Consider the following 121896-nt stretch of genomic DNA (forward strand, 5'->3'; position numbering starts at 1 on the left):
GTTACCAAGCAGTGGCACGTGAGCCGGCACGGCCACGTGCTGTCAGTCCCGAGAGTCCCTGATGCACCACCCCGGTGCTGCTCCTCACCTGCCTCCATCTCCCCTGAGTGATCAGCAATAAAATCTCTGCTCTGACGTGGAGCCTCTGACTTTTCTCCTCCCTGACAGCAAGCAGCCACCACGGGAAGGGGGCACAGGGCATGGCTGCTCTTCCACAGCACAAGACGTTTTGTGAAGAAGATGTTTTCCAAAGCGCTTCCTTTGGAAAGTCAGACTTTGCAATTGCTTTTGCTCCCCTAAATTATTTCTAGAACCAGATCCCTTCTACCCAAATGGCTTCCTCACCCATTTTTTGCTCTGCGTTGTCTGAGGCTTACTGAATTTTTGTCTTTGACTGATTTGGATCTTAAAAGGAGATAGTCAAAAGGCTACATCTACTCCTTATTCCCGGCACAGTAAATAGAGGAGGCAGTTCCTTGTATAATAGAGACAGAAAAAGTCCTGTGCATTTTGAGTAAGTCCTCTGGGATTCATAAGGAGCACCTCCACTGTATAAAAGTATCATATAATTTTAAAATCCAGAAGGATCATCTCATAAATTCTATAGATCTGTCTTCCACTGGTCTGTGCAATAAAGGATATTAAAATATGTAGTGTCTGCAGTATGGAGCCAGTGGAGAGGGAGTTCAGTCACTCAGGACAGAGTATTTTGCCATTAGACAGTGACAAACTGACCTCGCTCCTATAGGCAAGGGGGAGTGCAGTCGTGTTTAAAATCGCCGGGTATTGTTCTATAGACCACTTACCTCACGAGCGTGTTTTTGGTCCCTTCATTAAATGCTTGAGGTATGACAGAATGGAAGAGCGATGAACCAACTCTCACACACATCAGAACAACTTTACCATAAAAAAATATAGATAACTAACAAACGATCGCCCTTAGCCATGTCTCTTTAAAACAAAACAAAACAAAAGTGTTGCGTTTTTAATTAAAGCCCAATTAATTTGAATAAAGTGAGGAAATCACATCTGGGTCGTTGCTGCTATACAGCTTCTAACCACAGCATGCGTGAGGTTACGTCAAGGACTTGCTTGTCAACTTTGCTTTAGCTCACATATGGGACCGGGTATGAAAGAAAACCCAAGAGTTTTTACTTTCTGCAGTAAAAGCCAAACTAACATAAAATGAGATTAATGGCAACAGCAGTGACTGCTTTCATTTCCCAATGAACTTTCTCAACAGTACCAGTAATCAAGATCAGGTTGGTTTTTTTCTTTTTTTTTTTTCTTTTTTTCAGAAAAAAACAACTTTTCATCAGAGAAAAGAAAAAGAGATACTTAAAATACATAGACACATCTGTTCTCCCATATTAACAACATTACGTCTTTCTCCATGTGATGCATAATGAATCATCTCAGTGTGTTTTGCTTTATAGTTTTGTACAAATCCAATTCCTTATGACTATTACTGTAATAATAATTTTTTCCAATTCAACAGTACCTTTCATTTTGAGTTTCTCAGTACAAAAAACTATAACAAGAAGTGAAGTGTGTTGAACCCATTCAAACAGCTAGAAAAAGGGAGGCACAGCTGTAATTACCAGAATTAGAATTTATCTTACAATGGGGAGAAGATAACTGTGCATATATTTTTTTTATGCAGACACATAATTTTCACTGTATTTTGGTTAAATGAGTAAGTGTTGTCATCTTCATTTTTAATGCTTGGAAAAACAAGGCTTATAGCATCTTACAAATGCTTTTGTCTTTTTTTTTTTTTTTTCCTTCTTAAGAAGAATTAAATTACATCCATTGCACGTGCTGAGCAAGTAAGACTTGTCATTGAAGCCACCGCTGGCCCTGTGCGATGAACACAGGGCAGAGGTCCTGCAGCCCATCCATCTTTTGGGCAGATGGTGCTGAGGCTTTAACAGAGCAGAGACGTGAACATCCAGCATCCTGCATTCTGCTCCCTGCTCTGCTGCTAACTGGGTGCCCTCGGGTAACATATTTACCTCTGTGGGCTTCACTCCGTACTGCTATGGATTTTACTGATGCTCCTCATGGTCCAAAATTATATCCAGTTTTCTTTGCCTTCCCCATGGCTACTTAGGAAAGGTAATCCAAACTAACTTTTTTCCAATGAATTAGTTAAACTGCAGTAAAACCCTGTTCAGATGCTCTGGATTAGTGGGGATTAATGCTCCTAAGTGGGCACCAAAGCCGTTTCTACATGCTTCCAGTCAGTGGAAAAACCACAAAACTTGGACATCTACATCAGTTTTATAGGAACTGTTAATCTGATTTGGCAGCAGTAATTAACAGTTCCTCGAAAGATATAGATCCTGATTCATTTGACCATGTGTCTTAAATGCTGCATGAGGACAAAAGTCTTGTTTGTGTTTGCTACCAACGTCCAACGGGAGCGAAGGAATGTTTTCTGCAGCAAGGAATGATAATGATGGTTCTTTATTTAAAAAGGAAAAAAGAAAAGAGAGAAGAAAGAGCAAGAATCCTTGATTCAATTAAGTCTTAGTCATGTAAATAGTTGGGAGTTTCCAGAAAGCAATGTCTTTATAGCAGGATGCCAATGCAGTGTATAATTAAAATGTAAAAAATGTAGGAAGGTCGCCAAGCCTTTGATGATAAACAAGATTTTCCTAACCCACCCATGACTTGGCATTTTGATCCTGAAATTTATCAACAGGAAAAGGTGATGATTTCTTTTTTTGGACTGGAATGGAAAATAAGTTAGTTTGTAGAGAAACAAATCTTGTTCACAAACTTTATTTGCTCATTACAAAGGCTTTTAGTATTTGATCACACTTTAAACGAGAAGGATTTTCTGGAAAGGATTTTTGTTTTGTTTGATTGGTTGCTTTATATAATAACTGCTTTCTATTGTATAATATTAAAAGCAATGCAAAGCAATCAGCTTTTACATAACAACAATTTAATTACAATAATTTAATTCAGCTTTACGGTGCTGTACCAAAATGATAACAAGACTAAGCCAGACATTGGCAGCAAATATCAATGTTTAGCACAGAAGAATCCCAAAATATCATTGAACACTTTCTCCAGTTTCTCAACCAGCACTCCTAAGCAACTTCATTATCAAGCCCTACACAGCTTTGTTATTATTTATACTCTCCTCTGATTTGGAAATCAGATAGAGCCATTGACATAAGATGACTGAATGGATCACTGGTTGTACATTACTATATAGATGCAATATCATTGAGCAGGGTTAATCACTGGGAACCTGCTAATGTCCCACCTAAAGCCTCTAAGTCCAGGAAGAGTTTTTCCATGGACTTCAAGCACTGAATGAGGGTGAATTTTAAAATGCAATATTGTCTTTTACTTTATTACATTTTCCCTTGCATGAAAGTAGTCATTAAATGGAATATTGTAAGCAATAAATCTTCTTACACAAGGTAGAAAGGGTGAACAGAAAGGAAAGGCGTTTTAAACTTTTGCTTCTTATAAAGTTCCTTCTGGTATGGTCAAGTCTGATGGAATTGGCAGAAAGCTGAATCTATCTCTGATAGGACTTTTCCATCTGAGCTCTTCTGTGGTCTTTTCATCATGACCCTCAAGAGCATAAATGTCCTTTGCCAATGTTCAGTACTCAGCCCTGTCTGAGCTGCAAGCTGGCAAAGGAGATCAAATCTATAATAAAACCTGTCCAGAGCCAGGCAGCTTGGTCAGCTGTGAAGTTAACCCTCCAAATGGTTTACTCCTGGTGCCCCAGTTGGTTGCTACCATGGGAAGAAATGAAAAAAAATTGGACACAAGCGCTGCCCTCCTCACTGGACAGTGGAAAGGTTCAGAACCCCCAAATGCCACAAATTTAAGCTTCACTTATGCTTCAAGGTAGGACTCTCCAAATATCTGCTGTCTCCAGGGTAGGGTCTCAATTCATTGTCCTGTTGAACATTTATTTTTCCTTGTAGCACTGTGTGAAGTCCAGGCTTTACATTTAAAACCATGAATAGGTAGGACTGGTAAAAGATCAGATGGCATGTGTCCTCCCTGATTAGTCAGTCTATGGATTTTCTTATCCAGGTGTCTCTGATACAAGGCACATTCCTCCCTATGTTTTTACGGAGGGGTTGTTGTGATTGCAAAGCTTAAACTTTTGCAAAACACAAGCTGTGTGATTTCATCAGACTTTATTTGTTATCAGGCAGCTAAAAAGCAACATTATGCCTAGAAAACGCATGCAAACACCCCCCCCCCCAAACAACCAAGTCATATATTATTCAGCTAAACTTCTCAAAGTCTATTTGTGTGTTTTAATATAGCACCAAGCATGTTCGCATTTTTTATTACAGAATAGAGCATTCAGCAGCCTGTGATACAACAGTTCAGACTGTTGGCAGCAACGATCCAGTTTCCATTTCTTTGAGTGCAAGATTCAGGGTGTGGAAACTTTCTACTTCCTTGGAAACTCTTCTGAAAACGGGTTTTCACTCAATTCAGCCTCTAAGTGTTTAAGAGGTGACTGAAATTCTGAAAGTGGACTGACTGTTTTAGTGCCATTGGCAACCTTGGGAAGTTTCTCACTATGTGAAGGAAAAGGGGGGGATAAAAGTGGGGGAGAAATCTACATTATTAAAAATCTAACTCAGGATTTTCAGTGAGCACCTTCTCTCTCTCTCCCTCTACTCCTTTGAAAAGCAGGAGGTGAAAATAGCATGATACTTTTCACTTCGAAATATTATGCACACTCTGCATCAAAATTTCTACCCATGTAGTTGTAGCTTGACTTTCTGCTATTGCTCAGCACCGCCGATTCAATGTGATTGGCTAAAGGCTTTATTTAACAAAAAAAAAAATACACTTCAGAAAATTCCCACCATCATCCAAGTAGCAGGCAAGATTTTTCCTGAATATATGTCATGACTGAAAGGATATTCCAAAAGACAGTAGAAACAGGACAGGATTAACTGCTCTGAGATAGAAAATCCCATAGGATGGGATTAATTTCACCCAAGTTTACTGATCTAAAGTTAGGCATCTATTTAAAGCCAATTGTCTGGTGGTGGGAGATGACTGCTTTCAGAGGGTGATTCACCCCATCCGGAGCTGGGTGGATGAATCACCCTCTGGATGCTCTTGCCATTCCCTGCTGACAATGGCAGAAAGTGGATGATGATCTGAGGCCACGTGCCACTCTGCAATGGCTGCTGCCAAGTGGGATGAGTGCTGCGCACAGATTTCTCTCCCCCACGAGGCCATTGATGGTGTGGATGCTGGAGGACTCGGGGATGCTTGTCTTTGCTGATCCTCCATCTGCCATGGTACAGTCAGGTCAAGAGCTGGCATTTTGTTGCCTCAGGCATATACAAAATCAGCAGCAGCCTACAGAAGGCTAATTAAGAACAGGTAGTCACTACCCAGTGTCATAAATAGGTCAATATTAGCTGGAGAAGAAACAAAACCTTCTGTGGCTGTCGGGTAGTGAGGGAATCCTCCAAAGCTGGACTAAGTGGAAAAATGCGTTACTTAAAAATCCATTGTATTATTGGTCCATCTACCAGATACTAGCACCTTAAGAGAAGGAAAGGAATAAAACTACTCATAAATTCAAAGACAGAAATAAACCCAGAATTTCTCAGAGTTTATTAAAAAGCAATCCTATCTTATTCAAGCTGTATCTTGTCTCGCTGTGTCTGATGTTACGATGGTGCCACCATTTCAGGACTGGTGCGTCGACAGTCCCAGGAAGACTAAAACACAGACAGGGCGCTGCTCTGCTGGGCACCACGTGAGCACAAAGTAAGAGATGATTCCTGCCCAAAGGTTTAAAAGTCAGAATGGATAAACTTTGAGACTGAGCAAGGATCATCATCCATGGCTGAGCAGCATGGCAACCCAGTGGGTCAACAGAGAGTGAAGATAACTTTTTCAGAGTCATACAGTTGAGCCTGTGGCCATGCGGCAAACAGGAGCCAGGATGGGGGAATCCTGTCTCAGAGCCATTAGCACAGGGTAGGTCCCCCTACACCCAGCTTTCTTCTATGACCTTCCAGTAATAGCAGGTATAAAACCAAGGCAATATACAACCCATTTTTAAGCCCGCTTTCCCCTAACCATATGACCCTTGATTGGTAAAGTAATTTAGAATTATTTTGGTTCTGGCATCTGCAAGTAAAATCTAGTAGCAAGGAGCACTATTTTATTCATCATGTTTATTGATGCCTTAAAACATACCGTAGACATTGGGCAAGTCTGCCACGTAATAGAGAGGACTTTTGAAACCTGTGTCCAAATAGCTTTCTCTGTTGCTTTATTTACAACTGGCATAGCTGGCTGGAAAAGGCTTCTGTAGCCAGTGACTTGATATATTTTTGTGTATTATTTAACAAGACAGTCATAAGCTTTTATGAACTTTCTGCCTAGCTGGAGTAGTCTGATTTGTGTCTCCACTTAACTTTAGTCCTTTAATCTTGACCTAACCTCACTTTTTCCTTTTTACATTTTTTTTTTTTTCACTCCACTTTTAGACCTTGACATTCCTTACCTTTGGGCAACCTTCATTATACAAGAAAAAATTAGTACTGAACAAACTAACCTTGGGATGGTTAAAGAAATAACTCTTTTCCCAATGGAAATATCTGAAATTCCTCAGCAATACCATGAGAAACTAATCTTGAATTTGATCTGATTTTACAGGATGATTCATGGTTTCTGACTCAAGAAAAGTAAACTTTTTGATTATAGTTTAGGTGTCTCATCTTTAACAAAGAGACGCTATTTATTTTGTTGCTTTCTCTCTAACCAAAGAATTATTTTTTTTTCTTTCTATGTCGCCAATATATTGTGAATATTAATAGCTGCCATCCACTGTGGACAGAGTAACACACGGAAACTTTACGTTTCTCACCAACCAGCCAAAGGAGACAAGGCAGAACCCAAAGCAGCGGGGGGAGTTTGCAAAGAAGCTCTTCTTGAGCTGTGCAGTGAGCAGATTCAGGGACAGCAAAGCATCGTCTCAGCTGTACTCTCCTGACCTCTGTTTCGAGTTGGCCGTGTTGTTTTTTTGTTGTTGTTGCTGTTTTAATGGAACTTCTTGGAACGGGCTGTGCATTTCTCAGGGTGAGGCTAATGCACATGCCGTAACACAGCATTTTCAGTTGCCGTGGAAGGGTCAGGGCTGCTTTTATATCCTGGGTGAAGTTTTCTTGGTACTCCCTGGGATTTATTCACCCCACTGGCAGGTCTGGATGGGGAGCTGAATGCTCTGTAATGTGACTAGTCAGTCATTCCTCAATCCCAGCGCAGTGTTTGCATTACTATACCCAGATGTCTGTCATCTGACAGATTTACAAGAGATTCTTTTCTTGTATGGCATTTATAGTAACTTCCTATATCGCATTACCCTTCAGGTGTGGGTGGGACTTCTGCCTTTTTGTGTGAACGTGGCAAACCCACGCAATCCCATAAACCTCTGCAGTAATAAAGAGAATATGAAGTGAGTAGAAAGCCAATGCGCACCACCGTCTTGCATTTATCCTAACTCATACTTGACTTACACCCTGTCAGTAGACCCACTGACATCAAGGGATTTACCAGCTTAAGGGAAATGAGAAAGAACTGGCTCGTCCTTGCACGCTGGCCCTGCAGCGATGGGGACGCACGTCGTGAGCTGACATCTGAACTCAGGCACAGACACCCAAAGCAGCGCGGGTGTTGTCTAGGCTGTTGCAGGAGCTGAGCTTTAAAGCAGATGCTGGGCTAGGAGGGGAACTGGCTAGGATGCTTCTGCCTCGCTTGCTGGGAGAGAAAAATATTAAATTATGAATATTTTATTATTGTTATCTACAATAAAACAGCTACGCTTGCTGTTGTCAGAATGCTGTAGCAGAAGGAAAGACTATTGAATTATTAATTCCTGAAGGCTAATTAATAGGAAGGATGCTAGAAAAGTCTGCAACTAGAGGTTCAAAGCCTGCATGTATGTCGCTGTGAACAAACATCACCTGGCCCGGTCTTTCAGTCAGCCAATTGCACCATTCGGTGTCATACACACATCCGAACAATACTTAAAATAGTGACACAAACATGCTAACCTGGCAATAGAGGGCCTTTGTTAGCAGCAGAAGACAACTGAAAGTATTTGATTTACAATTGATTACCAAAAAAAAAAAAAAAACCAAAAACAAAAGCCTCTTGCCAGCTGTTCCTTTTAATCGAGCCAATTCAGCACATGATACAAAGCAGATTGCCCAGACCGACACAGGCTGAATTTCTGATTTCTAGACTTGTCCTCTTTTTGACATGTGCAACTGAAATCTAATTTAAGTTGTTGTTTCTACAAGGTAAAGATGTTGCTGTAATTATCTGTTGCAGTTGTTGATAATTTTCTTAACTTGCTGATTCACTGCTATGCCTTCTTCTGTAAGCAAGGTCCAAAGAAAGGATGAGATTGCAAAACAGCATGTGCTGGGAAAATGGAAATTGCTTTTGCTGCTGGACCAGCATTGTTTTAGCCAGAGTTTTGGGCTCTGCTGGCTGTAGCTCCACTCGTCCTGTAGGTACAGGATCTGAAGGAACTGGGAGTTGGGAGTGGTGGGAGGAGGCAGCGGGAGGTACTCAAACCGAGGTGGCTGCTTGCAGCCATTTACTCTTTCTGTTGATATTTGCAACCTGGAGCTGCTCTGCAGTAGCAGCCAGGTTGGCACAGTGGATCCTGATCTGGATGAATAGCACGGGCATCCCTGCTTGCTTGCAGCTTGGTCTGTGCCGGACATTGAAGAGCAATGCAGTCCATATCCCACCAGCTAATTCTTAGCTGTGCTGGAAGGAACCAGATTTATCCACAAGGCCAAGCTGACAGCTCCCAGTGGTTCCTTCTAGCCTTTTTTCCTCAAGCAGGTTTCATTACAATGCAACACAACCACTTAAAAGCCGTGTGCATTCCCTGGAAGCAATGTAGAGGTTCGAGGGATACGTAGTGAGTTCCTTACAGGGATGAATATTGCCCTTTTTCATTCAGATCTATTTTCTGACAATTACAGAGGCAAAGCTGAGAGCATCTATGGCTGATGATAACAAGGAGTGCACAACAAATTCCATCAAGGACAGAAAAACATCAGCAAGGGCCAGAAAGTTGGTTAGAATAAAGGAATAAATGTTTTGTATCAGAATAAATAAACTGCTAGAGAAGGCAAGGGAAGAGACTCATGCAGCTGTAAGGCACGAGCTGGAACTTCATTAGCACATAGTCAAATCACCATTTCTCACCTTCTTGTTGTCTTTTGGGCTGATCTTGCAAAACACTGACCATCTCCAGCTCTGATGGAGGGAAGCGTAGAGCTGATGACCTGCAGCTGGGAAAGCTAGGGCCTTTTTTTTTTTTAATTTCTTTTTGATAAACTCTGATTAGCAGAATGAAACAAATTTCTTGGGTGGCAGAAGAAGGTATTATTATCCCTTATTACTTGTGATCATAATGAAAGACCCTGTGACTCAGAAACTCTGTGTACCTGGGACTGCATGGTGTAGAACCAAGACTCTATCCCTGACCCAACGACGCTAACATTCAGCAGGCTCTTTTCTTGATACCTTCAAAAATACGTAGAGCAAGCATCATGGGGAATTATACTTATGTTAAGTGCAATTATCCTGTGGTCCCATAGCTACAGCACGGAAGCATGCTGGGAACCAGCCTGCCCTGGCTGTTAGTTGAAGCACGTGGACTCCAAGCTCTTTCTTATGACCCCTTAAAGATGTGCTATATCATGTGTTCACACTCTCAGGTCACATGCAAGTATCAAATCAATTTAAGAAGGGATGTAATCCATCCGTATCAAAACTGGGTTCTGTGTAAGCAGTGGCAGCGTCCGCAGTTAGAGCAGCTTAGCTTACATTTATTTTACATTGAGGAAATTTAAGACAGTAAAAGAACTTATTTTGGCTAGCCGTAATCCTTAGCAACCTCCTAACGATTTACACAGCTGCTCATTTCTGAAGGACACATCTCACAGAGTAAAGGTTAATATCTGTGAGAGAAACTTTTTTCCCCCCTTACTGTATTTTCTTTGCCAGATTTTTTTTCCAGATGGAGGATGTTTGCTTGCTTGTTTGTTTATTTGTTATAAATTGTACCCAACAAAGAAGTTAAGAAAGTTCTCGAATATTTTTTTATTTTAGGGGGAGGGGAACTAACAAACTTAAACTGAGGAAATCCAGGCAGCCAGAGATGTCTGGACTATCCTAAAATATGTCGTCCTGATTTCTGCAAAAACAATAAATTTCACAAAGTTACATTTGGTTGACAGAACATATCGAAGGGGTAGAACTTTCTTTATCATGAGTTCAAGGACGCTTCAGCCAAAGGCCTTGTTTGAGATTTATTCCGAATTCTGCTTGAATATAATCTACTTCACCCCATATCATCTTATAGCATTGCTGCTCAATAAAAGTGTTAGAAAGCAGCAATTTTCCATTTCAGCCCTCTCTTCGGTGGTGTGGCGAGGGCATCGCTCAACGCCCTTAGCAATGTAGGCACAACCATGGTCACTCGTGAACTCCGCTCTTTCCCCTCCTCCTACTTCTGCCCTTCAGGCTCCTTTCCCAGCCACATGCCAGAGGTCTCAGTGAAAATGGAAAATGTCCGAATGTGTATAAATATTTCCTTATGTCAGTAATATTAGTAACTTGAATAAGCTGTCCTTGGACATGCTGAGCTGATCATTTTTCTCAGTGTTACTCCAGTTAAATCACTGGATGGGTTCGAGGGGTTTTCACCACCTAAATTGAGAGCGTGGTCTGGCCCTCCAGTTCTGAACCACCACTGCTACTCAAATCCAAGAAGAAGGAGGATGAAATGCTAGCAGAGCCATCCCTCCTTTGGATTGTGTGCTGTTGTTACCTCCCAGTTGGAAAATAGTGCAGTATACCTTGGCCTGGAGACATCAGCCTTTAGGAAATTTCAACAAGTAAAGATGCAAAATTGAGAGAACCCTGAAGACAGTGAAAGAAGATCTTGAAAGAAAATATTGTGACCTCAGAAAAAAAGGCAGCAAATTGATCTAAGGATCCATCTGATCAATGGAAATAAAAAAAGTGAAATAATAAGGCATGTGATAGAAGAAGGGATGAAGTGCTTGATAGCTCATCTAAGGAAGATATTCTAGTATATTATGCTCCATTCTGGCAGCATGATGAGGGGAGATTGCTGCCAAAGAGGAGGATAACTAGAGGAGAAAAGCAAACAGAAAAAAGGATAGGAAATGTGTCAGGCTTGACTTGTGAAGAAAGGTCAGCAGAGGTACACATGTCCTCCTTGTTTGTGTAGCAACAACATTGAATGAAGCCAATGGCAGCTAGTTAAATAATTTTAAGAGAGTTACTCTGGAAACACAGAGGGATGCTGAAGCCAGTGAGCAGCCTCATCCCAGTCAAAAGCCTGTGCTAATATATCGGTTCTGCTGCAGAAGTGTAAGGCGAGGTGCAGGAGGTCTGGGTACAAAACAGGGGATAAAGCAGCTTCACGCAGTGTTGTTTTACCAACTAATGTATGTGAGGACACAGCGGGACTGTGAGGAGGAAAAATGTCCATTATTTAGGATGGGAAGGAGATGAAAGCAGTGGGATTGGGTCATCAGGCACCTCCCAGCATAGCCCTCGCCCTGCCTGCGCCGAGCCTCGATGGCAGCGCTGCTCCGTGCCCTGCCTCGAGCAGCCCCTCGCTGCGGCTGCTGGTGCTGCAGCTCGCCTCGGTGATGGATGGACTGATGGGATCCCCATTCCCACACTTTCCAAAATACATCTGCAAATCCTAAGAGGGACAAATGCAGACCAGCTGCCAATTGGCCTTACAGATTTGAGGGCTAACATCCAGTTGGCGTCCAGCGGGTTATTCACACTGGAACAGGAAGCAAACTTCTTGCTGCAATTACCCTCCAATTTCTACTGTTTACCCCAGGAATAAACTAATTGCTGCTGTAAAACACCCCTCCCACCAGGTCCAGGAGTAAAGTATGGAAGAAACAAATTTCAGCCAGTTGGTCAGTGGCCAGATGACTGGCCAGCGGCCAACTGGCATCCCATGTCTTATTTGCAATGGAGGAGGGCTCAAAAAGCCTTGCTGCAGATAACCTGCCTGGCATTTTCTCCTGTTTACCCTACAAATGCACCAAATGTCACACACTAAATCAGCGTTTCCCTGGTGTCCTGGCAGAAACATGGTAACCAGCACAGGTCTTCATTCTCCCACTGCATAAAGTCAATTTATCTGAGAGTTAGGAGCAGGGTCTGAAAGGGAAGAGTGAGCAAGCTGGAGAAGGGCTAGAGAATTTCCATGGAGATACACAGTGGACATCTCACAGTGATTCAGTCCTAAATGCCACCTGCCACTGTATATCTTGAGTCACTTTTTGTGCAAGGTCCTGCACATGGGTTGGGGCAATCCCAAGCACAAATACAGGCTGGGCAGAGAATGGATTGAGAGCAGCCCTGAGGAGAAGGACTTGGCGGTGTTGGTGGACGAGAAGCTCAACAGGACTGGCAATGTGTGCTCGCAGCCCAGAAAGCCAACTGTGTTCTGGGCTGCATCAAAAGAAGGGCGGTGATTCACCCCCTCTACTACTACTGGTACTGTGTCCAGCTCTGGGGTCCCCAGTACGAGACAGACAGACCTTACAGCAGCCTCCAGTCCCTACAGGGGCTCCAGGAAAGCTGGAGAGGGGCTGGTGACAAGGGCAGGGAGTGACAGGACAAGGGGGAATGGCCTGAAGCTGCAGGAGGGGAGATGGAGATGGGATGTGAGGCAGAAATCCTTCCCTGTGAGGGTGGTGAGGCCCTGGCACAGGGTGCCCAGAGAAGCTGTGGCTGCCCCTGGCTCCCTGGCAGTGTTGAAGGCCAGGTTGGATGGGGCTTTGGGCAACCTGGGCTAGTGGAGGGTGTCCCTGCCCATGGCAGGGGTGGGACTGGGTGGGCTGTGAGGTCCCTTCCAACCCAAACCAGTCTGGGATTCTATGAGTCTGTGATTCTATGACTCTATGATTCTGTGATTCTTCTTCTTTTATAATTGCTTGCAAGAACCATTGCAGGGGATATTGTCCCACAGCTGTATATGTGCTGACAGGCTGGGGGAATTACCAGCCAAAGAAAAGAGCAAAGCACTGCCTTGCAGTCCTTGATCCCTGCCTTCGATTTTCTGCCACTGGTTATCTCGGGCCCTTAATCCCTTTGGGAGGGGGCAGGCTGGTTGGAAAGCACAGCTGTAAGCAGCATGCTGCATCCCTCCCAGCCATGCAGCTTTCTAGCAGCTTGGCATCCCATTCAGAGGCAGTCAGCCTGGATGGAGCCAGTCCGCCTCTGTTTTCAGCTGTATCCCGGGAGGAGGATCTTACTGGGCTGTCTCTTAATTGCAATGCACTCCATAATCACTCCTCTATTTCTGTCTTTCTAAATTCTGCTCACAGTGGCAAAGCCAATTTTGGACACCAGGAATAAATATCATTTGTTTTTCCCTTTAGTGTTGTCATCCCAGCAAAGAAGAGTGACAAGAGTGAGTCACTGTGGCGTTTTGCAAAATATCCCAGGAAAAGTGTTTGTCTGAAAAAGCAAGAAACCTAGGCCTAGGGGAGGTGACAGGATCCTTTAGGGCCTCTCAAAAATTATAGGAATGGAATATTCCAGCACGGGTGGACAGCGATAAGCAATAAAAAGCAGCTAACTCCAGAGCTGTTTGAGTGCTTGAATTTGCCTGGTAGATATTAGCAGTTGTATCGGATTGCATGCCTGACTTTTCCTCTTTTTCCATGAGAAATGACGCTTAGCTCAGCAGCTCAGGTCCCCACACTAACCCCCTGCTCCAGGCTGAGCTTTGCAGACCTGATGTCCCCGCTTTGTAAGTCGGGGCTGCTCCACGGAGGAGTCCTTGCACCCCTGGCCCCGCTTCCACTGCCTCAGCTTGTCACCGGTGCCCGGAAAGAGCAAAGGACACGTGGTGACGTGCCTGGGGGCAGCAGCCTTGCTCCTTACATGGGTGGGAAGGCTGCACCGGGGCTGCCCCGGGGCTCGCGGGAGAGCTGGAGAGGGCTTTTTGCAAAACAGCGTGCAAAAGTGCCAGGAGTCACTGCTTTTGCATTTCTGCAGAGCGTTTCAGCCAGCGATCATCAGTTTTTCACCACTGAAATCAGTGGTAAGGTAAGCAGATACCTGCCGAGGTGTGTCCGTGGGACACTGGGAGGTGGAGCAGGCTAGCCAAGGCCAGCCAGGAGGTGAGGGCAAAACCCACCGCTCCTAAACCCTCGTCCTGGGCACGCACCGGGGCTCGCTGCCTCCTGTGGAAACAGCCACCAGCTCCAGGTGACCTCAGGGATCCCGGACAGGGACACGGAAACCTTACAATTGTGAAAAGATTATTAGGGGGAAAACAAAAATTAAAAATCCAAAATTACTCAATCTAGCTAACCCTGCCTCCTTTAAAACGCTGCCTTATGACACTTGTTCTTAAAGCTTGCAAGCACCTCAGCCTGATATTTTTTCTTCATCAAATCTATATGTTCCCCTTAAAAGAAAAAGCCCCCACGATAGAACCTATGTACATTGCTGCAAGACTGTAAAATTTAATAGCAAACAGATTACATACTTAGCAATAGACTAAGCACAATTAGGCCTCACATTCCTCTTACTCCTATAAATAACTCTCAGTTTCCTCTCTGTGTCTGCAAATTTCATTAGTATGATGGAAAGAAAAGAAAAATACACACACACACACACACACAAGCCCCAAGCTCTCTTTTCTTGCAAAGTCCAGAGCCGATCTCTCAATCAAGGGCTTTGTTCAGCCCTGGGGGAGGGAGCAGGGAGTTAAAACACCCACCTCCACCAACCCTTGGGCCATGTGTTCCTGGCCATGAAAGGAAAATTTTCTGCAGATGGCTTAGGAATTCACCTGCAAGAAACAACAACAACAAAAAAATCCCTTCTCTTCACTAGTCTGTGCAACCTGCAGCTGAGGCTGTGCGGAGCAGGGATGTGCCTTGGGGAGCATCATCACCTCTGCTTGTCCTCAACACCAGCAGGAAGGGGGGATGTCATCCCTAGGTCAAAGCCATCCCTCAAACACCTCCGCCATAAGTGTGTCCTCTTCGAGATCTCTGCCTAGGCTTGATGGTTCATGATGCTCTGATTCAGCTGAGAATTTCATTCTCTATAAAGGAGACAACTCTACAACTCAGAGGTCTGTACAGTACTGTGCAGGTCTTCAGTATCTCAATCTTCTCTCCCCTGAGTGGAGAGCCACCAAACAGCCTATGCACTAAGTGCATGTAAATACAGGGTGTAATTGCACGGGGTGTAAGAGTACGTAGTGCTGGCCTCTTCCATCCACGTGCTGTACTGAAGTGTCATCAGCTAAGTTTCTTAATAAAGGGAAAAAAATTGTTTAAAAGGTTCTTATTAAATGCAAGAAGGAAAAAACCCCAACAATCAAGCTCAGACAGGAGTGCACAAAGCCATGGACCTGATGTAGTCAACACTATGACTTAGCTGACAAAAGTTGGAGATGTTTCCTTGGGTCCCAGTGCTGTTGTGTTGCACTGACTGGCTATTTTGTCCAGGGTAATTTCACACGTGTCAAAATACGATGGCTGAGGTGCAAGGCTGGTGCAAATGGACTTCTGCTACATGGAAATGGTGGTAGTAGCAATCAGGTAAGAACATAGGGAACTCAGGCTATTTGTCCCATGATAGGTTATCTGAAATTCTGCACCAGCATAAACGTTAATTGTTAACAGATCTTATAATGTTTGACAGGAGAGAGATTTGGAGAGTTGCATCAGGAAAAAGCTCCTGAAAGACAAAATCGGTGTTTCTGCTGTGCAAAAGCTCACACTGTGCAAGGATGAGCTGTGTGTCACATCCTTGGAGGGAGGAACGTGTCTGCCACTGCCACCCGTACCACATCATCTGCAGCTCCATGCCGTAAGTAACAGCAAGAGGCACAGCTAATGCTACCATGCCCTCAATCTGCGTTCTGCTAATTCGGCTCTATTCTTTTGGGCATCCTCCTTCATAAGCCATGCCAGAGGGAGAGAAATGAGGTGGTGGGTTTTTCCTCTTGACAGCAGACACATCTTTATTTTCCTTTGTATATGTTCTCAGCTGACTCATGTGCTAGTATCCCAAAGTACATTGCATAAATAATAAAACCCATGCAGTTCAATGAATTGTTGTCTCTTTTTGTAAGAAAAGGCAAGATTTCTTTCTCTTTCTTTCCCTTCCTTTCCCACACCCTTCTCCTTTCATCTTTTGAAGAAAGATCCATATAAGAAATGATGGGCAGCCATCCAGGAATAATGAGACAAAGATGATAATGTAAACCTCAGAAGAAAAAGAGCTGGCTATTGCAGGCAGGCTTTTTGCATTTGCAGTGCTATATATGGCCAACAGAAAGAAACGCAGCCTGTCAAGCATGTAAAGCAATCCAAGATACATTTAAAAAACATGTATCAGCTGAATATAAGGCATAGACACGAGCCTGAGTCTACATCTAGGTGCTAAAACGTAAGCACCCCAACTCACAGAGGAGCTGAGCACCTATAGGTAGATCCAAAGTTGATGGATAGACTCTCCCAAGTTTCTTGGTGTTTGTGTTTAGGGCTCCTCATAAAATCATTGCCAACCTCAAAAGGGTAGCACTTACCAGCTTACACTCTGCCATTTTGTTCTCTTTTTCTTATGTCAGTATCTCAGTGACCCAATTTACTCGTTGCACTGTTATCTTCCTCTGACTTTACAAATTCCATTAAATTTTTACCAAAGAAAAATAATTGCCTGGCTTTTTTTTCTGCATTCAGTTCATTGTTGTTTTAAGTCTCCAGTGGCTGGAGGATGCTGAGACTGAAATATCCGGATGAATCTAAGGAGTTAAAGGCTGCAAGAGCCTATTGTTCTGCCTCAACATTTAATGAGTTCTTACCCAATCTATTACTTTGCTTCATCTCTCCATTCCTATCAGCAGAAGAGTAGCACTGTGTGTCTGCAAATAATCAGGTCCCGGTCCTAAAGCCCATAATGAGTTCATCCCAATGCACAAGAAATGTTATCTCTAATGTGTTAAAAAGCCAAATTGCTGCCTACCTTTGAAGTAGTGTAAAGTCCCAATCAACAGTATTGAGGAAATGAATCACTTGCGAAGCCACGCTTTGAACGCCACGTCGTTATTATTAGAATGGGGAAGCAGAGTCGAAGATAAAGTTTGATTCAACACAATGGAAAAATACTGTACAGTGGGAGAGAGGCCTGCCTGCTAAATAGATAATGCCAAGTTTGATGAGAAAATACTTTATATTTCCTCTCCCTTGAAATCTGAGTGTACATTTTCCAGGTCGACTGGAAAGAAGCAGGTTGTAAGATGTCACTCAACACTTGAGGAGAGGAGACCTCCCTTTTCCAGATGCAGTTACACAGAGGCAACATGCAGTGCTCACCAGTATTGGTTTACATAGTATGAAACGTTTCCATCTCTAGACTACCTGCACGCTGGGGATAACCAGGCAGGCTGGCATGGTTCTGACCCATGTTTTAATCCTCCAAGGCGCCCTTTAGAAAAATTCATTTTAATTTCATTGCACGCTTCCTTCTCTTGATAGGTAAAGAAAACAAAGTCTCCCTGACTTTGTCTGCCACCTTTGAGAGTGAGTGAACCCCTCAATTTTTGGGGGTCCTGTGAATTAATTTGAACCAGACACAGATGCAGGCTGTGATTTTCTAAGATGTGATTTCTGCAGAGCAAATCATCTTTGCTATCCAAAGCAAGGATATAGCGGGGAAAGCATAATGTGCGTCCTTCGTAGCACTTGGTAAGCATGGGCCACTGGCAGACAGGGGATACAGCCTTGTAATGTCCCTTTTACACTCGTTTCCCTGCCCTGGGGATAATGGCATCTCAAATGTGTTTTTTAATACACAGTACTCAAACTGAACCTCATACCAGAGCTTTGAAAGGGTAATTTTGCACTTGATGTATAAACCATAATATCCAAAATAATGTAGACAAATCTTTCCATTAAATAAATTACTTCTTCTGAATAGGTTGTAAAACTTGGTTTCCTTCACTCTGGATTCAGTTAGCCTCACCTCCTCAGCCGTCCGTGGCAGCAGCTGCCGAGAGAAGAGTGCTAAGCAGAGCTTTGCAAACTGTTTTCCCACTTTCCGGTCTTCTTATAAATGCAAAGCTGACACCAGGTTCATGGATATGCTGGCTGAGATCAAGGACACTCTCAAAAACCCCGACCTAGAGCATGGATTTGCCACAAAGCCCAGGATTTTGACCAAATTCCCGTGATCAGAGTCAAACATGGGAAGTGAGAACTGACCAATGAGCAATGCAAAATAACATATTCCCCTGGGCTGAGGCTCACCCAGAACAGAAGAAACCAGCTCAGGGTCTGTTTGCTATTTATATCCCATTTTGTCACTGTTTTTAGCAGGGCCCAGGTAGGATTTTGCAAGTGCAACCCACTGCTCTGGAAAGCCCTGGGAAGAGAGCAGTGATGGGACCTCCACACCAGCATACCAACTTGGGTCGTGTTGTTCCAGTTGCAGACTTCACATCAGAAGAAACCCTGTCGATTTGAACAGCCAGCTCCTCAACAGATATAATGTCAACTCCACTGTTTTTGACAGGTCGAACATCTGCTTTTGCTGATGTGTGAGTGAGAAAACACTTGTTTCATAGATCTCGCAGCACTGTTGTCTGTCAGACAGGAAGGTCCCTCTGTGGTGCAGAACACATGGATAGTCTCTCCTGTGGCTACACTATATTCTTATTTATTCACCTGATTTCCACTTTGGCTGGATAAAGCTTTTTTTTTTTTTTTTTTTTTTTAATGTTCCCTTTTCACTCGTGCACTCAGTAACGTTCATGTCTTTTTCACCCAAGGATAATTGAATCTCCAAAGCACACCACCGCTATCAACATTAAATCTTCCCTGACATATATACACTTTATTGAATTTTATTAAAACACATTGGTGCTTCACTGAAATCATGAAAAAACATCTCCCTGGAAAACTAAATCTTTTCCAAGAAACCAAAAGTCTGTTTTAAGGAGCCCAGAGCAAATGATGACAAAGTCTCATTTTACTGGGTATAAGTGGAAGGATATTTTCACTAAATCTGGGAAGATGCACAGGAACTGGAAATTTTATTTTCCCCATAGTGATTGTGGCTCCACATGGATGAATAGGAGGAAAAGAAGAAATATGTCATATCCAAAATAAGACCAGAAAGAAATTTTAGGCCACCAAATCCATGTTGGAGCTGTGCTCCATAGCTCCAGGTGGATGTTCCCTAGGAACTGTGGAGCTAGGGATAAATAATGCCGAAGAGTGGGGGTTTTTTTCCTGATCCCTGAAACACATTATCAGAATGTCCAAGGGAAGAAACTGCTTTAGCCATGGCTGTCAACCTCTAATTAGCAGCAAGCAATCCAGCGAAGCCATGGATGACTGGCATTTAAGTTACTCTGCAATTAATAAAGTTTCAAAGGCATTGACCTCCCTAATGGGTTTCTTTACTCACTCTTCATGCATGGGGCTGGAAAGGGGCCATGCCAAGTGTCTGTTGCATGTGAGCTTACTCAGCAGCAATGTAATGTGATGACACTTTTAGACTGGTGCATATTGTGTAAGGCAGAATATCCTCAGCGACAGCTGATTGAAACCACAGAAAAGAGCCTTGACGAAGATTTTAGAATTCGGGTTTGAGACTCAGTTCTGAGCCATTCCTGCATGGCACCTAATGGTGTAAAGTCACAAAAAAAAAAAAAAAAACCAAAAACCCACCACAACTTTTATAGAGGAAGGAAAAATGTCCATTGTTGTTTGAGCTTGTCCTAGACAATCTCAGTAAAACCTGCTCCTTCCGATATTACACAATGGAGCATATGCCGAAATTTGTATTTTTGTTTCTGCGAGGCAGTCTTAAAGACACAGGGGGTTCTATGAATACCAGATGACTTTTTTCCTTTAAAAAGCCATAAACATCAACATGTAATAAAATGCTGTACTTGAGAATGTGCCCATTTTACAGAAATGAAGATGCAAGTGATCTGAATTAGTGACTGAGTTCTGAGCAGCTTCATACTTAAATGTGGAAAAAAGGCTTGTCAAAGGCCCCCAACTCTTACTGACTGTCCCTGGGAGCACTTTTCCCCTTGCCTATTTTTGGGAAGCTTGAAGTTAGATGTCCAGCCAAGAGTGTCTCCGCAGGTGATAGAGGGAGTCAGGAAATACAGGACCATTTGTCCTAGAAGAAGGTGAATCACTCTTTTAAAGGATGAGATGCATGTCACCTGACTGTAGACATCTTTATTGTCCATGCCCTGGTGTTTTAAACTGAAAGGGTAGATTGAGATGAGATATTAGGAGGAAATTCTTCCCTGTGAGGGTGGTGAGGCCCTGGCACAGGGTGCCCAGAGAAGCTGTGGCTGCCCCTGGCTCCCTGGCAGTGTTGAAGGCCAGGTTGGATGGGGCTTTGGGCAACCTGGGCTGGTGGAGGGTGTCCCTGCCCATGGCAGGGGTGGGACTGGGTGGGCTGTGAGGTCCCTTCCAACCCAAACCAGTCTGGGATTCTATGAGTCTGTGATTCTATGAGTCTGTGATTCTATGACTCTATGATCCCAAGGGCAATGGGTTGAGTGTATGACATGCAGTGTAGTTGTTGTCACCTCTGATGAGAATGCTGTGACACATTTAGGCGTACAGAGTCTCTAGGAATGCAAAACACTTGCTTGTGAAGTATTAAGCTGCCTTTGCCTCAAGCGTTGCAATCAAAACAAAAGAAAATAGTACTTTTGTTTTACTAATCTTCTATAGACTTGGTAAAATATATAATACATTCCATTAAGCTCAAGTTAGTTAATTACTAGTTAGGAAATCCAATATATTCTCAGGGTTATTTTCCAGTTGTCATTTTGCAAGAGAATTTTGCTTTGACGTCATTGAGAGACAAAAAACACTCTGTGGACAAAAGAAACCACAAATAGAGGAAAATACATCAATATTGTTTTTCTTACAGCCTGCCACTCATTGGGTGGAATTTTTTGCAATATTGTGAGCCTGCCTCTGGCAAAGCTCCGTTTTCAACCCTAATGTGTGCCGTAATAGAAGACAGCTTATGGAGCCATTCCTGGAAAAGTTTTGCAGATCTTGCAAGTCCTTTAAGGGCTATCTTCAGGGAGGCTAAATACTGACCTACATCTCAAGGAAGCATCCTCATTGAAAAAAAAAAAATATATATATATATATATATAAAAAAGTGTATTTTCATCTTGAAATTCAAGAATATTGATTAATTATTTTTTCTCAAACTCTTTTGCACTCCCACCCAGGTGGAAATCTGTTCCATGACCTTCATCAGTTAACAAGAAAATTAGCGTTACCAGGATGCCATACTTGGAACAGAGAGATAATTATGCTCATTAATACTAATCTGAGCATCCACTAAATCTATTGTCCTGCTTCAGCAGTAGCCAAATTAAAATTAAAAAAAAATTAATTATCAATTGCAGACTGACTCTAGCAAGGTTTCTAATCTGATTAATTGATACCTAGTTTTACATACAAAAACATAAAAGCATCTATCAAATAACAATACCTGGTCATTTGTTCTGTACATGGTGCATGTTTGTGTATGGAAGTGCTGACTCCAAAAGTTACTACAAAAAACCAAATTCTGTTGGATTCTGCACAGCCGAAGTGGAAGTTAAATAGAAATGCTTAATGAAATGTTGGGTTTTTTTCCTCCTCTGGAATTTTGTTTTGGAAGACAACCTGAGGGAAAAAATTCTGACAATGTCAAAATATTCTGTTTTGACTATTTCAGAACAAAATGTTTAGAGTTTCCTTTTCAAAATGGCTTTTGTTTTGAATTTTTTGGTTTTGTTATATTTTCTCTAATATTTTCATATATTAAATATATTATATTATAGAAATACAAGTTAGAAAGCTATAATGAAAATAATTGGTTTTATCTACAGAAAACATTTTGTGGATTTTTCCTGTGGAAAATTTGACTTTGGAGCTTTGCATAGTCTCTGGTTTGTAAAAGAGAACTAAACACTGAGTTGGCCTTCAAGGATGCAGTAGAGAGAAACCAGCCACGATATCTTTCTTAATCCTGTGGCAGGACCCAGCAGACATGCATTTTCTAGCACACATCCACCTTGGGTTAAAAACGCCAGGTGCTGTTTTTATGAAGGGTAAACTGAGGCAGACCGGTGCGTATGAATCTCATCCGGACTGCCCTTCGCTTCCCTGCCATTTACCACGAGATTCCTCCAGACTTATGGGCAGCAATGTCAAATGATGGAGGGATAAAGAGAGCTTATGGACTGGTCTACATCCCATGATGGGTATGGTATTTTACCATACTGTTATTTTGGTGTTTGTGATACCGACCCAGAAGAAGGTATTTCCCTCCAAAGGCTGCATCCATGCTATGTGCATCCAGCCATTACAAGGAGAACAACTTTTTGAGGAGACTAAGCTTAATCTCTTTTCTCTTGACTTCTTGGTGCTCATTATTTTAAGGGTTAGTTGCCTATTTTGGACATGCTGATTGCAGGGAGGTTGCCCAGAGAGGTTGTGGGGTCTCCGTCCTTGGAGATGCTCAATACCCGACCGTACACCGTCCTGAGCATCCCGCTCTGGGTCACCCTGCCTTGAGCCATGGGACAAGTTGGTCCCCAGAGATACCAGCCCACCTTGGCCTCCTGTGAGTCCAGGGACTGAGACAGCAGAGACAGAGAAAAAAATTGATGGTGAGCCATGTGCCGTAAACATGAACGAGTTGCGCGTTTCCTGTGCAATAACAGAAGCGTATTTTTTTTATGCACCAACTGCGAGAAAGGGTTGAAGAAAAAAGCTGCAATGCCATTTGTCTATAAATGCAAGATGTGTCTTCCAGGTAGCAAATGCCCACATCATCTTTACTTGCATATTCCTTTTAGGGCTGCCTGTTGCTCCCTCTGCTAGCTGACAAACAAAATGCCAGCACTCTCTAAGCTGAAAGAAGATGTGTTATATTAATAAAATTATTTTCCTAATGAAATTTAAGCCTGGAAAAAACCAACGAGGTTTGTTCATGGAGTGGGGAATTTCGTTTATCATAATCTGCTTCTCTTACTTTACTCTGGAAGGAAGGGAGGAGACTTCTGAAAAATTATAGCATAAAGGGGTACTGGAGAAGGTAGCTTATTTTTAAACTCTTTCTGGATAATTAAATAGATAACACGGCGTGACCTTGCTCCTGGTCCCATCTCACAGTCGAAAAAGTCCCAGGCTGGATCCCCCACCTCGACTAGCAATGCCCCCAGAGACCTGGAGCCTGGCTGAAGGTACTTCCCCAGGAGGACGTTGCAGATCCTGACATGCGGGCGCAAGGCTGGCGTGGGGCAGCAGCCACGCCGGGGAGCAGCACCCTTGGCTGGAATATGGAAATTTGGAAGCTTATTGCTATAATCTGTGGTTATGATTTCCAGCCCTGCCAGCAATGCCGGGAACCAAACCACAGTCTCCTGAGTGCAAAGAGCCTTTATTGTAATCCGATAAAACCTTAACAGCCAGTCGTCTTCTTTTTATGGTAAATTAAGGGCCTCATTTACTCTGCAGTGGCCTCCTAGCCCTTTTGTTTAAGTCTCAGTAAGAGCGAGGCAGGGGAGCATGGGGAGGGAAAATGGATCCCAGATTCCCCCATTCAGCCTTGCGGCTTTGAACAATACAAACAAAATCCTATTTTCTCGAGATATCTGATTTCCGACTGGCACTTTGGCACCTCGCTAGAGCACCTAGAAGCCGTAAACAAGGCCAGTCGCGAGGCTGCGTGGTATGAACTCCAGTGCACCTACTCTGCAGCGGTGTCCAAGTTTCCCTGTTTTGTTTCTTGGAAATGCAATCAGCTCTGAATCTTAGATTTCTCCCATACTGGCAACAGCAAGCTTTTGCCTCAAACGTCTTGACTGGAAACCTTCCAGTGAAACTGTACTTTCAGCTGTCTTGGTTATTTCCATATTAAATGCTCCCACTTGCAAAGCACTGTCCTCTCAGATGGAGACGTATGTACGCTGCACGCAGTTGTGATAACTCATGGCACTAATTACAGGTATCTGTTTCTTTATGGGATACAGATGGGCTACCCAGGGACACTGCTGCTCCCTGGGTCCCTCTGCAGAAGGGATCTGTTTCCATAACTCCGGGGTAATTTATGAACTTCCTTCATCTTTTTGGCAGTCGTACTCGAACTGATCCACTGCAACCCACACTTACAACGTAATGCACTCATCTCACTGCAGCAAGCGGTGCAGATTCATCAATCAACCCTACATCCATTTAACAACTCAACCTGTTCAAAGCCATCTTCTGACCTCCGGGGAATTCCTTTTATTCTGAATTAGCTCGTAGTTTGTTTTTGCCTTTGCAGCACTCTCTGTGCTCCCCTGTTAACTCCTCTGTTTCAGCCTTGCTGTAGCAGGGACTTTGCTGTCAATCACTGTGCTACTGTGACGGGACTGAATGCTGAGAGCAAAATATTTGGGAATAGTTATTTTTGGCTAATTTATTCAGCTGTCATAGCCCAGCGTGTGAGTGGCGATGGACACCAGGCAGCATGTCGAGAGCAAGTCCTGCCCGCTTGGCAATAGCTGCCACCTCTGTGTAGCTGCGTCAGGATTTGGGAGGGCTTGGCACACTCCACATCACCGTGAATGATTCCACGAATAGGTGTCAACCCCCTCATATGCTTTAATAATAAAGGAGAAACATGTTTTTCTTCCTTCTTGAATATTTTATATATTCTTTAAGAGAAAAAAAAAGGCAAAAAAAGCAGTAGTTAAAAATACTTTATGACACAAACATTAGATGATCTGTATGCAACGTTAGATTACCAGTTCCTTCAGGGTGGTAAACAAGAGAGAGGGAATTACACTTTGAATTTTGTGCCCAGCAAGACACAATTCTGGTCTGTTTTCAGGAGTGCTGAGCACCTTCACTTTCCAAGCAACGTCAAGCGTTTCTGAAAATCAGGCATGAGAGAGGTCAGTCTGGATTTCCAAACATGGAGAGACTTAAATCAGAAACCACTTGGAGCTTAAATCGTTGGCCTTGAACTTCTCAGTCAGCTTCCCTGCTTCTCTTCTTATTCCCCAGAGCACAAACTTGAGTGGAGCTCGTTATCTGCCTTAATAGTGGGGCTACAGCAGAAAAGAGGTGATTAAACACACAGCTTCATCCAGGACCCGCTGCCGCAGTCGGGACGAGCCATCCCCACGCTCTCAGACAGGAGATAGCTGCAGAAGAGTGCAGACGTCAGAACCAAGAAATAAAATCATCTCTGGCAAAGAGAACTCTTGGACTAAAGTGGAATTGCCTAACAAAGATCTCAGCAAAGCTTCTTTTCGTCAGGGTTTTTTGCCGTAGCAAGTAGATCTCGCTCACTTCGGGATGGGTTTTCAGGGCAGCTTCAAAAGGCAGAAACAAACAAGAGAAGTTGGAATGAAGAAGATTTCAGGCATCATAAAATGCTGAAAGTACCGATGGTTTTCAATAAAGCCATCTTGATTTATGATTTCTTTTTCAAAAACTGCAGATCTTGATTATTCCTGGGATATATTTAAAAAAAAAAAAAAGAACAACCAACAACCAACCTTGAAGGCATTTTTGTCAAATATTTTCATTCCTTTTCCAAAGGAAATAGTTGATTTTATAACTGCAGATGCCTCTTCGTGAGCTGTTCAAGAAAAATCCCATGATTTTTCCATTCATTAGCCAATCCAGGCTCACTTTTACATTCACAGTAAGGTGTTGCCATTATAAAACTGGGACATGGTGTTTACATTTTTATGATGTGCTCATAATTAGCAACTTTCTTCGATGTTCCTCTGGTTACTAATTAAAAAGCAGCTGATACGCGATGGAAACTTTAAGAACATTCTGTTTTGAGATTGTTCTGTCCCATGTTTTATGCTTTTTATTAAAACTAAGGGTAATTCTAGAAAAATAAGCTCATTACTGTTTAAGATGAGACCTGGTGCTTCCGCATACTCCCCAGCTGAAATTGTCGTGTTGCTGAATGACATCATAACGTTACCCATCGCAACTAGCTCTGATGCCACAGTCATAGAGATGTGATCTCAGGTGGGAAACGAACAGCTGAAGCAAATGAAATCTGAAATTCAGTGCAGCAGACAAATGAACCCCTGAACATGCATACATGTACACGAGGCGAAAATGCAAATAAAAGCTAAGCAAAAATATTTTCCTCTAAAATGTACCATGAGCTAGCGTTCAGAGGGCAGGCTTTTGCTGGTCAGATTTACTGGTGGACTTTCATAGCCACAAAAGGCTCTTTGCGTTCCCGCCGTGCACTTGTTTCCATGCTGCTCCCGCAGTGCCTGCACAAGCGGCTCGATGTATGGTTATTTCTCAGGACATCTTTGTGCATAAGAAAGTAAGGCAAACTATCCAGGAGAGGGAAATATCTTTGAAAATACCGTGCACCTGGCATGCTTGCTAAAATTATAGCAAGAAATGGGTATTTTTTCTGTTCCCTCATACATGGGACTTCATCTGGGACAATGAGAGTTTCCACCACACAGGTGCCTCTCATTTTCCATCCAGATCAAGCCTGTAGACCCCAGCAGAGGCCCCAGTCCTGCAAGGTACTAAGAGCCCCAATATCTCATTGGTTTCCATAGAGCTGAGACCAGCCTGCTCCTCACTGGAGGTCCATGGTCACCAGCAGCAGAAGACCCTCTTGGCTCATGTAGACCTTTGCAGGACTCCACTGGAGCCGGTGGGAACTGGGATTGGAGACACTCAGCAGGTCTCTAGAGAAGCCTTTCTGATACCGCGAGTTGTTATTTATGCCTCTAACTCCAGGTCTGCTACGCAAATCTGATGAAAGTTATTCACCCCCAAATTTCACGTCCCTGGAGAGGATCCCTGGTTGGCTAGAAACTAGTGAAATTTGTCATAAAGTTGGATCCCTTCCATATAAACACTTACACGTGAATAAGAGGAGGGCTGTTAAATCCATCTGTGTGTAGCACAGGGAATTTTCGCTTTATGCTCTGCCTATGTTCAGGCTTCATGTCTCTATTGCCTGCCAAAACAAAAAAACCAAACCAAGCCACCCCCAAAGAAGTCGTGGGATCACTCCAGAGTCCTTGGACTGGAAGGTAATTCTGCATTAAATGAAGAACCTTCCATTTACCAAAGGCTGGCAGATACTGCATTACAGCCTTCTGCCTTTTCTCTCCTGATGGATTATGCACTTCTAGTAAGCTGATATAATTTCCAGGTTACATGTGATACAAAATTGCTCCAAAATAGTATTAATGTCACCTTTTATCTTAGCAATTCTCTTGCAAAATACCTCTTTTAACTTGGTTTATCTGTCTGTCCGCCAGACATTGAAAGTAAGACGTAGGCAGAGAGTTTGTTTTTCCCTCTGGTTGACAAATTTCGAGCTTAAGAAGGGATCACTGTGGGCATGAACTCAACTTTCTGTAAGATTCAGAGAGCAGAGTCTCCCTTCTCCTCAAGCTCAATAGCTGGTTTTGGAGATAGGAACATCTTCCAGGGGGCATCTCAGCTTAACACAACAATTTTGAAGGAATTTTGAAAGACTCCACCTCTTCTCTTTCTCTTTTGCTGCCTCCTACAGCTATTTTTGGATTTGCCCATGTTGCTGTTACTGATTCTGGCCAACGCTGCCTTGCAAAAGGCCGTTTCCCTGCGTATTTGTTGAGAGTAAACATAATCTTGTAAAACAGAGTATGTGCTTTCAAAGCTCTGAGGAATAGCAGAGAAAAGGGGAGTTTCTCAAAGCACATCTGATGAGAGATCTCTTATTAACAGTAAAGAGTTTCTCAAATAAGAAATCTGGCTGCAAGATTTCAGTGTCTCGGGCTACTGGAGCAGTTAATGAGTGAGGAAATAAATAATAGATGGAGACAATAAGCCCTACAAAGCAGATATTGGTGTTTTATGCAAAACTTAACTACTGCATCGAGCATCAGGATACGACATTTCCTGTCTTACAGGTTAATGAAACATTAGTACCCCCCTTCGTATCAGCTCTTTGGGGAGACGTATCCCAAATTCACACGCCTGGGTAGCTGCTAAACAGGGACAAACCAGACAAGAGGCTGCTCAGTGCAGACCAGAGTCCTGCCTCATAGCCACCCTGAATTTTCTGAATGATACAGCAAGGCTGGGCGACACCGGGGCTACCCTTTGCTCAGCAAACATCTCCCCTTCCCATCTGAGAGGGCAAAGTTTGGGGTTTTTTTGTTGTTTTTTTGTTGGTTTTTTTTTTTTACCTTTGCAACCACTTTCAGAGACAGCTTAAAATTTAAAAATAAAACACAGCTTCTGCAAAGAAAACAGGTGTCTGCTCATTAATTCTTCATCACATGGATTTTACAGCAAGTGAAGGGACAATGAACACATGGGAAAATATACGACTCTGATAGTGCATTGTTTCTTATATTTTTATATCGATAAACACTGACTCACCTTCAAAAACATAATCCAAAGACAATAAAGGGAAGTACATAGGGATCTCATGGTCTTTGCTGACTTTGTTTTGTTTATGACCCCAAAACTCTGTAAACGAAATATCCATAAGCGTGTCCTATGTCCGCAAAGTATGGACTACAGTCCTGCATAAGAGCTGAAAAATCACGCAGAGCCTCTGCTTCCTCACACAGAGAGCTGCAAACGTTGTAGAGTAATAGCTAACCACTTCAAGTTTGCACATACAGTTGCTTTTTTCCTAGCTATTACTTTTTTCAGAGAATGGGAGAGTACCATATTTTTCTCATTTGTCTTTTTCTTTCCCACCAAATGCTGCATTTCATAACATTTGAAATGTTGGTAAAATGTATTTCCGATTCTTAAAGGGGACCATGCATGAAATCAACTCCAAAAGGAGCCAGCAATGCTCATAACTAATAAACATCAAAGGGGAACATTCTTCTTTTGCACTGCTGGCTGTAAAAGCACCAAAATTCCCACTTCAAAGTGGATGTGCCGTGCTGCAGCGGCAGGCATTAGGAACATGTCCTGAACACGACGTACCAGTGTTTTGATGAAACGCGACAGAGAAGCGATCCTAAAAATACTGTGCGACCACATGCGGTAAGACAAAGGTGATGAGATCTCAAGCTTCACGCCCTGATCTCTTTTGCAGGGAATCAGGAAAGACGTCCAGACCTGCAAGACCAGGAGATGGTTTGAAGATCATCTCTACGAGGTGTAGACTGTTGGCAGAAGCAAGGAGCCAGGTGTCCGCACGCAGCGACGTGCCGGTCCAGCGTGGCAAATCCTTCCTTGCAAACGTATGACTCGATGTTAAAACTGTTCTACGCCCCAAAAGGTCAGTGGGAATTTCTTGTTATTCTCACTAACATCAGGGTATTACCTTACATGTCCTAAAGCTTAACAAAAATGATTAGAAGTTTTCTCATTAAAAAGAACGAAAAAGGCACAGCTTTTCCTATAGGTGCTATTGGCTTGTGACGTGTGAAACCCACGCTGCCGGGATTTAAGCTTCATCCTTTCATAGCCCTCCTTTGAGCTCATCTTCACATTTCCCCACGAGGCTCAGGATGATGAGATGTAAGTACCTCGACTCCTCAACCAAGATTAATTGTGCAGCTCCGAGGGGGATTTTTTGGTGGCAACAAGTCCTGGACAAGAAGTAGATGATGGTGAATAGTCAGAGCAGAGTCTCCCACAACACATTTTATGGCAAACCACAGCCCGAGCAGGGGCAGGGGCTGGCTCTAGCAGATACCCACCAGCAAACCCGGCTGTATCGCTGTGACCACCTGCCCACAGACGGAGGCAAAAAGTCCTCTGCTCCCCCCAACACACATGCGTGTCTGTCCCCCGCGCGCCAAATGGCAATCGTAGCTGCAGTCAGCTCTCCTGCCAAGACCCCGGGGCATTTCTGTCCGTCCTCCTCTTCCCTGCAACGCCGTACTCGCTCAGCCCGTGCCGCTCCGCGCTCCTTGCCCGGGCAGACGTGAGGAAGCTGGTACCTCGTCGATGACAGCTTGTCTGTGGCTGGGCTGAGGGCAGCGGGGCTTCAGGTCTCTGCTCTCAAAAAACAACTCGGTTGCTAAACCAGAGCCCTCGTCCTGTCTGCGATGATAGCTGTTTATCTGTTGTTACTTCTACCTGCTGTTCCAAGAAAAGTGACTACTTTCTTTTCCTTGATTTTCCTTTTATCACGCACAAACATCCCACCCAAATTTCTCTACGTCTCTTTTTTTTTTTTCTTAGTTACCACATAACAAAAATGTTTCTCTTATATTAATTTTGTTACTCAGGCAAAGTAAACCATCGCTCCTCAGCATGTCATCTAAAAGCCAGAAACGGAGTGACTCAGTCATGCAGGATTTTATTTAAACCATTTGTCCTGTGGTCAGAGTAGATTAAAGGCAGATCAGGTTGCCCTCGGAGCAAGGCTGGGACAGTGAGAGTGAGAGATGTTGGCACTTGCTGCTTAAACCACATGCAGCTCGCGTGACTGCGGCTTCCTCCGGCCTCTCTCTGCCTTCTGTAAATGCATCTCCGTGCGGGAGCACCTGCGTGCACGTGGGCTGGGGGGACCAGCGTGTCCCCGGCCACCGGCACCTTCAGGGCACCACGGCGTGGTGACCCCCAGGGACGCGGCAGCCGGCCGGTGCGCACCGGGGATGGGCAGGACGGGACGGGGAGGTGGTGGGAAAGCACACCGAGCATTTCCTCGTCCCTCCACGTATCGAGGGGTACCTGCTGGGGGTTTTTTCCCTGCCTCGTGCTGCTCATCTGCAGATGGATTAATCGGTCTGGGAGCATCAAAGGTTTTGGGATGACAATCCAAAGCCTCACAGAAGATCTGAAATAAAATACATGTGATAAGGTGGCTGTGCTCTGCACAGCTGTCCCTGCTGGACCATAATGATTGCAAAAGGATCCAGGCATGTTTTAATTGATTTTAATAGTTGCTGTTACAGTGTCACCACCATGCACTTGGTGCAGACCTGGGGTGAGGTGAAAGACAGTAAGAAACAAACCCTCTGGAGGTGCCTCAGGCCATGGTTTCACACTATGAAGTGCTCAGGGATGATACCAGGTCCTCTCCTCTCCCCGGCAGCGTCTGCTCGCCCTCCTACCACCCCGAGCAAGGCTCCCTCCCGTGCCAGCGCAGCTGGCCACGCGATTGCACCACGAACCAGACTGGGAATTGATCTGGGTTTAAAATAACCCAGCAGCAAAATGACATTTGGGTTAATTTTAAGGAGCATCATTTCCCTGCTCTGGCTCTCAGCACGTGCCAGCACTAGAGGAGCAGGAGCCGCGGGACGAGGAGGGAAGAACCAGCCAGGGAAATACCTTGAGCTGCTCTTGCTGCAGGTAGGCACAGCCTCCCTGAGCTCCAGGAACATGAACCGTTTAATTAGAAGTTTAATTTAGGGCTTAATTAGCTCTAGACAAAGCATTTACAAACCTGAGCCTTTCTTCTTTCCCCGTCACAGGGTGACTGACAGCAGATGGCCAGGGTCTCTTCTGGCTCTCGCCGAAACACAAAAGTGCTGTAAAAAGAATAAATCCAAAGCCTGCAGTGTGAACTGTTGCAGACTGTCCCTTTCATGGCTGGAAAGGTCATTTCTAGGGGCTTATATACACGCACACGTAGAAATATATATGTAGCACATAGGAGGCTGGATAACTAAGTCCAGGCAGTGCCCATGCCATGCACCATAGATTTATACAAAGCTCTTCTCCAAAATTTATCAGTTCAGCAACTTGCATAAACAATAATTGTCCCTATATTAAAAAAATATGTTGAAGGTTTGGATTAACTGCCTGGTCTTTTTGAATCCACTCTTTAGATCCGGGTAGTGGGGTTGCAGTCTGGGCCACTTTCTGCTAATGTCAAATCAACTCGTTACCCCAGTCCTCTGACAAACAAAGCCTGGCAGTGTTGCCTGGATTTTTATTACAGATTACAACTCTTGTGATCAGTTAATCCAAGAAATTACTCAGTTCTTCCAGTTTACAAAGTCAAAATATGATTGCTCTTCAAAGAATGCAAACTTGTATGAATTAATCTCTTCATCTAGGGATATAATGGGTTTTTACTAATTTTATACAAAAATATTGCCATGCGTGGGCTCCATAAATCTGTCTCACCCTGTTACTAGTTACTTTCCCCAGATGCTTTGAACTTTTGCAAAAAGTTGCTTAACTGAAAAAACACAGCTGCCACATGTTGTAATTTCCTCTTTGGGGGCATCTGTTACCGTCTTTACAAAGGTTTTGCCAACTTTCCTGAGGATTTTTTCTCTATTTGTTGTATTTCTCAGTATCTTTTTAATTTTATCCCAGAAAACAAATCTGCTCGTTACTGTGTTTTCAGCACCTTCCCAATACCCTGAAGGATGCGGTTGCATAAACTCAGGTTATGTTCAAGGAATTACATTTCCCAGCTCTTTGAACTCTATCAGACAAGTTTTCCAATGCTTTTTGGGTGTCTGACTTTTTGTCTGACCTACATTGGTGTTGAATTCGGGGGGGTGGGAGGGGGAAGGGGAGGGAAGAGGGAGGAAAAACTTCTGTAAGACAATAAATTTAAAAAAAAAAAAAAGTCACAGTGTGAAACTTTAAGTTCCACTGCCCAAACACTTCACCTTGTGCTCGTGAGTGCTTCTCCTGACTTCAAAGGGGTTTATTTTCAGAGAAGGTGAGTAGGACTTGGCCCGTATTCCTGATGACAAACACTGACATTCCTTGGGTGACCTCTAAGCCCAACACATCGCAAGTTTTGCTTAAGTTGCACCTACAAAATATCCCTGCAGAGGCACAAACAGCTTTTCTATTGTAAAACGAGCAGGCACATGCCAAAATATATAAAGCAACAAGCAGAAGGCCATGAAGATCTCTGCTCTCTCAAGAATGAGGTCTTTGAGATGGAAATAAGTGAAACTTAGACTGGGGTAACGTGCAGCACGAAGCAATGTGGGAGCACTTTTGGGGTCCCCACGTGGCAAAAAGCAGCCATCTGGAAAATGCCCGGCCGTGCCCCGCCGTGGCGGTGGTCTGACATTTGACGTGGGGAATGGAAACAGCGTAATGTGGTCCTGATGTTATTAGGGTCTCTAACGCACATCAGGGGTGCTGGTGGGATCGGGGTGGTGTGCTGGAGGAATGCTGCCTCTGTGTGAAATGAAAAATAACCCAGAAATTTGTGTTGCAATGCACAATGAGTGTTCCCGGGTTACAGCTGTATCCCCTGCCCACTGACCCGACGCATGCTGGTGCACGCAAACTGCTTCTCCTCTCCAGCATTCAGCAGTGCTGGGAGCCGAGTCATGCCCTGTAGATCACCATTCTTTGCTCTTTCCAGCCCAGAAGCTTCCCCACTTTTGGAAAGACACGCAAAATTTGGCAGGAAGGGCACTAGCTGTGTCTGCAGTAACCGCCGCTTGCTCCTCAGGCTTACTTTGAGGTGCCCTCCTGCTTGTCCTCTGCCACCATGTGCGGAGATGAGTCACGGTGGGTTTCCAAACGCTGCAGCGGTATGGAGATATGACACAAACAACCACATGCCCACACAGCAAATTGGCTCAATTACTCCGTCTCTTCTGTAGTTTGCATTAACTCAATGGTCTAAATCACCGTACCTATTTCTGGACCTTGAGGGGGGCATAGGTGCCATTTTGCAGCAACGTGCTGTTTCCCAAGAAAATACAGAGCAGTTCAAGGAGCTCAAGCAGGGATCTTGATTCACTTTTTTCTAACTATACTTGGGGATCTCTTTTACTGTGTGGCCTTCTATAAGTTTATTTCTCTCCTGACTAATATGAGGAGTGAGTGAATGATTTTATTTGGCAGATATTGCTCATTTGTCCCATTGTTTTTTGTACTGGCTTTTTCTTTTTTTTTTTGGTTGTTGTTTCTTTTTTAAACCACAGATAAAATTAGCTGAGTTTGAGTTTTGTTTTGACTTTTGCAGCTTAATTTTAAGTGGAAATCTTGCCATCATTCCCCTCCCGTGAAGACGAGGAGCTGAGAGAGGAGTGAGTAAGGCAGAGCTTATCATCCCCTTCCTGCAGAGGAGAAGTGTCTCAGGTTGTCAGAGCACTGGTAGCTCTGAGGTGAAACATCAGCCTGAAAGCAAATGTTTGACTTTTCCTCTTAGCTTACTCTTCAAGAAATCTACTTTTTTCATCGTGGCTAAAGCAAATTTGGTCTAAAAGCTGGTGTGATTCAACAGGAATCGCCTGTAACGTGAATGCCAGGGTGCAGAGGCTGAATGATGCAAGAGGAGCGACCCCGGCTACGTGGTCCTTCCCTTCTCCTCCTGCACACTCCCCCGTGAGCCACCATTTGCCCCATCCTACAGCCAACTTTCCAGCAGCTGGAGAAGTATCAGGGATGGACCTACATTTGGTGGAGTCTGAGCTGTCTTCCACCTTCCTTGATTTTATTGCACTAATACGTCTGGGGTTTTTCCTATCTCCCCATCAAGGCTTATGGGCATGACTTGTATTGTGTCTGACGTTGCTATTTAGGGCTTAGGCGGTAATTAGCAATAAGGACAAAGGGAATTATTAGACATCTCCCTATCCCATACGACCGGCCATTCACTATAATCCTAGGCTTAGTACCTGTGGTGGCTCTGCTCTTGGAGAAATGCAATATACTGTCAGAATTGCAGCAGGACAGTTTTTCAAACACATCATTTTATGGAACGCCAGCACGAAATTTGAAAAGGAAATAGGGAAAGAAAGGCCAACCTAAGCTCCAGGAGCTCAGCACCTCCAAGAGTTGGGCCCTTTGGAAGCAATACCTTCGCAGTTGTCCCTGCTGTCCTTCTCTTTTAATGATCCATTTGACTACAATTTGCAGAAGCAGACACTGTAATATAATTAATCTTTGACTATAAAGTAACTGCTGTGTTGCAGTGAGATTGAGAAAAATATGCCTTCTGGAAAGTGCTTTGTCTTATAATACGCTGCTCTCCTAATACGTATTCTAATAACAGTGTAAAGGGGAAAACCATTTGGAAGGGTATGTTATTTCTCGGTGCTTCGTGTTGGAATTCATGTCACTGTAGAAGTTATTATTGTAATAAAAAGTAGAAATGAGTTCTCAAAATACACTATAGCATATTATTCAGGACAGCCTGTAAGCAGAGCCTTAATGTTAAGCACATGCATGGATCACTCTGAAGTCAAACCAAAGACTTCTGCTGCGAATAGGGATGAATTTAAGTTAGCTGTTTTCCTGACTCAGGACTCCACGCCGACCCTCCAGATAATATAAAAAGACAGACACAAACTCTTGGGGAAAAAAAATCCTAATCATATTAAATCAGTGGTAAATTCCCCTTCACCATATTGTAGCCCAGACTTCATTGCTAGTTTAGGACAGAGTAAATTACTGTATTTGTTTTTAGGAACATTTCTGTGCTAGCTGTGAAGCCAAGCATGCATGTGGCACTGCATTCGTACGTTCCTGGCCATTGCACGGCACCCGTTTCAAAAGGGATTACACTCCCTCTTTTGGTTGATTTGCCTTTTCTTCAGGTATGTGAAGGTTGCTCCCGTCCCTCTTGCTCTGATGGTTAGAAACCTTCCTCGCTGCATCCAGGGTCAGTTTTGCCTTCTCCCGTAGTTTACAGCTCCTCTCACTACTTACGGGTTCTTCCTGATGTTCTTATATGTATTTTGAGCCTTCATTGCACAGAGCTGAGCAAAACCAACCTGTCCTATTTTCCTGTTATAGGAGGACTTCCATGTTCCAGCCGTCTAATAGACCTCCTCTGAATCTATTCTAGTTTAAATTAGTTTTTCTTGAAGAGAGTCACCAGAACTGCACAGTTTTTTGAGATGCCTTTATCTAGACTTTGCTCAAGGACAGGAATATTCTCTTATCTCTCTTAGAAATAATTGGGCAGACACATTGAGAATTAAGTTTGCTCTGTTCATCAGTGCATCATGTGCTGCAGTGTCGTTATTATGCCATGAAAGTGTAATGCTCCATCTCCTCTCTTTCCAATTGGTGAAATTGCTTCTCAGCCTTAACTGTGTGATTTTTCACTGCTTGCACCTTATCATCCTGCTCCCGCATCTCTGCAGCTTACAAAGCCAGAACCTCAGCCTGGGATCTTCTTGGATAAACTCACAGTCTAAAAATAATCTAAATTTAGGACTATAATAAATAATTTTAGAATGATGCTCTCAACATTCGCGGTAGGAAATGTCGGGCTCTGGGTGAGGTGTCCCACTCGTTTTGTATACATCTCAATCGATGATCAGATTCATGCTGGAAAACTCTGAATGCAGAAAGCAGCGCCAAATCCTGAGTTAGGCTTGCTGAGGACAGCTCACGCCGTCGTTGCTCCAATATTAATAACGGAGAAGGGAAGCCGTAATCTGGAGCGATGCACACGCCGCGTCTCGCGCTGCTGGCTGCCACCCCGACAGCAAAACATTTCTGCCGCTGGCGGGGAAGCGGCTCGTACGCAGAGATCTGTAAACGGGACAGTGTTTGTAATAGCGGGGAAGGAACATGTTGCGATGATGTTTGTTTTATACGGCATTTCAGATGTATAGGCATAAAATCAGGGTCTCTTGAGGTCTTTGTTTATCAGAATAGGAGAAAGGTTTGTTTGGGTGTTGTAACACAGCTATCACCTCTGGGTTTACACATATTTCTGCAGTAGGTTTCCTGGAGATTTCTCTGTTTTATTAAAGATTTATTGCGTTATTTTCATGCAGAGAAAAAACAGGATGCCTTATACTCCGGAAATACTAACAAGACCATAAGAGCCGCCCCACCAGAGCAGATGAGTTTCGACACCAGCATCCTGTCCCTGAGAGGTGGCTGCCGAGGCAGGGGGTGACATACAGTGACCCCGTAGGGCCGGCTCCCAAAATGCTCTGCCAGCAGCTGTGGCTCAGGCACGTCCTGAGCGAGAGCATCTGCCCCGCGATTCCTCGTAGAGGTGCTGCTCCATGCTCCGGCATCACCCCGTCCCGCAGGGCTGTGTGTCCATCCACAGCTTTCCTAACTGGTCCTGGTAAAGAGCGGTGAGATGATGTGGCCACTAACAAAAACGCAGGTGACCTCACAAGGAACATGAAAATCCCTGATTTTTTTAAGGAGCCAATGTAGGAAAAGCAGTAAAGCAGAATATGTGGCAAATACAGACTGTCTGAAATGCCAGGAGATTCAAATTCTGCAACTTAGGATCAGGTTGTTCAGAAGATTTACAAAGTGTAGTAGTAACTCATGCAAAACATTTTAACAAACCCTCTGCATGGCGTTTCTCATCCAAAAACCCCACATATTGGAATCAGCACAACGTATTTGATCTTTCATCTGGTTCAACTTCCATCACCCTGAATTCAGGGGAAAAAAATGTAATACTTTGGAAAGATTTCCCAGCACTGAAGTTTTGTGAAGAGCTTGCCCTGCCGTGCAGGGATCTTTAGCAGGGACAACTGGTGCCACCTAGGCCAGGAAAGCTGATAAATCTAGCAGGCAGCGGACAAATTTCTTTAATAAATAATGAAGACAAAATAACGCCCACAGATACACCCATGCAAACTTATTTAAGTCTTTGACGCTATATATGAATTAAAACCTTTTGTTACTAAAGACTTTTAACTGAGATCATGAAATAGGGATGCAAAGTAGATGGAAAGCATTGTCAGCAGTAAGTCTCCTGCTTTTTGCTTTTTATTTTTAAACATAGTGGTATTGTAATACTTCCCCAAGAGGTGAAACAAGCCACTACTGACCCATACCTACACGTCTGGTGAAACCTGCCAAGACCACAGCTCTGCAAAATCCATAACCTGTCCCTGCTTTATCAGGAAATATAGTGTGTAATAACCCACACTATTGCCAGTTAACGTGATTCAAAGATGTATTTCTCATCCTTTCCATCTCTTCTAGATAGTTGCTCATTAGAAGAAGTTATTCAGGCAAAAGTCAAGAGTGAAGCGGCCTTCCTTCCTATCATGCAACTTGTCAAGATACTTAAAGGAACTTTAGGAAAGAAAACCCGCACTGAGCATCAGACTGACGGAGGCAGAGAGCTGCCAAGTTATTATTACAGCATTTTGTTATTATTTAATAGGAAGCATCCCAGACATCTTAACAAATAGGAGTCCCTTGCGGCTATTTTGCACAGTATTTCTTGGATCCTGTGACTCAGCACTTTATTGACACAGCAACGATATAAAAAATAAGACTCAAAGAGGCTTCGGACAGCAGCTGCAGCAGATCAGAAGTGCTGGGTGCACTTGTCAGGACAGCCTTGGTGGGTCCTATGGGAACCACAGGAAACCCGGACCTCTGGGCTTGTCCTTTCCCACACAAAAGTGTCCATCCCACTGCCCGAAGAAGAGCTGCTGCACCGATGCTGGGTAAACAAGGCAACGTATCCGTCTAAAGGAAGACTCCAGTCGTGCTAGTGCATTTCCCAACCTCCTCATGGTGGCCATATGAGGGATGAAAACTGGTTTCACACCAGCATTTGCTGACAGCAAAATATAATGAAAAACATTTATATGAAACAATGTAGACCACATACTAATTGGCATTTTATGTAACCACCCCGAAGATCATAAGATTTCAATTTAGCATAGCTAATCACGGCATCGATTGCGTTCCCCTGGAGCCATGCATTACTCTGAGGGCGTACGGCTGCACCGCTGTCCTGCAGCGCCAAAGCACGTCCGTGGATGTATATTCTCATCTTGTCAAACCCTTCAAAGCAAAATAAATGCTGAGCACAGGAAGCCCAGTGGTGGTGGCTGTGAAACAGGTCTTTTGGCAGAGTCCCAAGAAAAGGAAAAAGAAGGAATTAAAATTCAGTTTAGTCCATTGAACTTGGCCACCACTGGTGTGTCAGTAGCTGCTAGGAAGCCTGAAAGTCTCTTTAATCCTCTTTAAGGGTATCTGGGCCCTGGGACCTTTGGACCTTGCTTCTTAGGTAAAGACACATAAAGAACGGCAAACGCACGCGGACAGGAGGACATGGCTGTGGAGGACAGGAGGACACAGGCAGGTTTCTCCACCTGCTGTGTCCGTGGTTCTGCGTGGGATGGCATCCTGGCCATCAGTCCAAGCTCACCCAGGACATTTCTCCCGCAGCAATGAGCAGATGCCCCAAAGTGAGATCTGAGCTGGTCCTGCTCAAGTGTTGGATCTGTGTTTTCAAATATACAGACGATTTAAAATGTCCAACCCGTCCTCTTGTTGGTTGGCAAGGAGAGCAAGCTCTCAGCTCTGGGCCACGTCCAGAGATGTGGCAGCTGAAGCAGCACACCCGGCGTGCGAGACCCGTCGAGCTGGCAGCTCGGCAGAAACCCTTGCTCAGTGGTTTGCACCACTTGATAACGTCCGAGGTCTGGCATTACCTCAAGACCTGGAAATGGAAACATTTGTAAGCACTGCGACTTCTGACCAAGCTTGCCAGGCTGAGCATCTTGCTCCAGACCTGGACCTCATCTTGATCTTGTCCGCAAGGTTAGCAAAAATTTGTGATGGACCTCTTCTAGGAGTCTCCTCTTTCTCCCAAATATTTGCTAAGGAACCACACAGCGATGCTGGACTGAATGAAATAATTTCATGCGCTGGTCATGATCTGCCACTGCTCTTGCGCGTGTATGTAAATAAAACTAGTCGCATCATGCTTCATTTTTTAAACTTCTGAGTCATTTCTGTCTAAACATCATTTTTGGCATAGCATCTTAGGCATTTTCTACCTTTAAAGGTTGCGGGTTTTTCTTTGCAGGAACCCCAGCTACTGTAAAAACCTTACTTTTAATAAGAATCAGGGGTTGGAAGAAGCAGCAGAGACACTTCTGCTCCCTTTCGCAGGCTGGGGAAGGCAATGCAGCAGTTTGGTCCCACTCGTGGTTTCCCCAAGTGTCAGTCTGCTCCCCCAGTCACCCCCAGCCCTCTTTGCTCCATGTCCCAAGAGCCAGAAGCAAAAAAAGACAACGCCAAAAGTTCCATTTCCCTTCTGTGGGCTTCGCAGAGCTCTGGCGTGGGGCTGCTCCGCTCCCACCTGCTGTGGACCTTCCCTAGAAGCAGCAGCATCCCACAAAGAGCCTGAAACCCCCAGAGCTGCATTTTGCTTCCCTCCTCTCCCCCCCCCCCCGCCGCTCCAGAGCGTAAAAACACCACCAGTCACGCAAGACAAACACTAAAAACCCCCAAGAGCCAGCCGCTGCAGCGGCAGGGTGCTCGAGCAGGTCCGCAGCCGCTCGGCAGGGTGGGTACGTGGGCGGCCGCGAGTGCCGGCGAGAAAGTAGGTCCAAGGTAATCAGAGTTAAAAACAAACCCACCACGTCCCGTACCCAGGGTTGTTGTTTTCTCATGTGAGGTTACTCAGGAAGTTTGCAGCAGGATATGCCGATGACCTCTGCTCGGGCAATCGCGTTAACACTTCGCTTACCTTTTCTCCCACAATAAACGGCATGTTTCCTCCCTGGGAATCTGGCTTTGGCTGCAGGTTTCCTGTGCTGGGGAGCAGCTTAACCCTTTGGGAGGTCCCGTGCCCCAGCCCCTCTGGGCACCCCATGGGCTGGTGGGGCTGGGGTGCATCCCGTGGGCAGGTGGGAGGGGGCAGGTGGGGCCCCTTTGCTCCCCAGTGGAGACACCAGAGCCAGGGCAAGATGGATGGGGTCTCCTTGGAGGTGGGGGGGGGCTGCCATGGTGAGGTTTGGGGAAAGGAAGGAAAATGGAGGAAAAGGCAAAAAGGAAGAATGGAAGAAACCAGCATTGGTTGATATTTCCAGGCAGAAAGCAAGCAGCGTTTCAGCTGAGGGATGGAGGGACATGGGCAGGTCCAAGCCCGTGGGGAAGGGTTCACATTAACCTTTTCCCTGAAGTCACCTGGAGGGAAGCAGCTGTGATGGGGATGCGGACAAGACAGGAGATGGGTTCAGCCCTTAGGCAGGAGCCCAAGGATGGTCCACGGGGCTGCAGGGTGATGGGGAGACGTTCCTGCATGGGGACCTTGGCAAAAGCTGGAGCATTGGGTGGGATACGAGGTGGTGCTGGAGGTTGCTCAAAGGGCCTCTCGTAACCCGATAGAAGAAATGCTGCACATAACATTAGGATAACACCTACCGATAGTACAGGGTACGGGAGGGGAGGACGTCCACCTCCTCCGTGTGCCAGGAGAGCAGTGGGAGCCTGCCCAGTCAAGTGCGACAGTTCCTGAGGTTAAGAAAACACTTTGTTCTCCTCCAAACAAACCGGAAAATAAATCTGGGAGCAAGTCATATCATGACAGTTGGACACTAATAATATCCTGGGGTGGCTGGGAGGAACCCCGAAGCCCAGAGGGGCTCGGGCTGTGGGAGATGTCGTGCAGGAACAGCCCGCGCTGCTCAGCCCTCCCAGCCTGACCAGTTAGATCCCTTTGGGATACCGCAGCAATTTGGATTCATTGGCAGCCAGCAATGCTGTACTCAGTTATCCAGGCTCTAGGGGAGGGAAGGAAGGAATGAGTAATGAAAAGCAAATTAACAAGTTGTTTGTTTGGCTTTTTTTTTAAATTGAAAACAAAATTCAAGTCATTTTCAGTCAAAAAGTAGCTAAAATTCAAGGCCTATGCAGGGTGCTCTGCTGAATGTCATGACCATGGAGGAGAGAATATAGGATGGTTCATTCCAGGAACATGTGGAGGTTCTACCACGTGGATGCAAAATAAAGGTTTGTTAGCCAGAAAAAACATCTTCATTGTGGGGAGTCCTGTGGAGGGACCTCTCTGCAAGGAGCATGACTGACTCCTCCAGAAAGCCTTTACTTTGTCCCAGGGGTGCTCAGTCCCCATTGCTCACTGTGATCTTGCAGCCCCTAATAAGCTTTGGACTAAATATTCAGAGTCTGAGGAGTGGAAATCACATCCTACCGATGTATTTCAGCCCCTTTGAAACTAGAATTACCCTGAAAATATTCTTACCCCCCACCTCTGCAATACCTGCCCTTGCTGGGTCCATCCAGGGCTGTAGCACTGCAAGAAGGAGCGGGGCACCACCATCCCCTGGGCTCTGGTGACTCCTACTATCTTGGTTTAATTGCACTTTGTTGCTGGGGGGAGGGCATGGAGGCTGCAACAATGGCTCAAAAACAGGCTTTGGAAAGAGCGACTCACTTGCTGAGCCATTGAGGATGTTGTTTATATGTTAGATCCTGTTTTCTTCCTCCGGCAAAGTGCTTCTCCTCCCAGGTGCATCTCCCGCGGCTCCCCGCCACGCCGGGGCGAGAGGCGGCTTCCTGCCGGTGTGACCCCGCTGGGAGAGGCAGGGCTCAGCCGGGGGTCCCCCCCCACCACGCAGGGCAACGGGAGAGGTGCTGCAGGCGAGGACCTGGGCTGGTGATAAATAAAATGCCCCTCATCGCCGTGGTGGTGAAAGCAAGACCTGGGTTGAGCATGATGCACGCTGCTGTCTTGCCTGGGTTATTTCAGTCCATGCCAGGGTCCGGGCATCCTGCAGCCTCATCGGGGACTATGGGGCAGCAACACTAAGTGTCTGGGGAGCTTGGGGTGGAAGGGGTCACCATCACCACAAGACCCTCCGTGGGTCACTGTCACCCAGCTAGCCCTTGGCAAGCCCTTGGGAGCCAACATGAGCGGCTTTAGGCGTGTGTGCACAGAGGCTCCCGATGCTGCGGTGTGATTTCCCATAGCAATTACTCCTGACGATGCTTCAAAATGACAGAAAATGGGACAGTGCTGCCGTCTCCAGCACGTCCTTGCTGGAGCTGCTCTGCACACTGGTGGTGGCAAGGAAGCACATGTAGCTGTGGGGACACTGACTCAGGAGGACAGACCATAAAATTTGATATTTCTAATTTTCCTCCAAGGGAGAGAAGCTGTGAGCCTGAGGAGGCTGCACAGGCGACGCAGTGGTGCCGTGTATGAGGACGTGGTGGTGCCACCGGCCCAAGGGGCTCTTGCTGCAGCTTGTGATGCCCAGGGGGAGCCTGGGAGGGGGGGAACCCACCTCCCACCCTGCCTTCAGCATCTCCCACCTTGTCAGCGGCCGAGGACGCTGCCCGGGCTGACACGTCCCCTCATTAGGGGAGGGGAGATGGGAACCAGGACATGGACCGGGAGCGCAGCAGCAGCCAACATGGGAATGTTTGAACAAGGAGCGAAACCTCATTTAAACAAATAAATAAACAAGCTGACATCCTCTGGGCCCAGGTTTATGATAATAAAAACAGAGCGCACAGCTTGTGGGAGGAAAATACATCGTGTATTTTCACATCTCCCGTTTCCTCCTAGACCGTCGCAAGAATTTCCTCCAAGTCCATCACTTCCTTCTGACATTTTCTAGCTCAGAAATCCATATCAGAGCCCGGTGCCCTCTCCTTGACGAGTGACGCAGGAAGAAGCGGCTTTGAAGGATACCTCTCAGCCAGATTTTTGCGCCTGGTTGCTTTGAAGTGCTGGAGGCAGGGCAGAGACAAAGCAGAGCCAGGGATGGCAGCCCACCATGTCCCAACTCGGTGTTTTTCCCCTTTTTCCAGCCTCATAACAACCCCAGAGAGCTTTGCAGAGCAGCGCTGTCCAGGTTCATTTACCCCCATGAGGGTCTTCTCCAACCAGGCTCCTGCTATTGATTTCCAGGGGATTTTCAAGCGCATCCCCAGTTCTGAGAAAACGAGACGCAGCTCTGAACTCGCACCTCTAGCTGAACCTATTCCATTATTTTTTATTAAAAACCTCTCTTGCAGTTGGCGGTTGAGGATCAAATAGAAAAATCCACAGCACGCTGATGCTGCAGGGCACAGCAGTCATTAACTCGGTGCAAAGCCATGGGGTTTAAGTGGGTAAACTGAGGCACCAAGCGAGCAACTTGCTTGATAGCCCTCCCAGCTCCGTTGCAGAGTCCAAAATAGACTCCAGAAGCCTTTATTATTATTTTCACTTGAGGGTGCTTAAAACTACCTGTGCTTTCAAAAAGTGGGGGGGGTGAAGTGTTTTCCTGATGCCTCAGCGTCTCTCGTGCTAGGGCAGCACTTCGTTGTTTGCGCTCAGTTGTGAATGAGCTCGAAAAGCTTGCGCTAAATCTAAGATTACAGTAAACAGGTTATGGAGATGTGAGCTGGGATATCCTGGAAAGCCCCAGCTGCCCTGAAAAGAAAAAAAAAAAAAAAAAAAAAAGAAAAAAAATGTTACAAGTGCATGCCACAGTCCTTTAAATCGAGGTGAAGTTGCCCTAACTCTGGCTCCAGCCAAGGCAATTTTTTTTTTTTCCCAGGGAGCGGATAATTTGGGCACCTTTGCCCTAAAGCAGTGACCTCCAGCTTTCACCTTGGGGCCATGTCCCCAGGGCAGTGCCATTCATGCCGCACCAGCCCCCGAGCCTGAGAGAGACCCAGCGGTACTATCACAGGGGAAAAAAATAAAGTCACCTTGGGAACGAATGCTTCCCATTTTTTGGCTCTCAGAGGTGTCAAAGGAAGCAATCTGACGTCGAAGGGCCGGAAAAAAACAGCTTCTTGGCTGATGTTGCTCATGTACAGCGAGGTCACTTAGAAAGCTATCAGTGGCTTAAAAATAAATGCGGCATGGAGGTTGCCATTCAGCGATATCCTGTATCCGAAAGCTGCGAGGGGTGTAAGCAGGAAGAAACTGGAATGACCTTCCCTCCCCCCACCCCCATTCCCACTTTTTTTTTTTTTTTTCCTTTTTCATGCTCCTGGCAGTAAATTGCTGAAATTTCTGCATTCAAGTGATTGCACTTCATTAAAAATAGCCCAGGGAACGGCCTCTGGTGGGTGACGCCCGGCCGTGCGTGCTCCCGCTCACCTCCCCGGCCAGCCTGGCACAAGCGGCCGCAGGGTTGTCCTGTGACAGTGAGCCGTGCTCGCAGGCAGCGCCCGGGGAATTGCTGCGTGCAGCTTTTGTGCTCCCTGCCTGGACATCTGCTGCTGCATGCTGAGCTGAGCGTGCATGCTGGCCCTGGGCAGCACGGCAGTGCTAAGAGGAGGAGGAGGATGATGATGACCAGCTCCAGGTAGTTGTAGTCCACACTCCCATCCTGTCTGCAAAGCAAGTTCAGAGACAGGCACATGGGAAAAATGAAAATTTTTCATAGCTGTGGGGATGTTGAGGATGAGCACATGGGAGGCGAAGTTGTTGGCAGCAATGCAGGCAATGCTCGCTTGCTCAAACAAGAGCTCAGCGCTAGGAAATGCTCTGACATTTGCAGAGTTGGCCCTGCTCACTCCTGCTCGTTGGACATCACTTTTATTCTCACCTTCCTACCTCCCTCTGGGTCCTTCAACCTCCATCAGAAAGGTGAAGGAAGCTCTGAATGAGGGACCGGGGTCAGGCAGGGGCATGAGCAGACCCCTTTGGGACAGAGCCCCCAGCCCATGTAGAGGCATTTCAGGCACTTTAAACATGGGGTAAAACAGCCCTTGGCCCAAATGCTTCTCACCTAAGAAGACACCAGGGCATCATTTCTGCTCCGTCACCCCGTGGGTGTCGGGAGAAGCACCACAGCCAAGCCAGGCAGCTGTAAGGCTCCATGGGAATGGGGCACGAGCCCACAGTTTCTCCCCCTTAGAGTAACATTAGAAATACCAATTTTTTGGCCTGCACTGCCAGCTTTAGTGGGGCTGCCTCGATTCATCCCAGCGATGTCCATGGAGGGGATGATTTTGGGAGCCTGGTTCTGCTTCTCTCCCTGCCTGGCCACGCTGAAAAGTCGGCACCACCGTTACCAGCATCAGCAAACTGCTGGAGGCATCTCCCCACCGCAGCAGCGCAGCCACGGGTTTTCTAAACCAGGTCTGTTCACTGGCAAGTTAAAGCTCCTGCTCTCCCTTCCGCGCCCTGCTCTAGTCCTTTCCAAACGCTGTCAGTACATCATACAAGGAACAGTAACGGTAAGGATCACCAGGGTAAAAATCTGTAGGAGATAATCGGCTTATAAACCCACTTACATTTTCTCCTGAGAAACTTCGGAACACAGGAAAGAATCGACACCCAAACAGGGAAAGAAAGAGGAAGAAGATTTATGTCTCCTATACTTAAAGGATCAAAACCAGCCGTGATGTAAAATGCGATCGAGCCCACAATCCCCTTTTGATGTCTGCAGGAAGGAAAGAAGATGCTGAGAACTTTCTCAGCTCTGTGGACGCCAGCTCTTATTTCCACGTCCAGGGTCAATAGGTGGTGGAAAGAAAAATACAGCCCAACCGGGAAACAAGAAGTTGAAAGAGCTCTTTCCTTCCCCGAGCTGCCGGGCAGGGGCAGAGCCATGCCTGGGGACGGTGGGACAGGCAGGCAGGTGCTGCCCAAGCCCGGGATGAGCGTGAGCACGCCGGAGCCGCAGTCCCATCCCTGCGCCGTGCTGCACGGGTGTGCAACACCCGCACGGCAGTGGTGCCCGCAAGCAGCTGTGGAAGGTTGCAAAGGAATTTAGAAAAGCAAATGCCATCGGTTGCTGCCGCAGGTTGTCCTGACTGTCCCCACTGTGTCCCCTTGAACAATACTGTGTGATCCCACTACACTGGTCACAGTGGATGGAACCCCTAAATTTAGAAATACCAGCTGTGGGCGGTATGCAAGGTATTTAAGGGCCTTTAATTTTAGACTAAGCATAATTGTGAGACATATTTAATCGTGTTATATCTGGGGCTGAGCAATGCCAAATATTTTCCACAGTTATTCATGCAGATCTTTACATGAATTAGCAATAGCCATGATCATCCCTTTCCAGAGTCCGTCGCACAAGGAAGTGAAGGCGAAGCTGAATTTTTCATTTTACACCAGTTGGTGTTTGTGAGAGAAGCCTTCAGGCATCCCCCGGAGCAAGGAAAAGAAAAATCCCCGGCTTGCCTGGGATCGGTCACAGGCGGACAGCCTGCCTGCAACTGGAATGGATTCTGTCCATCGCTAAAGTAAACACCAATAAATCAATCAATAAAGGGGGTTTATCAAACAAACCGAGAAATTTAGGGAAATTTTTATCTGCTCACAGATTTTCCACAAAAAATAATTAAAAAAAAAAAGGGCTGCTGGGGCCAGGTCAGTGACTGGGGTGAAGCGGCGGAGCTGCCTTGAAGTCAGAGTGCTAACGTGTAACAGCTCAGGAAATCTGGCTTTGGGGTCCTGGGGAGCCACTGGGGAGTTCTGGTCGTGGAGCCGGTGGCTGCCATCCCCATAGCCATGAGCAGCCAGGACATGCCTGTCTGTCGGGGCAGATGGCCGTGCACCTCGGAAAACTCCTCCGAAAGCTATCCGTGCTGTAGGGATGGGTGACACAGCTATTCATTTTTATGCCATCTTCTGGGCAGCTTGATAGGACTCCAAGGTTTTGTAGGAAGGCTCCGTTTGGGCCATCTCTGCGTGGCAGGATCAGGCCCGGTGGGAAAGGGCAGCTCCAGGGAATCCTGGAATTGCATCGGGGTGAGAAAAGCCGGGGTCCCAGTCACTCAGTGCAACAGGCTCAGCAACGTGGCAAATATTTTACTGCCTGCTGCACGCTTGGGGATTTTTTTTAAGGAGCTCTGCACATTTTCCTAGCGCGAGTGGTGGAAGTGAGCCTCTCCTGCTGCAATCCTCCTTCTCCATGGGTCAGGCTTTCACCCCTCTGCCAGGGATGCTGCGCTGCAAAACCCAGAGCACCTTTATTTTTATAGCCTGCTGAAGGATCGTTCCCAGTCGAGCCGGTTGGTCTCAGTTACCGACCTTGCCAGAGAGTGTTTTAATTTATGTCATTTTTAATAAGTCACAGCCAAAATGCTGACTAGATCAGTTTTGTTTTGCTGGCCGAATCTCCATGCCATCACCGCTATAAGCGCTCGCGTGCCTGGTTTCTAACCTGATTGCCTAATCTAAGCTGATTGCCCGTGTTGTCTTAAAGAATTCCTTCGTGCCAGTTTGAATTATTCTGGGTAATGGAAAACCCACTCGGCGTGCTCTGGGGTGCTCCTCCCGACAGCCCGGCACATGCTGGGGAGATGGAGAGCTTTCAAATTGCACCTACAATGTGCGTTCATAAACTCTCCAGCCTACAGGAAAAAAAAAATAAATAAAAGGAAAAAACCAAAACAGTTTTAAAAGGAAAGACGTGGTGCTCCTGAGGCTCAGCACGGAACAACGCCGGGGAGAGAAATTGGTGCAGAAAGGCAGCACTGCAAAGGGGCACGGGGCAGCCCAGGAGAGCACTGACCCGGGTGAGGAGGGACCACAAATAAGGGATGGGGGGTCTGAAAGAGCATCTCCCAAATCCAGTGCAGATGCCCTAAATGCAAGATCTGGCTGCTCTTGGTGCTCTTTGGTGCTTTCTTTTAAAAAAATGGAAATCTGGAGAAACTAAATCCACTGGATTTTGGTAGGAACGCCAATGGGCTCTTCTGATGTGGTAGAGTTACACCAAACCAAGAGTCATGATTAGTTTTATCTGAATTGCTCTGGAATCTCCCGCAGGGCTGCAGAAAGGGCTCCCGGAAGGGTCCGTCTGTCCGTCGTGATGCACAGCATCCCTGGTGCTCCCACAGGAGCATCATCGCACGTGGACCCGTCCCTCCCCTGCCCCGTGCCGTCCGCAGCCAGACCCGCCACGGCACCGGCCGATCCCAGCTGGTCCCCTTCTACAGCAGAGACATCACCCATCATGATGGCAACGAGTCTTCCCTTCCCCCGAGTGTTTCCAGAGTTTAATGCTGTAAAGGCCACATGCAAAGTCCGCTGCAAGGTTTTAGCTCCCAGCACTTCCCAAATAACCTCGCGCAGGATTAGCAGGCGTTAATAGGCGTTGCGGTCCTGGGGAGACAGCAGAGTCATCAGAGCTGCTCCGAGGAGAAACAACGGCACTTTTTAAGTTGTCCCGATTTCCTCCTCTTGTCCCCCTCCCTTCTTCTTTTCATCTTGTATTTCAGGAGGGAGAGGAGGAGGAAGGAAGGAAAGGGTAATTTTGACTGATGATGAGGAAACAATTTGGGGTAACTCTAGCCAGATTTTTGTCAAACACTCAGCACCCAGCATCATTTTCCCCAGCTTGGGGAGGCTCATCTTACCGTACTACCTGGAGGGTGTTTAACAGGCTGCGTCCATCCCCCCAGCAGGTTGGAGTTCTCCACACTTCCATGGAAGGAGGGAATTTGTGGTTTGGGTTTTTTTCATTTGCTTTTTTTCAAACACGATTTGTCCCCTCTGCCTCGGGGCAGGCTGGGGAGCAGCTCCCGAGCTGGCCCCACGCTGCGGGAAGCAGCAGCACCTCTTGGCAAGGCAAAACATCCCAACACATGGAGAGAGTTAAAAATTGCCATTTTGGCTTCTGTACTGAAATATCTTCGATAGGGCACAAAAGAGGGAATGCAGCTTTGCCGGTTTTATGCTGATAGGGATCAAAATGGAGGCAGGAAAAGGCTGAAGAACTACCACTGCATTGGAGGGACTTGGTGCAACAGGCTGCGGCTCTAAGAATGGATTTTAATAAAAGACAGCACAAAAGCATCAGTCATCAGGAGCTGGTCCAGCTCACACCAGCCACAGGGGTCTGAAATTTCCTTCTAGTGTTTGAGAGGGGTCAAGCCTCTGTTTTGGCATCTCTCTGTCCGCTGTGGTCCCTCTAGCTCAGCTCCTGGGGCTCCCTCTTAACTTCGAGATGTCTTTCTGCACCAGCATCTTCTCGATGATGATGATCAAGGAAAGGAGAGATCACCCAGCCGTGTTCTAGCCATACACAGTCCTCACTTCATATTCACAGTGTCAAATGTGAATAGTCTTGGCTGATAACACACTGTACAAGAAAGTATAGAGAAAAAGGTGAAGTAGCCCCGAGGAAGGACAGCTGGAAGAGAGGAGTCATTGTCAGCGCATGAATCACAGGTCCAGGCAAAGACATTTGTCTGCATTATGAATAACACTCATTCCTTAGCTGACTAAAAATGATTAACTTTTAAAAACCCAACTGCTGCTTATTATTAATGTTCTGAGTGGCCCGCACTTGTGAATAAAATAAATTTGGGTTGTTTTCAGATTTATCTTCAGGTGGTTTCACTTCAAGCACTTTAGAGATGAAAAGTGGTTTGCAAACAAAATAGAGATTTTTTTTCTATGTTTATAATCAAATGGTTTCATGGGCATATTATTTCCAACTCATAGAAGCTTTTTCATTTCAGTTGTTGGGTTTTTATATTTGCTGATTGCTTTCAATAAAACTGAGTTTAGGAATTTTTTGTTTGTTTTTCTGATGTGGGGTGAATAGAAGTACACGGCATCTGGTGAAGTTGTGTGAGCATGTGGTTTAAACCTGCCTCGAAGCGGTTGCAAGTGTGTTATGCATATTTATCAAGGACAGAGGGATTATAAGATAATTATTCACTACTAGTCAATAAAAAAAGAATTGTCATAACAGCTTCCATGTCACACATGGGATCACATTGCAATTAGGAAGGAAGAGCCCACAGTTAATCACTCCAAATGCTTTCTTCGTGTTTTACAAGGTACTGAGGGGAGAATTTCCAGGGAGAAGTTACAACCTGAAGATGCTGCGGCTCAGCACCCGCTGCCTCTGGGCAAAGGCGACACCTTTTTGCAGCAAGAATGGTGGCAGCTCCGCAGCACAGGGCACGGGCACAAGTCTGCAAAGCTCTCCAGCCCACGCCTGTTTGCCACGGAAATCACTAGGAAGTGATACGACTAAGAGTATTTATGACCTGAACAACTTCTGCAGGTCTGGGCAGATGTGGTCCTGTATCGTGGCCAACACACAAGAAAATTTAACCCAAGCCTCTTGCATTAATCCCGCTCCCCTTCCATTAATCCCGCTATGGAAAAAGATCCTGTGCAGCAAAAGCAGAGAGGGAGAGGGCTACGTGCTGCCCCCGATCGTTTGGTGCATGAGAGGGGGAGGCGAGGAGCAAAGGGCAGCGGGGACGGCTGCCCCCCGCCACGGCAGGCTGCTGAATTACCTGTGCCATGCACGAAGCTGCTCCCTGTCACTGCAGAGTATTGGCTTTCAGTACCATGAAATGGAAGAAGCTGTACATGCTACTGTCAACATCTAGAGACAGTGAGGGACTCGCGACTCATTTTTCTCCGTTAGCTGCTCAAGTGGTTGCGAGAGAAGTCACTCTGTCATCACCCAGGTTCGTTTCCCCGGGCTTCAAGGGAAACGTGCAATGGTTTTCCAAAACCTGCGCTATCGTGAAGTGCATCCAGCCGTGGATGTGATAACTGTTGGAACTGCTGCTGGCGCCGGGTTAGTTTGCTGTTGCTGTAATAGATCAGTCCTCTTCCAAGCACAATAAATGCTGCAGCCACCAGCCCCAGAAGTCTCTCTTCTAATTAAAGGCTTTGGGTATGGATATTGCAAGATCTGCTGAGATCCGGTGGAAGCGGGACAATGTAAACACCTTGGAAAATGCCTCAGTTTCCAAATGAGTTCCCCACATAAAAAACTGTAGCGGCTGTGCTAGCAGAGCAGACCAGCAGTGAAGCCAGTGCATCGGCCTTTGCTGTGCTAAGCCATCAGGGAGATGGAAAAATACGGCGTATTCCTTCATTCCTGTTCATTACTGATCAGCAGTGCTCCAGAAACTTGGTAACTGAGAGCTATTATTTTTTTCCAGCTTTTGTATATGAGAGTGTCTATTACTGTTATTGATTCCTGTCCCATTGCACCGAATTTCATGCTCTAGGATGGGTTTAGGACCTAAAAACCAAAAGCTTTTCTTCATCTGTGGGCAACAGGGACCGGAAACATTTGCTCCACCTTTTCAATGTTCTCCGTGGATTTTCCTCTCCCAGGGAGTCTGTGACCTTGGGCATGGCCCATCAGGGGTAGTAAAAACTGTTCTGCATACTTTGACATTATCTTCCATCAAACAATCCCTGAGGCCTTTTTACACTCATTAATTAAACCTCACATGCTGTCTGGGAGGTAGATACAGGTTATCCACCTCAATTTATGTTGGAAAAGGTTAATTGGCTCATTGGACCACACAGAGCCAGGCTAGCAGGTGCTCTCCCATTCCTGCCGGGCTCCCAAATAACCTGAGACCAAGTAACCTCGCACCAGTGCCATTTTCTCTTGAATCCCATCACAGACCACACAGGGGAATCAAGTGAGCAATACCAAAAAAACCCCCTCCTGCCTATATGCATCGCCTGCTTACCCTCTTGCTTTTCTTAGTATCCAGAAGACAGAAAGAAAAAAAAATTTAAAGGCAACATGAAACCACTCCACACTCCCAATGAGAAAATAAAAATGGATGTTGCAGGCTCATGTGTTCTATACGTTTCCAAATATTTCCATCTGCTCCTGAAATTTCCATTAGGAGTTGCCAAAAAGTCTTACAAAATTGTTAACACGATGGTAAATTTAGATTCTTTTTATGGAGAGACGTTTCCCCACCCTCTTAAAAGTCTGGTATCAATTTGTTCTGTCACTGATAAGCCAAAGGTATTGCTGAATTTGCCCTTTTGCCCTGCTCATGGGCTTAGTGCAGACAGACCCGCTCGCTGGGACGGGGATGGGAGCAACGAGGCAGCACCCATGTGGGGAGCGGGTCCGGCTTCACCCCTCGCTCTGTTCCCCTCCCAGAATCAGCACAAACAATAGAAATACCTTGCAAGAAAATTACGGACCGCCTGTAGCTGGTTTCCCCAGTCATCACCCCATCGACCTGTTCTGCAGTTTGGAAACTCCCAAATGAAGGTCGGAGGCTGCTGGTGTGTCCTGCTCATGCACCACCCAGGCTGCCAGCCCCTGATTAAAACCTCTGCGCTAACGAGCAGGTTCCTGTGCTCAGAAGGGCTCGGGGCAGCTCTGCCGTTAGCTGGAGGAGGGCTGAGGGTTAAGCTGGATGTGTCCCCATCGCCTGCCGTCAGCGTACCCACAAATACGGGAGCTGGCTTGGTGGCTTCACAGGGGATGAGGAGGGGGCCAGGAGGAGGTGGGGATGGGAAGGGGAGCATCGCCCAAGGATGATGGAGGCTGAAACGAAGGTGGGGAAAGGATGGAGCGGCCATAGCATCTCCTTGGCCAGGCGCCGGCTGCCACGAGGATGCTGCTCGCTGCGTCGGCCATGTGCAGCGGATGCGGTCATGAGTGTTTATTTGTGCAATGACGGCACACAGGCACAGCTCTGGCGTAGCAACTTGATTCAGACGAAGCTGTGTCATTGGGCTGTTTCGTCAAGGATGGTTTGATCAAAATACTGGCGCTTTTTCAGTAAAACGGTATTCTTTCCTTTTCAGGTTGGCTCTCGCGTGTGCTCCATTCGGTGAATTAATAGTGGCATCATTCAGGGCTGATCAACCTGTTATTAGAGTAACTGAGCAAGAGCACAGTGAGTGCTCCACAATATTATTTTAAAGCAATTACTCTCTGCGACCATTTAATAATAGTCCTGTTCCCACAGCATAGCAAATAAGGGCCATTTTCCAGAGGAGGCACTTAATAGAGATTAAAGATTCAGAGCCATTACCAAAACGCAGACAGCACCACTCACTTCTCCAGCAGCAGGACTAGTCCTGAACTACCAGGGGAGCCTGAGCCTTACACAACCTGTTGGTTTGCATCTTGAGATAGACCTCATATGGCTTAGACAAGCGAGCTCCCTGCTACGACCTGAGCTTCTGTGCAATATCGGAGCCCTTCCCGCAGCTTTCCCTGCCCTCCTGGCAAAGCTGTTCCATTTTCGGAAGCATTTCTCCATGTGGAGAGGGATGATGTTTCTCCCTTCCCATGTTCCCAGGTTGTTCTGCCAGACTGCCTCCCCCAGTGACCCTCCATCTCCCGGGATTAAATACGCTGCACCAGGGCCGATTAGCAAAACCCCAGCACAAAAAATCCCCTTACGAACGCCTTCAGTTATGAGTAAAACCCTGCTATAACACGTAGAGAAGTGGGATGGTTAAATGGACACTGTAAGGGCACTATAATGCACTTAGGGATGCTATAAATCATAATTTAATAAATCGGAGTTTTACTCTGGTTAATCTTCCCCAAGGAAGCAGGGAGAGCTGCAGGTCTGTATTCCTGCTCCTGGGAGAGGAACTTGACAACAAGCCCAGGGAAAGAGAATTAAAGATGCCTCATTTCACCCTTTCTACTTCTAAGATATTCCCTGATGTGCCCCGGAGCTTCGACCATCTCGGGGCACGCTGCTCCACTTCCAGATGACTTCTCCTCCTGGCACAACCCGCGCGGCAACGCACAAAGACCCATGGCCGGGGAGGGCAAAGTGAAAAATCACAGCGGCTGCCTTTAGAAATGAGCCGTTCCCACTGCAAGGAAACCTGTTTGAGCTCTTTCTAACCCCTTCCCTGCAATTACGCTTATCATATTTCCCTCCTGATGTATTTCTTCTTCGAGAGCAACATCCTCCGCTCTGATCCCGGCGCGGCGTTTCGGGGAGCTCTCGTGCTCTGAGACACGAACATAAATGTATTGCCACCTGCAGCCTGCTTGTAAAAAAGCCGCGCTCGGGATCGAGCTGCTAAAACCAGACTTGCGGGCTGGTATTGAACCTGCTTGTACGCTTCCAAATCCCTAGGTTATTCAGGAATGGCAGCACCAGCCCTTGTCTCATCATTGTATCAGTTAATTAGTTAATTAGTCCACTTTATTTCAAATTTTAGAGCTTGACCTTTGTCCAGAGATGTGAGCTCGGAGGAAACAGGAAAGTTTCCATCTGCTTGGGCAGCATGAATTATTAACTACCTGGAGTAGTTCTATTCAAACCTCGGTGTTAAAAAGATACGGTTAATATCTTCCCTGCTTTTAACGTTCTTGTCCATTTTCAGAGGAAAACTTCCTCGCCTTCAGTGCTAAATCCACACGGGGCTGCACGGCAGCGCTCCTCAGCTCGGCAGAGACGTGCTGCCGTGCGCTTTAAGTAGTTTTATCTTAAACTGCTAATATTTCATAACATTGCATTTTTTAAGTATTAGTGGCTGCACTCTTAGCCAGATTTTTTTCTTTTAATATTTGCATATTTGTAGGCAAAAAAATCGTATTTGCCTGAAGAAAATGTCAAAATTTGAACAGATGGGAGTTTTTACCAAAAGATGACTGTTTTGCTCAGAAATTATTCCATTTCCAAAACCTCAAATAAAGTTTCATATCTTTCAGCAAATCTTGGACCAGGATTATAAATTCAAAATAAAAATACAGAAATTTCCGATGTTGAGCTTATAAATGCTAGTTTACAACATTTTCTGGTGTCTTAATGAGAGCCATGTGACCAAAGTTACATATTATAGGAAATAGCCAAAAGGCACATATTCTTTTACAGGTATATTTTTAAATGAAGAGAATTGCTTTTTAAAATTTTAACACATGATGTTATTATCCTTTTTTAATTAAAAAATTACTGGGCTATTTTTTTTATATTTTTAATATGCGCTGCACTGCATGAGAGAACCAAGTCCTGTCTCCAGAGCCCCCAGCACGCTGCAGATGGTTGCACGAGGGATATTTATATTCCCCTTGCAGCTCCCAAAAGCTCAGACTCACCCATTTTCTCCCCTGTAAGCCCTCACAGCATTGCTTCGGAAAGGGTTTCGTGAGTACAGCACCGCTGATGTTGTTGGATAGTAACAGCATCATTAAAACGCATTTGTTTTACTCAAACTCAGCAAACTACGACAGTCACCATAGCGGCACGTAATGATACCGGAGGGGGAAGACTCGGGGCCGTTGCTATTCCTCGCCAGTTATATATTATCAGTTTTAGTGACGTGGGAGACCTGAGCTCGCTGATACTCACAACTTGATCTTTGTAATTATCCCCATCTCCAGCCCCATCTCCGCTTGTTTGTCCCTGCTGACAGTGTTGCTGTTGAATACCCAGTAATGGGTTGTAGCCTCTCCAGCAATCCTCCCTCTCAATTTCTAGCTCATACACACAGCAGATGAGCCCATACACTAAAAGGATGGGAAGCCACGCTCGCTTCAGACAGCGGTTCCCTGTAAAGTCACCAGTGGAGCTCATTTGAGTCTCGGGCACACGGGGCACACGCCAATGATGACCCGGTGGTGGTTTCTCTCTATCTAGATGGTGCTCAACATGGGCTCAAGATTCAGCCTGCAACCACAGCCATCAGCTGGGTGGGCATCTTGGGGCTGACCCAGGGAGAAGATACACCAGGTCAGGTTCAGGAGCGGTACAGAGAAGTCCTTCACCCTGGGCTAGCTCGTCCCAGGAAGGAGCCACAGCTGAAATCTGTGCTGACACCTCAAACCTCCGTATGCTACTACGAGATCAACATGTATCCCTCAGACAGTCCATAGAAGCCTTCAGTGGCACCAATTTAATTGTAAAATATTTGCATGTTTTCAATTATAATTTAGCCCAGGCAGGCTCGTGAGGCTCTGCAATACTGAGACTGTGTAATGGATGCATTATATCGTTCTCTTAAGCATTGCCTGGTGGGCCAGAAAAACACTGGGTTTACAAGAGTTAAGGACTGGGGGTTGGGAATTAATTGACATCTTCCATCTTCATATGATCTCAGGTGGATACTTTATTTTTTTGTCTGAGGAGGTTTATTTTCCTCCAGATTGATTGGATGAATTGTGTTCCCAGAGATCAGAGAGTTCAGATGGCAGAGGATCCTCTTACCAGAAGATGAAAGCCAATATAATCAACTGCACAACTTCAAAACATGCAGCTTGTTCTTGTTGGCTGCGCCTAAGTTTTCCCTGCAGAGAAGCTGTCGACAATGATTTGATATCAATCCAGTAACAATCCCTGGTTTCTAATAATAATTTGCACTTCAGTAGAAATGTTCATGTGAGGCTCTGAGAACATTTAGCAGATGGTCATTAGTGAAGCTCCCCAGTTCTCCTGCAAGGAAGAGATAACAATTATTAGCCTTGTTTTACAGATGGTGACACTGAGGTGAGGCACTGAAAGGTGAAACAACTCTCCTAATTTTCCATAATGAGCCAGTGGCAACAGATCTATGAATGAAACCCAGGCATCCTGCTGCGATTACTCCACAAACCCTACATCCTTATCTCTTACAGGAAAACGTGGTCAAAGAGGTGAGCCTGGAAAGCAACGAGCAAATGACTCAAAGGCAGGATTCATGACACATTTCTGGAAATAAGGAATTAGGTCTGGGTCAATAAATAACTGGAAAACCAGGGGGACGCAATCTGAGAGGCATGTGAAATGAGGATGGATGGAAAAGAAAGAAGATAATGGAAGGGAGGGGAAGGAAAACAGAGAGTAGCTCTGACTTTTTATTTCCACTCTTGGTTTCAATCAGTGTTGTAAAATTAGGGCTCTGAAAGAAAGAAGAAAGCGAGCTCCATCTCCTCCCGGGGGGGTATGTCTAATGGGTGAGGCTTCAAACGTGAATTGCCGATAACAAAACCTTCCTCCTCGCACGTCCGATGGTACATCACCCTGCTGCGAAGTGCCGGCCACGGTGCTGCCAGAGGACATTGGTTGTGTTTTGGGTGCTGCAGAGACCGGCCTCTCCCTGGGCAGGGCAGGGAAACAGAGCTGGAGCTCCTGGGAACGCCTGCTCTGCCCAACGGCATCCGCACACCATCAACCACCGAAAAACCCAGGTGCTGGCGGGGCTAGAGAGCGCTCACCCCTGCTTTGCTCAGCCGGCAGTAGGTCAGCCACCGAGCTGGAGGTGTGCAGATGGGTGCTTCGGGGACTAATTTTAGCTTTCAGTTACAGTGTCTTTTCCTTTCTCACCCAGAACGTCTGGACTGCTAATGCTGATGGACTGGCTGATACTACAAACCGCCTCCCTAACATCACACATACGCGACGAGGGGAACGCAGCCCGACCAGTTGGCCCAGCGGTGGAGTTTATAAAACAGCCAAATGGAAGCCAAAAGACTTGAGTTTAATCCCTCCAGTTAAGTCATCTAGATTCCTTCTCGCCACCAGCCATCTGATCTCAATCAACAAATCTTGGCCTTCATCTCCTAACCTAGCCGAGAGTTGCAATGCTGAAGCTTGAAGTAATCTGCATGCAAAATGCTTTAGTAATGATTCCTTCAAGAGGGATTTTTTTAATGATTATTATTTCCCAAAATCACTCTAATGTGAAAGTGGTAGGCAAACAAGAAAGGTGTTGTAGTAGTTTGCCCTTAATAATTTGCTAACATTCTGTAATGTTCTCCCATTTATTTTCAATACCTATAGTTAATAGAAGCATATTGAAAGAGACCTATAAAGATGAATATGTTAAAACCAATCATTGGGATGCTTTTTTAAGACTGAAAATACTTCCAATTTGGCTACTCCTCTCATAACATTAGTAGGATTTGGCAAGCAAATGAAATAGAATTAAACATCTGTATCTTTAACATCGGCAAACTACATCACCTCTAGACGCAAGATGTTCTTAAGCAACTCTGCAATATATTGCATTCAGCGTCATACAATGCACTTCCAGCACCGGACAGCCAGAGAGCCAGAACTATAACCAAAAGTGTGTTGGAGTGGTAATCCGTGGCTTTGTAGCAGGAAACACCAGGGTAATTTGAGAGAGCAGAAATGATGTCTGTGTTGGCAAGATCAAAGATACAGTTTGAAAATCCATAACCATGAACATATACATGGATGCTGCTATTGCAGGTGCTCCGGGGGGGGCACGGAGAGCTTGCTGGAAGGAGCACACGCTCACCAGCAGCTGACCGGCATGAAAATTGGGATGGGGATTTCAGAGCGCTTTATTTGGCATATTTGCATTTTGGAAGCACATATTACTGCATGCCCGGAAGGGATCCCAAATGAGAGGAGAAAAGAGAAGACCAAGGAGGGGAGCACTGTGCTGCTGTGCTTGGGCTAATTATGATCACGTTTTTCATGATACAGAGAAGATAGCAGAGCAGCTCATGCCGAGGAAGAGCGTGTGTCACCTCAAATATTCTTATTTCCATGCCCCATTTTATAAAATCTAATTGCTAAATTTCATGTGCCTTGTCATAGACACAAGGAAATCGAGCAGCAGTGGAACCAACCTGCAGAGCAAGAACTGTATTTGAGCAGGTACTGTGATCCGAAAAAGTCCTGTAATTTCTTCATAGTCCTGGACATCTGTCACCACGGAGAAGTATTAGGAAAATGCCATTTGTCAGGCCAAAGTGTGTCCCAGTAAAAGTCACAAATCAAAGTTGGATTCTAGATATTCAAGGCTATCTTTAGCAAGAAGAGTTGTGAAAGACATCTCTCTTCAATTTTATCATCTCCAACAAATGCAAATTGTTTATGCCTCAGATTCGATTTTTCCTTATCATCCTTTTTGCAATTTCAGCAAGCACCACATATACAGACAACGAGGAGACGTTCAGTGGCCGAGGTCCTTTCCACAAGAGCAGGGATATTTCTGAGTGCTACTTGCTATGCCAGAGCATCGCTCTTGTGCCATGTGAAGAGAAAATAACCCACAAAACTGATTATTTGCAAGTGCACAACCACCAGGCAAAGGCATTTCAGCAGCCACGTCTTTCTAGCCTTGAGGATTTCAGAACGCCTCTAGTCACAAATCTATCACCATTATCAGTACAGAAACCCCAAGGCCAAATACCTCATCTTGCACGGGTGTAAGACCAAAAGGCAGGAGTCCCTGCCTCACAAATGCTTCAGTTTCTGGGAAATGGCTATTCTGTTTTTAACTCAACTCCATGAGATTCCTGCTGGGTATTTGGGGTATTTGGGAGCTCATTCCAGCTTAGTTTGCACTTCTCTTAGAGAAAGTTTTACCTTTCGTGGTGGTCAGTGTGGATTAAGATGGGTGCCTGTAACTTCTGAGAACTCAATGCCAACCCAAGATGGACCCTACAAGTCACATCCAGCGTGAGCGACTCAGCTTTGGGAAAGCAACCTAAAGAAGGACCATATAAACGACATGCTTTAGCTTGGACATGTTTAAATGTTGTCTTGCACAGGGCTGGAGTTCTGGTTCGGCTCAACTTTCACTCTTCCTCATTTCAGTGTGACGTTCATTGAGATAATGCAGCACATTATTTTGCAATTTCATTTTCTGCACATATATGAAATACTATATAGTAGGCAAGGGAGACAGAGGGAACAAGATCTGCCATTTCGCCAACTAAAATAATTGTATTACAAAGCTGAGCACGGCTTACATTATTGTGCCGTGTTCAATCAAACTCTATCCCAAAGGTGCATACGTATCTCCAGACTATTTTAGGGGTTGGCAGCTGCTTCAGTACACTTACTCCTTTTTATTTATTTATTTTTTTCATCGTGGGGCTTTTAAAATTGATGAGAGGCTGAAGGCAAGAACTGATGCATTGTAGATGACAACAAAAGAGGCTCCATAAAATTGCTTTTGGCATCTCGTGTGCGTTCCGTCTACATCTTATAAATTACTGCTGCATTTCAGCGATAAAAATAGTTTTGTATTTGGAATTGATTACAGTGAGATAAAGCTCTAATAAAAAAAAGTACTGATGCATAAATATTCTGAACATACAAGGGTAATTTGATTTGCTAAAATAAAAGTATGGCTCTTAATTTCTTCCTTTTAAACAGAACACACATACACACACATACCACAGTGCAGATAAAACTTCGGCAGCTGTTTTGCTTAGGATTCCCAGAAATGGTTATGTGTCTCTTGCAACTCTTCAGACATTTTTATGGCAATCTCCGTATCACCGGCATTCCCATCACCGATGCCGGGTAACATTCCCCCTGCAATCTGAAAGCATTCAGCCCAGGCCACTGCACTTTCTTCTATGCGATAAACATCGATTCCTTTCCTGTGCCCTTAAAGGTTATTTTATTAACTGGGCTATTTTTGTTTAGTTTGTTCCTTAGCATATCAGCTCTGCAACTAGTGCTTTTGCCTTAACTGGGACTGCAGAATCAGCAGAGGGAGCTGATATATTGTTTTCGGCAATTCTAATATAAATGGAAGCATAATTTTATTTACATGAGAAAGAAGGAAACAGCGATTCATGTTTCAGTATGACCCAGACCAGCATGCTTTACTCAAGCAAAATGCTATTTGACTTAGCCTAATAAATTAAGGGTGAAAATTGGCTTTGCATCATGACAAATGCACAGCCTTATAGTTAACCTTTAAAGAAACGCAAGGCTTAATTGCAGATAATAGTGATGGGGCTGGCAGTGGAATCAGGGGTTGGATCCAGGACCTGGTGAAAGACAGAGAAGCCCCACGTCTGTTTTCCAGCCTGCGAGCGCAGGAGCCGGCGGCTGCACAAAACCCATCGCTCGCTTCGGCCACGTTGGTGCAAGGTGCTGGGCTCCCAACCCAACAGCACGTGTTGGTGTCAGCCCTGGCCCCCAAACCCGCACCCCCAGGCAATGCTGGCCACGGAAGCTGTGTCCATCTGAAGCCCCTTCAACCCCCCCATCCCCACTGGAAAGCTGCTTTTTTTCTGAGGGGGGGGAGCAGGAAGCCGGCCCCTCTCATCGCACCAGCGCCCTGCCAGAGCCACGGCGGGAGCCGGGGCTCGCGCCTTTGATGTGGGCTGGACGGGATGTGGAAGTGTCTGCTCTTGCCAGCCACGCTAGCCGAAGCGCAGCAAGAAAAACCAACAGCAGAAAGACCGACAATTATTTCTGTAGAGCAGCTTGAACATTCCTGAGTTTTCAGTAATGTACGATAAGCTGTTAGGAGTAAGATGATCCTTAAAAACCTTCCATATGAATAGCAAAAGCGGTACAAAGTGTGCCCCCAACAATTGGTAGTACTTCCACTGGATAAATACAGGTAGACTGACAGCACCTTACTTTTAAATTTCATTTATTTATTTTTGTGTACATTTTTCTTAATTTGACTGACATACCATTGCTATAAAGATGCCCTGCTCTTTGAATATTTAATCCAAGACCACTAGTTCAAGTGTGGTTATGAAAAGTCACGGCAAACATATGACTGGAAAGAGGTGGTTGGTTTTGACTTCCAGGCAGTTGTTTGAAGCATTTCATAGATGCACACAATATTCAGCAGAACACACGCACACACAGTGCTGAGTTTAACACACACACGCACACGCACACGTGCACACGCACACATCTGGAAAACGGTTACAGTGGTTGAAGTTTCAAAAAGGTGTACTGTCCCCTTCTCTCAGCAGCAGTGATAAACCTTTGGATATCCTGAGAAATAAAATTGAAGCGTAGTAAAGAAGATTAACTTATTCCACCAGCAGGGTTTGGGGCTTTTTTTCAAGTTAAATATATTCTCCCAATCTAATTCTTTTCTTTTTAATGAAGAGGGCGGAGGGAAAGGATCTGGGGCAGTCAGGGTTAAAGAATACCAGTTCAACTGTTCCACCAATATCCTTAATCCAGTACAACACAGACCCTAAAAGCATCTCATTAAAACAACAACAACATTAAATAAAAGCCTATCTAACGTTACGCACATGGTCCTACTGTCAGTCTCCTACTATTTATCATCTTCATAGTATGAGGAACGGCTTTGAGATGAATGAAGACAACACAGGTTAAGAGAAGTGTTTCAGACGGAGCGGACATGAAGCTGTATGGGTGGGCAGCTGGGCAACCACCCAAGGACTCTGGGGTGCAGGGAGGACCCCGTGAACTTTGCAATATCCGACTGATGAAATTTCGCCTGGTTGCAGACAGGAATAGGAGCTTGGAGCGACGGTTCATCACGGCATGGGGCGGCACTGCCTCCTTGCCACCGGCTCTGCACCGCTACAAACCCTGGGCAAAACCCGAGGGGACCTTACCCAGCACTGACAAGAACCCAGATGCCATCTCAGAGATATGACAGCACTTCATTTCTTTTAAATACACCACTAGTACGTGTTCACAAGAACTGGCCAAAGCGGGGAGAGTCGTTCTCAAAGCTTGCTATCTCAGGACCAAGCTACCCTCCCCCAAAGCCACCATTCGGGGTCCTGCGTTAGGATGTGGGCAGTTTTGATTCTCATGAGGCCAGCATTTCTTCAACAAGGCTAAAAATCACAAATCGCTCCTATTGTCCTGCCTTTCTATCTAATGCTACCTTTTCCCTTCCTCCCCCCGATGTGAAGAGCAGCGCTTTTCCCAATGAGCCGCAGAGCCTGTGCTCCTGTGAGCTCCCTGTGCCATGCGCTCCCTCGCTGCAAGAGGGGTTGCGTGAGGTTACGGGCTGCTAAGTAGCAATGAGCGCTGCAGAGGAAACAGGCCAGCAAAGACTTAGACAACAAAAACAAACATGAAGCAATTAAAAGAAGGATGGGAGATGTGGTCTGATGTACTTTTGCCAAGAAATAAATATTGTACATTGCCTTTTTTAAAAACACTTGCATTGTGTGTTTGAAATCTCCAAAATGGTAGACTTACTCACTCCACCCACCCATGGCCAACACACGCGCGCGCGCGTGCGCGCACGCACACACACACACGCTGTAATGCACATACATTTCCAGCTTTGTAGAGCTACTGGATTTACTTTGAGACAAGTTGCTTGTGCATTTTGACAATTTACTTTGAGACAAGTTATTTGCAAGCAGGCAAAGTTCATGCATGGCTTTGACAGCTCCACTTTCTCATAAATGGTATTTGAAAAGCAGAAAGCAAATGAGGGCCAAAGCTCCATTTAAAGTTCACCTCAGATGCCTGAAAAGCATTTATACCCACATCCTTCTGAGGTCCCTGCTTTATGAACTTCTAATGAATTCCACATTCTGCTACCCAACATTTCTTATACATAGGGGGAAGAAAAAGCAAACCAGAAAACCAATGCAAGCTGTTTGAAAACAGATGCACCGCAGCATTCTTTATCAGAAAGGCTGGGGAGGCTTTTGAAGCAGTAGAGCAGCAAGGCACCTTTGCAAAGAGGAGAAAGGGAATAAAAAGAACAAAAAGCTGATGGGTTTGAGCCCCCAATCCTGCTTGTCTCACACAGGTCACGCTTACGGGATTTGACCTCAACAGCTCTTACAGAGCAAGAAGTCGTCCATTTGTTGCTCCATCATTTCGGTGGAACTCGTGTCCTCTATATCCAGCGCAGACACGTGGCCAGAGGGTGCCTGGGTGGCCCTCAGCCCGGCTTCCGATCAGTCCTGGCAACCCCGAGTCTCACTGGCTCGAGGGCTGCAGGAAGAGTTTGATACAGAGAAGCCTGGCGTGAGACTTGGACAAACCAAGTTCATCACAAACCAGATTTTATTTTTCAGGTGGAAAACGATGGTTTTCTCAGAATTCCAGTGCGCTTTTGGTTAATGACGTTGTGACACAGAGCATTTTTACCAGTTAAACTGATGCTACTCAATCCCCTCTTGAAGGAACAATTACAACCCAACTGGTGCTTTTCCTACTAAAAACAAAAGGGTGAATAGGTTTATCAGAAGCCTCCAAGATGTTTAAAGAAAAACTGAAAAATGTGATTTTTTTAAAAAAGATTCCTTATCCCCATCCCTAATTCTAGAGCAAACCAGGTCACTAAAAGAAAATCTAAATTGCTATAAATATAATTTAAAATAATATTTAACCATTTACTGCCATTTGCCATCCCAGCTGTTAGGAGATACGGCTCGAGGGCAGGCTGGGAGATACCATCAGCACATCTTGGATAGTACCAGAAATGGGCAAATAATAAATAATAACATGAGAAGGAATAATCAGCCTTCCACATGTAAAGAAAAGCAGAGACTTTCACAGTTGTAAAACAAATGATGTCACTGTAAAAAAAAAAAATTCTAAAAATAAAGTAAAATAAGGACTTGCATTACAGCAGGTTGGAAAGCCTTCTCTTTTCTAACGTGCTCAAAACACACGGTGCTTTGCCTGTGCCCACTTCAATACCAGCAGACCACTGGGAAGTGGTTGCTTTTCTGTTGTGCTCATACCTTTTTTATTTTTCCTAGCTGAAAGTATGTAGAAATATTCTTGTTACAAAATTATCACCAACTCAAGAAAAAGTAGATTTTGCACCTTAAGACAGAAACTCTAGAAATTTCATATATTTTGATGCTAAACGTGGATCTTTGCCAATAAAACCGCATTTCCTTAAATTGAAGATTTCAGACATTTTCGGACAGTTATTTCTTTCTACAAGAAATAACAAGTTTTACTCCAACACATTTCCAGTTTGCAAGAACCTACATTTAGCAGCTTCCCCTTAATGCATTGCTATTAAAAACTAAATGCAAAGTTCCAACTCTTTTGTATGTTGTGAGTATTTCCAGCAGCCTCGCTGGCACGGTGACAGCTGTCACCAAGCTCAAGCCACTCGATTCACAATTATGGAGGAAACAAAACGATGGCAGAGCTCTGGAAATTCACTTCATACACAGATTATATAGGAAACGTTTGGAGTCAAATCCTGGTTTTGGTGATGCTGTGTTTTGAACCAGGTTTTTTTCTGCCTGTAGAGCCCCAATCTGCCAGAAGCCCACCAAACGGCACGGTCCATGCTATTAGGTATTTATGCAAGACTCATGACTAAATCTGGGCTAAATGTGGACGGAGAGCTCTGCAGCTGCACCTGTCTATGTGAAAATTTGATCCTGACTTAACAGCTATGACAGAGACTGTAATTTATCTTTAAACACACCTTTTTGGCTCTTACGAGGCACTTAATCTACATCTCTTCGCTCTGGCTGCGTAAATCAAGGACACCTGGCCTGTCCTGACTTTTCACAATATCCGTCCTGAAAAAAACCATACAACTCAGCTGAGAAATACCGAAGGCTTTCAGATATTGTTCCAGGACACTCTTAGATGGCTGAATGTTCTTTACTAGGGGGAAAAAAGCGAGACGTGGCAGACCCTGATACCTCCATCACACAACCCCTGGGAAAACTGTATCTACCTATGTTTTTGGAGGCCACGGGCACGCTGGCTGCCAAACTGCTCTTTCCAGCCATCAGACGTTGGCCGCCTCTGACTGTAGCACTTATCTCCATCCGCCTTCTGGCACAATTTGGTTCGTACCCTTGCGTGACGGGTCATGGTGTTTTGGAAAGATCGTGGTCTGATCTCTTATTTTCTCAAAAAGAATAATTATCTGGGGCAAAACCAGACTGAATTAGGATAAAGCCTGAGCTGGCCTCAATTGTTCCTGTAACAGAAACCAAACAGAAACTTTTCTGATCGGTTCAGTAATACTTGGGGTGTGTTTACTCTTTATTTAAAAATTACACTAGTCTGAGTTTCCTGGATTAAGCTAGGCCCAAAAGCGAAAGTAACATATCAAAATACCCTGAAATAAACTTCTAGGAAGGGTTTTCAGGTCTGGCTAAAACCACACAGCTTTGGAAATTGCCGAAAGACATCTGATCTTTTGAGATTTCCATCTCTATTTCCAAAGCGTTCAAGATGCTTCCAAGCTTTTCCCAGCTTATCCTCGCGGTACCTCACAGCCGCTGGACTTTTGCCCCATCGTTTAGAGAAACCCAAGAGCCTTTCAAGGAAGGAAACGCGGCCCGTCCTGCAGCCCAGCTGCCGGCAAGAGCGAGCCACCTTGGAGCAAGGCTGCTGCAACTCCAGAGCTGCTCCACTTCCAGAAAGGGATTTTTAATGCCATGGCAGCGAAGCACGGAAGGAGAAGCTCTCACTTCGGCTGGATACCTGCAGGGTAGCAAGCCTCTGGCTGCGGGTTCCCATTCAGCAGGCACTGGGTGACAGGCAGGCAGCTCCTTCCTCTCCCAAAGCGCTCCGCGGAGAGCTGGCTGGAGGCCTCTCTCCCTTGCCTTCACTCTGACCAACCGCCTAGAAAAAAGGCTGCTAGTAAAATCCCAGACAGTAAAATACAATACGTAAAGGTGACTGAGACGTAAGGTGTCGATGGCGGCAAAGAGCTTGCTAGCAACCCAGCGGTGCACTAAAGGAGGCCATGGAATAAACGTCATGCAGCCAGAATTGTTCCTGGTGGAACGGCACTGCTGGCTGTATAGGCCGCTGAGGAATTCATTTATCCCCGTGGCCTGTAAATTAGATATTTCCACCATTAGGCTATTAGAGACCACCTTAAATGTTTACCCTCTTCTTTCTCAGCTACAGAGGCCTCTCCCATGCTTTCCCCATCATCTGAACCCCACTGACGAGCTCGGCAGGGGAAGCAGCAGTGCACACGGCCACGCAGCAGGCAACAAGCATCAGCTCGCCTGCAGTTCCTCCTGGGGGTTTCTTTTGGGTTTCAGATTTTGTTTCTCTTGTTAAAAGTGGGGACGTAGTGGCAATCTGGGACTTGTGAGCAAACCCACAAATCTGGGCCTGAAGGAGTACACGGCAAGAGGAGACAGGCTGCTCTCACCATGTTATGTTCTCGATCGAGTCTGCGGCTGCCTCCTTTGCCCTCTCTTTCTGCTCCAGCCTTCCCCATCAACTCCAGACCTTCCTTGGCAGAGTGGGTTGACACCAGCTGCCTATCAGAGGATTCATTTTGTCCCTATGCCATTAAAACCACCCTTGCAGCTTACTACTCTCTCTAATTCAAAGTCCTCTTCATTTATACAGCACATGAACCTTTGTGTCCAGAGCACTGGCACCACCACCTCCTAGCTGTGTCTATACGCATCTGCAACCACATAAAAGCTGAGATTCAACTGAGCTTTTTTTGGCCCTCTTTATTAACAAAATCACTCGCTTTTATGGTGTGGGGTTATGTGAAGGAGCAGTGTCCTTTCAACTTGCAACAGAGCTGCCTACTGCACAGAAAGCATCTCGTCCAGCCACGGTCCGGGAGAGCAAACCTCACCGCGCTGCAGAGCTCTGGCTTGCCGAAGCACACGTCAAATTTCATATTATCCATCTGCTCCAGTAAAGGCTGAGCTGAAATATTAATTAGGAGATCTGATCCCTTCTCACCAGAAACAATCTGGATTTTATAGCTCAGCCAGAGGCCAGCTAAGCAGACAAAGCTCTGTGATACATCCTTTGCTGCTGGTTAACGGCTTTCAAGGAAACAACCAACCTGGGGGGAGGACACAGACTGTAAAACACGTGGACATCTGGTCTGTTATGTCCACCCTTCATCTCCCCCGTGCTCAACCCCCACCTCCTAAGTGCATGTTCAGAACAGAGAGAGATGACTCCTCTAACATAAACAGCTATAATACGGCAATAAAGATTAATGAGTAAAACTTGCCATTTTATGTATAATCCGTGGGGATTTACAATCATTAATCTTTATTAGTGTGTAATAACTGTTTAGACATTAAGGACAGATTCTCAGCTGGACAAAACTGGCCTTATTCCAGCCAAGCCAATGGAGCAATGCCAGTTTACACCCTCCATGACCCTAGCTCTAAACGAGACCCATCCCCATCTGCAGGAATCGTATCACCAGCAGTATTTCCCCAACAGCAGGGGCACACCAGTGAAGGCAACTATTTGTCTTTCTCTGTATCCGAAAAAGAGAGCTGCATGTGTCCAGGAAGCTCAACAATAGACATGTCAATAAATATGAGGAAATTCAATGAAAAAGCAACAGCAACAAAAGGAACCCCAAGGAGCAGGGAAGTGGATGATTTTTGAGGCAAGACTATAAGATCTGGTTTGGCAGGAGCGTAACTAAGAGGGATGTAGCAATCTTTGGCATGTGAAAGAGTGAAAGCACCAAGGCGGGCTCCCAGAGTTCCTCTAAGAGGAACAAGATGGAAGGGAGAAAAAAAAGAGCATCTTGGCTGGCTTTTCTGAGAGAGGAGTTTGGGGTTTGTTTTTAATAAAAAAGAGGTCTATTAAACAAGCTGGTGGGAACCTTGTCTGAACTACATCAGAACCTTGTCTGAACTACATCAGACCAGCCACAAAAGCAATGCTGCATTGGTCGAGCAGGATTTCCTCTTCCAAAACGTCTAGGAAAGAAGGGAAATGTGCAGGTACGTACTTAGCATGCAGTGACCATGGAGAAATCCCAGCTAAAGCTCTGCATGCCGGTGGCCCTGCCCTCAGCACCAGACACTGCACGGCTGCATGGGCGAAGGGCCTGGCAGCCCCTTCCCACCAAGGCGAGATGCAGCTAGCACTGACCCAGCAGGCACGCAGCCACCTCCCTCTGCACCTCCTGAACAACTGGGAGCTTGACTGCATGTCTTTTTATAGAGTTTTTTCTGAGTACTGACCCACCAACTGCCTCCTCCATCACACAAGGGAGGCCAGCTGCCTCCAGAAATGGCATTCCCACCTCTTTAACAAGTCAGAAATGCCTCCTTCCTCGCCAGTAAACCTGACAAAAGTCAGGAAGAATGCAGAAATACAGTACATAGATATCTGTATAAAGTTCTGTACACCTGGAAAATCTCCAGAAAAGATGGGCATTTCACCCACTGCAGCAGCACAAACCTGGCATTTAAAAATAGTAACCAGCAAATGCCCTCCAACTTCTCTTTCAAGTTTAAGGGTCCAGAGGGCTCTTGGGGACCCAGAAAGTAGCTTTCCTGCCAGTGATACTTCAAGAGCTCTACTGATGGCAAGGCCTCAAGCATCCAGGAGGTTGCAGGAACATCAAGAGCTGTACAGTGGAGGAAAAAAAGAGGATGAACATCATGCCCTGGTGGTCCCCCACTGCCTGCCATGGGGACAGGCTGTGCATCGTTCATGCAGCCCGGTAACCACTGCTTGGGGCAGAGCAGAGCAGCCCTCCCTGCCTTGCAAATGGCTAACTGTGCTGGAATTAATTCACGCAGCTGGTCCAGGTCACAGCTCAGTGCTCAGATCCAAGCAGCTTTTCTCTCCTCTCCGCTCCCTGGTGTGGTTTTGGTTTGTTTCAGGGTCTATGGCACAAGATCGGCTACTTTTGCAGTTTAAAAATCCCAGCTCAGAACAATCTAACGTGCTGCCCAGAGTCCTGTGCGGTCTGAAAACAAAACAGCTTTTTGAAGAACGGCTTTAAGCCCCACCACCTTGGCTGTTCAGGGGGCATGGTTGTTGGGAAAGGCTTAATGTCCCAGAAACCATGCCTGTCCTAGGCAACCCTGTGCTCGTGTGACAGCCAAGCAAAGTTCTGAGCACTGACCAAAGGCTTCTCATCTTCACAGAGGTTACAATCACATGAAAGAGAAAAGAGTCTGATTTTCATCTTGTAGCCCAGTATGTTTTCAAAGCTTTTAAGCACACGGGAGTCCCTGGCTCTCCTCCCTGTGCCGAGGCCACCAGCTCAGGCTTCTCTCTAAGAAAATCCTGGGTCAGGCCAATCTTTGTGTTCACACAAGACAAACAGGCTCTGCATTTCTCTCCTGCCATAGTTACCTTCCGCAGCGGTGATCACTCGGATCACTGTTTTCGGTCACACTGGTCATACAGATTCACACTTACTCTGGGCTGACGCAAATGACTTTTAAAGGAACAAAGTCATGGAGAATCAGGAGGGAAGTGAAGTGATTTGTTGCATGCCCTATTGTAATGTCATTAAAACAAAGGGATTAGACAGCCCAAGCACTGCAAGAGCAAAAAGCATAAAAGAAAGCACTCAGCATGTAGTGTTGAGGCATGTAAGAATCATTTTAGAAGGTTACTAGCTGCAGACAACACTGACATTAATTTTCTATTGGAAAACGCTGGTGACATTAATATCTGCTATTAATACTGAACTTTGACAGTATCTTATAAATTCAACCTGTCAATTACAATGGCACTGAAATAAAGGTGCTCTGAGGTCAAGGAGATGTGGTGTCCAAATGGGACTTATATTCCAGGAGAAAAGCGGCAAAAACAATCTTTAACAAAAGCATCAGCTCCATATGTAGGAAAACCAAAGGGTGGTTTTAAATGTCATGTTTTTCAAAGCGAGAATTGATGCTGGAACCAACTCTATAAACTGGCTGGCTGGACTTTTAGCTGCAGCTGAGGACAATCAATCAAAACAGCTCTGCGACTCTGAGAAAGTGAGAGAGAGAAAACACACACACACACACACCATGGAATATGAGAGGGCAGATTATGAGCCATACGAGGCCTCTTAAAATTACACTGCGAAGTAAAACATCCTTGTGTTTCATCTGCAATAAAATGTAACCTGAAAGGTTCCCCTCGACACAAAGCGGAATATGGAGCTTATCGTTACTGAGGGCCGGGCAGGCTTGTGAAACATGGCTGAGGAAGGGGAACCTCTTCCCCAAAGTCTGCACAACCCACGAGCCCTTCGCAGCAAGGAAACCCCCGCACCCCAACTCCTGCGAGCCCTCCTCAAGCTCACCCTGCTCTGCAGCTGAGGGGCACACAGATTGATAAATCCCCATGAGCAATGCTCCCCTATCTCCTTCGGTGCTGGCCCCAGGGCGGAGCTGCACTATTCTGGGGTTCACAGCCACCTCTGCAGGCACTGCCAGCCACGGCCGTGGCGGTGACGGTGGCAGCCCAGGCACTGGCGGTGTCTATGTGCACCTCTGCAAAGTGGGTGGCACGTCCCTTGCACAAGAGGTGCCACCGATCGGGAGCCCCTGCTCTAAATACTGCCCTCCCCATCAGCCCTTCCATGGGATCGCTTCCCAAACAGATGCTCAGGCTAGTCCAAAAGCCCAAACCTGCACCAACAGAGACTGGAGCCACTAAACTGGGAGAGACAGGGCTGGATCCCAGGCTGAATTACATCCTGCACAACTGAAAATACTGCTGAGCAAGGCATGCTTCTAGTTGGGATTTGACTCTGAGAGTCTGCGTCAAGCGATGGATGGGGAAGTGAAGCATGTGGAGGGGCACGAGGCATGCGTGCACGCTCCGGCACAGCCGCACGCCCAGGCACTCCCCTTCGCAGGGCTGGGGGAAGGAGACACGGGCAAAGGCAAAGGACCTCATAGCCGAGCGAGGCAGCTATGCAGGTTTGGCTCAGTCAAACCAGCGTCAATCTGGAGCCAGTGGCCTTGCTCCAGGCTCAGCAACACCTTGCAGTGCACGGTCCCCCCTTTCTCTAGACAGTAACCATGTTACCTAAAAGCAGCGTGATCTGCCATCTCGCCCTCCCACCCTGACAGTCCCCGCACTCCTGCCCTCGGCTAGCAGCTTTTCTCTGAGGACCCGGCCAACAGCAACGAGCTCCTGGTACGGGTGGGCTGTGGTTTCCCTGCGTGGTTTCCCAAGCTGCAGCTCTCACAGGGGACACCTGCAGCCCGTGCCGGAGCCCAGTGCTCCTGGCTGCCTTCAGCATCCCGACCAGAGCTGGACACGGCCCAAACCGCACGCCGGCACGGGCTCCAGGGGAGCTCGCTAGCACTCCCAAAGTCTGTGGGCAAGCACAGAAGGATTGCTGCCGATGCAGTGCCGAGAGCCCTGGAAACTCGCACTGAGATATCCCATTTTTCACAGATGTCACGCTATGCATACTCTTATCCTTTCTCATCTGGAAGGGGAGAGAGGAACTCCCTTTTAGGCCCAAAGCAGCTCATCCCCAGCCCAAGGGAGCCCCAGACGCTGCAATGCTGCTGGGCTCGCGGGCAGGTGGGGACCGAGCACTGCAGCCTCCTCCTCATCTTTGTGCAACTTATCTGACAATTTATTTCCCCCTAGGGCTTTTACCCTAACAATATATTCCCACTCCAGACCTCATCACCTGCCTGATGTAGCAGAGTAAGTCGGTGGGACATAGGGCAGGGGCTCTCGCTGGGCAGGGGGCTGGCAGTGCACTGCGGTGTCCGGAGAAGAGGTGACGTCACGGGACGCTGGGGCCTCCCTCCCATACAGTGATGCTGCCTCGCACCCTGCGAAAGCAGCTCGAGTAGCTGAGCTGAGATCCTTGTTTATAAATTCTTTTTATGATGCACATTAAATATTTTCCACAACACAGACACTTCGTCTCTTCTTTCTCTTTTCCTTTGACACCTTTTCCCCAGCAAAGCCCTACAACTATTGCTTGCTGTGGCCTCATTTAGCATCATCATCGTCACCACGCATTCATCCTCATATAAAACAGAAATCTATTCCATCAAGCACTTAACATAAATATTAAAATAATGGAAGGGACAAAATATAAATCTACATACAACTTCATGACTACCATAGCACCTATTACCATGACAAAGCAAATTCTGGTTCAGGGGAAGGGGAATGAGGAGAAAGTTAGGAAGAGGGATTTCAACTGTCATTAAATATGTAAATCACTCTCTCAAATTTTTTTTGTTTTGTTTTTGTTTTAAGGTTATCATCAACCTTATTAAAATTCATTTCACTAACCAGCTCGTTCTATGTCACTATGGATACCAAAGAACCCTTTTAAAAACTTCGGCGAGGCGGGGGTTTCTCAGAATAAAAACAAAACAAAACAAAACACGGCGACTTTCTGCTGGTGCTTTCATGACAAGTCCTGCCACGCGCCCCTCCCCTGCACCCACCAGTCCACAGAAGGGCAATTCATTTACAAGTCCAGTTCTCAGTCTCCCAGGATGAGTTTGACAAAAGAGGCGACGTCTGTCTCTTTGGATTCGTGCAGGGTGAAGAAAGGATGTTGCTGGGAAAGAAAAGAGAGAACAAATAGAAAAGTTTATTATTCACGGCGCTGAGAACCGATCCTAAAAGCCTTTTAGACACTCTTCAAGACAGTGAAAAATATTTTGTTGCTAGTATCATATATTGGGCTTTCCATGTCTTGCAGCTGAGGCAAGTCGGGGAGCCCGAGGGGCCACTTTGTGAATGGCTCCACATTTGTGCTGCCCTCTCGGATTCCCTCTAAACCCTGCCCTGGTGGGGATGGCTGAGCCGGGCTGCTCTCGAAGCAAGGGAAAGTATTAAAAAATACTGCCTCTGTCTCTAGCACATCGTGCCCTTCGGCACACGCTGGCTGACAGCTCTGCAGTGCCCTGGGAGGAGATGTGCTCCTCCTGAGATGGTGGTTACCCACCCCACCGTGCGCCAGCTCCAACGGGAGCAAGGAAAACCTTGCAGGAAGGCTGACTGCAGTGGGTTTTCCCTCAGCTTCCTGCTTTATCTGTGTATTTACCCTCTGGTGACTTTTAAGTCTCATTTCTTCCCTGCAATTGCTCATACTCGCAGCAGGAGATGGCTACTTTACCCCTAACAACCGCAAAGAGGAAAGCCATCCTGGCTGGAAAGCCATCGGCAGCTGTATGTTTAACTACTTAATCGTGACCAACATGGGAAGACATCCTGCCAGAAAATCTTGCCTACATTTCAGCACAAATGGAAAAATATGTGTAAGGAGAAAAAAAACACAACCAAATGCCCCCCGACAGCAACAGCAAAGCCCCTCTCGCACCAGCGACTCAGTTTGCTCCTGGGGGCTGCAACGCACCAGCTGAGATCAGCCAACTTCCACCTGAAATCACCGAACACTGTCTGACACCCACTAACCTGGCAGTTAATTATATTTATTTGTATGGAGGGTGTCAGAGAGAACCAAAAGGCAGCTGGGGCCGCGTGGGGCTCACAGGTGACCTCCGCTCCGTGCAAAATGCTGTTGTGCTTCCCATATGCAGGCTGGGGGAGCTAGGCTTGATTCCTGACCCTCTCGTTTCACACCAGATTTTTAAAGACAATTTGGGGTTTCCAGGGTTTTTCAAAGCTGCTCGTCTCCTCAGTCCCTGAGCACTGGGTATTTCAATGATCACGTATGGCAGTGGCCAAGAAGGGCACAGAAAAGAGGCTTTCCAAGGTGGGCTTGAGTGGAAAGTTATCCAGCGAATAAAAAGAACCAGCTCTGAGCAGCCGGGAAGCGACCCAAAGACACACCAGCAAGGAAGAGGAAGCACAATTATGTGGGAAACGGAGCTGAAATGGGTTGAGGCAAGGATCCAGACATAATTTAAGGTCTCCCTGGGTCAGACAGTCACGGGAATTGAAGTGTCCTGAATAACTCTCGGAGAGATGGCCCAAACGGCCTGCTGCGCTATTAGCCCGGCGTGATGCCGCTGCTTTCACATCCCAGCTAAGTCGCACCCAAAGCAGAGCTACCGCAGCCTGGAAGCACCCGCAAGCATGACATGGGCGGCAGCGGTGGCCTCCAGCCCTGTCTCTCAGTAAACCCAAGCCCTTTGCAACAACTGAGTCTGGTTATAGCACAAAACACCCCGTGCCAGGTGGGATGTGCTCCACGTAATGTGCAGACCACCGGGGAGGAGTCCTGCAGTAGTTTCATGCTCCACTTCACCTGGGGAAGTGGGTTTTAAAATGAAATTAAGCATCCATATCAGTTTTCCTGATGCTCAAGATAGCACAGAGTCATATTTTCCATGAGAAACCTCAATTCCACAGGAAAGCAAGGGAGCAGTCTTGGTCTAAATGACAAGTCCAATCCAGTACCGCAACTTAATGCCATAAGAGAGAGAGGAGGGAGAAAAAAACCCCAACAAAACAGCAACCCTCAACCACAGGACCTCACAACATTCATGTCAGCCATAAAATACCACAGCATTGAGATACTCTGGAGAGGTGATCCAAGAACCTAATTCAATAGAAATGCACTCGCTTGCCAATGGGTATTAATGCTGCAACAGACGGAGTTGCTCCGGTGAACCTTTTTGATTAAAGGCCATTTGGCAAACTTCAGAATTTTTCTTAAAATATATACGTATTTATTCAATAATAAATAAAAAAAGGAAAAAAAAAAGCCTCCCTTTGTTTGAAACCAGTATTTGGGCAAACTGTGTGTAAATCAGATCTATATATAGTCTAATTGCATTACAGGGCCCAGCAAGGAATGCCACAGGAATTATTCATTGCTTACAACTCACGTTCAAAAGGTACATGGAATTCCAGCATGTCTTGCAGCTAGGGAGCACCTTGAACCCTGGCACCTTCACACCGCAGAGGTCCCAACACCTCCGAGCAGACTGTGATGGGGCTAACCCCTTGGATGGCATAACACCATGTCCTACAAGTTATGGGGCGGGAGACACCAATGCCTGAGGAAATTCTGCAGCAGATTCCACCCTTAACCCAGAAGATCTTGCCAGTGGCACCAGACAGGGGTGGGCATGCAGGGACAGGCAAGCATTTGGGTTAGGACCATCAGAAATAACAAAGTTAGGTACCTTCCTGCCTTTAGCAAGCTGTGAATCAGGTGCAAGTAAAAGAGAGGACTAGATGCTTATGGGAGTGAAACACTGACTGCCTAAGCTCTCCCGCTTTTTGCCAGCTATTAGGAGCACCAGGATCAATACCAGAAAGGCCATGAAGCTGTGGAGCCCTAGCAGAAAAGTCTCACCACAGACTCTGTTCTTGCCAGCTCCAGCCCAAAGCTCTGGCTGAGTGTACACCAGCGTCTGCGCTGCTCGGAGTTCATCAGCAGTTAAGTGCATCTGACCTCAAAGCCCTGCACTGCCTTGCATTCCCCCCATCGTAAGCCTTTATCAGCATTTTCTTCCTTAGTTATTCCTCTGTCCTAGACAAGCTCACAGCAAACAGTCTCTAAGCAGCAGATGAAATTCAATAACCGGAATGATTAGTCACAGACTGGTCTCTGTCCCTAACATCCAGGAATTACTCTGTCCAAAAAGTCTCCTCTCCAAGGCACCATGACCGTGAAGCCTAGCAGGCCACCCAGCTCCTCCAACCCCTGTGGAGCGTCCGTGGTGCACGCATTTTATTTAGGTGTCTGAAGCCATCACACAACGCAAGGAGAGGCTTTTATCCTCGCTGACTCTTCACAGCCTCATTCTTCTCCCTTAGCAAATTTGTTAACTGCGATTACATATCTTTCTTCCTTGATCTGACTGGAATAGCACCTGAACAACATTTCCAAGAACATCTCTGATTTGCAGTCACCCTCCCAAGACCCTGAAGTGCCACGATTCTCAGATCTGTTACGAAAATAGAGACGCGAAGGATCCCAAATCACCAGTCGCTATTGGAAATTCTGTCTTCAGCATCTCATTCTAATCCATCCCAGCTCTGAACCAATACACTGCTTAATCCAGGCACACTCACCATAAGCTCTGGGTATGTTGGCCGTTCTTTGGAATTCTTCTTCAAGCTTTAATGAAAAAAAGAAGAAAAATTTTAAAAGTTATATTCCGTGTGTAATTTAAGCAAGGCCATAAAATTATGCCATGACAAAAGCAAGGTTTCAAGTCCCTGTAGAGCAAGTTCAACTACTAATCCATATGTTAAGTGAATAATTTAGGCCTTGAGGACACCTACAGCCAACACAGCCTGCACATGGGCCCCGTATGGTGCACAGCGCTGGGTACACACAAGTGCAGTGAGCTCAAGGTCGAACAGGAGATGCAGAGACACCATATATACCAGTCAAGACACTGCCTGTTGCTGGGGACCAGGTACAATTGGGGTTTGGGGTACTATCCAGTAGGCCAGCGGCTAAGGGAATGGATATAGCCTCCAACCTCTGACTGGGAGTGGTGACCGAGTGGTTCCAAAGCACGTGTACAACTATTTGTTTATCACCAGGCTGTTATCAGTGGGGACGGTTACATGGGACATCCTTTTTTTCTCCTCTCCTACAACAGATGGCTCTGGAGGGTTGTAGCTGGAAGTTATTTTGGTTTCCCTCCAGCAGAAAATAGCTTTAAAAAGACAGGACGTAATCTCTACTCACTTCCTGACAGTGTATTTAGGGGAAAGACACTTGGAGCAACTTGAAAAGATCTTCACACACGTACACGTCGGTGGCGGGGAAAAGGTGTCACACTGAGCAAAACAAAAGTGAGAACCTCGGTGATGATAAGCCGCTCCTCTGCTGGGATTTGCCGGAGCCCAGAGGAAGCGGAGGACACACACTGAATAGATATTTCCTGCTTGCTGTGTGTAGCGGCCTCATGTTTAGTGTCATGTTGTGAATGAACAGAGGAACCTAGTAACGATACGTGCCAATATTGCCGAACTGAAGGTACGGGATGTGTCACATCCTCTGAGCTCAAAAGCAGCCCAAGCTGAGATGCTAAGGTGAATTTGAAGGTTAGGTGTTTCCAGAGGCAGGACTGTGGTATAATCCTCTTAATTTAGACCCTCTACAAACAAAAACCTTGTTCCCAGGTTACTAATACCAGGAAATCTGGTGACAAGTTAATGAAATCAATGTAAATCTTCAGGAATGAAGAGCTATATTTGGATCTGATCCCGACTCGGACATCCCAGGAACTTGCCTGCAGCGGCTACAGGTAGTCAGACTTTCGCTGCCCCAGGCAGCAGCTGGTGTGATTCGCTCTGCGACCTCTTGAATTTGAGATAGCCCTAAGCCAGGTCAGTCTCAACACACTGAGCTGATGTGACCTGGTTCAGTGTCAGAAGAAATTCTCAGACTCCAACAACACAAAACTAGTGCAACCTGCGGCCAAAGCTCATTTTTCCAAGTCCATGCCACTCCACTGGTGTTGAGGGCTCTTCAGCAATCCTAGAGGATAGGATTTGCAAAGAGAGGAACCACCACGTGCTCCCCAAAGCTTTCAAGACATGAGCGGTGCTCAGCAGGGCCACTCTTCTCCCTGCCACCATCAGCAACGGCTGTGGATATCTTACTCCTAAATCAGCCCACGGCTATAGCTGCAAGACACCGTGCTCGCACTTTGCAAAAGCAAAATATTCCGTGGGGAACAACAGCCTGCCTGGCACAAACAGGCAACTTTGCAAAAACAAGTAGTGAGCCAGCAGCATGGGAGAAAGGCAGCTGGTCCAAAATCTAAGCGTGGGCCTTGCAAAAACGGTGGGCATTTTGTGAGAGGGTTTTTTCCAAGCCAGCTCCCACCTCTGACAGACACAGAGCAGTGTGGGCACGGGCAGGTATTCCCCAGCACGGGTGGGTAGAGAGGCGTGTGGCTGAATCACGGGCACCTCGAAAACACGTTTGAACAAGACTCCGAAGAATCTGAGTGTCGGTACTTAAAGTCCCCGGGCAGGAGTGGCTGATAATCCCCTTCCTGGGTCACAGCAGAGCCAGCTGGGCTCCAGGCCCTGACGCTGGCAGCTCGGGAACAGTCTCACATTTCTGTATTTGTCGATCTGCCGTCCTTTCTTGGCTACCATGCAAACCCACCATCCACCTGCCAACTTGGCAAGCCGTGGATGGCACTGCAGCGCCTGGAAAATAAAAACGCCTCCCAGGCGGTTTCCAGGGAAGCTGGAGGGAGAAGCAGTCAGGAGCCGCAGGGCCGCCGCCAGCTCCCTTTGAACCATACGATGAGGGCAGCTGTGAGTCTCCTCGGGTGCTGGGAGAGCCTGTGCTTTTATGCAGCTCTCGCAACCTCCAGACAGCGCGCATCTGCTCCAACCCTTTTCCTACGCCGCGGCCAAACTCTCCCGCTGCTTCCAGCTCCGAGTCCCACGGAAAGCAGCACAGCAGCCGGAGAGCCCCAGGAGTGGGATGGCCGCCGACGGGGGCCACCGTGGGGTGAACTCTGCACCGGCCCTGCCCTCAGAGCCGTGTCCCCATGGGAGCGGGAGGCAGGAGGACGCAGCCATTCCACACCATGCCAGGACCTGCCTGCCCACACCTCCCCAGCCTGCCGGCCCCACCAGACACCCTGTGCTATTGGTGTGGGGTGATCAGATTGAGCAAGTCTCCTAAATCCCTTCTCCTGCGTGCCCCCTGAACGGGACCGAGCCCGTTCCTCGCCACCACAGGCGGGGAAGACCCCCACAACCACCATCACTGGTGCTCCGGCAAAGGGCGTGCATTGTCTGCACAGCGCCAGGCCCTAGCCCGGCCCTCATGGCTCAGTGAGGGCATGAAGGCACATCCCTTCCCCAGGGGCAAAGGTTTGGTCAAAAATTTAGGTTGTACCCCAGAGAGAAGCCTTCGGGGATGGGGACGCAGAAGGCTGCTGGCACCTGCCCTCCTCAGCCTCCCCACAGCATGGCGGAGGCGAGCGGGACCGGGGCGAGCGAGGCCAAGAGGGTATTTTACCATTGCGAGGTAAAATCGACGAACTCTGCCGAGAACTTCTCCGCCGGGAGCTGCGGCGATGGCTCCTCCACCACTTGCTTGAGCTGCTGGAAGGGCGTCCCCCAGGAGTCGTAGGGAAAGCGCAGGATGGCCAGCTCGATCTGGGGAGACAGAGCCCACACCTCAGGCACGGGTGGCGGACATCTCACGGCTCGCCCTCCCACCCCACCAATTTCAGATTCCTGGGTGCCCACCCAGGGGTGTGGTTTTTTGGGCCTCGCACAAATACGTGATGTTTCCTCACTCCCCCCCCCCCGCCACAATGTCTTGCTTAACCTCCCCCAGCAAAAGGGAAAGGCCTGGGGAGAGCCAGCGGTCTCAATCCTCCATTACCCTCGTGTTGGATGTCGCTTGGGAAAGGTTAGGAGTTAAAAAACAATCCCACGTTGCAAAGGGTAACTGCGCTATAAAATCACTTTGCAAGCAGATGGATTCCCCCTAAATGCTGCGTGGGAGATGCCACCCATCCCTCTTTTTCTGAGGGGGACTTTGCTAATTGCTAAATGCTGGGAGTATTTTTTTGTGCTTGAAATCCAACCTGCTCCAAGGCGACAGACGCGCGGTGCCGGACGCCGTCGCCTTAGCCCATGCTGCCATCTCCCGGCAGCCCGTGGCCACGGCAGCAGGGTCATCCCCACCCGGGTGTCACCCACCACCATGACCGAAGACAGCACGGAGTGGACAAAGCAGCTCCATCCTCCTTCCCCTCAACCCTTCGGCGTGCTCCCTGGTACCCCCAGAGCTGTATTCCCGTTCCCACCCTGCCACCTTCCCAGGGAGCCAACGCCACCAGTGTCAGGGGGGCTATGGGGAGGAAAATGAGTTCATGAGAAACATTGAGCCCTCCTGGCATCGCTGTGAGCCTACCATCGTGATCCCCAGGCTCCAGATATCAGATTTGACGCTGTACCCCTTCTGGTTCAGCTCCGGGTTAATTCTTTCAGGCTGTGAAGAGAAACAAAGGTGGCTGAGGAACAGAGATGGCCCCACTGCAATGCCCACACCCACCAACCTCGGATGGGTCTTTCACGGTGGCAGACCAGGACCACTTAGCCCATGCCACCAGCTTGCTCCCTTGGTTGTTGTGGGGCCAGATCTGGTCCCACATCCTTGCCAGTAAGGGCAGAGAGTGAAATGGGTCACCAGAAGCAGATGGTACCTGCACCAGGGATCGGGGTGGTGGAGCTGACCCAGCACATCTGGCACATAGCGGGTGACAAGTCTCAATTCTGCAGGACCGTTTTCACCCTGTGCAAGTGCTCCACAGAGAGTGAATCCTGAACAGCAGCTCCTGGGAGGAGTCTGAGGGACCCAATCCCTGGGGACTGTTTTTCCTCCCAGGTGGAAAGTACTGCTGTCCCCACAGGGCAAGTGGCAAAAATGCAACAGGGAGTAATTACAGAGCCTTCCCCAAGGTCACAGGGAGGTGATAAGGCAGCAGGAAGCTGTGCCCAGGAGATCTGATCTGACCAGGAGATCCATCTCCCCTCTCTGCCCCTCTACAAGTAACTCCAGGGATACGTCTTCCAAAACGAGTCCCCAGGACACATGCCGGAGGCTGATCCTTCCCCCTTTAGGATGACCCGATGCCCAGGCTCATGTTCCTCTGGCTGTCCCGCAGCAGCTTTCACACGCAGCTTCTCCGCGGCTCAACTTACAGCCATGTAGGGTTTGCATCCTGCATCCATGGTTTTAGCAACCGAGTCAACGAGGTAACCGCTAATTCCAAAATCGCACATTTTCACCTGCCCCTGCGTATTGATCAACACATTAGAGGGCTTTACATCTGCAAGAAGGAACACACACCACAGTCACTGTCACGCACGGGCGGCTGTGCCAAGCCAAAAAAAAAGCCAAAGAGCTTCCTATCAGCAGAGGGCACCAAAGGTGCCCGTGCAAACCGCTGCACTTCGTGCATGCCAGAAATCCGTCTGGCTGCGGCTATTGCAAGTTCAGGTGACTGCCTCATGGGCCTGTCATATGTCCTGCAAGTGTCCCTTCACTTGCAGACTCCTCTCTCTGATTTGGGGGAGCGGGAGGTAATCCTGCACGTAACCATCGTATCCCACTGCGCAGGGGATGGCCACGGACATCAGAGCGCTCACAGGGGAACAGCTCAGCAGGGCTGGGGGCATCTCCAGAGGATGTCTGCAAAGGGCTGGAGCTCTGGCAAGTCCCCAGCTGGATCTGGTCTCATGCCAGCAAAAGGAAAATTCCATGGTGAAAGGATGAGGGCAGGCAGGAAAGGGTGAAGAGGAGCAGGGGGTGCAGGGGAAGGAAGGAGCAGTAAACTAAGACAACGATCAGGATTTCAGGAACGGCCTCTAAGGATACCAAGCTTGAAGGCAATGTGAGCAGCAGCAGGCGTGTGGGTGCTCCACACCGTATGGAAATCAGGCCAGTGTCTCATCTATTTATTACTGCCAGATTTATCTGCTTCCCATCACGGCCTTATAATCCTTGGTGCATTCGCACTTGCATCACATTCATGAAGGCAGTTATAATCACCATCAGAAAGGGAAATTAAGGCACAGAAAGAAGCTAAGAAGTGATATCCACGAGAGGATGGAGGTGCTTTCCTGCACAGCAGGCAACGCTCCCTGCCAGGCTAATCCCAGATGAGATGTCAGCACAGCGCGGGGAGCGCAGGCTGCTGCCCTGTCTGCTCTTGTCCCAGCACTGATCCTCAAAAGGGAGCAATCCTTTCCCTGTTGCCACCCAGAAATAAGAGGTCTCTTCTGCAAGAAGCTCCTCTGTCTACATGTGATAAACTATTAAATAGAAGAGCTGAAACACCAGCCGAAGGAGGCCAGAAGCTGCTCTGAAGTCCTGCTTATTAGAATTGGGTGGTTTACAGTTCATTAACATCTGCTCTCTAATCAGCATTTTGCAATCAAAAGCTTCAGGTACCTGAGATCCTCACCCATCTGTTACTACGCTGAAATAAGACAATTTTCAGTGGAAATCAAACAAGCAAACAGAAATCCAGAAGCCGAACAGCATTTTCCACCTACTGTAAATGATACAGAAGGCAGAAATTCAACCCCCAGCCACATGCAGAATGTACAGAATGTGACTGCCTGCTAGAGCTGAACTCTTCGCTTCAGATGCTCCTTTCCCTGGCAGTCACACACTCCAGAGAGGGCTCTTTCCTCCTCATGACAAATTGAAAATGACCCTTTAAAAATAAAGGTGTCAAGCAGCAGCACTGCAAACTTGTTTCTTTCTAAGTGTGTTTGTGGCATCTTTGAGATGCTTTAGAGGGGAAAATGCCAGAAGAATTTAAGGAGGGTATTTATGAATTCACTTGAGGCTATTTCAGATATCAAACCATTGCTGACAGAAGAGGATGAGGATGGTTAGGTCACCACGTGAGGGATCATGCCAGCACGGAGACACCTCTCACTGCATGTCAGCATGGAGCTGCCAAGCTAAGGGAGAAGCCTTCAGAGCCCACCAAGGTCAGACAGAAAAGTCTGTTTTAATTTTGCAGAGGTGTTGAAGCAGACCATGGATTTGGACCATGTGTTAGAGAAATGCAGTCCTGGGGGAAACAGCCCTTTCTCTGCCAGCACCGTCAGGCTGGAGCTCGCTTCTCCTCCACCTCGGGGAAACGCGGGGACCAGCACGCAGTTTTTAAAGAGCAAACCAGCAGACTTTTCCTCTGACTAGGTTTTGCTAATCATGAGATGCTGGGGAATATTTTTGCTGTCAAAGGCCCATTTTATCTCAGGTATTTTGGGAGCCCTGTGCCTGGCGGCAAGGCCAGCCCTTGTGAAGCTGGGAGCAAGCGGCGCGGGGTAGACAAGACACCAGCATGGTCATGGCTGTGTGCCTGGCACTTACCTCTGTGGATCACGGAGAGCTTACTGTGTAGATGTTCTAGTGCTTTTACGATCTGAAACAGCAAATCCAGAGTGAATCACAGCTGGCAGCACCATGATGTGGAGAAAATGCTACCTGGCTTCACCCACCCCATCCTCACCAGACCTGCTTGTCCTGCATGCCCACAGCAGCCCGCAGTGACAGCGGGTACCCAGGGGTCTCCCAGGGGCACCAGGACCCTAACAGAAAGGCAAAGGAGCTACAGGGCCCTTCCCACATGTAACATTGTGCCACTTCCCAACTACGTGTACAGGCACATTTTGGGTTATTCGTGGCTTATAAATAACTTCCCCTCAGACCAAATACTGGAAGCCAGCTAGGAATGTCCATGGACCATGCCCTTCCCGGTGCAAATACAGCAGGGACGCTGGGTAATGCAGGACTTGGCGTAGAAGTGTAACACCCTTTCCCTTCCCTCCTCACCCTGCTAATACTCACAGAGACAGCTATTTTTCCTAAGATGTCCTCAGGAATCGTCAGCCCTTTGTCAATGACGTGTTTGTAGAACTTGTCCAGTGAGGTATCCATCAGCTCCATGCAAATCCATACGTCTCCCTGGAGGATAAAGAAAGCAAATATCTGCCTACTGGAATGAAGCATCCTCTCCTTTCCTTTCACATGCAAAGGTCTTCTTTGGCACTTGCCCTTTGCTGTCCTGTTTGCCTCTTCCCCATCTTTTAAAACTCACTCAGCAAAACTGTGCTGGGCTTTCTTTTCCCCTCCTCTCCAGCTGGAATTAAGTGCTGTCCGCCTTCCCTACCATTTAGGGTGTATTTTCTGCTGTCTTTTCCCAAAGCAGAGTCATGGTGATTTAGAAGCCCAGAAAGTTATCAGGACTGAGGCTCCTACATGTTCAGGTCACAGCAAATGCTCAGCCAGGAACAGTTCAGCTCTGCAGAGCTATGCTTAAAACGCTTCAATAAATCTTGATTTTCAGACCTTTCCACATTTTTCCTCCACGTGGCTTTCTCATTGCAAGTCAGGACAACATTAACACTAACAGACCAGGCTGTGAGTTGGTGTCCTCAGCACCCAGCCATGTCCATCGCTCAAACCCACCACCAAGCCCCAAGGTCTCGGCACAGGGGCCTCGCGCATCCCTGGCTCTGGGGCTTGGCTGCCCTTGGCTCCTCCTCGCATGGGACCGTGTCCCTCCTCGCTCGCCAAGAAGTAACTTAGGCTTAGTAACTTAGATCCTTAGGCTGGGATTGAGCAAATCCCTATGGTACCAAGACTCCATGTCTAGATGGAGATTAAACCCCTGGCACTTGGAGGGAGTCTAAGTATGGGAATTCAGAGCCTGGGAGAGGATCCAGTCTCCCAGGGGCAGCGCGGCTGATCTCCAGGATGCCATACCTCTCGGAAAAGTGCCCCATAAAAGGTGACTGTGAAGGGGCAATCTACTGTCCTCATGGAGATATCCAGATCCATCAATAACCTCTTCTGCTCCTGGCTGTTCACTGTGGCTCGGATCCGCTAGAAGACAAAGAATTTTAGCATTGGCTGTCAGCACCTCTGTACCACGCTGCTGCTGCTGCTGCAGGGGACTCGCCACAGCCATATCCATGCTGGCCACCAGTGCCTTATGTCACGCCTTGACCCTTTTATCACATCTTTTTGTGTTACCCTTTATCATATCTCTGTGACATAGGCACATCACAAGCACAGCCCCATGGCAGGAGCACGCTGGTGCCACAGAAGGCAATGGTGGATGAAAGGGTGTTCTCACCTCAGCCCAAACTGCAGGTGATTTTGCTCTTCCCTGCAAATGCCACTCTTTTTGCAACAGCCAAAAGTCACTGTGGCTTGGGAGACGAGAGAAGGGAGCAAGAAATCAAATTCCAGGCTGGTGCAAACCCATGACTTTTGGAGCTGCAGCGGACATCTCTTTACATCAGCAGACTTTGGGCACGAGAGAGGGCCTGGCAGCCAGAGCCCATGTGCTCCCCATGGCTTTGGAAAATGGACATTTCCCAGGGAAGAGATGTCATTTAGGTGAAATACCTGGAGACCCTCAGCTGGGAAGCACCACAAAGGGCCATGGCACAGTCCCAACCCAGGTCACGCACATATTCCAGGCTCCTTGGCCAAAGCCACTTGAGGTCAGTAATGTGATAGAATTAAACTGTTCCGCATCGCAGATGCAAGTAATAACCTGAATGTTCCTGCCATACCCTCTTCAGATCTTCCACCATACTCAGAGAGATCTTTTGCAGTTTGGTGAACGCTAAAGCAAATGAGAAGACCAAATGCAGAGCACAGAGGCCCTGCATCCACAGCAAAGTCTATTCATAACTGAGGAGCTAAGACTTTTCCTTCAGTTTGCTCATAGCTTCCAGCTCTGCATCTTTTTTTTTTCTTTTTTCTTATTCTGAAAGGAAACTTGAGCTAAAATTCAGCCAAGCAAAAATTGGTCCTTCTGAAAATACAACTTTTCCCACGACTATTTCCCTAAGCTGCAAGCTTATGAGTCTAAACTGTTGTTATGAAAACTTTTCATAATTGTATCTACAAGCCTGTCATGAATCAAGATCCCACTGTAGCAGACAAAATGTGAAAATCCCAACAAAAATTTCCTGTTCCAAACAGACTAAAAAAGTCCCAGCTGATAAAAATGATCTTATGCAACTGAATTTACAGTACACTCTTCTTTACATTACAATTAGTGTGCAGAGCCCTGAATCTGAGGGTGTATCTCCATCAGAAAAAAATATGGATTTTTAAAAAATGATGGCAAATAGCTTTTAAAATCCTAGCGAAAACAGGAATGTTGTAGATATAGACAAACGATATGTTTGTACGTGCCACGATGCTGAAAACACGTTGAACATCATACTTATTAAAACACACCCCTTTTCTTGGTTAAATGGCCCAAATCTACCTCGGCACTCTTTGCCCCTGTGTAGAGAGAGGATTTCATGAGGAAAGAAGTCAATCTCAGTCAAGGCATGCATCAGAACGAGCAAGATTAGAAACGTGCACGAACGAGAGCGCAGAGGGTGCCCAGACACGACGATACACACAGAAAGCACCTCGGGAGGCTCACTCTACCTTCACTGCCATGATCTGCCCGCTAGGCATGTGCCGCATCTTCTCCACCACCCCGTACGCACCTCGTCCCAGCTCGGAGATGGGCTCCAGGTCATCAGCTTTCACCTCAAAGTTCTGCGGGGTGAAAAAACCCATCAGCGTGAAGGTGGCCACTACACAAACGTGCTATGCAAGGAGCGAAACGCCCCTAAAATCTAGCTCTGCTCAGCACGTAATTTCACCTCTGTGCATCCCCCTCCCCATCTGTCTTCATGAGGCCAGAAACAAAATCATGGTCCTCAGGGGCTGTCAGGAGGATTAACTACCGTGCAGGAATTAGGAGAGTTCTGAAGAGGACATGCCTCGTAACGGCATGAGCAGGGAGCCTGTGTCGACAAGCATCCTGAGCAGGGGAGGCACAGGAAGGACCGTTCCTTTGGTGGGATGCTCTTCCCCCCGGCCACCCGCACCCCAGTGCCCATCCTGCCTTTAGCTGCCAGCACTTTCAGCTTCCTCATCCTCTAAGGGCTGGATGGAAAACACCACGGCAGCTTCTCCCCTAGGAATCACCTCCAGCCTTTTTTTTTTTTTCCCCTTCCATTCTCCTCCTCCCACAAACAATCATGGAAATATCTCCATTTTTTTTAAGGCCTGTGAAAGCATTTTTCTCCAGATCTGTAGGTGGGCCAAATACCACATGAGTGTGCCCCATTTCTACACCACGGAGGATTTGTTTTGTCTAGCATTCGAGATCTCTTTCTCCTGGCCTTACACAAAGGATGACTTTGTTTGGAGCCCTGCATTCTAACCTGCCCTTCTCCTTTCTGCCGCGATATTGTGCAGCAGCTCTATTTTTCGCTTATTATTATTTTTGGATGTTTAAAATATGCCTTCGCTACTAAAACCAGCCATTTTGTTTGCTGAACGCACGACCACATCAGTCAATCATCCTACAGAAAGAAGCGGGTTATAATGAACTGATTCACAGTGCATAATCCCACACCGTTTTTTGCCGGCACAGCAGAAAAAAACCTGTAGCCTGAAACGTGCTGGCCGGGGATGCCGCGGCGTGCAGGGCCCGTACACTGCGTTACTGTGCGCTCGGGCATTCACTCGCAGCTACGTCGCCTGCAAAAAGGAGCCCTGACTAACAGTTTTGTGTTACGGCAGAGATTTAAGCATCTCTGACGGCCAGACACTGCTCCTACTGTTCAACAGGACCCTCTCCAGAAAAGCACTTTGACTTTCTCAAGGCCACTCTTAAATTTAGCAGCAGAGTTTGAAGGGAGAGGAGGGAAAGTGGCTTTCCCTCGGGATCGGGGGTGAGTGCAGAAAGGCTGGTGGAGGAGGGAGCGCGTCCTAAAGGAGCTTGGCTGGACAAACAGGTAACAGATCTAGGGGAAACGCGAGCCATGGCACGTTGGTCCCGTCGAGATAGCCACATATCTGCACCCGTAAAAAAGACTGAGCTCTGGCTTTTACAGGTGCGTTTCTCTTCGCACCGTCCAGTATGGGCTCCCGGCCTCCGCGCGTGGAGCCTTTGGGGAGCGCTCGAGCGTTTCCTCGTCCCTGGGACCGCAGGGGAGAAATGGTTTTCTTGGAGCGGGCGCTTGCTCCAGCAGCAGGCATTTTCTCTGTCTCAGTGCTGCCCCATTTTGCTCCAGAGGCATCTCACACTCTTTCCACCTTCCAGCCCCTGCTCCGTGCCAGGGAAAATACAAAATCCAAATGAAAGAAAAGTATCCAAAGATAGACATTATAAAACACTACTGGATTAGCATTTCACTTCATAAATTAACTCGCTGACACCGAGACCTATCTTTTGCACCTAATAAATTTATTGCCCAGCTTTAAAGTGCTTTTATGAATGCTGCTGTGCCATTTTCTCCTATCAAAATAGCTGTCCTCGGTTTTATTTTTTCCATGCTATTTTTTAGAACATCAGGTGGACTGCTTTCCATGCTGTCAGAAGGATTTGCTTCCAGGACAGGAAGATCTATCCTGAGTTAGACTCCTGATGAGATGGCCTTCAATATTAGCGAAGGGAAATACTTTGGATGAAAGCCTTAAATCAGCAAAGGAACTGCAAAGGAGAGTAAAATCTGCTGTCAGCAATCCCTTTGTTTTATAATCGTTATTTCCAGGGGATTAGCTGCACCTTACTGAGGCAAGGCAGGAATTTCCAAGGTGGAAAACATGAAGGGGACCGAGGTGTCACCATAACTCCTAGTCTTACCTCCTCGCCAATAGAGATGCAAGCTTTGGAGTCTAGATCTCTGGGTGGCCTGCAGGAGAGAAAAGGGAAAAGATGTGAAATGTTCTTTGCAAAGATCCTTTTTCCCTCAATGAGTAAATACAGCCCCGTGGGCCCCCAGGCCGTCCCCTTGCACCAGCAGGCCAGCAGCCCTCGCAACCCTGAGCAGCCCAACCAGTCTCCTGGCTTTGCAGGATCAACAGCTGAAGCCAAAGATCCAGAAAGTCACCCCAAAAAGGGGTCAGGAAGGAAGCCGCTGGAATTGGCATTTCTCACATCCAACTTCCTTGTGCAGGAACCCAGAGAGATTCATCGGGGAAGGCAAGCCAGGTGGCAAGCACCGAATCTCTGCCAGCCTGTGTGAAAAATAGATTAAACGGGCATAAAGGTCTAAACCCACTGTAAATGATTACCCAAGTCACACAGCACGGGTTAACGGGCTAATAAAAGTCCATCCTCAAGGAAGTGAAGAAAACCAAGCAGGCTGGAGTTGCACAAACTGCCTTAAAAACACAGGGTTTTCTTTTGCAAGGCCAAGTATGTGGGGAAGGGGATGCATTCTTACGCCTTGACCGAGCGCATGTTACTCAAACTGGGTGGAGGAAGTGCCACATCAGTTAAAATCGGGTGCCCATTCTTTTTTTTTCCATTTCCCGGGCACATCATTAAGCAGCACATGTACCACGGGCAGTGATGGGTAGGGGGCGATGGGCCGCCACCCCCTGCTTCTGCCTGGGGCTACAAAAGAAATACAAGGGCTGTTAAGTTACTATCCTCCCTAATGGTGCCAAAATTAACCTAGGCGTTTTGCCCCTGTTCCTCGTGTGGGGTCCCTGTTACCCCAGACCTGCGAGCACGGCCCCGGGTGCTGGCTGTGACCGGCCACCGGCCCCTGGCCGTGGCAGCGCAGGCGCTAGCAGAGGCTGGAAGGCAGCTGGGGTTCGTGGTTTTCTTTTTATTCTCCCTTAGTGTTTGCAGACTTACGTGGAGCTTGTCTGTGGTTGCTCAAATGCTTCTTTAGGAATTTTCAGCCCAGGATTTCTCTTCTTGCCTGTGAAACAAGAAAGAGGCAGAATTAAAGAAAGGCGCTTTTTTGTTGTTGTTTTGGTTTGGTTTAATTCACGAAACACAGCTTGTCTATATTTGTTGACCTTATTTAACATAAATGCCCGGCCAGGCTGGTGGTGTAGACTCAGGGCACAGGGTTCAAAACATAAAGTGCCTTTGTTCAGCAACGCTTCATTTAGACCTGCAAGGTCTGGCTGCCAGCTTGGTCCAGAAAAGAGGCAAGAGCTCTGGCAAAGGCAGGCCATGTGAAAATGCAAAGTGAAAGGTATTTCTCCTTTGTCAGCCCTACCCACGTAGGATCCCTTAAAATGCTTCTTAGATTTTTAAACCATTCCAGATACATAACTGTGAACCCTGGCAGGATTAAAAATCTTTTTTTTTTAAATTGCATCTGAAAGTCCAGAACCAGATTCTGATTCTGTTTAAATGGATGTTTCACCTCTTGGTCATTAATGTTGTGCAAACCCAGCAAAAATAAAGCAGAATTAAGTCTGCAGGCTTCAAAGCCATTTGTTTCAGTTCACACTGACCAGCCAAGCTTTTCTGAGCTGGATGAAGCTCAAGCTCTGAAGCAGTTCAAATGCAGGCTCTCCTGTAAAGGGGGTCCAAGCCGGCAGACACAAGAGCCAGGCAGACTAGAGAAATACAAGAACGTTTTTATGACTAAACATATACAGCCACATTTCAGCACGGGGTTTTGAATTCATGGATAAAATAACCCGAAAACATAAGTCATGTCACCAAAACCCCAAGATAAACATCTGGCTGTTTGGCTGTGTAATAAAATCCCTGGTCCCCCCAAAAATGGCACAACCGTCTAATTTAGGTGTTAAACATTTTTAACCTAACAATTTATATCAATTACTGTCTTTCTTTTAAGCATAAGTTTTACTCTCTATTCCCAACGGTCTCTTTCAAACTTTACCTATACGTGTTTGAGTTTGTTTCTCCTCTTGACACAAACTCATGTCAACAGATGTCTGCGCATCCCACTGCCGGAGGGGTGCTAGATCAAAGTGCAGGCACTCAGAACTCAAAATGACCTTTCTGAAGCAATTAGTCAATTCAGATTGCCCATCTTTTCTTTTTTTTAATCTTTTTTTTTCTCCCTTGTCTGCTCCAAAAGACAGGATCATGCTCACTCCTTTTGGCAAAGAGTCATTCCAGGATGGGACAGGCTGCGACAACCCAGCTGACACCTCGTGGGAAAAGCATTTATTGGAAACCTCTGTGCACACATCCTATTGTTATTAGACATCAACAGAGCTGCAAATTTACAAAAGGAAAAAGAAAAAAAAAAGGCCAATTCTCTGCTCCAAGGAGCTTCCAGTCTAACACAGAAAAGGCAAAATAAAAGAAGCAAGGTCACTCAGAAGCATGAAGAATGGCTTTCAGTTTTCCCAAGAGGTAAAAGCTGGTCTGTAAGGAAGTAAAAATCATTGTAAAAACAAGTGGAGGAATTCCTACAGTTAGCAGAGCTGTTCTTTGATCCTTTTCCTTCTAGTTTTCTTAGTTGTACTACAAAGGTCTCTAGAAGGCACAAGTGAGAAGCAAGCCCTGCTGCGCTAGATGCTCCAGATACCATTTCTTGCCCGAGCTGTGCCAAGCGCACATCGGATCCAACAGGATGCTAAATGGGTAACGGTGTTCTTGATGTTGTCATGTTTTAGCTAAAAAAGGAATCTCAAAAATACAGGTCTTGCAGCGCAGGGAAACAAAAACCCTGTTTCTCTGGCAATGTCTAAGTCTGCCATCCCAGTGACCTCTCTGTCTCCAAAAACCTGCCTGCATCCTCTTGCAGTTCAAGCAAACAAGACAACCACAGGCGCAAGAAAAGCAGAATCTTCATCCTTATTTTGCACTTGGGAATCAAGACACAGAAATTCGCTGACTTGCCACGGAGACAGGAACTGCCTCTTTAGCTCTAGAGCTGAACTCTTCCTGTTAACACTCACCAGCCGTCTCTTGGAATGCTTCTACACATCGACCAGCCGTCCCCACTGCTGCCATGACATTCACCCAACAACCAAAATAAAAAGAGAAACAAGCACAAATTTGCTCTGTTCTTTCCTTTTCTTTTCTCTTTTTTTTTTTTTTCCCTTTGTGGATTTGCTTGCACAATCCCATGTGCCATACCTGTCCCTCAGGAAGCTCTGGGAGGGTGAAAACGGACCTACTGGAAATGAACCTAATTTGAACGTGAACCAAAACAGGTTGTGCAGCGTTTAATCTTACCATGGTTCACAAGTGGTGTCAGCAGAAGAACTAAGTAGCAAAATGCCAAACCCAAATAAATATTAAAAGCCTTCCGCCTTCTGGTGAACTAAAATCGGCACTTTGGGGAGTTTATTTTCCTTGTCTCTTCTTCACAGAATACAATATTTTGAAACTTTGCCATTTTTCTGAAGCACAATCTGTTCGCCTATTCGAGTTGCCAAGACACAGACACAGTTTAACGTTCTTTGGGGTTTTCTTTTCAAGAAAGAAGAAAGCAACAACAGTAGCAAGAAGAAAACACGGATTTCACGACAGCACCAGGAGAAGGGATTGCAAACGGGAATTACCACGGCCGGGACTCGCACCCGCAGCACCAACAGCTCCTGCGGGATCCGCTCACGGTGCGGAGGGGGAAAGCAGTTACTCCCGCACCGCAGCTCACCGCGTGGTTATTTAATGAAAGTCTCAGGCTGCGATCAGGCGATTTCATGCCTCTCAGCTGGCTCAGGCAATATTTCTGAGCTCCTTTTGTTACAACATGCAAAATGCTTGTCTCTCCAAGCCTTCTGGGGCCAGTGCCTGCAAGTGTCTTGCAGGAAGCATCAGCAATCCAGAACGTGACATTGCCTTAAAACCAGAAGCGTGGAGCAGCGGTCAGCACCGCTCTGCAGAGCCATGGCTGTCACCCCGGCAGGCTGCAGCGGGGTGCAGGAACGGGGGTCCCCCCCTTGCCCCATCCCCCGGCTCCCAGCTGCATGGGGGGGCTCAGCTGAGGCTCTGCAGCTGCTCCAAAATACGAGGGTCCAGGTCACATATGCTTGAAAGAGTTTCTTCCCAAAGGCAAATACTGACACTTAGAGGGCTTTTTTTTTAAGAAAAAAAATAAAATTGGAAGCCCCAAGATCAGTTCTCTTCAATAGTAACTGCCAAGCAAGTATCTCACTGTCAAAGTAATATCCCCCAGTTTACCACAGCAGACATCGGCTTTGAAGGACACCGCCGTATTAAACTGCACTTCGCAGGCAAAGTCATCCGTACAGGAGCTCAAAATGTGGGGGCAGCTTAGTAACATACAAAATTGGATGTTACCTGTTCCATCCACCAGAAAACAGTATTTTTCATAGTGTTTTTATGAATCATTATTATTTTTTAGCTTTGTTTCCTGAAGAAAATCACCACGTGTGTATTGGACAGTCTGTGTCCCCTGGGGCAAGTGTAAATCCACCGGCCAATTTCAGCCCTATCTGACAGAGAAAATTGAGCTTTAAGAGATTGCAAATCTGATAAAAACTGGTGACTAAATAAAGATGTCCCCAACTCAGAGGCAGGCTGAAGCTCAAAAGCAACCCATGGCAGAGACCAGGCATCCAGGCTCAAGCTGTGCAGAAGCCGCGGGTGTCTCAGACACCAAAATAACAGCACGAGGCACAAACCAGCAGGGGCCTGAGCATCGGTGCGGGGGGTTCACTGGAACGCCTTGGGATTTGCAATAAGGAAAGCCCCAATGAGCCATCATACGAAGCAGAAAGTCTACACGTGGCTCCTTCTGCAAAAGGTTCGCGGTCCTGGTTGATCAACAGATGAGATCGTACATCTGCTCCCCAGCATCCAAAAAGTCATGAGTTTTCTGTGTAAACAACCACTGGTGGCTTTCTGGTCTCCGAGCCTTCAAGCTAAAGCTCATTTGAGAGCTCTCCCTGCAATTTTCCACACGGAGACTTCCACAAGCACTTGACTCAAAAGCCAAGCTTTAAAAATAATTGAGGGAAAAAAACCGACTGGTTTGGAGCAATGCTGAGAGACATCTCCAGAACCAAGTTTTGATTCAGCAAAACATCCAGGGTATCCATAACGTTAAGCACAAGCTTAAATCTATTTTTTTTTTAAACGAAGCAATTACCCGCGGTAAATATTGAACTAGAGTGCTGGAGAAGTTGCCACCTTTAAAAACCTTTAAAAACCCCTCAGTGCTTGCTTGGCAAGCGCACTGATCAGGCCAGCAGGAACGCAAGCCGTCAGCCGCAACCCCGCTGCATCCTTCTGTGCCTTCCGCACGGGCACCGCACCAGCCCCAGCGAGGCAATGCCAAGAACGAAGTGAGGTCTGCAAGCAAAATTGTAATAGGAAAAAGAAAACCTGACTTAATGAAAAGACATTAAATACTTCCCTGTGAAGGTCTTAAACCCAATTCCTGAGGGAGGGGAGAAAAATACAACTTCCAGTGGGCTTGTTAACCTCTTCCCAGCAGCACTGACAGGGCGTACAGAGAGATTAATGCTGCTAGCCCCTTTCAATTAGGGCAGCGTTAAACATCAATATTGAAAAAGGAAACTTCAAAGTTTCACAGCAGAAGGGTAGGAAGCATAACAGAGAAGAATAAAGAAAGGGAAGACAGAGGAATTCACTACCCACATATGCTGTTACAGAAAATAAACTTTTACTTCTGAAGGAAAATCCCATTCCCCAGTCTCCGGACTTTTCGTTCAGCGAAACACTTTTTATGATATAATCCAAAAGTAAATGGTTCCTTGCCACAAAAAGCTCCTATTTCCTTCAAAGGATATTAACCAGTTCTGTCTTCACCACAATTTATTATTAAAGCTGTGTTCCATAGCCATGTAGCAACACTTCCTTTCAAATAACACTCTTTAGCATATAATTTGCTGGTAAAATTTCACAGGCGGGAAATGCCTCTTTCTCCCATTTTTTTAAGAGATAAAAGTGGCTCATTTACTATTCCTGTCTTTCCTACGGATTTTTTGTCTGATTTCTTGAAAGGTTTTGAAAGCCAAATGATCTGCTTTTCCCCTATCAGCTGTGTAAGCAAAACCCCCACCCCTACAATGAGGGCAAAATGGAAATGCTCGGTGTGTTTCCATGGAAGAAGAGTGAATCAGCATCTCGTGGGCTCTGCAGGACCGAGCCCTGCACCACACGGCCGCACAACCGACGTCTCCCCTGACACCGACGTGCCACTGCACCCACGTTGCAGTGGGAAAGGACCCATGGCCACGGCTTAGGTGCTAAACCCCAAACTGAGATGGTTCTTGCAAAACCAAGAAATTAAGATTAACTTTTTTTCTTTTTTTTTTTTTTTGTCCCAGATGCCCTGGAAATGCCCAGCAGGAGACAGCTCTTCATGCAAAGACTTGGTCTTCAACTGCGAGCCATGCTGCCAGGGCTGTACCTAGACTCATTTTTACAAGCTGGCTCCATTCCAGCTGAAATGGAGATCAAGTCACAAAGAACAAACACAAATGGGTGCAAATTCATGAACTAGCCACTTCCGGTGGGTTTAGTAGTACGAATGTATCTTCCCAGAGGCAACCCCACTCCCCTTCCCATGGGTTGTTGTGGCCTCTCCACAGCCATGACCACAGTGCCTCCTGCATCACCGCTGCCTTCCTCCGTAGGCTTTGGCTGTGTGAAAGTGTTGGTGACAGTGGTCTGGTGGCTGGCCTGGGGAGGCACGAGGGAAGTCCTCTGACCACTTCTGCCTCCATGGTTGGGTTGTGTGTCCTGGTAACCCTTTGGTAAACCACGTTGTGCGATGCTCAAAGCAGGGTGCCAGGGACAGGGCAGGCAAGTGCCTGAGCTGTGCCCACCACCCAGCCTGTAAATGCAGAGCTTTAGCCAAGCCCTAGTTTCTGGAGAAAACCAAATGCTAGATGTTCATGTAAGCACCAACGATGGGGAAGCGGGCCTGAAAATCTGTTTTCCAACCCCTCACTGAGCCACAGGAAAAGAATTTAATGTGCAAGAGATTCTTAAAACCTCTTGCAGTTTCAACCAAAGGCCAAGGCAAGAGATGAATTGGATATTGTGCTTTATTTGCCTCCTTAAAATATAATTCAGCTGCTCTTGCCTTAGCCCTGTCGATAAATACGAGTGGCCAAGTGCCCCTGGCTGCTCCTCCATCACTGCCGTAAGCAACTGGATCGGTTGGAGGCAAACAGAGATACTCCAACGGGGAACATGGTATGTCCTCTGCACAGGACAGGGACGTTTCCTGCATGTTCTGTATCCGTGTCTTCCCTCGCGGTTGTTTGCAATAACTCCCTGGAAATGGCAAACTTGAAATCTGTTTCCTTAACAACTCATTTCAGGGCTGCTTGGGAGAAGGGAGCCGAGCCTGCCGCGGTCGTGGGGCTGAGACATCTCCCAGCTCCGGCTTTCTTCCTCTCGTTTTGGTGCCGTGGAGCTGCCAGCCCATTTGGTGGCCGTTGGCACATCCAGCTCTGAGCACACCATCACTGCTGCCAGCCCCATCACTGTGCCCCATGTCCACGCTGCAACCCACACCTTTATGTCCCAAGAATTTAAGCTTTTTTTTTTTTTCCCCCCCGAGAGGAACCGCATTTTGGGAGAGAAAGCGGCAAAGGCAAGAGCACTTTTACAACTGTTATGGATTTTGCCAACACATACTGGAATCAGGATACACCTGAAACACTGCACCAGGCGCAGAGATACCACGGGACAACCTGAATTTCCTCTGAACTCCTAGTCCTCTGCTCCCTCTCTTGGTGCTTTTCTCCAAAAATAAATAAGTCAATCTCATTTCATACCAAACCTGGAAATGCCAGCAGGGTAAATGGAGTGCTTGGGTCACTTCTCCTCGCTCTTCCCCTGCATCTCCTTTCTGGCTCTGCCTGATGGCTGAGACACATTGCACTGAGCAGGGGAACCTGCTCCTAACACCACCTCCCCGAGACCTAAACACAGCCAACACGCTGCCCCGACTGCAACCAAATTTGCTTTGGCAAAGAGGAGACAACCTCGGAGCCACAGCCCAGAGGCGGATACTTTCTTCTCTCAAAGTCAGTCTAAGCAATGAAAACACAGAGACAGAAAATCCCTGCATCTCCATCTGGAAACCTGTGCAGGAGGAAACCTTGACCCGTTGGCACAACACACGAGCAGATGATGCCGCATTCACCTTCCGTTTTAATTCCCCAGGCTCCTGAAGGTACGAAGAGCATGGCATGCCGCAGCCTGGGCACAGTTCACCCAGTGGCCGCGTACCGGCCGATCCCAAACCACTTGCCGATACCGTTAACACCCATATGACAACGCTGGAAATGTAATTTGCTGTCCTGCCCTGACGGCGGCCGTGCCCCAGCACCTGGCCGTGCCCCAGCACCCAGCCGTGCTGGCGGCTGCCCCCGGGGTTTCTTTGTCGCCGGGCTCAGCTCACTCCTATGATTCAATCCTGCAACCTGTAATAAACCCAGCACAGGAGAGGCCCCAAACCAAAATAGCAAGGCTTTTGCAAGGAGTGACTGAGGTGCACCGAATGAACCGCGGAGCAGAGGTTGTGCAATGTCTGCTCGGATCACGCCAGGGTTATTTGCGTCTCAGAGCCCGTCTCCGCTGCAAGAGCGAGCCGCGTTTTCAACTCGCGGCAGGTGACGTAGCTCAGCTCTGCTGAGGAACAAACACAATGGAGACAAAAATCTTCGGCTTTACTGCACGGTAAAATCACAAGGTCAGTCCTTCATGCCTGCCTCAAGATTGGCCTCCAGCAGGAGACGGCTTGGTGGCGAAGCTCTCAACAGCACAAGAACAAAACGCTGGAAGAAGGCGAAGCAGAAAGCTTTGCAATAAGGACTCCAGCAGACTAATCGCTGGATCCCGCGGTGCAGAAACATACAGAAATGTCACCAAACTGTGCAAATATCAGAACCTATTTGCCTGCCTTTCAATAAGCTCTGTATTTCAGTAATTCAATTTTGAAGGTAATTTCCTGATTCAGACTAATCTCTCTTGCTCTGCCCATTTTCCTCTTAACACATCCTGCAAAAGGGCTGCAGGCTGCTGTGTTTATTCGTGTCAATACAGAAACCAAGGGGATGCAATTTCTTCTTATCTATCTGCACATTTTGGTTATGAGAGTCTGTTTGTCGCTCTGATAAGACTGCATCTCTAAATTTTAGAAGAGTTAAGACCTTCTGAGTGTGAAGCGGAAGAGACACTTTGATAGAGATTAGACGTGAGATCCTGTGCTAAGACACGCACTGAACTCTGGGAAGAGGGCAAGGGGCTGATACAGCTTTTGGCCAATTCTGCACCCTCCTGTAGCCCCCCACCAAACAAAAGTGAGCCCCCCTGCAGCTCTAGCCCATAGGAGCTTGCAGGGAGCTCTGGGGTAATCACGTGCTGGAGCAACCTTCCAGCAGGTTTTGTGGGAAACCAACACCCAACGCCAGTTTTGAGATGAGGACTGGCCATCTGATGGAGGGTTTAATACAACACGGCTGCAGGGGAGAGGGTATGAGGGTTTAGGACGATCTTTTGTGTCCCACAGAAGTTGCTGTCACCTCACTGAGCTGTTTCATGGGCTCCAACACTGGCTTGGACCTTCCACTGCCGGGACCCTGGACTTCACTTCCCAAGTGGGCTCTGCCCCGGTATGTTCCCTGCACCCTGCTCCAGCGCTTGCTTGCAGGAATACCAGCGTGAGAGGAAACGGGGCCTTCAGCAACCATTTTCACGCTCACAGAACAACGAAGAGCAGCCACAGTTCAGAGGAAACGGGGAGGTGACAACAAACAGTTCTTCCAGATAACGTCCCTCCAGATAACGTCCCTCCAGATAATGTCCCTCCCCGGCCCAGACGCAGCATCACTCCCAATCTCAGCAAGGGAACTGCAGACACAGCGTGGGGCCACCCATCATGTTCCTGTTGAGCTGATGCCAGGACCACATTGGTATCTGCAGATGTGACAAGGCAAGGCAGAGTCCTCCCCTGACATCCTGCACTGCCGAGGCAGCCTTTAGATTAGTCAGCTTTTCTTCAGAAAACAAATGCAATGCAAAACAGCCCTAAATCCATTGTACTTCAGGTGCTAATGTAAGTGGGAGATGGTAGATACCAGAGTTTTGCCTGCCTACGGCTTTCAGCGTAGGGCACGAGAGACCTTCATATTAAAAACCCTGTTACAACACTTTGGCTGAACTCATCTGGCGTGTGCATCCAGCTGCTCAAACTGCAATGGCCTGGGGGAAAGGGCACAGCTCCTCCCAAACAGCAGAACCTCTGTGCAAACGGTGACAACATCGCCCAGCAGGAAAAGCACTCGATGCAGCAGAGCTGGGAGCGTCTGTTGTCAGGCAATTCCACCCAGGCTGGGGCTCGGCTGCCCCGAGCTGACCCCAGTACCAGCCCTGCCCCTGCACAGCTCTCCAGGGATCACCATCTTCCCGCTCGGTGCTGGGATCTCCCAGGCGGGTGCAAAGTGGAAATGGTCAGTTCTCTGCTGATTCACCCCAGCTGCAAGATGCTCTGCCAGGGACAGGCACTGCTTGTGATCCATCCGATAAAGAGGGGAGGAGGTGGTGGGCACACCAGGATGGGCATGCTCCAGTTTCAGCTCTAACGACCCCGTCCATGGCCACAGGCAAGGTAATCATGGAATCGCAGAATATCTCGAGTTGGAAGGGACCCATATGGATCTCATTGAGTCCAACTCCCAAAGTTGCACAAGCTTTGTTTGTGTGCATGTCCGCTCTCTGCCTAGCGTGCAGGTGTGCTGCAATAATGAATTAAGACAAAAACACTTCTGTTGCCTTGGGCTCTGACTCACATCCACCAAAGCAAAGGACTTCCATGGATGCAGACGTTGGCAGCCGCCAAAGGGTGCTGCCCACATTGTGCGGGGGGCACAAGGCAGCACAGGCTCACACCACAGCCCCGTTCCTCTTTGCAGGCTACTGCGAGTACTAACCTGAACCCATTGAAGTGGTTCAAGCTAAGGACGGGAGGGCAGCTCTGCTCTCCACCAGGCTTGTGAGACGTCTGCAACGCCTTTTAGCTGCAAGGAGACACCTGTCCATGCCGAGCCTGGGGCTGTGCCTTGATGCTCCGGACACGTTGGACCCTCCAGAGATGGTTGTGGAGGTGCATGCATAAAAACTCAAAATGCAAAATTCAGTGGTTTGCCTACACAACACCTCCATCTCCAATACTCTGATGGAAATCCTACAGGGACCTCTTCCTTCTCTCACCTTGCTTTGTCTAATTATTTTTCCACCCATGGAGTGGTGGGTGAACCCAAGCCTTCCTCATCATGCACAGAGAAAAGCCACTTCCACTCCTTTCCTGCCATCACACCACCTCAAATCCTGCAAATCGCTCACGGCTGCCCGACGTGAGGCTGTGAGAGCCAAAGGCAGCTAACAGCTCAGGGAAATCTTATTGGGGTCCAAGCGACACCAAAAAGGACTTTATTTTCTGCTCCTCGCGGTCGCTGGAGCGAGTCGCATCCTTCACGAGGCTCCTGCGCCTCTGGCATTCGGGCAGCTGCATCCTCCCGTTGCTCTGGGAAAGATGCGATGGTGGTGGAGACCCCATGGAGCAACAGAGGCTGTCGGGAGCCTCGTGGCCGCTCCCCTCGCCCCCGTTATCAGGAGAAATCACAGGAGTGGAGCTCCGGGGAGGGGAGCGGCGGGGCAGTCACTCCCTCCACTCACCAGTACACCATAAATCAAGCCCGTGCTTTCCCTCTGCCAAGGTCCGCTGGCTTCGCTGCCTCCCCATCCCAGAGCCTGTTTTCTTTGCTGCTTATCGCAAATTAGGAAATCCACAGGAACTGCAGGCCAGGGAAGCTGTTTGTCAAGAGCCTCCAGCCCTCGTGGGGATTTTTTATGAGAGACTTTTGGTTTAGTTGCTGCTTTGTTTTCAAACCCTCGGCTGTCTGCTTGCAGTGGGAGTTTGCTGGAATCAAAACTGGAGAAAAGCTCTTGGAATTCACCCGGGGAACAAAAGGGCTTTTGTGCAGGAGGATTTGGAGGACGCGGCTGCTTTCATTGCCGCTACCTTCATTTCTATTTTCTCCTTGCCAAAGAGCACCTGCCCGCGGCGCCGGAGGAGGTGGGCTGCTGCCCGCGCACGGGGCAGGGGGGGATGCGCAGGCAGGAGGACGGACGTCTCCTGTGCCCGCAGGCAGCGGAAGCAGAGCGCTGCAGGCAGAAGGGTGAAGCGCTTTCCAAACTTGCGTGCGTCGCAGCGTGCAAGGTTTACCACAGCCTTTCGGCCAAGCTTCGTGCTCCCTGCCCTGGCTCTGCCCCTCGCACGGGAGGCAGGGTGGGCTCTGCTCCTCAGCGCAGCCGCAGCACCCTAAAAAGTCTCCCAAGAGACGGGCAGGCTCTGCCGTGCCGGTGGGTGCTCCCACGCCATGCAGCCCCGTGGATGGGGGGCTGAAGCTCCCTTGGCCAACGTGTGAGCGGGGATGCTGTGGCATCACCCACAAGCTGAGCATCCCTCCTGGTACTCCGCTTTTTTTTTTTACTCCCCCTTATCCACTGAGATTTCACCTCAAAACGCCACAGTGAGTAACCACATGCAGCTACAGGGCTCTGACTGACTTCCCCCACGAACAGCTAGCCGGCAGCAGCAAGTCCGTACGCAGCGTAGAAGCCGGTGCCCTGTCTGCCTCAGCCACGGCGGGAGCAGGATTTGCCTTAAACCCACCAGTCCCAGCCCAGCTACAAACATTTCTACGCTTCCCAAACCCACCGCTCCCTGGAAATCTCGACACAGTAAAGGAGCATCCAATTCCTTTCCCCATTGCTCTGCAGAGCCCCAAAACCCAACTTTCTTAGGTCTGGCTGCAGGGAGGCGATAAGGATGCCCTCCCCATCACACAGACTTTTTGCTCGAGGTCTCCTTCCAGTTTCAATTTTGGTTTTCAGGTTTTTTAAACGTGCTTGGTGCAGCTGGGATATTCTCTCAGCGAGTCCTGCAAGGTGTTTTTAAAGAAGCATCGCTGGCAGAGCAAGGGCCCTGCAGCAGAGCTTCATTTCCCCTGAAAAAACAGATCGGTTTCTGCATCAGCCCCGCTGCCCGGGCGCCGAGGGGTGACAAGTCCAAGCACCCGGCAGAGCGGGCGAGCGGCAGCCACCCCGGCAGTGCCGGCACCGCGCTTTCTGAGCCAGGGCCTCTTGGAGCTGTCAGATGTGCTGCCAGCCCAGGGAAATGCAAATTGCTTTGGAAAACGAAGGTGACATTTCCACCCGCGTGCTGATTTCTGCTGTGCTGCAGACTCAAAAGCCCAATTCAGGCCTGCGGCTCCAGCTATGAAGGTTTTTATGTCTTGATGGTGCTTATATTTAAGCACGTGCTTACCGTGAGCGCACGTTCCTATTAAGGCTCTATTAAGTGCCAGGCTGAGCACGAACACGTACGTAAAGGCTGTGCCAGCCTGTTGTCTCAGCTTTTGCAATAGCTGCAGCAAGTATCTATCTGTCCCCTGGGCGCCCGGCTGCAGGCTTCAGCCCATTTTTTGGTCATACCCACCGAAAGGGACAACCCGCGCACGGGGACTGGTGGACGCTCCTCTGAAGCGGTGGTGTCTCCTCAGCGTCGCCCTCCCGTGCCCGAGGTGCTGCCCTGGAGCATCCGCTGGCGAAGCTACGTGGGCAAGCGCCGGGGCTTGTTCAGCCAAAATGAGTCAGGAGGCTTAAACCCGGGGAAAGCAGGACTTTCCTGAGCTGTGAGAGCTTGTATCTTATGTGAGCTATGGTTTTATTTCTGTTACCGGGTGCTCCTCATTTTACCAAGCACAGATTTAATTTGTTCAGCATATTGTAAATGTTGGACGTTTAAACTATGTCGCTATCAGCCATCTTCTACTGCCAAGGCACTGCATACAAAACTTGGGTTTATAATTTTCTGCTTATGAGTAAAGCCACCTTAGGACAAAACGGGCAAATTATGTTCCATAGAGAGAAACCTGCCTATTGATTTGGTCATTCTGTGAGTTATAGAGTATCGACAACTTTTATGACCAAATGAGAATGTCCATGAAGGAGGACTGTGCCACAAGCCATTTCTTCAGCGCGTATCCTCACCGTCTGCAGAAGGTCCCCGATGAACAGGAGAGCTACGTTAATCCACGTGGTCCAGCATCCACTGTGCTCCTCGGGGGAAAAGAGCACCTCTGGCTTCAAAAGGTTTAAACGGTGACAAGGTTGTACAAGACACCTCTAGACTGAAATCCTTCTCTTCAGTTCCCAAGTTGTGCTGTTCTGTTTGGCAGCTGGCAACTGTTTTGTTTCGACTAAAAGTGCTGAAGATAATTTTAGGACCACTTTCCTCTTCTGTGGTGCAAATAACGCTCGGAAGAATTTCAAATCAACGCCTAATTTTCTTCCCAGTGATATGCTGCTCACGCTCCGTCCTTCACTCACGGCTTGGGCCAAGCTGATAAACTGATTAGAGATCTGGTGGCAATCTCGCCCGGAGGTTTTCCTGCATTAGCACGACGCCACGGCACCTGCAGCACCGGCACGGAAGGAGAGGACCTGCTTCCCGACTTCACATTTTGTCACGGGGAATTTTTGTAAAGGCTCAGCCAAATATTGTGACTAAGTTTTCAACACGGTCAAGGCTTTGACCAACCTGCCTTTGTGCCATCCGACAGCTCTCTTTTGCTATTCTTTTTTTTTTTTTTTACTTCAGAGCTTATTTGCTTATTTTTGTACCAAAATTATTAAAGGTGGTATTTGACAGTTGTGGACGGCGCAGATGGGAGGAACTAACTCCTACTCCCTCTGCTGGCAATGCCTCCCAGCAAACGTGTAGGTCCTACTTTAAAAACACACAGGAACCCTATTCACAGTGAGAAGCCAAGGGCTACCGCAGGAAAGCCAAACCCACGTCCCGTCTGAGCCCCGACACCCACCCAGGTCTCCAGCACCACAACTTTGGGCACTACCCCAGCACCGGAGTAGGACAGGAGGCACTAAGGGCATCACTGCACCCCGTTTGCACCGTCAGCAATAACAGCAGCTGCTCCACGAAACCGCCGGCGGCAGAGATGGGCGAGAACCAGAGCTGCTCCACCACCACTACAACAGCAGCAAGCCTGTCCGACCAAGAATGTAAAGTCTCGGTCCTGCCACCACTTCAGCAATGTATCTTTGCACATGCAAGAAGTCTCAGAAGCTCAAAGCCATGCACGTGAAGGTCTGCAGGATGCAGAACAGCTCTCGGGGCTTCCAGGGAAGCTCTTTCAAGTTCAAACAGATTTTAGCCAGAGGTTAGAGAGCATGTACTTCTAGCTGTCCTTCCAGACACCTGCTAAGAGCATACACTTGCCTGCATGTCGTATAATAAAGCAAAGCAAGCAGTATGTAAAGAACAAAAGCCTTTCCCCAATTTTTATTATGCATTTTTTATTTCAGTTTGGAAAAAATGTTGAAGAAATGCATTATAGCATAGTACCCTGGCAGAAGACAGCAAGTCTTTTTTTTTTTTTTCTCTTCAATAAAGCGTCCCTGACACAACTGGGCAGATTTTTTTTCTATCCACATATGTCCACGTGGATCAAACCCTGTCAGGTTACATCTCTCCACCCAACCTTCTAAATCAGGAGCTGTAAATACAAAACTCCCTTTATGAGCCTTTCTATCAAAGCCTCCATAGAACTCCCTCTGCGAGGTTCAAGACTGTAGTTTCAGTTATACACATCCGTGCTCTCACACCGCTTTCTAAGTTGCAAGAACAGATAAGCAAGAGAAAGCAGGGTAGTGTAAATCATCTACACAGATCCATAATGTCCATCCTACTTAGCGACCAGGACAAAACACATCCCCAACCTTGTAAATTCTTATGTGTGTGCTCAACTCCAAGCACATTCAGTCCCACCGACTCCTGCAAAAGGACTCACATGCTCCAAGTTTAGCACGTGCACAAGTAGTTTCAAGATCAGAGTACGAAAAAAAATCCTATTTAGCTTCTCTTTTTAAGGGGAAAGAAAAAAATTCTTCAGACCCCACTCATCCAAATGAGGGCCCTGCTTGGCTACAGCTGCTCTGATTCGGCTCTGATTCAATCTCCCAGCTTGCTCCTTGTGTTTCAGCTGCAGCAATGCCTTTTTAAAGCAAGCTCCTGGGTAGAGAGCCCCCCCCACGCTTTGCAGGAGGTGCTGGCTGGGGAGATGCTCGCACAAGATGAGCCCTAAAGGAGCGTGCTACAAGGTAAAGCAAATGGTTGTTGATGCTGGAAGCGCTGGCATTGTTCTGAGGTCTGTGCAGGAAGAGCGAGAGGAGGAATGCTCCCCTATTGCAGGAAGCTGTTCCAGCCTCTTATCAGACATAAAGCTTCTGATTTCTTGCGGGGGAAGTACCAAATGTTTTTGAGGGGAAGAAAAAAGGAAAAAAAAAATAAATCACATGCTTAGCTATAAAGGAAGCTGCCTAATGACATGAATGAAACTGAAGTCATGCAACGTGGAAGCAAGCCTGCTGTGCTGCCTAGCTCCGGTGGATACGAGCAAGGGCACGTTCCAATACTGTCCCCCTGCAAAGACCTGGAGGGGTGCAAGCCCAGAGGCCCTTCTCCCTGCCAAAAAGGTTCCTGCTGCAAATTCAGTCTTTCTTCTCTCCAGAAAGCAACTTCCTACTAATCATCTTTGAATGTAGCGTCTGTGTGTCGCCCTCCCCAGCTGCCAGGGACTATTTTGGGCTCTCCCTCCAGTTCAGATGCTGCTCTGTTGGGGGGCTGTTCTGCGATGTCCTTTCACGCAGCGCGCCACACCGATCTGGTCTTTTAGTTAATCTGTAAAACTGACTCCTTGGCAGGAATTCAAGCTCTCCGTAGAGATGTTCCAAGTTTTATTAGCAATGAGCAAATTACTGGTGTCCTTGGGAAAGGTAAGGAAGTCAGAGTCTATGTTAATTGCCTTTATTTTTTTTCTAGAGGGTATGTCCCAAAGGACAATTCTATGCCACGCAGAATGGCTCTCTGGTTACATAAGTACCGGTATACATAATGGCTGTTGTGGCTTATTGCATAGATATCTGCGTAAAGTTCACTTTTAAGTATGTCCACTGTTTTATCAGACTTTGTGCTTTATTTGAGCCAAGCACTCTCTGACTCCAGCCTGGTTTCTCCCAGTAGGTTATTAGGGAATTATGGTTTCCATCACTTACAGTTAAAAAGCAGAAAACACTTTAGAACAGGTTGAAAAACAACAGTATCTAGAGCATTGCCTTTCTTCTCCTTTAATAGGCTACTCTGTCAGCCCTGTGCTTGTTAAAAGAGAAAAAAATCTGTGGGCATGCAGTGAAGGTCAATCTTGTGGTTTTTGAAAGCATTTAATTAGTATGGTTAAGTACTGAGGTCTGCTTGGGAGTGAGCTTCTGCATTAACCATCAGCATCTTTCAACTCGGAGATGCAAACCTGCGGGAGGGGACTGCAGGTTAAGTCTACCTCTCCGTGTCCAAAACTTCAGTGGTGGTCAACCTCAGGATGAAAACTGCTGCAGCTTCCCTGTCCTGTTTCTAGCTCCAAAATCTGCGTGGGGGTTGGAAATCAAGCTCAGATCTCTGCACATCGCTAACAGCACAGAGTCCCAGCTGGTCAGATCCTGGCTGCCTTGTGCAGGGGCTGGGGTGACCCATTGCACCTTCGGGGACCCATCAGGGCTGCTGAAAGCCCTGTGCTGTGGCTTGTGCTTCTGCTGAGGCATTTTTGTGAACTGCTGAGGGTCAGTGCTTAAACAAATCTACTTAAGATGTAGCTCTGCCCAAAGGGGTTTCGGCATTTTGATGATAGAATGTGAAGTCTCTGTCTTTTCCTTCCACAAACTGGAAGAAGGGGGGACAGCTGTTCTTGGCTCCTACAGGTGTTTCACTCCTTGAATAAAACTACAATAAATGTCACGTGTCTGTGCTTTAATCCCTGGGCAGTAGTAGGCATAAATGCAATGAGCACAGGCTGACACTTCCTTTTTAAAAGACCACAGCATCAGCAGTTGGAAAGAAGAAATCAATTCCAGCCCTTGCAAAGGCAAACTTGGTTTTATTTCTTCATACTTCTGCAGCATTGGAGACCCTAATTGTAGGCAATTAAAGCAGCCCTAGGAAAAAAGGGCTGTGTTGAAATCAAAGCTGGAAAGTGTGCCTCTACATGGCTGCCAGTTGCCAGCACTGGAGAAGTGCCCTGGGAACAAGGAGCTGGTGCCAAGGGCACTGCACAAACCTTCCACATAGACCTGGTGCCAGAAGGACCTTCTCATCTCGCGTGCCCTGTTCTTTAAGTGAACGCTTCACCCTCTACATGCAAGTACTTGTGTGAGCATGCAGGTCTAGTGGGCTCTTACTGGAGCTCCTGCAGATGGGAGATGCTGAGAGTTGATGAAAGTAGGTATAATAGAATGATAGCATGGTTTGGGTGGGAAGGGACCTCAAAGTCCATCTAGTTCCAAACCCCTGCCATGGGCAGGGACACCCTCCACCAGCCCAGGTTGCCCAAAGCCCCATCCAACCTGGCCTTGAACACTGCCAGGGAGCCAGGGGCAGCCACAGCTTCTCTGGGCAACCTGTGCCAGGGCCTCAGCACCCTCACAGGGAAGGATTTCTTCCTAATATCTCATCTCCATCTCCCCTCCTGCAGCTTCAGGCCATTCGCCCTTGGCCTGTCACTCCCTGCCCTTGTCACCAGCCCCTCTCCAGCTTTCCTGGAGCCCCTGTAGGGACTGGAAGGGGCTCTAAGGTCTCCCCGGAGCCTTCTCTTCTCCAGGCTGAACAAGCCCAACTCTCTCAGCCTGTCTCCATAGCAGAGGTGCTCCAGCCCTCTGAGCATCTCCATGCTCTCCTCTGGCCTTGCTCCAACAGCTCCATGTCCTTCTTGTGCTGGGGACCCCCGAGCCGGACGCAGCACTGCAGGGGGGTCTCACCAGAGGGGCAGAATCCCCTCCCTCAACCTGCTGGTCATGTTCCAGATATTATGGAGCAAGTCCAGGGAAAGAAAGTCAGTAATCAATGCTGGGTCAGCCTTTAAAATTTCCCCTCTCTCTCTCTCGTTGTTCAGTGCTAGCACTCAGAGAAGGTTTGTCTTTGCCAGATGGGGACTTCCATTACTTTAGAGCTGTCAGAAGAACAAAAGACTTTTTTGAGTCATTTTCTATATCTGACCTTGAACTACTGGAGAAGCAATAAACAGTCTTAAGAGGAATGATAACACGGACTGAAACTGTAAGTTTTATAATATAACTTGTTGCTTGAGTGTCAAATCAGCCCGGCTGAAAATACACGAATGAGGAACCTCAGGATCAGACCCCATTACGGGATGAAAATAAGTGCAAAAACATGTTGCCTGGGACTTCCACAGAACAGCCAGATGATTCTCTGAGGCCATTTGGCACTGATAAGCATTGTTTCATTGAGTGCAATTACATATTTTTGTTTAGAAAAAGATTCTCCTTCAAAAGCAGCTACCAAGTCTTTGCTGATTCAGCCTTCATTAAAGGCCTCTTACTGCAGACACAGTGAAGTGTTGACTCCTGTTCTTATTTTCTATTGCAGCCTTATCTTTGGCATCCCATCTGCAACTTCTGCTGGTTCGGGGTTTGTTTTTTTTTTTTTTTCTTTCCACTGGTTCCATCTGAGTGCAGTAAAAGTGGATGCTGCTTGGGCTTCAGTTCTAGTGATTTTTGATCCGCTTGGGTGCAGGCTAGGAAAATCTAGCCTCGATTATAAAATTGCAAGCTAAGTAGGCTAACAAAACAGCAAGAGCAAGAAACTGGATCAGCTGTGCTCAGGGAAGTTTTCCTGCTCAAAGAAGAGGGGGGGGGGGAAAGCCGCTTGCTTTCTTAGCAGTCTTTCTTACAACTATGAAACTCCATCTCGGCTGCAGAGGCTGCTCCCTCCGGCCGTTTCCACAAGGCTCCTGGGGCTTCGCTGCACGCAGCTTTTTGCAGCAGCCCCACAAGCCACGGCCGCCCCTCCGACAGCAACTGTGAAAGTGGCCTGAGGAGCTCCTACCCCAAACTGCTCTCCTGATGCAGTCGGATGCCGCTCCTACCGTGCTCGTACAAAGTCAGGCCCTTACTTGACTACGGGGTGCAAATCCAGAGTGCTGCTCAGCCACAGCTTTGCTAGCACCAGCAGACCAAGATGCACAAGGGGCTTTTTTGGAGCTTCCATGAAGGATGTTCAGCATCTGTTTGCGACATCTCCAAACAAAGATGACTCAGAAGTGCTTTAGCACCCCAGAGACATTCATGGTGGGATGAACCCTCTGAAACATCAACTGTTTGGATTTTCTAGCTTAAAAGGAAGGATAGCTTTAGTTTTGGCTTTGAGGCAAGAGCAAGCCCTACAAGCAGGAGTCTCAGGCCTCCCCTCGCCAAATTGCCTTCTACTGAGCAGAAGACACTTCTCCATTCACGATTGTCAACATGCAGAACATTGTGGATTCGGAAGACAAAAGCAAAAAAAAAAAAAAACCACTATCTTTTTGTACAATGAGTAGATATGGAAATTGCACTGGATGGCCTGCACCACTTTGTCCCCAGAGAGCATAATATCTAGCATGGCACAGCTCCAGGGTCCCAGATCTGCTTTCCTGCTAACATCGCGCTAGCTGATAATGTTAATCTCTTAAACTATTCCCAGACAGGCCTTAAGGAAGGGAGCCAAGTAACTCTACAGGTAATGAAACTTTTTTTTTTTTTTTTAATTATAGCTCTGGCCACATCTAAAATTAAAAGAACAATCCTGCAACTTACCCGGCTACCAGCGACTGACTCAACACTAAATAACGATGCTGCCGGTGGCCACGCTGCCGAACTCGTACAATGCACCGACTGTCCCCCAAAATGTGAGCGACCGCGGGAAGGGCCAGCTGCGTGCTCCGGTTCCTAGCCCTTTTCAGAATCACTCGTCCCACCCGCTGACCTGCCCGGCGGGCGCTGCTGCCGCCTTTAGCTGCCCGTGGGACGGGGCAGCGACGCGGAGCTCTGCGGGACGAGACCCGTGGGCAGGATGAGCGTTGGAAAACGCAAGTTCATGGGGTGAAGGCAGGTAACGCCATGGGAAAGGGTTGGGAATCACAACCGTGCCCCGAGATCGGGGTAACGGGCGCTGCGGTCCTCCTGAGCGCGTTCGCAGGGGTCTGCAAGTGCGTTCCCTCTCCTGGGCTATCAAAGCTCCCATGCTAGTTTTTTCTCATTTTCCAACTCAAAAAAAAGGGATCGGAGCTTGTTTCAGATGCGTTGTTTTTAAATCCTCTTCTGAGAGGCTTCTTTGGTGTTGTCATGGCTCTTTTCAGCAAGAGAAAATGGACTAGTGACATCAAATGTATGTATTGTTTGGGGAAAATAAAGCAACTTTTTAGTCATCTTGTATATTTGCAACCACGGTATACAGAATTTGCAAATCTGCCGTGTGACTTTGAAGGTAATTGTGTTCCATTAATGCCAATATTCTTGCAGGAATGAAGTGTCTCATTTTTCTAAATTACTCCTGTGGTTTTAATTGACTATCATTTGCTTCACCTTAGCAGCTTATGTATGTGTCATAGGAGGGAATTCACCCCAAAGGCAGCTCCGTTTTTTTGGTGACTAAAGTAACAAATGAGCAACACCTACCACGGCAGTGAGAAACCTTAACTTTTCAGCCGGGAGAAGAAAACAGCTCTTTGCTCCTTTTTCCCTTGCAACTTATCACTTTTACTGCTATAATTACTTCTATAGTTTGAGCTTTTAAATGCTTGCGTCTCTCCGTCCCTGCCGAGCAGCCTGCACAGCACCGGGGAGCTGCTGTTGTGCCGCGCCGGGACGCGGGGACGAGGCACCCCACAAATGCACTCCGGTTTTTGCACCCCCGGCGTCGCCACCTGGGGTGGACGGGGCGAGAGCTCCTTCCCCGCGCAGCCCAGCAGCTCTGCAAGCAAACGCATCCGCAGCGCGACGCAGAGGGTGCAGGCAGCAAAACGCGGCGAGTGGAGGGGTTCAGCTGGGGGTCTCGGTTCCCACTTGCTCGGCTGTGTAGAGCAGTGACTTGGCTTATGTCAGACATCATTTCTAGCCTAATACTTTCTATCCCAACTAGCTGGTTTGCTTTCTTCCCATGCTGGTTAATTCCTCCGGCGTAGCATTGCATTAAATTTTTAAACCTCCCTATAAATGTTTCACCCCTCTCAACCCAAAGCGAGCGCGCAGGCAGCCCCGTCACAGAAGTGGTGTAGGAGAGCAGGCAGCACATGCAACAGGGTGAAGGAGTAATTCAACGTGGTCTCCAAAAAACTAAAACTCAAAAAAAAAAAAAAATCAACAACTTGAACTGAATTGGCTCTTTGCTGCTAGGCTAGGCCTTGCTAGGCTTGCACCTCGCTGACCATGCCACAGCTTTGCTCACCCTGCTCTTGCAAAGCCTGCCCTTGCCAAATGCCTATGTCATGGGAGTGCGTTAATGGCGAGAAGCTGAGGTGGTGCTGACGAGGCAAACTGCACGTTGCACAACCATCGGGAGCCTCACGCTGCTTACAGGTTAATTTTATACTAGCAAAAACCTGCCACCTACCTAGGATGGGTTGGTTTTGTTTTGTTTTTTTTAAAAAAGCTACCATTTAGGCTTTACATCTGTTCCACTGAGACTTCTAGCTGGAAAAAAGAGCACACTACATAAAATGTAGTCTTTTTAATGGGTGCAGGGCCTTTGATCAAAGTCCATAGGGTACACATTCAGCCAGCATCACGTGGGACGTGGTTCTCATCATCTCAGTATCCCTTTTCAGCTAGAGCACAAAAAATTGTATTTGAAACAACAAAGCCTAAGAATTGGGAATGAGATCAATGGACAGCAATATTTAGTAGTTAAATGTAGCTTTATGAATTAGTGCTCTAATGGGAACTGGTCCCCCTTCTCTTTTCTTATTTCAGTGGAGAAATTTGCATATTTGTAGGTTGCTGCTTTGATGTGGGCTTCGTGAGTGAATAATTCCCCCATTACATTCAGGAGTCTTCCAAATTCATTGTATCTGCTGTCACGAGAGTTCAGATTTATAGCCTCAAACTGTGTTTAGCTTGTAATTAATATGGACTTCCGCATTTTTTTCTCTTCCAGAATAATATCCTATTAGTCATGACAGCCAAATATGCCACATTTGGGCAATGATTCAACTTCTTCTGAGCCACCACCACCATCAAGTCCCACTTGTCCGGAGCAAACTCCTCTCTGAAGGTGACAAATGGACCGCAGGGACCTGCCGTGCTTGGGGAAATCTTATTTTTCTATGGATTGCTCCATCCAACTGAAAATACCATTTTTGCAACTTAAAAGAGGGAACGAAGGTAGAAATGAGCACGGGGTGAAGTGCAGGAGTTTGCACCCGGTGGTGTCTGACTTGATCTGTATTTTGTTGACCGCAAAGTCTTCAGGAGCCCATCGGGGCGCAGGTAACGTGGCTGAACGCTGCCAGCGCGATGCTGGAGGCATCTGCTCGTTTCTGCTACGGAAGGGGCCAGAATGAAAGTGTTGCTTCCAAACTCCGGGGAGAGTTTTATCTTCTACAGCCCGCGCTATGGTTGTGCGGAAAGCAGATCACCTCCGCTTCTTCACGTGGCACACGCAGGGTCCGAGGAGCGGGTCTGCCCTCTTAGCTAGGTGAGGTTCCTTGCCAGGGAGTAAGTCTTATCAGAGAATAACCCTCCCGATTACTGTCCCCCTGACAAGCAGCATTAAAAAAATTAATCTCTGGCAAATTCTCAGAACAACTTTGGAACTGAGTCAAAGTAGGGAGAGGGCTCCGCAGCTCAGCAGCTGGCTGAAGCTCTGTGCAGTATTTTAGAAAGCTGACGAGGAACCTCCTGTGCAACACATGAAAGCTGATCCTGAAACGCAGATTATGCCTCCCTTAATTCATCCTGAAGAACGATACCTCTGGTGCAAACCCCAGAGCTGAAACCCCTTCCCGAGCAAAACCTCAGCCTGAACAGCTGAACTCGGAAAACTTATCTGTGTAAGGAATTCCAACTTAGACACTCGTATTGCAGCGCGTGAGATGGACGGAAAACAGATTCAAGAATGATGCCATTCATTGAGATCATGTTTTGTGGGTTGGCTACTTGTATTTTCCCATTTTCCTGGTACTGAGGAAGACGGACACGGCCAGTGCTGGCCAGCACGGGGGCTAAGCGGCACCCCGGGAGGGTGGGCTGCAGGGCCACCAGTGCAGGTCCCTGCCCGTCACCGGCTCCGTGCCCTCAGGTTTTCCCACCCCGAGGCTTCCCGGGGACCCCGGGAATCGGCTGCACCCCTGCCCAGCCCCTGCTGCTCCGGGGGTCTCGCAGGGACCCTCCTGCGAGCGGCAGCGTGCCATGGGTATCACTTGGTTCAATTTTGCATTATCAAACTTCCTTGGCTCTTTCTATTGGAAACTTTTACAATTCTCTGCTTGGCTGGAAAAGATGACTGCAGCAAACCCAAATTAGGAATAAATTATACAACAACTTTACATTTTTCTTACAAAGGAAAACTGTGTGGCAAGAGCTGTGAAAGCACCTCCTTCCTATGTCCTCCCAGCAAGGCTTACAGTGGAAGGCCACTGACTTCACAGATGTTTGTTGTTCTTTTTTTTTAAAGCAACAAAAAAAAACCCCAAGCAAACCCAAACCCCAAAAAACACAACCAAAAAAGCCCCAGCCCCAGTTTGGGAGCTGCTCTCCCACCGGGCCCTGCACCGTCTCTCACCCCCCCCCCCCAATACGTGCAAGGGCTGCAAAATGCAAGGAGAGGCAGCTGCAATATCAAATCCAAACATTTAAAAGAAGCTCCAAAAGCTGCATCTGTGTGGCCAGTCACTGACATATGTGCATCTATTTTCACAATGAATGGCCGGAGCAACTCCTCCTCAAACATCTCAGCCTGGTCTTGCAGGGACTATTGCATTCCCCCAGCATTTTTGCAATATTAAATTCTCCACCTCCTCCCACCCCCCCCCCCTTGCAGGACACAAGGCAGAGCCACTCCAGAATAATCATCAAGTTAAAAAGCAAGATCAAACCTTCCCCACCGCGCTGGCAGAAAAAAAAAATAAATAATAAAAATAAAAAAAAAATCACTGTTGTCCCCTACCCAAATACGCCCCTCCCGCTCCATCCGAAGTGCCGAGCCCCCGCTCCTAAATGCTAAATAAAGCAGCCCTTCTGCATGCTGTTAGCGAGCTGGTGTTACAAACCACACTGCTGCCTCTGACCAAAAGTTACCAAATATTAAGGGAGGGGGGGAAGAGAAATCGGTGGAAAATGATCTCAGTCCTGGCACAAGAACAATACTTTCCCATGGAAACATAGGTATATATTTAATTCCTGGTAACTCCACTCAAGTTTCACCTTTCATCTCCTCCACGGACTTCTTTAAAAGTTTCATTTAATTTTGCACTTGAAATTAGCTGCAATTCGCATGCATCGTGCCCATTTTGCATGCACATAGACGGTAGCGAATGCATCTGCTCTTCAACACCCTTTATCTGTCCTGACTGTGCAAAAGGCAAAAAGAGCTCAGTAATCCCCGCAGAAGAATTCAAATAACGTCAATGCACAGCTGAACTGCAAGCCCTGCCTTACAGGAACTGTGTGTGTGAGTGTGTGTGTGTCTGCAAAAAGGCACATACTAAACAGGAAATGCAACTGAGCCATTGAAAGCCTCAAACTTCAAAATGCAATTGCATCCCGAAAAATGCATGCATGCACTTAAAAATGCATGCACGACTTTTTGCATATTTGCAACGAACAGAAGTAGGAGCCTTACCTCTCGACTGAGACATTTTCCCCTTTGCTTTGATGGGGGAGGGGAAGCACAAAAGACTTTGCCTTGCCTCTCTTCTGGAGCTAGTTTTGCAACAAAGATGCAAACTGCAAGCGCTCAATCTTCATGCAACTGGAGTTTTCCTGACTTGCTGCAGCAGCTCTCCTTGCAGCGGGGGGGGCCGTGCAATTGCACACTTTGCAGGGCAGCTTGCAGAACGGGGGGTTTCCTCCCCCCCTGCTTGCAATGGTAGGGAAGGCTCTGCTGCACCTACATGATGGGCCAGGGCTGGCAGCTAAAAGCTCCAAACTTGGAGCTGGGGGGGCGCAGTGCGCAGGCGCGATGCCGACGGCCGCCGCGCGGCCGCCTGGGTGCTGTAGTCCCGCCGCCCGCCCCTTCCTGCAGGGGGCGGCGCGGTGCTGCGCGCGGGGCTGCGCGCCCGCGGAGGCTGCGCGGGGACGGGCCGCGGGGACGGGCCGCACGGCGCGCGCGCAAGCAGCGAGAGCGCCGCGGATGCGGCTTTTGCCGGCGGTGCGCGCCTGCGGTTTGGGGTGATGCGCGGAGCTGCCCCGGGGTCCTGCGCACCGCCAGCGCGGAGGGCTCGCCTGCTCTTCTTCCCCAAGCGGCTGTGGCTGCGAGGGAGCAAGGTCCCTGCCTGCGCCCCCCCTGCCTGCGCCCCCCCTGCCTGCATCCCTGCCCGCATCCCTGCCTGCACCCCTGCCTTGCCTGCGCGCTGTGCAGCTGCTCGGAGCTCCCGGCGCGGTGCGGAAGGCGGATGCGGTGGCGGCTGGATGTCCTCCTGCTGTGACCGGGTGCGGGGAGAAGGTGGTACCCGCCCGACGCGGACGCTTCCCGGCGGGATCCTGAGGCTCCTCGGGGACCAGGGAAGGGGTCCGGGTCTCGGGCTGCGGCGGGAGGGGGCCGTGTCCAGGGCAGCGCGGGAGCGTGGAAGCGTTGCCCACGGGGGTCTCTGCGCAGTCAGCCCCATCAGCCCCATTGCTCCCTCCGTGCATTCGGGTCCGGGAGGTGCGTGCAGAGCCTCCAGCACCCATCACCCCGCACTGGGCGTGGGGGAGCCCATCGTGGTATCCTGGTGCACCACTGTGAAAAAAGAGAGAGATCGGGTGGAAAAATACAGCAGAAAAAGGAAAAAAAAAGACGCACTCTGTTGGGTTTCCGTTGGGTTTAGATTTTAAGGATCCATTGGAGAGGAACCTCTTGCTTTTGTGCTCATACGATGCCGAGGGCGTTAACACGTTCTGCATAGCACGGTGATGCCCTGGCTTAACCACGGCCCTTAGCCACCTTACATAACATTAACAATTCCTTAATCTTTTTTTCTTTTCCCCTCGCAGGCAGCGCAGGTGAGGTGAGTTCATCCCAAATCTGAAATGGAGTGTTTCCCGAGGTGCCCGGCTCGGTCCCTGTGGGCTCACGGAGGTCTCCCATATGAAGAGCTGGGGTGACACGATGCCGTGACATCCCGCTGAGATGGGGACACTGTCTGGATCAGAAACGCAGCTGTACACCGGGGTGTGGTAGATGGGTACATCGGAACCCCACTTTGGGACAAACCCCTAAGGAAAAGAGGAGCTAGGCCTTCCTGAAGCAGCGCTTCACATTAAATACATGTTTCATTCTGGGAACGCTGGAAGAGAAAGAAAAAAAGAACTAAATGCTAAAAAACATGCACTCTGAAAACATTTACCGGTAAATTAGTGGCAAGGATGTTTCTTTAGACCCCAGCAAAATATTGATGCCAAAAGTATAAAATCCAGTGAAAAAATTCCATGGGGAGCGTGTCCGGGATTGTAAGCAGCACTGCCGCTTCTAGCGTCCTTTTTCCTTGGGCTGGAAAATGTGTATTGTAGCTGATTTTTACACCGTGCCCTCGCACCGCTCCGTTTCCCAACCGGCCCCGTGCGGCTGAGCTCACGCTAGGCTGGCGTTGCTCAGAATTTTGCCATTTTTAGCTGCAAGGGCCGAAGTCTGAAGGAGGCTCTAACCCTCAATTAGGGATCTGTTTGTGTAACTTTCTAATGTTGGGAGTGATTGGGGTGAGGGAAATGTGCTGCTGTACGTGGTCCTTCCTGCCAAACTTGCAGCTAGAGCAAATCCTTATAGCCAAGCAATAAATCCCCAAAATGAAAGGTTTACGATGGAAACGCTGACAAACCCTTAACTAACGCATTACAAATGGCAGCGTTAACAATTCAGTAGCTATAAGCTAAATTACCAGCAGCACGGACAGCCTTCGAGGATTGCTGTAGTAAGCCAGCCTTGTCTCGATAAAGATGTGTAGCGAGCGAATGGCTTTTAATTTGCTTTTAATCTTTCTAATGAACTTCTGTTGGTCTAACTTGCATGCAAAATGGGGGATGCTCCTTTGGTTTTTCCTTAAGCGTTTGGATGACCGTTGGAAGAACATCCGCTGGGCGAGAACAAGAGCTCAGTTGTTTTAAGGCATTTTTTCCTATAGATGATGGAGTCCTTGTTCTCCGCATTTTCCCCGGGTGCTGACCGTGTCCCTTGCTGGCTGCCCAGTGCCATCAGGTGCTCCGGGATGTCCCCGTCACACGCACGAGCTGGGACAGCCCAGCAAAACCTGTGTCGCGCCGCTGGCACCCAGCAAACAGCACAATGTAAATTTTCATTGTTTTTCGATGTTTTCCCCATTCCCCCTCCCCGAAGGCGTGCAGGGATCTGGGATCCCGCTGTAGCGCTGCCTTCCTTAGGGCACCCTGCTCCAGCGCCCTGCTAATGCCGAGGGACGTTTTCTCCTGGCTTTAACGGGTTGAGGCTGAGCCGGGGACCTGCAGAGGCTTGTCCGTCTGTCACGTGCCGCACAGCGGTTCGTGTGTGTCGGGATGGAGGGGTGTGAAGTTCAGCTGGCAGGCGAGTCTCGGCAGGCTGCGGCAGGACCAGGCGGTGCGGCCGGGGAGGTGGGGGCGTGCGGCAGCGCTGCCCCCGGGCTGGGGGGCTGCCTCGGGGGGGGTGAGGGCTGCAGCCTTCCCTGTGCCTGCGGGATCACAGAATCCCAGACTGGTTTGGGTTGGAAGGGACCCCACAGCCCACCCAGTCCCACCCCCTGCCATGGGCAGGGACACCCTCCACCAGCCCAGGTTGCCCAAAGCCCCATCCAACCTGGCCTTCAACACTTCTAGGATGGGGCAGCCACAACCGATCCACCACATCAGGGATGCCCTGACCCAGAGCCGGGTGGGGATGTGGTTGGGTGACCCAGTGTAAGTACGAGTGGGCTTCCACAGGCAGTGTGTCACGGTGCCGCGAGCAGGTTACCAGCAGCTTCGAGTCAAGTGGTACCAAAAGACTTTATTATCTTTATTGCTCACGATTGCTCCAGCACAGTGCTCAGCCTTTAAGCTTGGTGTTTAGTTTTCCCTGGGCAGATCTTTTTACTTTTAAAGTCTAAATTCTGCAGACAATGTGACCGGATCTCCTCTCTAGGTAGGAATCACCCTCCTCCTGTCCGGTAAGAGGCTCAGGTTCCCATCTCTGCCGTTCAAACCATCTCCTCCTCCGGTCAGCAGCGCTTCCAAGCTGCAGAAAAGGTCATTTGTCTTCTGAGAACTCGTTAAGTAATTTTTTAAACATGACTCGGGTTGCTGGTTTTACAGTAAAACACTTTGATTTGCCGTGCAGCAATTAGTTCACGAGGGCAGATGCTGAAGCAGAACAGAAAGGTCTCATCTTGCGTGGTTGTTCTGTACCTAAAGGCTGCGGGGCGATGCGCGGGAGCCAGCGAGGTGCCTCGCGTGAGCCTGTGTCTCCCAATGCACGTGAGTACGTTCTCTAGGAACATCTTTAATCAGCCCGTGTCAATAAGTAGCGCCATGCTGTGCGCATCCCTGCGCAGTGGCTTTTTAGGAGCTAAATTACTGAGTTATGAGTGGCCATGAAATACGGCGGTATTGCAGAGTGCCTGGGGAGAGGGCGGCTCTGGAAGGGGGTAATTGCGAGGGGGAATCCATAGGGCTGAACAAAGGGAGCCGATTTCTACATCTGGCTCTGGCTGTAACTTTTTCTCTAGTACTTACTCTCTGTATATAGTCGTTTGAATTTTATACACGTTACGGTTTGTGTGTTCTTCCTTCCAGGTTGCTCCTTCATTGCTAAGAAATGAATTTTCTGCAGAGAAATTGGACAAACATGCTGTGGTTTCAGGGCACTAAAATCTCCTCTCCGCGTTTGTAAACAGCAGATTTGCGCTGAAATATGTATTTGTTTTAGACACGACTTCGTTTCCAGCATTCGCTTTGATCGGGGCGCTTGGAAGGCGAGCTGTGTCATGCGGCGGATTTGTCCAGTAAAAATACAATTAGGGGCTTCGGTTTCAGTGTTTGCACGAATGATTGCTTGTGGATAATCAACAGGCCAAAAATTAATCCCAGCACTCTGTCAGCAAACACCAGCGAGCTCGAGGGGCGCAGCTTCTCAAGTTGTCCTGCTTCACTCTTGCATAAGTATTGTCAGAGTTTCTTTATGTATTTCAATTCCTTACATCTCAGTGGGACGGGCTGTGTTTTCCCTTCAACCAAGAATTGTTCGGAAAATCAGATGGTGGTCCTGTGTGGTTTATAGCTGTTATAAGCATAGGTGGTGTGAAACAGAAGCAAAACTGGTGTCCAGAACACCTCTGGTGCCTCCTTGTACATCCTTGAACACTAAGACCAGGTTTGTGGGCTCAAAATCACGGTTTTCCCAGCGTGTCACGCGGTGCGAAGGGGCCGTAGCTGTTGCTCTGGAGCTGTTGTGTATTTTGGATGACAACCCTGTGCAGGGACGGACAGAAGTCACGGTGCCTGGGAAGTGGGATCTTCCAAAAACAATATGATTTGCAAATGAAATCAGGCGGAGCAGAGGAGCTTGCTGAGCCAGCTTCCATGGAGCAGGAGATGGGACGGGCTCCAGCAGGACCTCTGCAGAAGGACCCAGCGGCTATTTCGGTTTCCTTTGGTTCGGTTCGCATTTTTGTTGGGTTCTGCTGCTCCCAGCCGTCGCCTCCCTTCATGGGAATGGGAGCTGTGGAGAAGGAAGGGTATTGTGGGGCAAGCGTAGCGAGGGTTTGGCTTGTAAGAGATTGTATTGATGGCTTTTAGAGACACCTGGCAAGACAATGATGTTTTTGAGTGTTACCCTATCCCCGGGACAGTGTCCCGTGAAATTTCCCATCGTGTTTTAGCTGAGGGCTCAGCCCCCGTAGAGAAGCAGAGGTGCTTGCATGCAGACAGGCGAATGCCAGCTGTTTCCCTAATGCTCCCGAGGTACGGTGGTCTCCCACCACCGAGCTGAAAATGCAAAATAGAAGGAATAAACACATTAAAGGCTCTGCCTTGCTGCGGGGCAGGCAGACGAGGCAGGGCTCTTTGCTGCTGGAGATGAAGAAACCGTAGGAAGTTCTCCAAGACAAGAGGGTCAGCTGGAAAAAGGGATGTCCCCGAGGGGATGGCTGGGGAAGGAGCTTGAAGAAAAGCCAAAGCTTTGCTGGGGAGGAGAAAACGGCTTGAGGAGAGGAGGTGAGGAACAATGAGCCGTCCTGAGCACGAGCCGCAGAGACCATCTGCTCTTCACCGGCCTGAATGGTGCGAGCGATACCCTGCATTCCTCTGTTCCCCGGTTTAAGGGGAATTGCAGCCTGCGAGCGTTTAAAGCCAAACACAGGCCCTGAGAGTTCAGCCACGTCTTACCTTTTGTCTGAATTTCCTCCATCTCCTTCTCCTCAAGCATTTTCTCTTGCAGCCGTTAGTTCACAGCACAGTTTTCCACCTTGGATCTTGCGTAGGTGGATGAAGAGCCCAGGAGGACGTTGCAGTTAGTAGAAGTTAAACAAACCGCGCAGCCCCGGTGCCCACGGGGGGGGATAGTTGGTCAAGTGTCTCTCTGTGGCTCTAGCCAGGTAGCTGGGGAATTCAGAGGGGGTACGGTGACCCCAGAAGTACATGCAGCTCATAGAAGTGGCAGTGGCCAATAAACAAAACCTACTTACGACTTGGTAACCTAAGTAATAATAAGGTCTTAGAGCCATAAACCCAGATGCATTTTATGGAGTGACTTTTTTGCTGCCTTGCTGTACAGAGATGTCCGTGCTCGAGACGTGCCCTGCGTGCAGAAAGCCCCCGTCAGAGGTCCGTTCCTCTGTCACACGCATTGGGGTTGGCACGGTGGGGGCAGAGCCAAGTGTTGTGGCTGCTTTTTTCCTTTGCCTGCTGGTGTGGGTTTTGATGCTGCAAATATTGCTTGGGTTTTTACTGTTTGGATTTCCTCCTATCTGTATGCCATGCATATCTCTGTGTATATAATAGGTTCTCTGTTTGCTTTGGTGAAGTAATGGACCCAAATGCATCCTTCAGGCATGTGAGCACTTAGTTCCGTCTTCAGTCCCAGACCTTTTGTGCTTTGCTGGATTTGCAGCGCTGGCTCTGGGTCCTTCCCCCCCCGCCACGTACATCCCCAGGCTGCTGCCGTGCTGCCGGCTGCGCGTTCGTGGCCCTGCGACTGCTCAGCTTCGCTGCGGGGAGCTGGGTTCTTAAATATCTTTTGGGGTCATATCCACCACCTTTTGTCTCCACGCTGGTAAGATTTGCAGGTCACTCACCAGGCGTCGTTTGAACACCCAGTGGCTTCATCCAAGGACGGGAGCAATAAAGGAAATTCAGACTTTTCTAAATGCTGCCCAGCCGCCAGTACCCGAGCCCTGTCATAAGACTGAGAGGAGGCACCACACACCCTGCACCGAGAGCCGAGAGCGTTTTAAGTGACTCCTTCAAGGTTCCTTTAAGCTCAGGGTGTCTTTACGCTGCATTAAATAATGGCCAGCCAGCTCCCCGCTGTTTGGGGAGTGATGCTCCCTCCCCGCAGGCAGGCAGGGCTCGGGGCAGGACGGTGACAAGGCAGGAGCAGGAGCCACCAGCCCCACGGCACCACTCGGTGACAGTGGTGGGGTGGCTGTTGGCCAGGTGTAGGTGTAGGAACAACCTTTGGCCTGGCGGGTGACAGTCCCCGCGAGTCACCTGCCCCCGTCCCTCGCTCTCCAGCTTACGTAGGGTTTGTTGTTTGGGTTTTTTTTTTGCCTTGT

The 121896-nt window shown here is 47.7% G+C and overlaps 1 protein-coding gene and 1 long non-coding RNA gene across 5 annotated transcripts; one reads left to right on the forward strand and one right to left on the reverse strand.

The window, feature by feature from the left end:
• Positions 1-56749: 56749 nt before the first annotated feature.
• Positions 56750-115075, reverse strand: MAP2K6 (mitogen-activated protein kinase kinase 6). Of its 3 annotated transcripts, XM_054846744.1 has the most exons (13): positions 114804-115075; positions 89966-90032; positions 88964-89012; positions 86749-86862; positions 85054-85173; positions 84136-84252; positions 83659-83710; positions 81471-81598; positions 80680-80757; positions 79774-79913; positions 76842-76887; positions 73292-73407; positions 56750-56888 (listed from the first exon to the last, which is right to left on the reverse strand). In XM_054846744.1, the coding sequence occupies exons 1-12, from the start codon at positions 114817-114819 to the stop codon at positions 73330-73332; spliced, it is 1005 nt and encodes a 334-aa protein (XP_054702719.1). In that variant the 5' UTR covers positions 114820-115075; the 3' UTR covers positions 56750-56888; positions 73292-73329. The 3 variants fall into 3 exon arrangements, with proteins under 3 accessions (XP_054702719.1, XP_054702718.1, XP_054702720.1); XM_054846743.1 differs by lacking the exon at positions 56750-56888 and having other exon boundaries at positions 72775-73407; XM_054846745.1 differs by lacking the exons at positions 56750-56888; positions 89966-90032; positions 114804-115075 and adding an exon at positions 89258-89321 and having other exon boundaries at positions 72775-73407.
• Positions 115076-115240: 165 nt separating this feature from the next.
• On the forward strand, positions 115241-119711 carry LOC129214626 (uncharacterized). 2 transcript variants are annotated; one of them, XR_008579760.1, is made up of 5 exons: positions 115241-115612; positions 116156-116169; positions 118269-118372; positions 118464-118600; positions 118919-119711. It is a non-coding gene; the product is annotated as an uncharacterized LOC129214626 (long non-coding RNA). The 2 variants fall into 2 exon arrangements; XR_008579759.1 differs by having other exon boundaries at positions 115241-116169.
• Positions 119712-121896: the final 2185 nt, after the last annotated feature.

Source organism: Grus americana, chromosome 18 (assembly GCF_028858705.1).
Source record: "Grus americana isolate bGruAme1 chromosome 18, bGruAme1.mat, whole genome shotgun sequence".
Lineage (NCBI taxonomy): Eukaryota > Metazoa > Chordata > Aves > Gruiformes > Gruidae > Grus > Grus americana.

What these genes read in the sequence shown, in the direction of transcription:
- MAP2K6 (XM_054846744.1), bottom strand. An exon ending in GGAGCCTGGGGATCACGATG is followed by an intron (nt 79,914 to 80,679) that starts GTAGGCTCACAG and finishes CTGTCTCCCCAG; the next exon opens with ATCGAGCTGGCCATCCTGCG. An exon ending in GTCGATTTTACCTCGCAATG is followed by an intron (nt 76,888 to 79,773) that starts GTAAAATACCCT and finishes TTTTCATTAAAG; the next exon opens with CTTGAAGAAGAATTCCAAAG.